The sequence below is a fragment of the Dendropsophus ebraccatus genome, chromosome 2, assembly GCF_027789765.1.
Source record: "Dendropsophus ebraccatus isolate aDenEbr1 chromosome 2, aDenEbr1.pat, whole genome shotgun sequence".
NCBI classification, from domain to species: domain Eukaryota; kingdom Metazoa; phylum Chordata; class Amphibia; order Anura; family Hylidae; genus Dendropsophus; species Dendropsophus ebraccatus.
The window spans coordinates 140,466,525-140,610,703 of NC_091455.1; the positions used below are offsets into that span (position 1 = coordinate 140,466,525).

Consider the following 144,179-nt stretch of genomic DNA (forward strand, 5'->3'; position numbering starts at 1 on the left):
AATTAACCCCTTAAGGACAGAGCCTGAAATGGCCTTAATGACAGAGACAAATTTTATGAATATGACCAGTGTCACTTTATTCATTAATAACTTCGGAATGCTTTTACCTATCCGGCTGATTCTGAGAGTGTTTTCTCGTGACATATTGTACTTTACATTTCTGGTAAATTGGAGTCGATACTCATAACAAATCTTTATGAAAAAAACCCAAATAATGTGAAAAAATGTGAAAAAATGCATTTTTCCAACTTTGAAACTTTTTTGCGTATACAGAAAGTGGTTATACCACATAAATTATATATTAAATAGCATTAGCAACATGTCTACTTTATGTTGGCGGCATTTATTAAACTATCTTTCATTTTTTTTAGACAATAGGAAGCTTAAAACATTAGCAGCAAATTTCCAAATTTTCAGTAAAATTTCAAAATCAGATATTTTTAGGGACCTGTTCAGGTTTAAAGTGTATTTGAGGGGCCTGTATGTTAGAAAGCCCCACAAAGCACCCCATTTCATAAACTGCACCCCCCAAACTCTGCAAAAGCATATCCAGAAAGTGTTTTAACCCTTTAGGGGAGTCACAGAAATAAAAGCTAAGTGTGTAAGGAATTTGAAAATTTTAATTTTCTATGCAGAGATTTTATTGTAATCCAATATTTTTCATAATTATAAACCTATTACCAGAGAAATGCACCCCAATAATTATTGTCCCGTTTCTGCAGTTTATAGAAATACCCCATATGTGACCCTATTGCGCTATTTGACGCAACCACAAGCCTCAGATATAAAGGAGCGCCTAGTGAATTTGAACGCCTCCGTTATATTTGGTCATTTCTGACTGTACCACTTCAGGTTGGCAGAGGCTCTGGGGTGCCAAAACCTAAAAAACACCCCTAAAGGGACACCATTTAGAAAACTACACCCCTCAAGGAATGTAACAAGGGGTGCGGTGAGCATCTGGACCCCACAGGTGCTTCACAGATTTTCCGAACAATATGGCGTGAAAAAAGAAAAATTTATTTTTTACACTAAAATGTTGTTCTAGCCTTCAATTTTTCATTTTCTTAAAGGGATAAGAGGCAAAAAAAGACAAAAAATGTGTAGCGCAGTTTCTCCCGAGTACGGAAATACCCCACATGTGGCGATATATTGCCAAGGGGGCGCAGGACGAGCCTCCAAAGGGAAGGAGCGCCAATTGGCTTTTGGAAGCTGAATTTCACTGAAAAGGATTTCAAGGGCCATGTCGCATTTACAGAGCCCTCGTGCTGCCAAGACACTGGAAACCCCCCACAAGTGACTCCATTCTGGAAACTACACCCCTCAAGGAATCTAACAAGGGGTTCAGTGAGCATATGGACCCCACTGGTGACGGGCACAAATGTGGAACAATGTGACGTGAAAGGGAAAAATTTCATTTTTTCACTTTCATGGCACAAATGTGCCCGTCATCAAGGGGTCCATATCCTCACTGCACCCCTTATTAGATTCCTTGAGGGGTGCAGTTTCCAGAATGGGGTCACTTGTGGGGGGTTTCCAGTGTTTTGGCAGCACGAGGACTCTGTAAATGCGACATGGCGTTCATCATCCATTCTAGCCAAATCCAACCTCCAAAATCCAAATGGCGCTCCTTCCCTTCGGAGGCTTGCCCTGCATCCACATGGCGCTTTATGTCCACATGTGGGGTATTTTCGGACTCGGGGAAAATTGCTCTACACATATTGTGTGTTTTTTTCTCTTTTAACCCCTTGTGAAAATGATAAATTCAAGGCTAAACCAACATTATAGTGTAAAAATGTAATATTTCATTTTCACGCCACATTGTTCCACATTTGTGTCCGTCACCAGTGGGGTCCATATGCTCACTACACCCCTTGTTACATTCCTTGAGGGGTGCAGTTTCCATAATGGGGTCACTTGTGGGGGGTTTCAACTGTCTTGGCAACACAGGGGCCTTTTGAATGCAACATGGCCCCTCGAAATCCATTCCATCCAAATCCAGCCTTCAAAAACGAAATGGCGCTTCTTCCCTTCGGAGGCTTGCCCTGCACCCGCACGGCGCTTTATGTCCACATGTGGGGTATTTACGGACTCGGGGGAAATTGCTCTACACATTTTGTTTTTTTTCCCTCTTTTAACCCCTTGTGAAAATAATAAATTCAAGGCTAAACCAACATTATAGTGTAAAAAATTTAATATTTCATTTTCACGCCACATTGTTCCACATTTGTGTCCGTCACCAGTGGGGTCCATATGCTCACTACACCCCTTGTTACATTCCTTGAGGGGTGCAGTTTCCATAATAGGGTCACTTATGGGGGGTTTCAAATGTCTTGGCAACACAGGGGCCTTTTGAATGCAACATGGCCCCTCGAAATCCATTCCATCCAAATCCAGCCTTCAAAAACCAAATGGCGCTCCTTCCCTTCGGAGGCTTACCCTGCACCCACATGGCGCTTTATGTCCACATGTGGGGTATTTCCGTACTCAGGGGAAATTGCTCTACACATTAAATGTTTTTTTTTTATCTTTTAACCCCTTGTGAAAATGAAAAAATCATGACAAGATTAATGATTTAGAGTAAAGATTTTACAAAAATTGCAGTAAATGTTGGTCTAGCCTTGATTTTTTTCCATTTCGACAAGGGGTTAAAAAAGAAAATGAACACAAAACGTGTAGGGTAATTTCCCCTGAGTACGAAAATACCCCACATGTGGACATAATGTGCCATATGGGCACAGGGCAAGTCACCAAAGGGACAGAGCGCCATTTAGAGGCTGGAATGGAGGATGGAGGCCACGTCGCAATTACAAAGCTCCTGTGCTGCCAGGACAGTAGAAACCCCCGACAAGTGACCCCATTCTGGAAACTACACCCCATAAGAAATATAACAAGGGGTGCAGTGAGCATATGGACCCCACTGGTGACGGGCACTTACGTAGAACATGTGCCGAGAAAATAAAAAATACAATTTTTTTCATTTTCACGTCCCAAATGTGGCCGTCACCAGGGGGCCATATCCCCGCTGCCCCACTTGTTAGATTCCTTATGGGGTGTAGTTTCCAGAATGGGGTCACTTGTGGGGGGTTTCTACTGTCCTGGCCGCACAGAGGCTTTGTAATTGCATCATGGTACCCTCTAATGGGAATGGCGGCCATACCTACTTAGCTGGGGAAAAGGGACAATTCTAATTTATTTGGGGGTATTGGGCCAATTATTAGTTTCTAAGGTTGAAAATGACAGGTGTCCATCAAACTCAACCTGTGTTGATCCAGAGGAAGGCAAAAACCCCTCGTGAGGCAGACGACAGTAGCCTCATCACAGGGAAAAAATTCCTTCCCGACTCCATAATGGCGATCAGAATAATCCCTGGACTAACGTGACCCCTGAAATAGGAATAAGGGACAGAATTTAGATAATGTAGAACCCCAATGACGTGTGGTGCGCCTTGGAGCGATCCAGTATGCAGAGGCCGGGGTGATCAGGACAGGTGGCACACTGGAAAATGGCGTCCTTCCTGATCCCCCTGTTACGCCACACTCTGCACTTCTTCTGGGGTCTCCCTTTCTCCAGTGTGGGGGACGTCACCTGGAAAATGTTGCCCTGGTGCGATACGGGGTCCTTCATATCCAGAAGTGCTGGGTCCGCTCTATGGCTGCTAAATATTAGGGCGCTATTACTACTTCTGATATGTTTGGATCGTGCCGCAAGCTACAGTAGCTCGGGCAGCGAGGGACCGGAAGAGGGGGTGCTGGTATAAAAGTTATCCCCGTACAGGTGGTGACCTTTATCCAGCAGTGGGAATATCAGTTCCCGGACGATCTTCCCACTAACTCCGAGGATGGGGGGGGGGAGGGGGCATCTGGGGGCTACATTCGGGTGTCCCTTCCTACATACACTCTAAGGGTACATGCACACTGCGGAATCGCGACAGATAACCCTTCGTGCATTCCGCAGTTGGCACCCGCCGGCGGACTGATGCAGGCGCACGTCTCCACACGTGTCATAGACTCCATTCTATGCACGGGCGGATTCCGCTCTCCGTCCAACGTGTTCATTCTTTGGATGGACGACGGAATCCGCCCGTGCATAGAATGGTGTCTATGACACGGGTGGAGACACGCGCCCGCATTAGTCCGCCGGTGGGTGCCAGCTGTGGAATGCACAAAGGGTTATCCTTCTCCATTCCGCAGTGTGCACGTACCCTAAATCTGTAAGTGTACCCTGAGGTACTCTCACAGAGTGTGTAGAATTTCACGCCATACCGTCATCTCTTATTGGGACGGTACTGGCGGAAAAGACGTGTCTGGGGGGCAGCGTACGCTACGCTACCCCCCAGACATGTCACTGGATGATGAGGATGAGGATGAATGGAGGAAAGAAGGATCCCCCATTCATCCTCACTGGCTGTTTTGGTGTCGGAGGCAATAATAACGTATCCCTCTGACGCCGAAAACACCCTGGGGGCCATCTTTATACGGGGATAGGTATATGGGGTATGTAGTGGTGTAGTGTCAAACTTTATTCAATGTAGTGTGGTGTAATGTAGTGTTTTTTACGTGTTTTTTTACAGTAAGTATAAAAAAAAAACCTACGCCAACAAAGGAGTTGCTGATAAATGCCGCACTTATGTGCGGCACTTATCAGCAGACCGTGGCAGTAGGATATAGAAAAAAAACACCCTACGCCAAGAAGGAGGAGTTGCTGATTAGCAGCGCACTTTCGTGCGATGCTGATCAACACTCAGCAGCGATAGGGTGCGGAAAATAGAAGAAAAAAAAAATTGAAAAAAAGAAAAAAAATTTTTCTACATTCTGAACATCCCTGTAGCTGCTGATAAGTGTATTACACATATCAGCCGCTAGAGTGCAGCAGAGCGCAAAATACGGAAAAAGCCGACGCTGGAGCCGAAAATAGCCGAGAGAAGCCGAACGTGACGTCACGGAAGAAGCCGAAGACCCGAACGAAGACGAGGACGCCGCGAACCCGGAAGATGCCGATCAGGAGCCCGGGACAGGTGAGTAATGTACAAATACCTGCTCTGGACCCCTCGGCTACCTAGCTGAGGGGTCCAGGGCAGGTATTTACTATTTTGTGGGACTCTGATCGCCGTGCCACCGGCCCGATCGCCGTGAACGGCCGGCGGGCCGTTCACAGCGATCGGGCCGGTGGCACGGCGATTTCCATTACTTTTTACAGTAATGGCGGTCGGTGCCGTCCTCGGACAGCACCGACCGCCATTTTTTTCCGGGTCATCGGGTCGCCGATGACCCGGAAAGGTTCCGATCGCCGCTATTGGCTGATCTTGATCTGAATTGATCAGCCTATAGCGGCGATCGTAAGCACGGGGGGTGTTAACCACCCCCCGTGCCGTGAAGCTACGATGGCCTGCTATGATTTATAGCAGGCCATCTTCCCCGACCGCTGTGTGTGAACACGCAGCGATCGGGGAAACATCGGGCGTAAATTTACGCCCTGATGCGCCAAGTACCAGGGCGCGAGGGCGTAAGTTTACGCCCGATGTCGTTAAGGGGTTAATAGTTCGGGCGATTATGCACGCGGCGATACCAAACATGTTTATTTATTTATTTACTTTTATTTAAAACATGGGAAAAGGGGGGTGATTCAAACTTTTATTAGGGGAGGGGGCTTTTTACTAATAAGAACAGGTTTTTTTTTTTTTTTTTTTTTTACACTTATACTAGAAGCCCCCCTGGGGGACTTCTAGTATATACACACTGATCTCTCATTGAGATCTTTGCTGTATACATATACAGCAAAGATCAATGAGATCGGCACTCATTTGCTTTCGGCTGCTTTGGAATCTCTGTACCTGCTGCCGGCCGGGGACCTCTCCAAGATGGCGCCATGCCCGGCTCAGCACTCAGCAGCCGAACGCAAACGAGTGCCGATCTCATTGATCTTTGCTTTATAAGTATACAGCAAAGATCTCAATGAGAGATCAAAGTGTATATACTAGAAGTCCCCCAGGGGGGCGTCTAGTATATGTGTAAAAAAAAAAAAAAAAAAAAAAGGATTGTTATAAGTAAAAAACCCCCTCCCCTAATAAAAGTTTGAATCACCCCCCTTTTCCCAGGTTTTAAATACAAGTAAATAAATAAATAAACATGTTTGCTATCGCCGCGCGCGATATCGCCCTAACTATTAATTAATCACATTCCTGATCTTGCACGGTAAACGGCGTAAGCGCCAAAAAATCCCAAAGTGCAAAATTGCGCATTTTTGGTCGCATCAAATCCAGAAAAAATTTAATAAAAAGCGATCAAAAAGTCGTATATGCACAATCAAGGTACCGATAGAAAGAACACATCATGGCGCAAAAAATGACACCTGACACAGCCCCATAGACCAAAGGATAAAAGCGTTATAAGCCTGGGAATGGAGCGATTTTAAGGAACGTATATTTGTTAACAATGGTTTGAATTTTTTACAGGTCATCAGATACAATATAAGTTATACATGTTATATATCGTTTTAATTGTAACGACTTGAGGAACATGCATAATAAGTCAGTTTTACCCCAGGGCGAATGGCGTAAAAATACAATCCCCCCAAATAAAAGAAATGCGTTTGTTTTTTTCAATTTCACCACACTTTGAATTTTTTTCTGGTTTCGCAGTGTACTTTATGCAAAAATTCAGCCTGTCATTGCAAAGTACAATTAGTGACGCAAAAAATAAGGGCTCGTGTGGGTTTCTAGGTGGAAAAATGCAAGTGCTATGGCCTTTTAAACACAAGGAGGAAAAAACGCAAGGGACGGTACCCAAGTCACTCTTAAAGGCTCAGTACTTAAGCTGGTCTTCAAAGGATGGTTCCTAAGTCTCTTTTAAAGGGACAGTACTTAAGCTGCTCCTAAAGGGACAGTATATAGGTCACTCAAAGCGTTGGCACCAAAGTCGCTCCTTAAGGGACTGTACTAAAGTTGCTCTTAGAGGGACTGTACCAAAGTTGCTCTTAAAGGGACTGTACCAAAGTGGCTCTTAAAAGGAGGGTATCAAGGGTTAAAGTTTCTCTTAAAGGGAAGTCACTTTTAAAAGGGCGCTTTTTTAAAGCACTATGTATTTCTCTGGAAATGCAAATCTAGTATTTGAAATGATGATGGAGCCCAGTGCTGCCAGAAATAATTCATCATAAAAACATTCCAGGTACGCAGTAAAAATGACATTATTTATCCCATATATATTGTGAACACAAAACTAGTGCTGCCACTCTTAGTAAAGGGGGATGGGGGCAAGGTTGCTGAAATGCCTGGGGCTTAGGGTAAAGTTAATCCGCCCCTGGTGACCAGTGCCCTGATACACAGCAGCCAGCCATGTTAAGGCTGGGTTCACACTGCATTTTTGCAGTTTGTTTAACATATCCCTTTAAATGGTTACTTTTAATGTACACAAAAACGTGATTGATTACGTTTTTGTGTACGCTAAAAAAATAGAAAAACCGCATGCATTTTGATCTGTTTTTTTTTTTTTTTTATAAAATGGAAGTCAGTGGAAAAACAGATCCAAACAGATTGCACACAATTGTATCAATTTTTTCATCCATTTTGCCACCTCCCCCCATAAGATGTATACATTAAACAGACTGCAAAATCATAGTGTGAACAAGGCCTAATCAGTTGCTCTCCTCAATGACAGCCGTTGCATAGCAGAAAGCTTTACCTTTTCTGCAGCAGCAACTGTCAGTGAGAAGGACAGCCAGGGGACTAAGTCAGGAGGAGGATTCATCAATGTGAAAGCAGACATGCAGTGGGAGGACAGAGGACAGAGTACATACGTTGTTACTCACTACTCACATGCAGTGTAGTGAAGTGACATCAAAATTCCAGTCTATCCAGTAACTGAAATTGTCTGGCTCCACCCTCCAGGCTCTTCAGGTCTCTCTCCTCAAGTCCCCCCCAAGTCCAAGATAGCAGTGGTGCGTGACCTGACGTGACATCAGTACAGTTCCCACTGCTGTACAGCCTGTCTGCAGTCTCTTTCTCTTGTTCCTGGACCCCCTAGCTGTTCTGCCTGCTTAGATTGACTGACCTCCCCGGCCTGCATAAACCTTACTTAACATGTAAGCCATCTTTTCTTATAACATAATGTAAAATAAATCAATTAACACATATGGATATTGCGAATACATTGCGTTAAGTTATATTACTTTATAACATAACTTAATAAAAAAATATAAATAATAATATTAATATAATATTAATTTTAATTCGGCATTTGATAAGCGGTGGCTGCTGAACTTGGATAAAGCCCTAAGGCTATGTGGAAAACATGGATATAGTTATTAGCTGTATCCATGTTTTCCAGACAACCTTAGAGCTTTATCTAAGTTCAGCAGCCGCAGCTAATCAAATGCCGAATGTTCGGGTTCGGATGGATTCAAACCCGAACCCGGTTCGCTCTTCTCTAATATATATATATATATATATATATATATATATATATAAAGGAGTGACATGGACCCCGTGTGCTTTGCGTGCATGTGTGCGACGGGGTGGGTGGTTGGTAGGTGGTGTTACAAAATCTTTGCCCCAGGTGCATGAGAGCCTAGCTACATCTCTGGTATATATATTAGCTATGGATATACCAGACACAAAAATTTAATAGCAGCAGTGTATAAACCACATACATAAATGTAGCAGAAGTGATGAGTATACTGCACACAAACACAATTACCAGCTGTGTACCAGCCTCTGTGCCCTACAGTTGCTCATCTCATGCCTCATGGTAAGGAACAGTAATGTGATCACCAGGGGCATAGCTAGGATTCATGTGGCCCCATAGCAAAAAACTGTATGGGGCGCCCCCCTCCCCTACGCACTATAATATATATATATATATATATATATATACTGTGGGCAGAGGCAGAATCCTGCGTGCAGCCACAACAGTGCCTGGCAGAGCAGAAAGGTCAATGGCTGCTTGTTCTGTCAGTCAACTGTATTTAACTATAAGAGCCTATTAGGGTCCCTTATGGTTATATACATAGGTGCTGGAGCAGACTATCTTCTGCTTAACCCCTTATGTACTGCAGTGTGTAAGTGACCCAGTGTTCTCTTACATGCTGCAACACAAAAAAAGGGTTAATTATCAAAAGACAATTAGCTCTCTGCTTCACTGCATTGATAACCTCTGACCTCTGTAGGAGCTCAGACAACAGAGGTCAGAGTTTATCAGTGCAGTGAAGCAGAGAGCTAATTGTCTTTTGTTTATTAACCCTTTTTTGTGTTGCAGCATGTAACAGAACACTAGGTCACTAACACACTGCAATACATAAGGGGTTAAGCAGAAGGGCACAGGAGGCTCTTTTCTTCCCCATGCATCCCTGGGCCCCCCTCCTCCAGAGCCCCATAGCAGCTGCCTACCCTGCCTCTATGGTAGCTACGCCACTGGTGATCACCTAGAAAGGATGAGAAGGTGAGATGATGATGAACTATAAAGCATGGGACCTATATCACCTTATCCCTCACCATGCTTTATACTTCACCTTCCTAAACAAATGCAGTAATCCTCCAGAATGCCCCCTGTAATGGTAGAGACCACCCTCCTTCCAGACCGAACCCTAAGGCAGCATACAGTAGAGGCTCCACGACAGGGAACACAGTGAGACTTCTAGTTTTATTCTGCATCCTCCACTGTTTATTTAGTTTTTCAGAGAAGGCAGCTTGGACCTAGATAAGGCAGTGGAGGTCCTGTAACTGCTGCCAGGCACCTGCTGTCAGTTTAGTCAAGGCAGAAATGACTTAACTAAAATGACAGTGCAAGATTGTGCTGCCCCCTCAGGGACCTCAAGCCCCTATTACACAGGGCAGGTCAGCGCTTGCTTGCTCGTCGTTCCCTTCTTGCTGCTGGCACTATTACAGGTGTCGTCAGTGAGCAGGTAGGAGCCAGGCGAGGTATGGGGAGCTGCAGGGGTGATTGCTAGATCGTCCGGGCAGCCCCTAGAAGATAGCGGCGGTCTACTGCATGGAGCAACGGCAGCATATCTCTGCTATCATGATCGTTCATTTTTCAACACATTAAAAGACAATGGTCAGCCGACATTATGCATGCCGGCTGATCGTCGTCTTCTTTTACACAAGAATATTATATTCTGTAACAGCTGATAGCGCCAAATACAGCCGATAATCAATTTGTATATTAGGGCTTTCAGAATCTGCCGCCCAAGGATATAATGTAGATACTAAAACATTAAATAAGATATGCGAATAGTAAAGAGTGCGTTTTTATCAGTTCAAAAACATTAAAATCATTTTAGGATTAGAGATCAGTGATAAAAACAAAAGCATAGGGAAGATAAGAAATGCGAAAAATATAAAATATTGAAAAAAATTAGAAAAAAACAAAAATGTAGAAAAACAAAAAGTAAAAATGTAGATAAAAAAATATATTATAAAACAATTCATAAATACATCTCATATACGATCATAAATAAATGTCATTCATTCGTCTGGATGATCGCTGATATCATGAGTTTGAAATAGCGATCATTAAGTGGTGTGTAGCAGCAGTATCGCAAGATGTTATAACTTGTGTTGTGCCGTAATTGTATAATTCATAAAGTACGGGTTCATACAATTGATAATGAATTCATAGATGATTCTCAAGCTTGTTTGGATAGTTAATTGTATTAGTGTTGTGCCGTCATCAGATAGTCCATCGAGTACCAGTTCATACAATTAGTGATGAATTCATGGGTGATTATCACCTTGTTTAGGTAGTTAATTGTATTGGCGTTGTGCCTTCATTGAATAGTTCATCAAGTGACCCTTCATACAATAGGTGATAAATTCATAAATGATTATTAGCGCTTTTTGTATATGTTGTAGTTGGCTTAAGTATCTCGCTCTGTAGCGTACAGTAGCTAATACTTGTATTGCTTGCTTATTGTAATTTAGGAGCTTTGCAATATTGGAAATCGCTGGCTGCATTAATATTTGATGTTTGCAAGCCACGATATGTTAGTAGCAGTACAGTCTATAAGTTAGAAGCAGTAAGGTCTGTAATGCAAGCAAATGTATATGGTGTCATAGACACCTCTCACCCGTCCGGTGTAGGAGTCTGGTCCTGAACCGTGGCGGGTTAGATAGGAGATAGGAGACGGCCCTTGCAGCAGTGGTCCTCCTTCTGACTGTGAAGCGCTGGTAGTCCATGAATTCATTACTAATTGTATGAACTGGTACTCGATGAACTGGTATCTGATCACGGCACAACGCTAATACAATTAACTATCCAAACAAGGTTGAGAATCATCTATGAATTCATTATCAATTGTATGAACCCGTACTTTATAAATTATAAAATTAACGCCACAACGCAAGTTATAACATCTTCCGATACCTCTGCTACATGCCAATTAATGATCGCTATTTCAAACTCATAATATCAGCGATCATCCAGACGAATAAATGAGATTTATTTATGAGATTTATTTATGATCATATATTTTTTATCTACATTTTTTACTTTTTGTTTTTCTACATTTTAGTTTTTTTCAAATTTTTTAAAATATTTTATATTTTTCGCATTTCTTATCTTCCCTATGCTTTTTTATCACTGAACTCTAATCCTAAAATGATTTTAATGTTTTTTAACTGTTAAAAATTTACTGTTTACTATTCGCATATCTTATTTAATGTTTTAGTATCTACATTATATCTAATAAACAGGGAAATACTGTACATTATCTCATCACTGTCAGATACCTGAGGACCTCACCATACACTTTTGCTTGTTCTCCTATCCTTTTCCCTCTGGTTTAAGGGCACAAGGTTAACCTCGGTAACTGTAGGCTGCAGTTGATCTCGTACCATCCTCTACTTTCTAGGATCCTCATTCTCCTCATCCTCATGGCTAAAGTGGCCCTGGCCCCACCCAGTCTTGATACACTGATAAGGAGAACATATGGAGTAAGGGTGGTATTACATGGGCCGATGGGGGCCCGATAATACCTGAAAACGAGCAGCGATCTGCTAGATCGTCGCTCGTTCACTGGGCCTATTACGCGGCCCGATAATCGTTTAACAAGGGCTGCAAAGACACCGATGTCCTTGCAGCCCTTGTTTAAACTACATACATTGCCTATCCAGGCTCCAGGGCTGCTGCTGCGGTCCGCTTCTCCACAGGTCCTGCGCGCTCTAGCTTTAGAGTGGCCTGTCAGCTGACAGGCCGCTCAGCCAATCGCGGCCTGTGATTGGCCGGGCGGCCTGTAAGCTGACAGGCCGCTCTGAAGCGAGCGGGACCCGGGGAGAAGATTGCAGGAGCAGCCCTGGAACGTGGATAAGTAATGTATATCGTCAGTCGCCGGCCATGCACCGCTATTACACTTCGGTGCCTGATGATAATAGGTCAGAACCTATATCAATGATCAGCCGATGATCATTGTCATCGGCTGATCGTTGTATTTATTACATGGAGCGATAATTATCGTTCCGTGTAATAGTACCCTAACAGTGTGGCAAAAAAAGTAGTGATACAGGTTTAAGATTAGTGTTATACTCTTCCTCTATATGAAATTTCCCAGTGGCATTAAAGGGATTTTCGACCAAAAACGAATTTATCTCCTATCCACATCCCAATACGGGGGTCCCACTTCCGTATCCCCAGGTAATCTCCAGATCGGCCCTTGTCTCCTTTGTTCTTAATACAGACGTGGGTGTGGCACATGATTGCTGGAAAAAGCGAGTGCTGTATTTGGCTCTTGCCGACAGTTCCATTAATTCTCTAAGGAGTCACCGGAGAGAGCAGAGTACAGCACTTGGCTCATTCCAATGGCTCCATAGAGAATAAACAGCACCGCGCGACACATGCCGTACCCGTGGCTGTATTCAAAACAAGGGAGACGGGGCCAATTTGGAGCTTTTGTAGGCTACACGCTTTACATACCCAATAAAACATTATTGATATAGGAGATGCACAGTTACCAGTTCCAGTGTCTTATTGGGACCAAAAGTCCAATATATACAAAAAGGCAACAGCATCCACAAGGCGGTGCAGTAAAAAAAGGCTTTATTTCATCATGGCATCCATACAGGTAAGCAACATTTTTACCAACAGGTTCAACAGCCTATGAATCTGCAGGATCTGTTTAAACATCTGTGGAAAAATGTGCTGCAGGATGCCATAGGGAACTTGTATACCTCAATGCCCAACTGTATCCCATCTTGTTTCCAGAGGCATCCAACAGAGTACTGCAGCCTCCTTTTAGTTGTACAGTTTTCCTCAGAAAACATATTCTTTCACTCTAATCATCACTGCACTCATATGAATAAGAGGGTGAAATAAGACAAATATGTGTTGTAATAATTGATCATTCATTCATTATGATCACCTGTTCTAGCTTTATATTTGGAGATCACACATCAGGAAATACATGCTTGTTGTGCTTCCTAAATGAATGCCCTGTGTTCTCTGTACCATCACTAGATTATGAGTGGGCAGATGATGGCCTTTTTTTGTTCGTCTGGTCTAAACAGAAACATGAGGATTTTTCCAATGTACTCCCTAAAATATAACAATAGATTCTATTTTGGTAGGATCTGAGGAGTTCTACAGCACTTGTTCAAATTATTATTATTATTCTTTTTTTTTTTTTTTTTTTGGAAGAGTTATACCCTTAGGTTATTATGGGATAAATGGCCATTCACTGAACAAGCATTTCCGATTTTTGAGTGTAAAGGCTTGTAGCTCAGAAGTTTAGGAGGAACAGAGAAACTTGCGAATGAGAAAAACTGTCAGGAAACGATTATGATATACTACTTTGTAAACTGGATCCTTTTTTCCTCACTGGCCAGAATGCAACCACAATTACAGTTTATATGGTTCCTGCCCCCCTCCCTAGTAACCAATGAAAAAGAAAAAGTAATAGGAAATAATAAATATTAGTATTACGTTTATTAGAAGTGGCAGCAATATATTTGTATTAACATAACATAATAATTGTTAGTAATAGTAATTTATTGTAATAGCTGGTTTTATAAGTTACATATTCTAATGATTTAGCTTTGCTGCCGATTTGCCTTGGCAAATAAAAAAATCTATTGGGAGTGAATGTGTAAATAAAATAAATTTCAACAAAGCATTCAGAAAATGGGCTTGATCTTCACAGTCTGTTTAAAATAAAATATTGAATGGGCCATATGACTTGGATAAAATAGAGAAAATGGAATTTCTTTCCCTACTTGTTCCAGAAAGCCTGCTGTTTCCTAAAATCATTTTGCGTTTTCTTACACAACACCAGTAGATGTTGCCAAGACTTCAAACCTGTTACAAGTTTCAAAGATTTGGCGGACGCATCCTCGGCCATCCACATAAAGTAAATGAAAATGTGATTTGTTGTCATTTGATGTCAAAAGCTATATAGACAAGAGGTAAATCTAGTGTGCATGCTAAGGTTGAATTTACATTCATAAGGCAATCCACGATCCTTCTCTTACCAGAAACTGATGTCACAAAAATGCATCAGTTGTGTCTTAAGTTTTCTTTTTTTTTTTGTTCACTATCAAACCGTACGTCAGGATGCTGCAAGATGAGTTCTGCTGTATGGCCTGTCTGGCAATTCAACTCAATCGCCATATGCTTTAAACTATGGTTTTCAAATGAAAGGGATTAGTCCAAAGATCCACTTTCCTCTGGTGCTTCACTACTGCAACAGAGGGAAACATCCGCGGATCACCGGATTAGTGTAAGACTGGCCTAAATCCTTATGTACCCCAAAAAAAAAAGAGACCTCAGAAACTGGACATAGATAGTTATAGATGTATTTACCCTAGCTGGTATGTGCCTTTCTTTGGGCATTATGTACTTGAAACTACTGTCATTTCAGTTGTAAACTTGACTCTTTTATAATTTCTTCTGTACCACCCAGCTGTTTCTAACATTACCAGAACCTTGGCTTGTCTAATAATACCACAATCATACTTTTTTACTTAGTTCTGTCTGTTATCTGACCTTTAGCTTGGTAAATTATGCCCATGTTGGTACAGATTCTGGTTTCAATCTAGTTCCACTTCTAGGAGTAAAATACAGGGATTCAATCACAAAATCCTGAACCAGCCAAGTACCTCCATCCTAACTGCAGTCAAGGAAAAGGCAGGGTTGCTATAGGTAAATTGGCCCAGATTTACTAAAGCTGTCTTAATGTTATGTTCCCATGGCACCTTTTTCTAGCCGTTTTACAGCAGCCATTTTGAATGTTCATCATTTTGACACTGACGTAATTTGCACACTATGGCTGTGTTTTGCCATCAAAATCCAAAAAGGCCAGACGTAAAATGGTCAAAAAAGAAAGTAATGGGAACAAAGCCTAACTGTGTAAACCTTACCGACAGGCAGGCAGGATTATCTTGTTCATCTGCAAACAAGCACCAATCTGGTTTAAGAGCATTTCCTTGTGGCACAGTGTCATTCTATGTAAAAGGGCCCTAAGACCACAAGGTATAAAAATGCACCAGTGACTCCATCTGTTTGGTAAATTTGCTGCACTTGTTGGCTGTTTAGTCTATGTTTGGACTAACTATTAGATGGTTCAAACTCCATAAGAATTGTGATGCATTTGTGACAAACAGAGCTGCATCTTTAGCCATGCACTTTTTATCTAACATAAAGTGTCTAAAACATATAACAAATGTGACACAGTCATGTAAGACAGATTTTTCGTGCAAATTGTGTCACAGAGGGAAGGGCAGATCATCACACTGGGGGGCGGCCTCCACTGCTTTATGCCCAGTCAGTGCTTGGTAATAGACCAGCTCCATACGTGGGAATCGGGCAGCGGTTCAGAAGAAGGACTATAGCACTGGCATTCCTGCGTCAGCGCTGGTCTAGTAATGTAAAAAACAAAAAAGGGATGTACCAATGGTACATTTGCTTTAAGAAAAGAAAGTCTAAAATGATGAGCTACTTATTGTAGTAGACATAAAAAGGAATAGGAGCAGGGGGTTTGGCTACAGTCAACAAATATACAGTATATATGGATTGGATGCAGCCAGCAGTTTCTGCAGAAATTGCAAAAAAAAATTTTTTTGATACAAAGAATAAATAAAAACAATTTACCGAAATTTCCATGTAGTAAGTATTCATGTCTACATTTTCTAGTGCTGTCCCTGCAAGGTTTTCATCAAACTATATTCACACACAGGAATATAAAAGCTAAATACAGCCATAATTTTGAATTCCATTAAATCAATGTGAAATTGGCTGGCAGTGCACACACACAGTATAAAATAATGGCCATAACTGATTACGACCATTAAAATAATAAATATGCTCCTTATTTACCACCTGCTTTTGCAAAATTACTGCTGTTTTGTTTTACCTGTTTTGTTTTCACTCCAAATTATAGCTGTATTTTGTTTTTATTTTACTATGTGGGAACATGGCCTTTTCCCCAACAAGTTAGCTAACTTAACTTTATTGTACATGCTTTTGAACTTACAAAGGTTACATATGTTAATAATTTTAGTTTTTCTTGACATTTCTTCAATAAAAAACAGTCGTTTTTTAAAGGGCTTTTTCTTTTTACTATAGGAACATTAAAACTTCTAGTACTAGAGCCATCTGTACACGTAAGTAATGCAGTAAGGTGGTGTTGCCACCTTATTCTGCTGATTATTGGGACCCCCAAGTAGACCACATTTGATCTTGCATTAGTGGCCTATCATAAAGATAGTAAGGTATCAATGCAAAATATCAGAACCCCTTAACACCAATATTTAATACATTTTGAGGGGCATTTGTCACAACTGATGTATTTATATAACCTCTCTTATGTCCCATGCCAGATTTATTAAGAGCCGCTGTGCCTTGCTGTGTTCCCCTACCAGTCCACCAGGTGCAGGGATTAGAGGTGGGCGCTGTCAATTTGCTTCATTCTGCAAAGAAAATTCACAGCGATTTGTCACCAAATTCGCTAAACATGGTGGCCAAGATGGCAGCCGCACATGTTAGCTTACAGTACTGTCATTTGGCAGAAGAAAGTGATAGAGAGATTATCCATTATCCTTTGCGCCCCGTACAATCACCTGCAAACCCCACTGTGATGTCAGCACCTCCCCCTTCCCCACTATATATAAGGTTTTTAGTTTCTGGAAGCAGGCAGTCGGCTATGTGTATAGTGGAGAGTAGGTTACTGCAGGCAGTTAAGGGGGTTGTCCGGCGCTACAAAAACATGGCCACTTTCTTCCATAGAAAGCCCCACTCTTGTCTCCAGCTTGGGCGGGGTTTTGCTGCTCAGTTCAATTGAAGTGAATGGAGCTTAATTGCAAATCGCACCAATGGCTGTATCCCAGTTTTCCAGGCATTCCTTACGATGTATCCACCCGCTGCACGGAGGGAACAGACAGTGGGAGTCAGCCGCCGAGATTTCTGATTCATACGAACCAGAAATCCGGCTGATTCACTCATCTCTAGTCCCAATCAGATTCCCTGACAAGCGGAGGAGATCTCCTTGCCTTCATCTCCCTCAGGCATGCTCTATGAGAAAATCGCCAATAGTACTGATTAATGCTGTGCTATGCAAATTATTGCAAATGTAACCGTAGAAAAAAATGTAAAAAAAAAAAAGTTTTACAAAAATATGTTAAAAAACCTTTGCAAATACAACCCCCTCCCCAATAAAAGTTTAAATTACCTCCTTTCCCTTTATAAAAATGAAAATATTTAAAATAAATAAATAAACACATATCTTAGTATGCACAATTGTCTGATCTATTAAAATATAACAATATTGTTCCTGTATGATGAACAGTGTAGTTAAAAAGAGGGGGAAAAAAACACCAGGATTGATGATTCTTTTAAAATGACATTCTGAAAAAAATTAACAAAAAGCGATTAACATTTTTTATTTACCGCCACTACAATACCAATAAAAATTTGAAATCATGGCACAAAAATGACACCACAATAAGCTCTGTGGGTGGAAAAATTGCAGCATTATGGCTCTTAGAAGGCAAGAAGAAGACAGCTGCTTCATTGCGACCTGGACATCCGTGCATCAAAGACCTGTGGTCATGAAGGGGTAAAAAAAACAACCTTTAAATTGAAGTGAAATAGAGCGTAAAAATAAAAATTTTAATTGAATTTAATAGAAATTGAATTTAAAAATTTAAGTTAAACTTCAAATTAAGTTGAAATTAAATTAAAAAAAAATTAATTAATGGAAAGTGAAAAGAAAAATTAACACTTTAATTGATGCGAGAGACAAAGCTTGCCACACAAGGCGAGGTGTAAGGGTACTTGAAGGAACATGTGAACTGTTGTTACAACTCAGAGGGATGCAGGAGAGACACACACAGTGTACCCTAAGCTCAGCCCCGCCCAAGACCCAGAAGCAGAACAAATTCAAGAAATTTAGCGCCTTCTCGGCTGCACAGCACGAGCCAATGGACACATCAAGCTCTGCAAAGATACAGTCCTGACAGTACCCCCCCCCCCTTTATGAGGGGCCTCAGGACACTCACAGGACTTGTGTCAGCATTGGGCAGTAACCTGGTCTGAATTGGGCCTGTTTTGCTTTTGTGTGACACACCCGCTTGCTTCTCAGCTTCATGGCAATGCAGGAGTTAAGCTGAGAAGCTGTGGTAATTGATTGTTATCTACCTTCTGTCTTACTATTTGACGATCCCTTTGCCTGCTGATTTTGTACTGTGCTGCCTGTTTGGATTCGACCCGGCTTGTTGACCATTCTTTTATGCTTGTTCGTCCATCTGGTTCTGTGTGCACTTAATCAGCGTAGGGAACGTCTACGTGGTTGTTCACGGCCGATCGAGGCAAGTAGGTGGGGACAGTGGGTGGGTTGAGGGCCCACTGTCTTGTCGTGTCTGTATCGCCTGATCCTGACAACTCGACTTCACTCAGAAAATTGCCATCTGACTCCCATTCATCAGAAGAAGAGTCCATGGCATGGACAACAGGCTTACTGACAGGAAGGGCAGAAGAACATTTTAAATTCATATCAGATATAGGAAAAACAGGTCCAGCAGAACTTGAAATATTGATTTCGCAGGAGGGTACCTGTGTGCCCAAGTAACTTTCCTGGGAGTCACCTAAACACTGATGATCTGGGAGCTTGTTTTCTTGCCGCTTGGGATGCTTTTGGCAGAAATTGATATAATGCCCACTGTCACCACAGTAATAACATAGACCGTTGTGTCTCCGGTGTTCTCGTCTGGTCCTGGCATCCAATCTTCCCAGCTGCATGGGCTCGTTCTCAGGAATAGCAGGGGTAACAATAGGGTTTTTAAAAGAGCAGGAGACAGAGGTTTGAGAAATGTCAGTGCATACTTTCTCCCTATGTCTGTCACGGAGTCTACGGTCGATTTGTACAGCCAAATTAATGGCCTGCTTAAGGGTGGAAGGATCTGGATGCCCTTAATCCTTAATGCCCTCAGACAACCCCTGCTTGAATTGGCATCTAAGCGCAGGATCATTCCACCCAGATGGAATGCACCACTGGCGGAACTCAGCAAAATACTCTTCCACCGGTCTCTTCCCCTGTCTCAAAGTTGTCAACTGTCTTTCAGCTACTGCTGCCCTGTCAGGGTCATCATAAAGAAATCCTAAAGCAGAAAAAAACCTGATCCACAGAAGTTTATTCAGTGGCATCCGAGGGAGAGAAAAGGCCCACTCCTGCGGAGATCTTTGTAAGAGTGACATAACAATGCCCACACTCTGGCTCTTCTATTGCCTTTGAACTCTTCAGGAAGCTGCAATGGAAGTTCTGGGGGAACAGCAGCAGATAGTACAGCATTCTGGCCCAGGAAAGACTCTGCTGCACACGTTGCACAAGGTCCAGCACAAGCTGGTTGAGACTTTGCATTTGCTCGACCAAAGATATAATAGGGTCCATAGCGAGGTGGGGAAAAAAAATTGTAGAGCTGGTTATTCTGTTACGACTCACAGAGGGATGCAGAAGAGACACAGACAGTTTCCCCTAAGCTCAGCCCAGCCCACTGTCCCTGCCTACTTGCTGCTATCTGCCCTAAAATGGCAGTGGGAAAACAAACACAATAAGAAAAAGTACAAAATCAGGATCCAATCGACGTAGTAAAAAACAGGCAATAAGGTCAGGGGCAGGCAGCAAGCACGGATGGTCAGAAATACAAAGCCGAAGGGTCAGAATAAACACAGAATAGGGTCTGGTCCAGAATACAAATGGACCATCCCCCTGATCTCCAAGCACAGGCACCTGACCACAAAGCACATCCAGTGGCAGGAAGACCTGCCAATCAAAGAAAGAACCAAAACACAGATTAACCATGAAGTGGCCAGACAGAACTCAGCTGGTGAAGTTGGGTGTGTCCATGAAACCAAATGAGCAGACAAAAATAAACCAATGTTCAGACTTATGCAAAACAAGACACAGAAAAAGAACAAAAATGTAGCTCTTTGTTACTGGAGTAGTGTCCTTGAGGTTAATTTTTAGTTGTAGTGAAGGAATACAACCTGCATCAGAGTCATCCTTGGAGAATGCATGGCACTCCTCTCTTAACATCTGTTTCACTATTTGTTGTTCTTCTGCTCCCAGATGCTCAAGCGACACTGGGGGGTCCCACTTTTCTCTCTTGGGAGACCTTCCCCTCCCAGGGGGTCAATTGTTAACACTGGGGGTTGGATTTGTGCTCACCTGAGAAATCTGAGCTGGCCTGACACTGGCTGGGTAGACAGTTTTAATAGCTTCAAGGTGGCCCAAAACAGTTTTAGGGTCCAACCTTACCTCATGCCTGGTGGAGTTCATAACAAACACAGTCACTTTTGCAAACCGACTGTAAGGAATGGTCACCACAGTTTCACCTGTAATGATGCCTTTCAGAAACTGTTCAGGGCCTTGCAGCATGAATAGCATCTTTTCTGGCTTCTGTCGTGGTCCTACTCTCACACCACACTTTACTCCCAAGGCTGTGTTAGCAGGAATTATAGTGGAGTGCAGACCCAATTTGACTTCTCTGAGAGCCACTACAGTCTGTTTTTTCTTCATTACATCCACAACCTTTTTGCCTTCTTTAGTGGGTAAGGTAAGGGATGTTGCTACTGAATCCACCAAGGGTGGAAGAGAAGCTGTTTTGTGGATCACCTCCTCAATCACATTGTAACCGATGATTGGCTCTTCTGCCACATGTTTGTCACTTGTCACTAGGAAAGGCACTACTAACTCAATGGTCTTGCTGTTTTTGGCGGTGAGTTGAAAGGTCACTTCAACCCAGCCTATGAAAGGTATTTCTGTCTGGTTCACTGCTCTACCACAAAATTCTCCAGGGCCTATAAGTTCTTCCACTAGGTGGAGTCTTGTTTGAGGTAGATAGTGTCTTCTCCATTCTTCATTGAGAATACTGGCTTGTGCTCCTGTGTCCCACAGAGCTTTAACAAGTAGTCCATTTAATTTACATTGTATGAGGCACTTTTCACCAATTAGGGCTATGAGTCTGTTCTAGCTTTCACTGGTGTTTTCTGGCTCCTGAGAATAGACAGTGGAGCTGTCACACAGAATGTTTGGTGGCTGATGATGCTGCCCTAGCTGTAACTTCTAGAGATGGTCACACACCTGTGGGTAGTACTGGTGCAGCTGTTCTTCCTGATAAATGGTATTAGGGAGTAGAGGTTGTTTGGGTTGGGACTGCTTTTGTGTTGAGGTTACTGGTCACCCCTCACCAGCAACCTCCTGTCTTTTGGCTGCTTAAACCTTGGCACTCTACAGTCTTTTGCATAATGTCCCTCTTGACCGCACTTAAGGCAATGGCAACAAGATTTACCTTGATTTGAAGCTTAGCAGGCTTCACACGCAGGATATCTTCTATTTTGGAAACACCCTCTGGGCCTCACTGGTTTTGGCTTAGTCACTGACTGTACAATATGCTTCATCTCTGCCAGTTCTGCCCGAAGTTCACTCACCACTTCTTCCCAGTTAGGAACTGCTGTTATTTTCTTAAATGGGGCCTTTAGGGTGACTAGAGGTGACTGTGGTGATGGATCTTCCTCCCTGGGACATTCTTTCTGAGAGCTGATGGTCTCAACTTTTGATTGACTCACCTTCAAAGTCTTACTAGCGAAGCCCTTCTTTAATTTCTGTTCTCTCTCTAACTTAAGACTAGCTGCCTCATTCATCTTTTCAATTAACACTTCATCTGGGATGCCAGGGTCTTCTAGGTACTGTTTTAGCTGTAATTTGATGTTTCCACTAAGTAACCCTGTCCCTACTATCCTCAGAAACTTTTTCTGAACTAGTGCTGCATCAAACCTCTCCTCAGCTGCTTCTTTGCTGGATGCAAAAAACAGTCTTTCTTTAAGTACAATAGCTCTAAACAAAAAGTCTTGAGGGGACTCTTTGCTATCTTGGGTTATGTTAATCAGCTTGTGATACAAATCAGAGGTACTTTCTTCCTTGTAATGCCCCTTTAAAATTGTCCTTAGCTGTGGCAAGGTAAGATTGTTCTTCATCTCTAACATATTTCTGAGATGCAATCCTGGACTAATGGCTTTTACTACAGCCTCAAGAATTTCTCCCTCCTGGTATCCCTTGTGTATCCCCAAGTCTATCTGGTGAATCAGGTTAGTATAAGACAGTTTCTCTTTTTGTTTTCTTTCACCAATTTGGCCATTTATTTTGAATTCTTTGTGGATGGTTATCTCTGAACTGGTCATCTTTACTGGTACTTCTGTCTTGGGGGGCATGGAAATTTGTCAGCAATAATCACCTTCTCAAATGTCTTAGCTGATTCCTGTACTGTCTTTTGTAAGGCAAGGAATTGTTCTTTTAACTCCTGCAGCTGAGTCTGTTTGGGAGATACCTGACTTTCTGTCCCCTGTACTGATTCTGGTTCCACAGCCTGCACACTGTCAATAAATTGAGTTAGTCTCTGAAGAAACACCAATAGAGTGTCCTCCTCCTGACTGTCCTCCAATTCATCCAGTAATCAGTTGAAGGCTGCCAAAAGCTGTCAGCGATTATGTGCCTGAGCAAGATGCTCCTCTGGTAGCTTCATAAATCTTGCAACTGTCCCCAGTTCTGCATAGGACAACTGCAGCAGCAACTCACTGACCTTATTGATGTGTCCCTCCACATCCATGGTTGGAGATCTATTTGTTTACTTTTAACACCGTTCTACTGTATTGTTGGATGGTGTACTGTCTCTTTAAGACTGAGTTAACATGCTGGCTTATGCTGACATTTTCTGTGTGCTGCAGATATAACTGGGCTACCCTGTGTCTCAGTGTGGCTGTTGTATCCCAGGTTATGCTGATGTCTCTGGATTGTCTTTAGGGCTATCCAAGCAGAATGCTGTCCCCCTTAGGCTTCAGATTCCTCTCATAATTCCCTGTACGGGCCACCAGAATTGTTATCCACACACCACTCTTATGATATGGCAGTGTGTGGTGTTGTGAGTTCTTTGGGATTCTGAGGGAATTTAATGGGGTGCTGTGTCAGGTCTCCTAAGTGTATCTTCTCTATAGCACACTTGTTAGGCAGACCCCATTGTAGTGAGGTTAAACAAGTTTTATTCTGGTACATTATCCATACAGTAAAACTCCATCAGCCATAAACATCAGAGTGAGACAATGTTGAAATGATTCTTCACATAGGGAGGGTATGTTTCAGGTACCTGTATTTATCAGTCCTATCCTGTAACACCCTCTGCTGCTTCCCACTGGGCTGGAGTCTCTCTCCCTGTGGTAAATCCTGGTCTCTCTCTGTGGTAAAACTTGGTCTGTAATGTTATTTTCTGTCTCTTTATATAAATCTGACTTTCTCTGGGTGTTTTTACCTCACAGTACAACAGGATCTCTTGTTCATTTCTATCTTTTTCACACAACAGAATCCTGCTTCTTTTTACCTCATAGCACACACACTGACTCACAGACTCTGACTGAATCTCCACACAAGATCCTTCTGGGCTCCTCCCCTTTTTTTCCAGCATGCACAGCACACATCTGCCTGTTAACTGCTTCACTGCTGGACAATTACCAATATTATGTGCTGGCACCACTGGCACACTCTAACTGCCAAACAGTGGTAATTATTACCTTTTACAGTAATAGTCAATATTACCCTGGGCCACATACAGGGCCGTTTCTAGGGCCGGGCGGGCCGGGCCACCGCACACTCACATCATTGTTGCCCCCCCGCCAGCATTCACTGTGAGTGCTGTGAGCAGGAGCCCGGTTTCCCTGCAGCCCCCGCCCGCGGAAACTGAAGTGCCGCGCCGCCGCAGCTGATGTAAATACAGAGACTTCTGATGCAGGCTTCCTGCATCGGAAGTTCACTATCTCAGCCTCGTAGCGCCCTCACTCCTCTCCTGCTTGGCTCAGATGTGACGTCATGTCCAGAGCCATGGAGAGAGTGCGGACGCCGCGGGGCTGGACCAGGGGACTTCTGATGACAGGTAGCCTGCACCGGAAGTCTCTGTACTTGGAAATAGCGGCTCCAGGAGGAGAGACTGCGGGGGAGCGTTGTGATAGGTGAGTATCCTATGGGGGTATACAATGTGGGGGCTACAAAGAGGGACAATACTACGTGGGACTATACAATGTTGGAGCTACAAAGGGGGGTTATACTATGTGGAGGACAATGCTGGGGACATTGTAAATATGTAGGTGACAATGCAGGGGACATTATAAATATATGGGGGCAATGCAGGGGACATTATAAATATGTGGGGGACAATGCAGGGGACATTATAAATATGTGGGGGACAATGCAGGGGACATTATAAATATGTGGGGGACAATGCAGGGGACATTATAAATATGTGGGGGACAATGCAGGGGACATTATAAATATGTGGGGGACAATGCAGGGGGACTTTATTACTACATTTGGGGCAATGCAGGGGACATCATAAGTATATGGGGGACAGTGCAGGGGACATTATTATAAGTGTATAGGGGACAGTTCAAGAGGCACATTATTACTATATGGGGGATAATGCAGGGACACATTATTACTATATGGGGGATAATGCATGGGACACATTACTATATGGGGACAATGCAGGAGGCCCATTATTACTATATGGGGGATAATGCAGGGGACATTATAAATATATGGGGGACATTATTATTACTATATGGGGCAATGCAGGGGGACTTTATTACTATATGAGGACATAGCAGGGGACATTATTACTATAAGGAGGTACAGCAGGGGACATTATTACTACATGGAGGTACAGCAGCAGGGGACATTATTACTATATGGAAGTACAGCAGGGGATCCTACATACAGGGGACAATCCACACACCTACTGACTTTTGTGCACCAAACAGGCCATAATGCAATTATTACAGATTGGGACCCTATAGGTAGGAAAAGGGAAGGAAGATGCTGGATAAGTGCAGAGCCTAAGATGTTTGTCTGGCAGGTTCAGATGAATTACAGCTGCAAGAAGTTGTCATGGTGGTCCAGGCCAGATGGAGAGGAAAAGGAAAGTGACGCCTCAGATCAAAGAAGACGTCACCTGTGAGTCACTGAATTATATTTTTGTATTCAGTAGAGCATTATCTGGTAGGGGTGCAACACTGTTCTATGCCGTAATACACACCACTGTTTCCTAGTAACCCGAATTATGATAAAAGCCCCCCTTCTTTCCCCAGAACTGGTCCGGGGGGGGGGGGGGGGGGGGGGGGGCGCTTTTATCGACATTCGCCCTGTTGCCAAAAAGCCTTAGAAACTGCCCTGGCCATATAACAACAACATCTGTTGAAAAAAATCGCTACTCTGGTTTTGTTATTGTAGCTACTATAGTTTAGTTGTTTTAATAAGATTGTTTGTATTCGATTCACAAATTCTTACAAATCTGAACCAAAAATTGCGAACCTCTCAAAAAAAAAAATTTCAGCTGCTTTGTTCATCAACACAAAACAAGGGTTGCAGGTTTGCAGGTTTTTATGCAATGCATTTTCGATAAAACTGACATCTTTACAGGGATACCCATATTTACAATAGCTTTTGTCATATTTTACTATTTTCAAACCAATAAAATAGCTATAAAACATGGAAAATGGTAAATGGTAAACATGGTAAATATGGAAAAAAAAGTTGTCTGTGCATAAATTGAATTTTTTAAAAATACTTTTTGTTTGAAAAATAGAAACATGGGTGTGATTTCACCTTTTATTGGAGGAGGGGCTTTAATATTTTTTAAAAATTACTTTAAAAAAATACTTATCAAGTCCCCCTAGGAAAATACGATAATTATTAAAAAGCTAAGTGAGATTGGCAGTCTACTAGCAGGACCTGCCTGAGGTAGACTCTAGAAGCAGATCTCCATTTGGACAGGATAGAGGTAAGAAAAAAGCCCTTTGGTTGCCTTGGAAATTGATAGTCCCACTGCAGTCATATTGTAGGGGTGCTGATCGGTCAGTGACAGACGCCACTCCTGTCACTTAGACACTTGTTGCATTTAACGGGCTAATGGCGGATATCAACATGATTGCTCATGTCAGTCAACACTTAATTATTGGCGCTGATGGCAGCCAGTACTCACTGTCTATAAAGCAAACTCAACTTGTTTCTCATAGTAAAAGCATGCTGAACATGTACTCCATGAGTCCATAAAGCCTATGTGGCTGTTTCCTACATGAACAGCATTGGGTTAAGATCATCTATGAATGCAATGAATGCAAATTCAGAACTCTTCAACAACGCAAGCCATGTTAAGCTAAAAAGTAGGAGCTGTGAAAAATGTCTCTGTGTAGTAAGAAACTTTACTTGTACGAAAACCTGATGAGCCAGTATTGATTTTGGATTCAAAATCTGGAAGAAACACATTCTATATTTTACTCTTTGATAAGTATAGAATATCTGATTTTAGTAAAATATTTTAGAATGTGCCTGGAGTAGCTGTAAGGTTAGAAAATGTGGTTAGATCTTATATACTATCACATTGGCTAACCTTTCCCTGCCTGCTTGGCTCTAGTATTATACTCTAGTCTAGCACTACGGAATAGAATTGGCCTCACTATGCAGACAGGTCACAAGAGAACTATTGAATGGATGGGGAAGCTGAATTGCCTGAACTCCTGACTTGTGTTAACCCCTTCCCGCATGAGGGCGTAACTGTACGTCCTCATACGGGTGGGTTCGTTCAGACCCTGCTCTGAACTACCACGATCCCGAGTGCTATCTGCAGCCCGTGTCCGCTAATTAGCCTTTTAAATGCAGCTGTAAAAGCTGATAGCTGCATTTAAAATGCTCCTTTGCCACTTCCCTGGTGTGTAGTGTGGGGGGGGGGGGGTCTCCCCCCCGTAAAGTGGTCAAGGAGGAGCGATTCCCACATCTATTACTGGCCGGGGTCTGCGCCGTAAGGCACTCTATTGCTTTCATGGATATATGCAATATATCAATATATCTATACTGCATAGATATATAAATTTTTTGTTTTGCAGCATACTGGCCTGTCATTGCAAAGTACAATTAGTGGCGCAAAAAAAAAGGGCTCATGTGGGTCTGTAGGCGAAAAAAGCGCTATGGCCTTTTAAACATGAGGAGGAAAAAGCAAAGGCACAAAAACAAAAATTAGTCTGGTCCTGAAGAGGTTCACCCCTTGAAGACAGAGCCCTTTGATGCACAAAAGTCTGGGTCAGATTAATGCAATGCTCCTCCCCACCTTCTAAGAGCCATAGCGCTTTTATTTTTCCACCTACAGGGCTGGTTGAGGTGTCATTTTTTGCGCCATAATCTCTAGTTTTTATCAATATTATATTGGTGTAACAGAAAAATGTTGACTGCTTTTTATAATTTTTTTTGTGATATATATATAGTTTAATAAAATCAGCAATCCTGGTGCGTTTTTACCCCCGTTTATGCCGTTCACCGTGTGGCAATAGTAATGTTATATTTTAATAGATCTGACAATTCTGCACGCTATGATATGTAATATGTTTATTTTTTTTATATTTTTATTTTTATAATGGGCAAGGGGGTCTTTTAAACTTTTATTGGGGGGGGGGGGTTATAAGGGTTTTTTTAATACTTTTTAAAATGTTTTTTATTACACTTTTTTTTTTACACTTTCATTTACTGTAAAATATGCAATCATTAGATTACATCTACTGATATATGCTATGTCATAGCATAGCATAGATCAGTATTATCAGCCATCTATGTGTAGAGCCTGCCTTACAGCAGGCTCTACACGTAGATCGCCAATCTGACAGGTTAGAGGTAAGGAGCTTACCCCGCCTGTCGGCACATGCGATCAGGACTATAGCTGCGGGGGTCCCGATTACTCTTACGCTGAGAACCTTCAACGCTGCGATCGCTGTAAATCACAGCGTTTAAGGGGTTAATGAGAGTCAGCTGCGGGATCAAGCTGACTCTCATTTCTTCTGGCTCCAGACACTGATGTGAGCGGGATCGCTCTCACTGCAGCGGTCCCTCTCACATCAGGAAGCCCTGTCAGGAACGTATATATATACATTTCTACTGCACTGGGTATGTGTAGTAGGAACTATGGATGGTCCGAACCTGCCGAGGTTCGGGTTCGTATGAACCCGAACGCTCGGCATCAGATTCCCGCTGTCTGGCCGCTCCGTGCAGCGGGTGGATACAGCGGAGGAATGCCTGGAAAAATGGGATACAGCCTATGGCTATGGCTATATCCCAGTTTTCCAGGCGGTCCTCCCGCTGTATCCACCCTCTCCATGGAGCGGGCAGACAGTGGGAATCATTGCCGAGATCCAAACTTTAAACGAACCGCATTACAACAGCCAAACGATTGCAACTACAATAGTGGAACTATATGTGCTCTATTGCTGTAAGAAATCACCTTGAAATAGCTGCAAAAAACTAGATTTAATGTCCCATTGATTTTAGGTGGGAGAAGTATCAAAAACAAAAGTTTAAAAGCTGTGCTTAAAGAGAATCTGTCAGCTCCCAGGCCTTACCTAAGGTGCTGACAGTGTGTTGTAGTTGGCAGTTCCCCTAGTGAGCTTGGTGCCTTTTGGTAATTTATCCATGCAGTGGATTGTGAACAATTTCCGGTCTCCTACTGTAATGAAGGGTCAAAGAGGAATTTTTGGTGCCACACGCCTCTCCTCTTGCCTCCTGCTCGCTCAGCTGTCAGTCAGTGTCTCTGATTGTGGATTGTGGATTAGTGCATTGACTTTCATTATCCTGGGCCATTGATTCTAGGGGTTGTGCAACAAAATTTCTTTCACTTTTTGCCATGGTGCAATTACTGTTATTGGGGCAATAGTTCATCCACTCATTGAGCTGTATGTCCGTTTTTTTTTTATTTTTTACTATTATTTTAAAATAAATCAGTTGTTATTTTCGGAGGTTTTGTGTAGGTTATAGCTAAAATAAATTAGACTGCAATGAACATTCAACAATGTTAGAGAAGAGTCATTCGGCACTGCTGTTAGACTGTAAGAAAGCCTAGTAGCAGAGGAGACACTGCCACATTACAGTTGTTCAATGCAGATATGTAACATCATCTGCTGCCTTTAAAATGCTGCTTTTAACTATTTTCATGTCTATGGTGGGTCTGTATCTTGCCATTGCGGTGAGCTGTTGCATTTTTTTGTGTTTTTGTGTGTTTAAAATGCTTAGACACATTTATCTCAAATTGATTTGATGTGGCAATACTGTCAAGTGGTAGACATTTCTGTATACATAAAATAATAAGAAAATATAGGCAGATATAACACATCAATTTAGCCAAGACTGAGAAAAGTTTGAGTGCAGTTCAGGTCATTTTGAAGTGTAACTGTCATTTAAATGTCACTTTTTAGGAATCAATAAGTATCACTAGTAAAAGCAATGTTTAAGAAACTCTTTTATAGGTTTTATTAAGCAAAATAGTTTCCTTCTGTACTGAAAAAGCAGTTTTGCAGACAACCCCCTTCACTTTAGAATAAGCAGGATTTCTGTGTTTATTATGGTCTACGGAGGGGAGAGGGGCCGAGGAGGATTAGTGAGCACAGAGAGGAGAAAAAGCAGCCCTGCAGAGCATATCATCCTAAAATCACAAACCACACTGACCTTTCTGACCTGTGAATCCAGCGTTTTAAGTGCCCATACAGTCTCCAAACAGCAGAGCCGTTTCTCTCCTCTTCCTGCTCACTTATTCCCCTTTGCCCCTCCCCCTCCATAAGTTATAACATGCTTAGTAAACCGGTCTTTACTTTGCCCCTTTTCTGCAAAAAAAAATGCAAATGACAGTTACACTTTAAAGAAGAACCGTTTTTTTCATATACAGTGGGCACTGGCCTCTGACTGTTAACAATAAGCACAGTTGTGGAACCTTTTTAGGGGGCTATTCTTAATAATAAGCACAGTTGTAGTTCAATTAACCCCTTGCCTCCGCAGCCTGTTTTGGCCTTAATGCCCAGGACCTATTTTTAAAATATGACCTGTCTCTCTTTATGTAGTTATAACTCTGCGAGGCTTTTAGCTATCACGGTTATTCTGAGAGTGTTTTTTTCATGACATATTCCTTTTTATGTTTGCGGTATACTTTGGTTAATACACACTTTTGTAAAAAAAAAAAAAAACACATTTGCGCAAAAATTTGAAAAATGTACAATCCTTTATATTCAAAACATGTCTACTTTATAGTGACGTCATTTGGTGAACGTCCTTTTACTTGTTAGGATGTTAGAGGGCTTTGAAATTTTGCAGCAATTTTTCAAATTTTTAGGAAAATGTCAAATTCAGATTTTTTTTTAGGTACCTGTTTAGTTCTGAAGTGGATTTGTGGGGCCTGTATGTTAGTTTCCCCCATAAATCTCTCCACTGTAAAAACTTCACCCCTCAAAGTATTCCAAATAGCATTACATAAGTTTATTAACTCTAGGTGTTTCACTGAGGTTTAAGCAAGTTGGAGGGGAAATTTAAAATTTTAATTTTTTTTTTTGTCTGATATTCTATTTTTTTCAATTCTTTTCCTCTAACACAGCAAATACTATCTGAGAAATGGAACTTACTATTTATTCTCTTATTCCAATGTTTCTAAAAATCCCCCATATGTGGCCACAGTGCGTCACCTGACTCAACCACAGGTCGCAGACATGACAGAGACCTGAGGAATTTTGGGTGGCCTTTTTTAATTTCATTTTTTAAGCCATTATACCATGTCACAGAGGCCTTGTGGTGCCAAAATATTTGTGTAAGACGTTTCCATTGGTACCATTCTGGGGCACATGTGACACCCTGATCAATATAAAAATTTTTATGAGGGGCTACGAATAGAAAACACAATTTAGCAAGTGTTGTTCAATATTTTTTTGTACGCCGTATACTATACATTACATATGACATGTTATCTTTATTCGTCAGGTCGGTACGATAACAGTGATATCCATTTTATATAGCTTTTGTTATATTTTATGACATTTATACTAAAAATACTGTTTGTGTCTTGCATATTGTAACAGTACTAATATTTTTAAATGGAGTTATGTGAAGGATTTTTTTTTTTGCGGCATAAGCTGACATTTTTAGTGGTACAACTTTTGGGTACATATGATGTTTTGATAGCGTCACAGGGAGGGATCTGGGGGAGGGGGGGAGCCGCACGGGGAGGGAGAGGGAGCAAGAGTTGGTTCGGGCGGGGGATAGGGGGGAAGCTGGATCGCGGAGGGAGATCGCGGAGGGAAAGGGAGGGAGCCGGATCGGCGTGGGGGGGACAACGGAGAGCACGGGTAGGACGGGCCAGGGGAGAAGACAGATGGGGGCCCTGGGGGCAGTGGCAGCAGGAGGAGGCACTGTGCTGCAGCCTTCTCCTGCCTCCCAATCAGCGGAAGACAGCGAATCTCCCCATAGATGCTGTGGTCGCAACAACCGCGGCACCTATGGGGTTAACTACCCAGGGGGGAGCAGGGCTCCTCTCTGGGCAGTGGCAGCGGAAGGAGGCTGTGTGAGACAGCCTCTTCCCGCTGCCAGATCTCCAGGGACGTCACGATGCAGAATGGCACTGCTTCTCATGACGTCCCTGGGCGTCATTTTGGGGGAAGCGGTTGAACAAGAACCCTTTATTTCTTAAACAATAAAAACGTTGATTATTCTCAGATTGAAAGTGTCACAATGGTGTGTCTGTGAGACTGTTTGCGCCTTCCTTGCACGGCCTCTGTCCACCCTGCTCTACAGTGATGTAGCACCCTAGGCCGCTGGCCCCCTCCTTCAAAATGGTTGACAGCTGAAGGAGGTGGGTGGTGGATAATGGACCGGTGTGAAGGCCGTGCGGATTTGGTGCTGATTGTGTCAATCTTTCTATTTCTGCCTGCATGAGCAAGAGGTCATAATCTGTGGATAGTTTCACCTCTTTTCTTGTCTTAATGACAGTCTAACAGCTACTAGCTCCTAAGCACAAATGGTCCCAAAATTGTGCCCTTGGGCAATTAGTAAAGGGTTTGGGCTTACCTAGTGTATATCTCCCTGCCTGAAGCAGCAGTTTCACCCTACACTAACAAGCAGCAGAATGGTGGTGGGACATGTGACCAAAGTTATTATACACCAGGGTCACATTTCCTGATGTGTTACTGTTCATGTATCCGCTCTTATCCACAAACACGTGGGTTCGGGCACAAATTCAAAATTTGCTGTTCACGTTTGGTCATCATATTGAATCATGAGGAATCATGACAATTCATAATGGATTCAATCCTAATCATAATTATATTTTGTAAAGAGCTGCATCTAGCAGCTGCAACTGATCCATGGTATATAATAACACATATAAAATTAATACTTGTACAGATAACATTGCGTTCAGTGTGAGATTATATGTACCTTGGACACCTATACCTATGTGTATGGACTACACTGAAGTTCAGCAACAAAAAAAATATTAAATTCAGCTCAAACAGGCTAGAACAAAAATTTAATTGAAAAAGTGCAAACTAATATATAGTATAAGTTTATCATTTACCTAGAATTTGTTGTAACATTGTTTCCAGCCTGGAGCTTCTGCATATTATTAACATAACTTATATTTCCTAACTGTGGAAGCAAGCTGGCTAATCTTTGTATCTGTAAATGCCACTGTGACTTCAATAAAGCAGTTGTCAAGCTAGTTCTTATTAAGTCAGACGGTTACATAACAGCAATAATATAAAAATCTGTACAGCTTCTGTAAGAAGAGGCGGCCATGCCACTTAAGATGGGGTATTAGTGAATGTTTTGATTTTACAGATGTAACGTATAATAGCAAACACATGGTTTGTAGTAGTCTCCTCTCCTGAAGACCTGTGATTATCTAGAAATGAGAGAATGCCATATGCTTTGTGTTCAGACAGCATGAAAAGGGTTTGCTGACTTTCCTTGGGTCACAATCCCATCTTCCTATTTGATTTTTTTTTCTGCTGTGCAATAGCCTTGTTGTTTATTATTTCTGGCTACAAGTTCTGTCTAGAAAACAAAAAGCAAAACAAAGATTAGTGATATGAGAGATAGATTAAGAAAAGGGAAAAATGCTATTAGCCAGTCTTTTTTTTTTTTCTTTTGAGACACGTGTTCAGCAGATTTTTCATTGTGGAAACCAAGGATAGGAAACACCAATTCAGTCATGGAAGTAACTTCAAAGAAGTCAGGGGAACATTTGCAAACTCAGACATGAGTTTCAGACCATTGGCGGACTGCATACTATTTGAGTCTGCCAAAGACTAAACAATGTTTTAACTAAAGCAGGAAAAAAAACAAGCCACTCCAATATACTATATCTTACCTTATGTCTTACTAAAGCCCCCATCCTTTAGCAGCAGCAGCAATATTTGATCTGTAATTATACACTTAATCATTAAATAGCAGTTTACTAAACTGAAGTCAGTCATCTTAAAAGCAGGCTCTATGAATTGCACCATTTATTAATGAGTATGTCGCTATTATGATTACGACATCCAGTCTGGCTTTATGTTTTTATATCTTAGTCTAAATAGGATTTTGCAAGGCTGATCACCATTTCAGCTTCTTGTAGTAGCCTTGAATGAATAAACAAGGAGAACATTCTAACAAACATTAGGTGCAAGGGACATAACTGTAACTGTCTCTGATGTGCCATTGTCTGTGTATATAAGGTTGTGACAATGCTGGCAGGTCACTAGAGTGCAGAACCAAGTTTCACCTTTAGCAGTTGCCTTTTATAGATACTAACAAGTAGGTCCGCTTTAACCAGAGGGCACATGGTGCACGTGCATCGGGCCTACTGGTTTAAGAGGCCCACCCTGAGCAAGGCCGGCCTTTGCTCTGTGCGACCATTGCGGTCACACAGGGCTCCAGCCGCCATACCTATGAGCGCTCGTAACGAGTGCTTATTGGTACAGGGAGCAGCAGCAGCACTGACAGATCAGGAGCCATTGGCTCCCTCCCTATCAGTCATCCTTGTGGCTACAGGCAGTGCTTTACCTGCAGTCACAAGAGGCCGCCCTCCCGTAGTGGTATCGGGGCTCGAGTGACATCACTAAGAGCCGGCACAGGGGGCTATATAACTCAGGGAGCGCACAGGGGGGCGATATACTACTGGGGGGGCACTCTTGAGGGCTGTGCACTGGGCCCACCAATGTATTAAAACAGCCCTGCTAACAACAACTCCCAATACTTAGATAACCCCCAGTAGACAGAGTAGATAGAACAGTAAGCACATATAATATGGTGGAAAAAAGGTAAATACTTACTCAATACGAGATCACCGAGGCTAAGTTCCCACAATGTAAAAATAAGGGAAAATAATGACAGTTGCTGCAGATCAGTGGACGTTATTAATGGTCATGATTACTAATAACAACCATTGTTTTCCCTTATTTTTACATTGTGTAAACATAGCAAAAAAGAAATAATCTGAAAGGAGCAGGGCCAAAAAGCACAATAAGCAAAACTCAGCAATAAACCTCAAAAAAATGCCCAATGGTAGACGCTAACTGCAACATATAAACAGATTGGACACAAGATAAAACATATGGACTATACATGACAGAAGAACAATATAAATAACACCTGAAGAGAGGTAAATCAATCCATAAGTGTCTCCCTACATTTTCCGTGCATCATATTGATACATGATGCTGGCAACAAAAGAGTCCACTGCATGGCTTCCCCGTCCATGGGTTCCCTGTTTCACAGAACATGGTTATAAACCCTAAATATAAGAATCCTATTTCCACGTTATTATTTAAGATTGGAGATTGTCAAGTGATTACAACCAGGTTCCGGGGGTGGGGAGTGGGGGTGGGGGGTTGACTTTTAATACAAAGTGTAATAATTTACTAAAGGACAAAATCTAAACAAAATGGATTGTTTTCTATGGTACATTCGTGCATCATAAAACATTGTCTATAGCATGAGAATGTAAAACATAAAATAGCAATCTGCAGTCATGTAAACTATAATGCTTATTCTTCAAGCCAGAGCTAAAATAACATGATGTAGTTTTCATTGTCTTCATGAATCAATGTATTAACATTGCTGTTTGCATTTGTTTTGTTCTGACACTTGGCAGTAACATTTCTAAACCTCTGTGTAATGATATTGTAATAAAGTAACATCCACTATAAGAAAATCTTTCATCAAGTTTTTGTGTAATTAGATACACTCTGCATTATCACCCTAGGGTATCACATAGAGGAAGCTGTAATTTACATAGGTGTAACAAAAGAAACAAGAACACATATGCATTTAATCTTTAACCCTTTCTGGCTGAATGATTTTACCAGGTATAGTAGGAGAGCAAGTGTTTTACTTCAATCTGACATATAAGGTATGTCAAGAGGATGGTTAATGCTCAGGAGCAGTGCTGGTGTCATTAACAGCTCATTCGATTGGCACACATTGCTGGTGTCCTCCTTCAGGGCTCAGATCCTGACAGTTTACCCTTTAGAGGCTGTAGTCAGTGCAACTGCACCATCTAACAGCTAGGGATGCAATCACTGGCCACAGCACTGTCCCGTCTCAGTCAGTCAGCTAGCTATTGGCTGAACGGACTGTCATTCTCATCTCAGGAGTGACAGCCCGCTCAGCCAAGTACTGACTGAGAGGGAATAGAGATTGGTTGAGCGGGCTGTAACTTTTAAGGCAAGACTGACAGCCTGTTCAGCCCATCACTGGCCATGGCGCTGTCCCATTTCAGTCAGTTATAAGCTAAGGGGGCTACTCATGCCACGTGTAATTTTACAACATATCCCCACACACACAAACACACAAAACAATGCATCAACCAGCATCACAAAAGCCTGCTAAACAACATTATAAAGTATCTACAAGCCAAAAAGACAGAAATGGCTGCACATCGCACCCATGGCTGACACGAAAGCTTATTCAGCTACATTTAAAACCAACATCAGAAGTTAGTATATAATTTGGCCAAACCATATTGCCTCATGTACCACGTGCAGGTCTTCTGATACACATGAGTCCCTAACCAAAAAACATCACTGTGCCGGTCAGCAACCACAATCCCCGCAAAACGTGTGCAAGCAGAAAAGGGGGGCCATGGAATGGCCCTGCAACCCCATTGTCACAGGACCAGACCCTAAAAGGCCCCCCCAGACCCCACAGGCGCCACCGGTGGAAAAAGTGGACGCCAAGCAACACAAGTGGTATCTCTGCCCCTCGATTTCCGGCCCTGCATGAAAGTGAAACCACAACAGAGAAAAGCATGGTTTGCAGAGTGGTGCAAGTGGTCATGAGCGAGGTGCTTACTGGGAGTCGGGCTTGCTGGGAGTGTTGGCCTGAAGAGGATAAAGAGCCCTGCTGTCCTGCTGTTCAAGATGGATGATCTGAGGAGGGTGAGAAGCCCTTGTGTCCATCTGTACTTTAGGGGTGGGCTGAGAAGGATGAGGAGCCAAGGCATATATGAATCCTTATGGGGAGGCCTGTGCAATCCACCACCATCCTACTGAGAGGCCATATTGGGCATTGAAGTTCAATTTAGTTACTTGGCTGTAGAATTCCCAGAGAGGACGTTAAGCTGTGAGTGTGCAGCATGTTCAACAGTCCCACAGAGGCTGTCAAGTTGTGTTTGTGCAGCAATGCCAGAGAAGCTGTCAAGCTGTGAACGTGCAGCACTCCCAGAAGGGCCATCAAGCTCTGAGTGTGCAGAATTCTCAGAGAGGTCATCAAGTTGTGTGCGTGCAGTAGTCCTAGAAGGGCCTTTAAGCTGTGAGCGTGCATTAGTCCCATTCAGATTGTCACTGTCTCCCGCACCAGCACCGCCGCCTTCTTCTCCACTCCTGACCAATCATACACGATTTGGACAGAGAAAGGAGAAGGAGTGGGATATCAGGAGACATGTGGAGCATCCGGACCCAGGTGAAGCATGTCCTAAAAGGAGAAAGGCAACCATTTATGATCTCAACAAATCTAAAGGGTGATGTTCTATGAAAGAACTAGTAAACGGCTGTACTGTGTTTGTTGTTAAAAGCTCTCTTAAAAAGGACCTCCTGGACTGTATGCATAACCTGAAACCTGATGAGGAGGTAGAGTATATTCCTGTGTAAGGGCCACAGGGATGGTGGGCTACCGCCATAACCCTGTCCGGGTGTGTTTCCACTTCCATTCTCTACATCCGCACAGGTGCCCAACTTAAAAAATTTGCCCACATGTCTTACGGGCCACAGGTTGACATCATCTCTTGACTCTGCCTTATGAGTCTCATGTGAAGTGCTCTCTTTGAACAGTAAAAGTTTGTGTTATGTTTTTCCTATTGTCATGAAGGGGGGGGGGTAGTTTTGTTGGGGTTTAGTGTGTTGAGACATGCCACTTAAGTGATTGCTACTGTCGTCTTTTATAAAAGGGACTTCTTATTTAAAAGGACACTATACAGATTTACAATGCCAGAAGTCTTATGTTATCTTGTCACCACTACCAAAGTCAATGGACTCTGGGGCTTTAAAGCGTAACTGTCATATTTTTTTTTATTGCAGAAATCAGTAGTATAAGCGATTTTAAGAAACCCTGTAATAGGTTTTATCAGCCAAAAAAGCTTCCTTCTGTACTCAAGAAAAAATCTCCCAGCCTCCCCCCCTGACTTCTTATCTGTGCATTATCAGGCAAAAACATCTTCATTACAGAGAAGCCAGTGAAGACGGGCTCTGCTCTCTCCATTCTATCCTTATGGAGGGGGGAGGGGCCGAGGGAGATGAGGGAGCAGGAAGAGGTGACATGAAGGTCAGCTGTTTGTAGACTGTCTGGGCACCTAAATCACAGGATTCTGGGGTCAGAAAGGTCAGTGCTTATCTATGAACTCACTGAGAGAAGATTGCAGGGTGTTGTGCTCTGCAGGACTGCTCCGTGCTCAGTCACTCCAAACAGCCCCTCCCCTCTCCATAGCCACATAATGGAGACAGAAATCCTGCTTCTTCTGAAGTGAGGGGGAGGCTGGGAGATTGCTTTTTCAGTCCAGAAGGAAACTCTTTTGGTTTATAAAACCTATTACAGAGTTTCTTATAATCGCTTGATCTGTTGATATTTAATGTTTAAAAAAAAAAATGGCCCTGAAATGACAGTTACGCTTTAAGTGTTTCCCATTGGGCAGATGACATCCCACTTTATGACTTCATATTTATACTATATAAATATACTATTTTTGTGAATATTCAGCTATGCTACTATTATCTTGCACATAAGGTAAAAGCGTGTTTGAGAAATAAATTTTTACTTATTGACCCATCTGTGGCCAGCGCCTACGTAGGTACACCACATAAGACTTTTACCCATTATACTTGACGTATGACTAAAGTCACTGTTGATAATACCTTGTCTCCCTGTTAGCTGATTTCTACTGCACCTCACCAACACCAAGGGTGTCCTTATGATCACTGACTAATTGTATGCCAGTGATCAATTAATCAATGTCCCGCGCCCTCCTGGGTGAAGTTAAATCTGTCATTCCCCTGTTATAAAACTGTCTGGAAGTAGAATAAGCATAATTTTCAATGGTTTTAGAACAGGCCACCTGACCTAACCTGATAGGTGACTCATTGGACTAATTTCACATAAGAGCGCTGTGGACAGGGTGTACTGGCACACGAATTCTCAGGACAGAAGCCATTTCACAGCTACACAGCTTACATCAGTTGTCCTAATACCTAATCAACCTTCTATAACCCTGCCTCTAAAGCTTGCCTCTTTAACCTTGGCTCTACCTGTCTCTAGCTGGTTTAAATGTATGTGTTTAGTTCACTGCACAGAAGCTGATTTGCTACAATATACGGTATAGTGAAGGAGAAAGTATGATGTGGTGGGTGGAATGCCTGGCAGCCCATTGTGACTGCAAGGGATTATGGATAACCTTTTGCACCTGCGCTTTTGCTGTAATGTAATGTACTACGTGTGGCTTCCATTTTGGACGAACTTAAGTACAAACTTTGAAAAAATTTTGTTTGCTCCCGAATGAAATTGTTTTGCAAATTAAACAAATCTCGGTTCAGTAACTTCAATTAACTCATCTGTAATATGTACCCAAAAATAGTGTCCTTACATAACTTGTTGATGAAAAAAAATAAAAAATAAAAAAAAATAACGGCTCCCAGAATATGCGCAAATACAATTTTTTTTTTTTACAATGCTTTTATTTACAAAAAAATTTGTTTATGGTGCTTAGGGTACAAACCCACTTGACGTATTTGCTGCCTGAATCAGTCTTAAAAATAAGCAGGCAAAATGCAGGTTGGCTTTATACAATTGTTCTGCGTTAAAATACGCAATTGCGTATTTTTGAAGCGTGAAGCTACATGCGTTTTTCGCACAGGTTGTTAACAACTGATGCTTTGCTAACAACAAGCTTCACGCTTCAAAAATACGCAATTACGTATTTTAATGCAGAACAATCGTATAAAGCCAACCTGCGTTTTGCCTGCTTATTTTTAAGACTGATTCACGCAGCAAATACGTCAAGTGGGTTTGTACCCTTATACTGAACTACAGAATAAAAATAATGTCATATATACAGTATTATACAGAGGACACTATTAAGAAATTATGGGTTTTTGTTTGTAATGTGGTGCTTACACCTTATAGAGAACAGAAATTCTGCTATTGTTTTCTATTTATTTTTTGTTTGTTTCACTAGATAAAAATAGAATAAAAACGCATCAGAGTGTCAACATTTTAGCACTCCAAAGCCTCTTCAAATTAATATGATGCCTACAAAATATCTTAAATTATAGGTAGTACCAAAATTTACTATCTGCTTCTTTGTGTCTGAGACCTGTGTTTAAGTCACATAACGTTCTGGGTTCTTAACACTGGAGAATGAAGGAGAAAAATTTTGAGTTGCTTTTCTCTGTCAACACCTATGTTACAGGAAAAAAGTGGAAAAAAAATATTTTTAAATTCTGATTTAATTTTGTTTTCATTTCTGTGAAACACCTGAAGTTTTAATTAACTTCTTAAATTCAATTTTAAAATTGAATACATAGTTTTGATCAAAGCGCTGAGTATAGGAAATTGGTAAGCAGCCTACCAGGGATTAGTGATGATCCGCACACCACAATACATGTATAAAAAACACTATTGATGGTTATTCTGTTCTGTAATAGCTATACAGTCAATGAATATTGTGACAACTGAATACCGCAATTGGCTATAATGAGAGGTAAAGCACACCACTTACCTCTTTTCCTAGTTGTGTACACAGGTGAACAACACCAGTACTCTTGTATATCATTACATATATAGGTACACTGTGAATATCCATTTTGGGATTTATGCTTGCTATATGAAAATGCACTAACATCTATTAAGCTATTATCACTGACTCTATATATAATGTCAAAGTATCCACTGACTGTATAGCTAGCGCGGAACAGGACAACCATAATTATAACTTTTAAAATATGGTGATTTATAGGAGTAACTAACATACAGAACCCTCAAATAAAATAAAAAATTAAAAAAGAAAATCAGATTTAGGTTTTGACAAAAACAGAATTTAATGGCAAGGAGTTAATGTATGCTCAAAAAATAGACCACATTTCTGCAATAATTTGCATTAGAAACAGATTTTAATTTTATGAAAACATGGACCAAAAATGAAGACTGTGCAGGTCACATGGCTTTGACAACAGAAAATCTAGTCATTTGTCAGTTTCTTCATACAGGTTGACTTATAAAAAATTAGCAAAATGAAGAGATCTAAGAAAAGAAGCCCCTAGAATTGTTATTTCAAGAGAAATACAAGTATTTACTAAAACAGACATGTCAGCGGTAGTGACAGGTTCTCCTTAACTACATGAACCACAACAAAGGTTTTGGTTTCTGCTCGCTTTTCATCACCCTTATCCTTGGTATACTTAAGGTTAAAGGTCAGACCTAGGGGTCATAAATATAGGTGTACTCTTAACATAATTTAGATTTGATGAAGTTCCTAGATCAGTTCATTGGATTGTCAAGTGTTTTTTTTTTTATCCTCTCAATTCTAAGCCACATGGACAGATGGTGTCTCTCCAAAAAGTAGTATTTGTAGGTGTATAATTGTACAGTATTAGCAGGAAATAAGTTTTAAGAAGTTTAAAACAACAATGTTAGGCTATGTTTACACAACGTGAGAGACTGGCCGTTCTGTGACCTGGCCGGGTCACGGAACGGCCGGTCTCTGAAAAGATCATCCCAGCCGATACTGCAGTACCTGCCGGATGATCTTTGCACCGCAGAATTCTGATGCGGGTTCATCCGTGCGCGCCCGCATCAGAGCTATCCACTGAACACTATGGAGCGAGCAGCCAGAGCCGCCCGCTCCATAGTGTGCACTGATAGAGTTTTCTGCAGCCGCTATTCAATGAATAGTGGCCACAGAAAACTGACATGTCAGTTTTCTGTGGCTGGATGGAATCCCGGCCGGAGCGTATACTATGTGTATACGCTCCGGACAGGATTCTATAGGCGACAACGGCACGTATGTTTTCGTATAAAACACCGCCGTTGTTATACGAAAACATACATAGTGTGAACATAGCCTTATACTGTAAATAAACCATCATTTAAAATAATAAAGAGAACAGAAACAAGTGCTGCCTGTGCAGTAAGAGTGTGGATTAAGGCTATGTTTACACTACATAAAAGTACGGTCGTTGTTGCAGATGGCTACGGCCGTATATTTGGCGTGGTGGAACAATGCCTGTTTCTTTATGGGATCCCGGCCGGAGCGTATACACATTGTACACGCTCCGGCTGGGATCCCATACGGGGCCACAAATAACTGACATGTCAGTTTTCTGCGGCCGGAGTTCAGTGAATTCCGGCCGCAGAAAGACCTGTCAGTTCACACAGTGAAGACTCCACGGACTCTTGTTTTGCATATTTAAATTTTTGGGGGCATCAATGGAGACTCTTGATTGAGTACTTCATTGGAGTTTTTTTCACTGTTCTCCTTGAGTTCAGCGATTACTGTGTTTTGTTGGTTGATTTGTCCTTGCCCCAACTAGCCAGAATCCTACTCCACACTGACGAGGGGCAAATACCCCGAAACGGCTGTCTGTGGATGGAAGCCTGCCTTGGCAAGCCCTTGTCATGACCGCTACACTCGTACCTTGAGTTAGACATTGACAAAAAGGGGCCACCCTGGTATGCCCCTATTTATGTTCCAATACTCGCAACCGAGTGGGACTGTGGGGGCTATTTATCAGGGTAGTGTGGTGCTCTCCCCATCATGGAGGCACCCCGTGGCAACAGGCTAGAGATATCTGGCTATCCCGTGTATCTACGGACTCTTGTTTTGCACACTGATGCAGTAGCTGTACTTCACTGGTACCCATCTCTCACCTCGTACAACGACTCCCCCTCCTCGGCTCTCTCCTTACTGCACAGCCAGCACACCCCCATGTGATTGATGGCTGTCAGGGTGTGAAGATGCACAGCACAGTGAGGATAGGTATAGCTGAACTACAGATCCCAGCCAGCCAAGAGAATGTCAGCAACAGGACAAATTGACTACTGACAGCAGTTTTGGGTGTAGACGTATAGAGTATGTGTGTAACTGGCACAGCACAGTGAGGATATGTATAGTATAGCTGAACTACAGATCCCAGCCAGCCAAGAGAATGTCAGCAACAGAACAAATCGACTACTGACAGCTGCACTACAAGTCCAAGCCAGCAGCCAAGAATAGCAAAAAAAAAAAAATGTTTAAAAAATTTTAAGCCATTAGAAGTACTGTTGGGTTCTTTGTGTCGGATTCCTGCCTAACCGTCACTATGCCTGGCCCCAGCATAGTGACTGTCGCACAATTAGGGTCTGTCATCTATTGCAGTTCCTCCAAGTCAGGGACAGTGGGCTGGGTTATGTTATGGTCATGACAAATATGAATAAGAATAAAGTTCAGAACTTTGTAAGGAACTATTCCAAAGGAAAATGTGCTCTGTATTGCCAGTGGACAGATCCATAAAATAACAGTAAACCAGTTCAATACTACTAGCTTTCTTTTTAGGAAAAAAGAAGATTAGTAAAGAGAAAAGTACAGTGATATCCCTTCTATTTGGCATCTTATAATAGAAAAAATCTTCTTTAACTAGATAGAATGTGAGATTTTACAAGACCAAACAAGTTTTATATGCACATATATATGACCCTTCAAATCTCATAATTGAACACCTCAGTTTTCATTGAATTTAGTTGGATGAAGTTGATTTTTAAGATAACTTTCTATTTTTCCATGGTCGTATTATTGTGTATACATTTTAACATTATGGTATGTGGGGCAAGGAATGTGTTCCCTCCTTTTTTTAATCATTGTTATTTATTATTATTCTTTAATTTTTCTGTTGGTCACTGCTCATAGGTCAACTTGCAGGAGAGGGGAAGACAGTGCAAACTGATGTCTCCCTTGTCCTTCCCACAGCTCCTGCTTGCAGTGGGAGTTGGTGGATAGAGAATGCTTGGAGGAGGCAGCTGTATACATATAACCCTGGGCAATACTGTATATAAGAAATGCAGAAAATGAGAATACTGCTAAGAAATTGTTGGTACCGAAGTGCCATACCAATAAGTGAAACAAATAATAAGGAGAGAGAAAGAAATAGTCAAGAGAAGTGCAAAGACTGAGTTTTCTATGTATAAATACACTGCCCCAGACTATAAATAAATAAGTATAGGCATCGTATGAAAGGGAAACTATATAAAATAGGCCTTTTGTGCTGGAGTCCTTTACAACATATGGCTATTGATTAAATTTTGTTATATCCAGTTCAAAAATAGTAACTCATTAATGAAGATAATGAAACAAGTATTTAACAAGAATTTAATCGGGATGTAAATTGCATATCATCTTGCTGTTAAAAGGTTGAACCTACACTTTCTAGACACATCTATTTTACATGCATGTTTCCTCTTAGTTTACCAGTGAGCACATTTACATAGACCATGACAGATATAGCCTTAGGTAGAAAACAAAGTTCTTGTATATAGAAAACTAACCTATGCATGACAGGTTTGTGTGCAAATATATTATCAGGTTATTAGTTTGGACATTATGTTTATTACACTATTGGAGTATTCTATTACTGACACATGCATGCGGGACCTTAACAAAGGCCCATACATCTATAGAGTCTGAGGAATGCTATTGGGGGAATGACACAAAGATTAAATTTACTTAAGGGTAAAGTATAATAAAGACAGACATTTTGTGTATAAGGCTTTCAAAATTTGTATTTACCAATGTGGATCAGATTAAAACAGTCTTCAATTGATGTGGTAGTCTACAAGGCAATAAACATTATCACAGCTGCAATATCTGTCATTATGAATGGTGTAACATATGCAAATTCAATTTGGGAATGGGACATTTTATCTGTTTTTGGTTGTTAGAATTGAAGATTGAGCATGGGAGCAGGGAAGGTTGCTTCAAAATATGCTAATACACTTATCATGCATTTAATAATAGGGAAAATAGAGCCAATGTGCACAGGAAAATGAACTTCTTGGGAAGAATAGGAGAGTACAAAGGAAGAGATTTATTGCACGGGAAGAACTTATGCATTCTATTTGAATGGCAGTTTTGCTTTTTAAACATTTCCACAATCTGATACGCTCCATGGGTCTTCAGAAAAGATGTCTAGAGCTGAATAAATGATCTTCGTTTTCAATGAAGAGGTATAATATGGCACTCTTGAGCATCTACTACATATATATTATACATGACAAATGCTAGATATAGAGGTTAATCTACTCACCACAGAAATGTAGATGCTAAAAAAACATGCTTCCATGGTAAATGTATGGCAGTGTGAGGTAGCCTATGGCTTAAAAGCACTGGATTGCCCAGATAATCAGATATCTCCCACTTTTAATGGAATTCTGTTATATAGTTTCCTTAGATTTAAATAATCACACCAAAAAATAAAAAGCATTTTTGTAAATGTAAAACAAGATTAAATGGGAACCCTGTATTGGCTTTTGTATTTTCCTGTCACTTACTTTGATTCATAAAATACTTTCCAAAGACCCTTATGGCATAGTCTGCTGTAATACAATATACTAAAGGACTGCCCAAGGCACTAACAACACTTTTCCTGTACAAGGGCAATGCCAATCCATTAAAATATGCAATTGCAGTGTTCCAGAATGTAGTGTCCTGGCACAGGTTGTCCACTAAGTCTTATGTCACCCAGGTAAAGATTACTCTGTCAAGTGTCACACAGGGGGATAAAGCTGCAAAAGCACTTTCACCCCTTGGTGTCTCACTCTCTCCTAACTGGAAGACTAACTGTAAGAGCACAGATGAAGGCTAAATGTTGCACTGTATATTATCTGTTCTGACCAATCACAGGTGCAGATGCCTCACACAGTTCCTAGCCAACTACACTTTTTCGTACTCCTCTTTCCTACATAACCCCGCCAATAGGAGGTTAGACCCAGTCACTACTATATAAGCCCTGTTAGTTACTGGTAGATGGTATGTTGGTTTTGGACAAGGGAAAAATAAAAACACAGACACAGATTCTTATGACAGAGACTCTTGCTATGATGCACTGCTAAACCTACATGAAGGGTAACCATCCTCTAGGGACCCTCTTGTCCACACTAGGTACCCTTTTAAAGCTTCAGGACAGTCGAGAGAGTGTACAGGACAAAGCAAGACAAGGTAGTAGCAAAGAAGGTACAGGACAAAGTAAGACAAACTAGTAGTTAGACAAAGCATAGTAAAGCCTAAGTATCTTACTTGTTTCTCACAGCTATCCTGGGAAGCCTTGGGAAGTCTGCTACGCCCAGTTTTAAAGGCCTGGCGCTCGTACTACCCAACCTGGTACTCCCTGAACTGGTTGGGCAGAAGGCTGTCAGATAGACATATCTATATGTGAGTATGAGTATTCTTTTACTCTTCTATTCTCAACACTAATTCCGACAGAGTACATTTATTAATTGGACAAGGCCCCCAAGACGGTCCCTATACCTACTCCCAAGACAAGCCCTACAGTACTTCTATTTTTTCTTCTACTTCTCTAGTCACTACCTCACCCACTATAGCCACAAGGACCTGTCAAGCTCTGAGTATTTTTACCTGTATTGCACTGAAGTTTGCCAGTAAAAGTCATCTTTGAATAAGTGCTGGACTCTGTCCTATTTTTGGCACTGTACCTGCACTCACACCTAGTGCTAACCCTCCAAGCGCTGGTGCCCGTGTGTCCGGAGGTGAGTACCACCACTCCTGGCCACCATGACAAGTGCCCCCAGTACAAACACCAGAGCCCACCTGCTGCATAACACTCTCAGCACCCCAGGCCATGGCATAAACCCATGTGCCACTTCTAGGTTTAAAGTACTGTATGTTAGTCAGCACTAAATGTATGCTTCTGCTGGGTTCTCCTATGATCTACTTTTTTTGGTCATAAGATGGCTTTGTTTTCCCTCTATACAGCCAGCACATTGAGGGACTATGGAGGGGTTAATTGTGTTCTATCGCTTGTAAGTGCATGATAGACTGCCAGCCGATTCCCTTCTCCTCAACCTATAAGAGGTTCTTTCTAGAAGGTTCCCTAAACCCTGACCTTTAAGGTACCAAGGCACCTCAGGCTGTTCTCCATCAATAGGAGATAGGTCCCAGCCCTAGTCTATAAGTGAAAGTGGAGAGGAATATGAGGAGTGCTACAAAGCAGTATTCTGATTGTATTATATTCTACAAGTTCCTGAAACCACAGCTACTGTATGGCCTGCTAAACAACTACTGGGGCAACTACCCATTAAAGAGGCGGCCCAACCTATCTGTGTCGTGGAAGATTGTTCTATTCTCCCATGTTGGCATTAAGTCACAATAGGTTGGACTTAGGAGTGAATAGACATTATAAAAATGTGGACCATTTGGACTTATGTCATGCTAAGATCAGTATGTGATTGAACGCATCAGATGTGACACATGTGGGTTTTTATTGTTTTGTGAAGCTGAATAAAGACAATTTGGATGTGCCTAAGCTGCCGGAATTGCCTTTCTCATTGTTCTAATCAAGTAACTAAAGTCTACAGGTATGAACAGAGATTTATCTTTACAGTGGTTTGGAGAAGTGCAACTAGTTGATGCGCCTAGCTGACTACTACTTAGTCCACTTAGGTAAACTCAACGGATTAGCTCCGCTTAGTTGTGCAATCTTGGGCCAGTACTGGGTGCTGTGCTGGGTTCAAACTGCTTGTGAGCAGTCTGCTGGAGGTATATTAAAGGACAAGTGCCATGAAAAACTTATTCCCAGTAATTGAAGCACATTACAAAGTTATATAACTGTGTAATATGCTTCAATCACCTGTCTGCCTCCCTTCCCTGTCTTTTCCCCCCTCCACCCCCCACCAGGAAGTGTCCTGACTCACACAGACCTGATTACTGTTGTCACCGTCACCAAGCTCTTCTCTCAGCTCCTTCTCCTGTTACACTAGCCTCCCCCTCCCCTACCTTGTCAGGTGACAGGCTTGCTCAGCTCCCATTAGCTGAACATCTGCAAGCCATCACTTGGACTGGGGAGGGGGGGCTGCTGTAACAGGACTTAGAGCAGCCCTCCTGCTGATGACTCATCCTCACAAGAAGGAGCTGTAATCAGAAGGAGGTTAGTAATCAGGTGAGTTAGGACACTTCCTGGTGGGGGGGTGGAGGGGGAAAAGACAGGGAAGGGAGGCAGATAGGTGATTGAAGCATATTACAGAGTTATATAACTTTGTCATGTGCTTCAATTACTGGGAAAAAGTTTTTCATGGCACTTGTCCTTTAAGTTCAATAGACCAAATCTAGTATACTAGTGAGCATGTTTTAGCTATTTCCAAAATTAATACTATTATTTTGTGGGACTAAAATGTGTGGGACTAACTAAAAGTATATTCTTTAAAAAAAAAATGGACCAAACATAATCACTAGTAACTTATGTTCAGTCCATTAAACTCAATAGTCTTGCTTTGAGTAAACCGTGGTATACTTTAGATCAACACTTTTTTTTTAAAGAAGTCCGGTGAAAATTTTTATTAAATATTGTATGGTCCCCCAAAAGTTATACAATACACAGTACACTTATTACGGGAAATGCTTATAAAGTGCTTTTTTCCCTGCACTTACTACTGCATCAAGGCCTGGATAAAATGGTGATGTCACGACCTGACTCCCAGAGCTGTGGCTTCTGAAGAGGATGATGGCAGAGGGGATGCTCAGTGTCCCACCAGTGCCCTGTGTCCCTCAGTGTCCCCCTGCCATCATCCTCTCCAGCAGCCACAGCCTGGACAGCTCTGGGAGTCGGGTCGTGACATCACCATTTTATCCAGGAAGTGAAGCCTTAATGCAGTAGTAAGTGAAGGGAAAAAAGCACTTTATAAGCATTTCCCGTAATAAGTGTATATTGGTGATTTATATAACTTTTGGGGGGCAATACAATACTTTAACCCCTTAACAACACATGATGGCTATACCCGTCATGCAGCCGTTAAGGGTGATCAGAGAGGTCTCCCGGCATGAGCCCTCTTTGCAGCCTGCGGTCCCCGGTTGCTATGTGCAGCCAGTGACCACGGGTATTAGCCATTGCTAATTAACTATTCAAATGCAGCTGTCAAAGCTGACAGCTGCATTTGAATAGCGGTGGTGCCCCCTGTCCCTGGTGTCTAGTGGGGGATCTCCCCCCCGCGATGCGATCACGGAGGGGTGATCCCTTGTACTGAGCCGGCCGGGGATCAGCGTCGGAATGATGCTGATCCTGACTCGGCATTCCATGTATGTGGTCTGCAGCAGACCATTACAATAGAGCACCGATCTGATAGATCAGTGTTCTATTATATACACAGCATTGATCTCAATGGGAGATCAGTGCTGTGTATATAGAAGTCCCCCAGGGGGCTTCTAATTACTGTTAGTGAAAAAAAAAAGTGTTTTTATTTGACTTGAGGAACATAGATAACATGTCAGTTTTACCATAAGGTGAACGGCGTAAATACGAAACCCCTCAAAATAAAAGGAATTGCACCTTTTATTCCAATTTCACTGCACATATAATTTTTTTCTGCTTTTTCAGCATATTTTACAGAAAAATTAAGTCTGTATTTGTAAGGTGTAATTTGTGTCGCAAAAAATAAAATAGTTCATGTGGGTCTGTAGGGGAAAATATGCAAGTGCAGTGGCCTTTTAAACATGAGGAGGAAAAAATGAAAGTGCAAAAATGAAAACTGGCTCCGTCCTTAAAGGGTTAATAAAAATTTTCACTGGACTTCTCCTTTAATGTAGTGTATACCTGCCTATACATGGTGTTAACCCATCCAAGATAAGTGGATAAAGAAAAGATAATTATGTACATAGAGATATGCTAATGGTAGTATTGTTTGGGAGATGTCTTGAAGGGACTATAATTTTTTTGTTGGGCTATGTTTCCACAATGTAAAAATAAGGGCAAGTAATGGGAGCTGTTGCAAAATAACAGCCATTATTAATTATCATGATCATTAATAATGGCTGTTAATTTGCAACAACTGCCATTATTTTCCTTCATTTTTACATTGTAGAAACATAGCCTTACAGTATGAACAAAAGTTTCGCTTTTAAGCCAGATAAAATTGTGTGTCATTGAGCTGTCTTTGTCTAGTTAAACTGATTGGATATGAAGCAATGAAGGAGGATCAAACTGCTTCCTCTGTTTGTAAACAGACCCATATGTTTCCTGAGTATATAGATTTCAATCACCAAATAACAGCCTGATAACTTGGATGAAAAGTGAGCACATGCCACACAAATAAGTGTGTTTATATGATCAGTTTTAGATCATAACTGTTTACGCCACACCTCCAAATTAACAATTTGCATGGTTTATCTATACTTAGTGTAAATATGTAGGATAATCAATGCTATCCCATGTAAACTACTTCAGAACATTCTGCCAAAAATCTTTCTTTTATCAAAACGTGAAAAAGTAAAAAATCTATAAATATATACAGTACATATATATGAATATAATAATTAATATGAATATAAAAAGTGAGGAGCTGTGCTCGGGGACGAAACAACACTTAAGTTAGGACCTGTTATTGTATGCTAAACTTTGAAAACATGTCCACAAAATATGTTATCTAGTACTTCTGAAGTCTTGTTTAGCAGGGGTTATATAAAAAATATCAACAGAAGTGCAGCTGATATGATGATGATGATGATGATGATGATCACTAAAGGGGAAGAGGATTACATTCAGGAGGCAGCACTGTTTACATAGTGGGAACACAAGTACAACTGCCTAGAAATTGGTGGGTGGTAGCAGGAAATCCTTAATTTAGCTGTAAGTCACATCAGTGGCTCCTCCTGAGAACAATATAACATCTCTGCAGGAGGCAAAACCGACAAGGCACATAATTAGCACTATTCAGCATAAGGCCCAGCTCACATGCCGTAAAACTGGCGAAATTCCGCCATCCTCCGTGGCATACTGGCAGTCTATGGGAGGCTCGCGTGCCTCCTCTCTCTGCGCGGAAGAATGGACATGTCAATTCTTCTGAGCAGAGAGGCACAGAGAAAGGAGGTGCGCGAGCCTCCCATAGACTACCAATATGACACGGAGGCTGGCGAGATTCCGCCAGTTTTACTCCGTGTGAACTCAGCCTAAGTGTCTAAGAGGAGCATACGTGTATACATAACATGGCTAACAAATGCCTACTGAAACCTCACAAAGTAGAATCACTCGTTGATTGCTTTATACATGAGCACAATGAACATGGACATGAACATGAACATGAGCAAGGCAATAGCACAATGAACTTAGAGAAGTCCTGTAAAAGTAAAAAGAAAAAAAAGGAGGAGTGCAGGAAAATATTAAACAATGTATACTTACCAGTCCCTGTGCCTCCATAGGGGCCCTCCCGGGTCTTGCTGATGGCCGTCGGTTGTCTGTCACGTACCTTGCTCTTCCAGCTGCAACAGAGTGTCCCGCCCTAGTCACTGATTGGCTGAGCAGGCAATCGTTCAGCCAAGTATGTGATGTTGTAGCTGGAAGAGCTGTAGGCACCTGGTGTCTGCTGGACCCGGAAGCTGTGCTAACGGGCATGAGGATAGGTAAGAAAACTTTGTTTATTATTTGTTTGTTCCCGCACTCCCTTGCACTTTTTAAACTTTCATGGGACTTCTCCTCTAACAAGTATTAAACAGCAGCCCAGTGGTCCTTCTCAGCATTGGATTCACATATTCTTTAGTATGCCAACTGGGTCCCAGATTGTCACCCTATCCCTTCCATTTTTTAGGTGACAGAATTAGACACAATCATCAAATTAAAAAATAAATAAATAAATGTGAATTAGCTACAACCATGCCTCCTTCTTACCACCCTAGACACTTGCTCCAAGGTGCCTTTTGGTAAATCTATGGCCACATTTACAAAGTATATTTAGTGTTTGACATATGCTTGTTTTACAAACTAGGCTTATTTGCTTATTTTTTTTCTCTTGAAAAACATTTTGTGCAAATCAGTTATGTGCTTGCAATTTTTGAGTGTTTTGTAGTAAGTATTTATGCACAAAAAAGTACTATAAACACATTTAGGGCGCTTTCACACATACTGCTGAGTTTTGCAGCAAGATCCGCTACGGGCTAAGGTCCTGGCAGGTCCCTGTGACTACATACAAGACCGCAGTGAATATATAATGCAGCCGCCCCTTTAACCCCTTCATCGGCTCCTGTGCTGTCTGTATATACATTATCTGTCTCCTTGCTGCACGGGGTCCCGGCTTCCTGCACTTCTGCCCAGCTAGTCAGTGGAGTTGGACCTACACTAACAATTGCCTCTCTCGGACAATAAGTCTCCATATCTGGGCATGTAAGAGCATCTGAACTCTGTGTAACACACCTACAGGAGCTGGATAAAGTGCACAGCTTTAGGCTATGTTCACACTACGTATTTGACCGGCCGTTCCGTGACCTTGATCTTTGCTCCGTGGAGCTCTGATGCTTACCTCCAGTAAGGTATTCCATCACCAAATTCAATATAGAAATAATTTAAAAAAATAACTCTTGTATCATGGTCACTGTATATACAGATACAGGTGCTTTATAGATCGGTGTAGGGAACCTTGGCACTCCAGCTGTTGCAAAACTACAACTCCCATCATACAAGGACAGTCAAAGCTAAAACTTTGGCTGTCCAGACATGATGGGAGTTGTAGTTCTGCAACAGCTGGAGAGCCAAGGTTCCCTACCCCTGCAGACAGTAGGTAAGGTTTATATAAATGTGATATATATATTTAGATAGGGCAGTTATTAAGGGGTTAAGTATAGAGTAATGTACAACCAGAAGAGACCCCTAAATAGACATTGGACCCCAACTCTCTTGTGTGTCTTCCCCCCCTCCATCCCAGACAAGTGTCACCCTGTACCCCCCTGTCCTCCCCTCTCCACCCCTAATTGTCCTCCCCTTCCCACACACCTGTATCTTCTTCCTCCTCCTCCATAGTGCAGTGTACATGCAGGACCTGCGGTGACATCATAGTCACATGTCAAGGTCCTGTAACTTTGCTGTACTGTCTCCAGGCTGGTGTTTAGCCCTAAATTGCGCAAAATAGCGGTAAAAACGCAGCGATTTTGCGCAAATTATAGCTAAACAGCAGCTAGGAGACAATACAGTATGGGAAATACCTCTTTTGATGAATCGTCCCCTGCCTCCCCACACTGACAGAGAGCAGGATGCTTCCAGGCTGCCTCATCCACTGTGATCCTCTCTCTGCTCCCTGTGATGGCACTCCCTCTTGTCTCAGCGCCCGGGGCAGCTGCCCCCCTTGCCCCCCCCCCTAGCTACGGCCCTGCAAAAAGTCTAAACAAGGACAGTAAAACCTGGAGACAAGCCCTAACTACTACAAAACATTAAAATCACTTTCAATGTCATATACTACTTGTGTCCAAGTATGGGATACCCCAAAACAAACCCGGCCCTAGACAACATCACATAAAATCGCATATACCATCACATATACAATGGTCAGATAAATACTCCAGTGTATAGATCAAAAAGAAAAATAGACATAGAACTACTAACAGTTCACCATGTGTGGTTCAAATCAGAGGGTCGGGTGGGGACAGGAACACAACATGCGTCCAAACGGCTTCCTCAGGGGTGTGAGTGGTAGTGGTGAGGCACAGTCTTCTGTACTTAATAATCATCTACAGGGACAAATGTTGCATACCGTGTTCATAAATCCAGCAGCATCCTCCATGTGTGAATTAAGCGCCATCTTGTCTCCCACAGCGCCTGCACAAAAGATCAAACCCTAGAGGGCCATACCAATATTATGGACAGAGCTATTATGTACAGGGTTATCTGCAATGGTCTTCAGTAAAATGGTGTCCATCTGTGACTTGCACATGCGCAACACACATAGGCGTGTGAGTTGTGCATGCGCAAGTCACAGACACAGGATTCCAGATGTGGTCTCACTAGAATTCTATACAGTGGGATCACAATCTCCCTCTTCCTACTGGTTATACCTCTAGCTATAGAGCCCAGCATATAATTTGCTTTCCCTACCATCTGGTTGCACTGGTGACTAGAGATGAGCGAGTACTAAAATGCTCGGGTGCTCCATACTCGAGACAAATATTTCCCGATGCTCGGGTGCTCGTTTTGAGTAACAAACCCCATTGAAGTCAATGGGAAACTCGAGCATTTTTGCAGGGGACCAAAACTCTGCACAGGGAAGGTTGCGTGAAAACCTGGAAACTTCAGAAAATGATGGAAACAACACGGAAATGGACAGAAAACAGCAGGGGCAGCATACATGGATTCCTCTGGGGCTGACTAATCGCAACATTACACCAAATTATGGGCAACAGCTGGGTGGTGGCCCTCAATACAATTTTGCTGACCCAGACCAAGATGGGCAAGGCACATGTGCTGGCACATGTTAGGAAAGCACCCAAGTAGGTGCAATGCAGCATGGCAGTGACAACAGAGCGACGAAGTTAGACTGAGGTAGCAGATGAACCACTCATATATTAGGCCTGACACAGCATGGCGGTGAACAAGGCACCCGTTGCACAGGACACTGCACAATGAGGATAGGTATAGCTGAACTACAGATCCCAACCAGCCAAGAGAATGTGAGCAACAGGACAAATTGACTACTGAAAGGTGCACCACAAGTCCAAGCCAGCAGCCAAGTGTAGCGAAAAAAAAATGTTTTCAAAATTCTAAGCCCTTAGAAGGACTGTTGGGTTCTTTGTGTCAGATTCCTACCTAACCACAAACTAATTCCTTGCCTAACACTCTCTCTGACAGCAGCTCTCTTCCTGCGTCTGACGCGAGCACAGCGGGACCTGATTCTATTATGTCCAGGTAATCTGATCTGGCCAGCCAATCACTGCTATCGAGGGATCCCATGTGATGCTATGAGCTCCCAAAGCCTCTCCTGCATGATTAGCTGAGAAAAAGCTGCCAAACGTGCAGGAAGAGGAAGATGCCACTGTCTCGAGTATCGCGAGATGCTCGTCCGAGTAACAAGCGCCATCGAGTACCCTAATACTCGAATGAGTACCAATCTCAGATGAGCATGTTTGCTCATCTCTACTGGTGACTCATTTTAAGGCTGTCAGAAATCACTACCACTAAATCCTTCTCCTCTTAACACAGAAGTGCTGATATGATACTCGGATAGAGGATTCCTCCTCAATTGCATTACTTTACATTTGGAGACATTAAACTGCAGTTTTCACTTATCTAGCAAAGCTAAATCATTATCCATATTACTGACACCTCCAGGAATATCAACCCTATTCCACACTCTTGTGTCATCAGCAAACAGACAAACTTCACCTAGCAAACCTTCTTCTATGTCACTTACAATTTTATAAAGAAAAATAGCACCCAGAGCAGTCTCTGCTCAGAATATACACCATTAACAACAACCCTCGGATTTCTATTCTTCATCCAACCACAAATCCACTGAACTATGCAGGGATTAAGTCCAATTTTATCTAACTTCTCTATCAGCTCTTTATGGGGAACTGTATCAAAGGCTTTGCTGAAGTCCAGATAGGCGATGTCCACAGCACCACCTTCATCCAGCACTTTTGTGACATAATCAAAGAAATCAATGAGATTAGTCTGACATGATTGGCCCGCAGTAAAGCCATACTGGTTTGGATCCATCAAATTGTTGATTTTTAGGTGATCCATTATCTTCTTTTTCCATAATTTTTACTACTACAGATGTCAAGCTAACTGGCCTGTAGTTACTGGGCTCTTCTCTACTACCCTTCTTGTAGATGGGTTTAACATTGGCTGTTCTCCAGTTATCAGGAATATCTCCTGTTAGAAGGGATTGGTTATAAAGACCTGTCTTCAGGGGGCAGCAATCACAGATTTGAGATCTTTAAGAACCCTGGGGTGGACACTGTCTGGACCCATTGCCTTATTCAACTTTAAATGGGCAAGTTTCTCTGCAACTTCCGCCTCTGAAAACATTGGGGATAGACCCATACAACTGGAGCCAATGCCGTGTCCAACCATATTGTGATTTTGAAGGCCTCCTTCTGAAAACACTGAGCAGATGTAGCTATTCAAATAGTCAGCTACAGCCTTATCTTCATTAATAAACATATTCTTCCCATTACTTATTTTAGTAATGCTGCAGCTATTCTTCTTTTGCCTCCTGTCACATATTTATCTGGAGAAGGTTTTATTCCCTGCCTTAAAAGATTTTGCCATTTCTTCCTCTTTTGAGGTTTTAGCAGCATTTATAATCTGGTTTGCTTCTTCTGTATAACTTTATACATTTCCAGTCTCTTTATACCTCCAATAGGCTGCCTTTTTTCCTTTACAATAGTGTTAGCATCTCTAGTAAACCATAATGGTTTCTTCTTCTTTTTCTTCCAGAAATCAAATGTCACTGAAGAATTGGTGTGAGGTTCGCTCATCTCTAGTGACCAAGCATACCATTTTTTATGGCAGCCACTAAGAAAACTTTCACTAGGATAAAGGAATCATTACATGACAACAGGGTTCCTGGGCCAACTTCCAGGACTAGAGAAACTTCTGATTCTGGTTTCTACCATGGGGTCAGATTAAGACTATTGCATGTATGGAAACTGTGAGGCTCTGTCAGCTCATGTGCAGCCCAGTGAGATAATTGCTAGGTGTTGATTGATTCCATGGTGGCTGGGGCCTACAATAGCAGTGCAGTATAATTATGAGACGCCAGATTACAAGTAAAAGTCTCCTAGTGTGCCTACTTTAAAAAAAAAAAAAAAAAAAAAAAGGTTTCATGCAAAAACAAAAAAAAAAAAAAGGTTTTAAAATGTGGCAACCCTTTTTTTTTTTTTTTTTTTTTTTTAGCACATGGTAAATTGTGTACAGCTAAAATGCAAACAAATAAATACAACTTGTCCTGCAAAAACAAGCCCCCGTATGGCTATGTCAACAAAGAATAAAAAAAGAGAATACAACGAGGAAATAATAATAGAGAAAATAGTTTGGAGATAAAGGCCCAAGTCGTCTTGTTCACTAAGGGGTTAAAATGACCAATATAAGTACCTTGCAGCTTTTTCATGGCTGTAATGATTATTTTAATGTGATGTACTGTACTGTACTTAAAGGAGAAGTCCGGCCAAAATTTATTTTTTTATATGTTATTACTTATGGAGAGTTATACAATTTTCTAATGTACATTAATTATGGGAAATGCTCATATACTGCAATTTCCCTTAATTTAGTGTATCAGGAAGTGTTAGAATTCTCTCAGAACCAGCGACGTCACGACGAAGTGTGTAATTCCTATGAAGTGTCCAGCAGGGGGCGCTCTCTATATAGAAGTCAATGAGTACTATTGACTTCTATATATAGTGCACCCCTGCTGGACACTCCATTGGAATTACAATGGATGTGTGTATGTAATGTAATGTACTGTACTTTGCGATTTAATACATTTATGGAATACTTTGGGGAGCCAGTGTCCTTGCTTCCCAAAGTATCCCATAAATGTATTCAATAAATTCATTTGCTGGGCACCGAGCAGGGAGGGAGAGAAGTGCCATCTACCTCCCCCCTCCTTGCTCGGTGCTGGGAACATATACAAAGTACTACTCCCCCATTATCTGCAGATAATGGGGGAGTAGTACCTGTGCTATCTTATCGCCTCCTGCTCTGCCGGCGCTCATAGAGGTGCCGCTCCGCCGCCGCCGCTCACATAAGTGGCGCCCGCTCCGCCGCCGCCGCTCACATAAGTGGCGCCCGCTCCGCCGCCGCTCATAGAGGTGCCACTCACATAAGTGCCGCCCGCTCCGCTGCCGCCGCCGCTCAAATAAGTGCCGCCCGCTCCGCCGCCGCTTATAGAGGTGCCGCTCCGCCGCCGCCGCTCACATAAGTGCCGCCCGCTCCGCCGCCGCAGCTCACAGAAGTCCCGCCTCCTCCTCCGCTCCCCCTCCTCCTCGAAACACTATGGCCCCGCTGACTCCCCGCCTGCCCGTGCCGCTCCTCACACTATCCGGCCAGCCACCGCTCTCTGCTCCTGCAGGCCGGCCGCGTCAGCCCTCACCCACACCGGCCTGGGACACCAGGAAGCACCAGGAGCACCGTGCTCCCGGCCGGTGTGGGTGAGGGCTGACGCGGCCGACCTGCAGGAGCAGAGAGCGGTGGCCGGCAGAACAGTGTGAGGAGCGGCACGGGCAGGCGGCCGGATAGTGTGAGGAGCGGCACTGGCAGGCGGATGAATAGTGTGAGGAGCGGCACGGGCAGGCGGCGGGGAGTCAGCGGGGCCATAGTGTTTCGAGGAGGAGGGGGAGCGGAGGAGGAGAGGGCACTTCTGTGAGCGGCGGCGGTGGAGCGGGCGGCATTTCTATGAGCGGCGGCGGCGCGGGCGGCAATAGATAGCACAGGTACTACTCCCCCCATTATCTGCAGATAATGGGGGAGTAGTACTTTGTATATGTTCCCAGCACCGAGCAAGGAGGTGGGAGGTAGATGGCACCTCTCTCCCTCCCTGTTCGGTGCCCAGCAAATGTATTTATTGAATACATTTATGGGATACTTTGGGGAGCAAGGACACTTGCTCCCTAAAGTATTCCATAAATGTATTCAATCGCAAAGTACAGTACATTACATTACATACACACATCCATTGTAATTCCAATAGAGTGTCCAGCAGGGGCGCACTATATATAGAAGTCAATGGTACTCATTTACTTCTATATATAGAGCCCCCCCTGCTGGAGACTCCATAGGAATTACACCCTTCGTTGTGACGTCACTGGTTCTGAGAGAATTCTAACACTTCCTGATACACTAAATTAAGGGAAATAGCAGTATATGAGCATTTCCCATAATTAATGTACATTAGAAAATTGTATAACTTTCCATAAGTAATAACATATAAAAAATTAATTTTGGCCGGACTTCTCCTTTAAGTGGAGGTGGGGAATGCAAAAAAAAAGTTTTCCTAAATCATGTGAAATACAATAAATTCTCTATAGTTTCAGCCTGTAACTTCCTTTCCAAACCAATTAGTGCAGTACATTATCTGCTTCTGCTCTTAGTATTGAGCTCATTTGTACCAAGATTGGAAGATACCTGGAAACAGTGATTCATTGTTCTTTTTAACTCACTTTGGGTCGCATTGTCTTTCTTGTACAGCATAGTCAAACAAAATCATTTTGGTTTAATTTCAATCATAGGCTTTTCAACAAAAGAAAAAAAGTTAGAAATGTGTTCAGAGATCACAGGTAGGATGAGGTTACAGAGCAAACATTTTTTTTTTTATGTGACTGGTCAAAAGTAATGGAAACACAAACAAAAAAGGTATGCATAGCACTTCTATCTGCGAGGACAAAGCAAAATCTGATAGTGTTACCTTATCTGCTCATGCTCAACATATTCCCACATAAATAAGAGCATGTTGAAATTTCACCACAACTATCAGGTTTCAGATCACTAAATGAGCAGGGAGAAAAGATTTTGACTTTTTTCATTATGTGTTGAGATGGTCCTTCAATAAAAGTATGCAAAAAAGTGGATAGTGCTACAACTTTTCAGTTCTCTATCAATGAGGCTGAATAAGCGTGTAATCCAAGTATTACATTGTAACTGAACAAGAGAAATAGTCATATGCTTTTGACATGTTCTCATTACTTAGTAGGGTAAAAATGTTTTTCTTATAATTTTTTCTGTGTGTAATTTGTTTCAGCTGTTACCAGTGTTCTTGTTTTTAGTGACTGCCAATACACCTATTTATGATGGTCACTAATGGACCTTATTCCGACAAATATGCCTTTTTAAGGTGCTGTTAGTAAGGTGGTGTGGGGCTCCTGCACTGGGCTCCTACCATAGCTACCTGGTATAGAGAAACTCTTACCACTGTACTGTATGTATACTATCCAAATTGTTCTTATACACCATCTGCAGCCTGATCACACTATCACTGGGCGCTAATGGGTTTTCATGGCAGCCTTGGACCTTCTTGATTTTTTTTATTATTTTATCACCTCCCCCCCCCCCCCCTTTTTTTTTTTCAATCCACTCCCCTTAAAAAAAGGGGTGTTGATAAAATTATTTAAAAAAAAAACCCTACCTATGTTGACAAAAATAAATAAATAAATAAATAAATAGAATATAAAAAAATATAAATATAAAGAAATTAATTTGGTCCCTCTTGCTCCCCCTTCACCATCGGCAGAACTAAGAAGCTACTAAAGTTGCATGTGGCTGGTTAAAATTCCTGACTTGTGAATTCATGAGATACTGGTTCTAGAGATAAGCAAGCACTAAAATACTCGAATGCTTGTTATTTGCGTCAAGTATTTTTTTTTAATACTTGAATGCTCAACTGGGTAACAAACCTCATTAAAGTCAATAGGAGGTTGCAACTTTATTTTTAAGGCTTGGCAAAGGCCTTAACCTCAGGCTAGGTTCACACTGCGTTTTCAGCATCCGTTTAACGCATCCGTTTTTTGAAAAAAAAACGCATAAAAAACGGATTGCAAAAAACGGATTCATTTGTGTGCATCCGTTTTTCCATTGACTTCCATTATAAAAAAAAACGGATCCGTTTTTTTTGACGGACCAAAACGGGCAAAAAAACGTTGCTGACCCTATTTTTCTGGACGTTAAAAAAAACGGATCCGTTAAACGGATGCTGAAAACGCAGTGTGAACCTAGCCTCAGGAAGTGATGGAAACACAACAGAAATAGAATGAAAACAGCAAAGGGAGCATGCATGGATGCGTCTAAGACTCCCAGGCCACTGTATTAGCTGCATTAGCTGTATACTAGCTATATATCAGTACCAGTATACTGAAGCACTATCAGTATGTGGTATTAGACTTGGTTCACACTGCATTTTTGCAGTCCGTTTAACATATTTGTTTTATGGGGGAGGGGGGGAGGATGAAAAAACAGATGCAAAAACGGATGCAATTGTGTGCAATCCATTTAGATCTGTTTTTCCATTGACTTCCATTATAAAAAATAAAAATAAATTAGCGTACAGTAGAACATGGTTGACCAAACTTGTGTGTACATTAATTAAGTAACTATTTAAAAATGCATATGTTAAAAGGCCTTATACTGGTTTAATCAGCTGTGACCTGATTGCCATGCTCCCTCTCCCGGCGTTTTTTTAATGAAGATTTTTTGAAATAAAGAAGAGTTTGCATCCTGGGGTGAGTGCCTATTCCTGTATTCTTCACTGATCGTATTGGATTTGGTTCTTTATGAGTAGAGCACCCCCGTGCAAGATGTCTTTCATGTGTCTAGTGTGAGCTACGTTTAGTGGGTTACACAAGAGCATAAGTGCCGAGTCTCCTTCTCTGGGAGAGTAACCTTATACTGGTTTATTTTATGGAATTTTTTTTGGTGTGTGTGGGTCACTCGGTGAGATAACTAGTCCTGGAAACGACCTTTGGGTGCTTGTTAGCTAGTTATCTAGACAAAGGTGACCTGGGTCTATATACACCCAGATCATCTGACGCAGCCGACCAACCAAAATACAGCCAAAATAGCTGCAGCATAGAAGGATGTGCCAGCCCCTTCCCCTCATGTTTATTGGGTAATTTAAGCCGCCAAACATGAGGAGGAGACATCCATGTAAGTTATACAGTGGTGGATTACGAGCATAATTTGTTCCGGGGCCGTGCTTGTAATCCAAATCAACTCTTAAACCAAAGCAAATTTTCCCATAAGAAATCATAGAAAGGCAGATAATTGGTTCCACACCCCAAAATTTATTTATTATTCTGAATAACATGTAAAACAAATGAAACAAACATTCAGAAACAGCAGAATATGTGATATTATAAGTTACTGTACAGTAATGGAGAGGATGGGAAACACAAGGGTGGACAGAGAATGCAGGGAGCATGAAGGAATGAGCAGGGTATAGGGTGAGCACAGTATAGCAGCACTCTGTCTGGGGAGAGAGGGGTTACAGCTATGAAGAGATTACCTCCACAGTCCTGTCCCCTGATGCAAGCCCCAGCCTGAAGTGGATCTACTATGATTTGGAAGGTGAGAGAGATTCCATGGCTCAGAGTACAGTGCTGTAGACCCCGATATGCAGACAAGGTCCCTCCCCAACTCGGCCTCTCACCCAGTACAGGGAGCTCTTAAACTGAAGCAATGCTCTTAAACCAAGTCACAATTTTGAAAAACTGTGAGCTCTTTAACCAAAATGCTCTTAAACCAAGTTACTCTTAAAACAAGGTACCACTGTATATTCACCTACTCACTAGTTTAGCTGAGGTGCCAGGCTGTGGTGCCAGCCCTTACACTGAAACCACATCAGCACAACTGCACATTTTATACATCACTGAACTTCCTTATTTGACTGATCCAATAACAGTTTACGCTGGGTGCCTTCATATATACAGCCTCTGCAAATATTATTTTTGTTTCTCAATACATGAGTGAGTTGTATTAAGTATCATCAGTTATTTATCCAACACAGTGAACGTCATAAAGAAAAATCCCGCTGAAAGAATACCACAATTGCAGTTTTTGGTTGCCTTGTCTCCAAAAATTTAAACAAAGTCTGCATGTACCACAAAAATGGCACTAATAAAAACTACAGCTCATCCTACAAAAAACAAGGCCTGGCATAACTCAGTCAGCCTAAAAATAAAAAGTTATTGTTTGTCAAAATATGGTGAAACATATAAAAACCTGTCTGAACAAAAACTGAATTACTGGTTTTTAATCTCATCTCTCATCTAAAACTGAGCAAAATGCCATCCAGAGGAGAGATTTTAGGCAATTGTTGGAGGTCCAACCACTGTGATCCTGACCGATCATAAAATGGGGTGGGGGTGGGGTGGTGTACTCTAAAAAATAAAACAATGATAAAAATATGGAAAACAATGTAAGGCTATGTTCCAACACATTATTTTTGCTTAGTATTTTAGACGGTATTTTGTAACCAAAACAGGAGTGGATTGAAAACACAGAAAGGCGATGTTCACACACTGTTGAGATTGAATAGATGACCGCCATTTAATGGCAAATACCAGCCTTTGTTTTAAAATTATTACAATTACTTTTCATTAAATGATGACCATCCACTCAATTTTAACAGTTTGTGAACATCACCTTTCTGTGTTTTTAATCCATTCCTGGTTTTGGTTGCAAAATACTGACCAAAGATACGGTGTGGGAACATATCCTAAGGGTGCCTTCACACATACCGACTTCCAGGACCTTCTGCTACGAGCCGAGGGCCTGGAAGGCCCCTATCACTACATACAAGCAGTGGTCTGAAAGACCGCAGCGTGTATGTAATGCAGCCGCCCCCTTAACCCCTTCGGCTCCCGCACCGGTCACGTCCATGTCCATACATTACCTGGCTCTGGCTGCACGGGATCCCGACGTCTTGCTCTGCCACCCAGCCAATCAGTGTGTTGCCCAGCCGCAGCCACTGATTGGCTGGGCAGCAGAGTAGGACCCCGGGACCCCGTGCAGCCAGAGCCAGGTAATGTATGGAGACAGCGGTGCAGGAGCCGAAGGGGTTATGGGGGCGGCTGCATTACATACACGCAGCGGTCTTTCAGACCACTGCTTGTATGTAGTGATAGGGGCCTTCCAGGACCTCGGCTCGTAGCAGAAACTCCCAGCAAGTTTTTTGCTGCAAGTCGATATGTGTGAAGGCACCCTAAACATGATATTTTCATATTTGTATTGACCTACAGAATGAAGTTAACATGTCACTTATATCCCAAGGGGCTATATTCCCACTATGTAAAAATGCCATTCTTCTTTCTGGACAGCAGTTATTTTAGCACCAACAGCCATCTATCAGTAATGATGGCCACAAAATACTTATCATGATCTCTATTTGTGGCAAACATTACTGATGGATGGCTGTCGATTAGTACAAAAATTACAGCCATCCAGAAAGACAGTCATTTTTTTGTAGTAGGAACATAGCCAAAAGAACACCATAAGGCTATGTTCATGCTCTGTACAATAAAGGTAAAATACAGTAACTTTGAGTTAAAATGGCTAAGTTTTCAATATAATAATGCACTCCATCGAAGTCAATGGGAAATTGGCCAGCAGTACACACACCATACAGAATAATGGTAGTCAACAGTTCATCCATAACTCCACCAACTCATTGAAAAACAAACTAAAATGCAGTCTTCAATAGACTATGTTCCCAAAACGTTTTTTTTTTTTCCTTTGTTCAAAATTACGTCCGTCATGTTCAGTGTAAAATAACGGACGTCATTTAGCTGTCTGGCCTCCCCCTTAGGCAATGACGGCTGTTGGTACATTATTCTAGTTTGGTGTTACTAATTGGACTTTGGGTGAGGCTAAATTGAAAAGTCCATTGAATTTAATAGTAAAAACGGAGAAAGAATAGTGAGAAAAGAAAAACTGTGTGTGAACAACTAATAAAAAGTCTGCTGTTTGCAAAAGACGTCCGAATATAATGATCGTGTTCATTATGTTAACGTCCACGGTAAAAACATCTGTTATTCAATACATTGTGTGCATTGGACGTCCGTCTTCCCATTGCCATTGCAGTCAGTTAAATCACGGCAAAAACTAACATTATTTTAAATCGCAAAAACGTCCACCTTTTCTTTATTTTTGACATTGTGTGAACATAGCCATAAAGTGTAACTATCATTTAAAAAAAAATTCTGACAGAAGTTTGTGTCGTGGGGGTCCTGGTGTTGATAGACCTGCCGATCGCTAAAACAAAGACAAGCAGACATGCTAAGCAGTGTGTGCTGTACCCCTTCATCTCTGCTGTAACTGCTAATATGAACAGTCTACAGAAATATAATAGAAGTCTAATGAACTTCTTTAAATTCTTTATATCAGGACTTTCATAGGCTCCCAATACAAAGCAGAGTACTCCTATAACAAACTTATAGCAGAGAATATAGGGGAAAGCACAAGCTGCTGAGCAATTCTGCCCCTTAGACATAGCGATTGGTGGGGGTCTGAAAGAATACCACAATTGCAGTTTTTGGTTGCCTTGTCTCCAAAAATTTAAACAAAGTCTGCATGTACCACAAAAATGGCACTAATAAAAACTACAGCTCATCCTACAAAAAACAAGGCCTGGCATAACTCAGTCAGCCTAAAAATAAAAAGTTATTGTTTGTCAAAATATGGTGAAACATATAAAAACCTGTCTGAACAAAAACTGAATTACTGGTTTTTAATCTCATCTCTCATCTAAAACTGAGCAAAATGCCATCCAGAGGAGAGATTTTAGGCAATTGTTGGAGGTCCAACCACTGTGATCCTGACCGATCATAAAATGGGGTGGGGGTGGGGTGGTGTACTCTAAAAAATAAAACAATGATAAAAATATGGAAAACAATGTAAGGCTATGTTCCAACACATTATTTTTGCTTAGTATTTTAGACGGTATTTTGTAACCAAAACAGGAGTGGATTGAAAACACAGAAAGGCGATGTTCACACACTGTTGAGATTGAATAGATGACCGCCATTTAATGGCAAATACCAGCCTTTGTTTTAAAATTATTACAATTACTTTTCATTAAATGATGACCATCCACTCAATTTTAACAGTTTGTGAACATCACCTTTCTGTGTTTTTAATCCATTCCTGGTTTTGGTTGCAAAATACTGACCAAAGATACGGTGTGGGAACATATCCTAAGGGTGCCTTCACACATACCGACTTCCAGGACCTTCTGCTACGAGCCGAGGGCCTGGAAGGCCCCTATCACTACATACAAGCAGTGGTCTGAAAGACCGCAGCGTGTATGTAATGCAGCCGCCCCCTTAACCCCTTCGGCTCCCGCACCGGTCACGTCCATGTCCATACATTACCTGGCTCTGGCTGCACGGGATCCCGACGTCTTGCTCTGCCACCCAGCCAATCAGTGTGTTGCCCAGCCGCAGCCACTGATTGGCTGGGCAGCAGAGCAGGACCCCGGGACCCCGTGCAGCCAGAGCCAGGTAATGTATGGAGACAGCGGTGCAGGAGCCGAAGGGGTTATGGGGGCGGCTGCATTACATACACGCAGCGGTCTTTCAGACCACTGCTTGTATGTAGTGATAGGGGCCTTCCAGGACCTCGGCTCGTAGCAGAAACTCCCAGCAAGTTTTTTGCTGCAAGTCGATATGTGTGAAGGCACCCTAAACATGATATTTTCATATTTGTATTGACCTACAGAATGAAGTTAACATGTCACTTATATCCCAAGGGGCTATATTCCCACTATGTAAAAATGCCATTCTTCTTTCTGGACAGCAGTTATTTTAGCACCAACAGCCATCTATCAGTAATGATGGCCACAAAATACTTATCATGATCTCTATTTGTGGCAAACATTACTGATGGATGGCTGTCGATTAGTACAAAAATTACAGCCATCCAGAAAGACAGTCATTTTTTTGTAGTAGGAACATAGCCAAAAGAACACCATAAGGCTATGTTCATGCTCTGTACAATAAAGGTAAAATACAGTAACTTTGAGTTAAAATGGCTAAGTTTTCAATATAATAATGCACTCCATTGAAGTCAATGGGAAATTGGCCAGCAGTACACACACCATACAGAATAATGGTAGTCAACAGTTCATCCATAACTCCACCAACTCATTGAAAAACAAACTAAAATGCAGTCTTCAATAGACTATGTTCCCAAAACGTTTTTTTTTTTTTCCTTTGTTCAAAATTACGTCTGTCATGTTCAGTGTAAAATAACGGACGTCATTTAGCTGTCTGGCCTCCCCCTTAGGCAATGACGGCTGTTGGTACATTATTCTAGTTTGGTGTTACTAATTGGACTTTGGGTGAGGCTAAATTGAAAAGTCCATTGAATTTAATAGTAAAAACGGAGAAAGAATAGTGAGAAAAGAAAAACTGTGTGTGAACAACTAATAAAAAGTCTGCTGTTTGCAAAAGACGTCCGAATATAATGATCGTGTTCATTATGTTAACGTCCACGGTAAAAACATCTGTTATTCAATACATTGTGTGCATTGGACGTCCGTCTTCCCATTGCCATTGCAGTCAGTTAAATCACGGCAAAAACTAACATTATTTTAAATCGCAAAAACGTCCACCTTTTCTTTATTTTTGACGTTGTGTGAACATAGCCATAAAGTGTAACTATCATTTAAAAAAAAATTCTGACAGAAGTTTGTGTCGTGGGGGTCCTGGTGTTGATAGACCTGCCGATCGCTAAAACAAAGACAAGCAGACATGCTAAGCAGTGTGTGCTGTACCCCTTCATCTCTGCTGTAACTGCTAATATGAACAGTCTACAGAAATATAATAGAAGTCTAATGAACTTCTTTAAATTCTTTATATCAGGACTTTCATAGGCTCCCAATACAAAGCAGAGTACTCCTATAACAAGCTTATAGCAGAGAATATAGGGGAAAGCACAAGCTGCTGAGCAATTCTGCCCCATTGACATAGTGATTGGTGGGGGTCTCAGTACCCAGACCCTTACTGATACAAACTTTTGACATGTCGCTATGTTAGAAGCCCTTTTTTTTAATGATAGGTGCAAATTAAAGTGTAACTGTCAGTTCAAACAACAATGCAGAAATCAATAGTACCAGCGATTATGAGAAACTGTGTCTCAGACCTCGCCCTAATCAAATCTATTAGAGTTTCTTCTATTCGCTTTTACTGTTGATTTTGCTAAATTGTTTGAAATAACAGATAAACTTTAAGTTCAGTAATATTTAATTTGATGAAATTTAACATATGTCTATTTTAAGCAACAGGAGTCCTAAATAAATGAAAAGAAAATGAGAAAACAATGAAATCATTAATACTGCTCCTACATCACATACTGTAAGTGTGATAGAGATGAGCGCAACTTGATCATGTTGAGTCTGATCATTCAGTATTGATCATGTGCTCATCTCTAGCAGATGCAATAGTCCAGATTTATCAAATGTGCCAGAGACAAAAATCAGACACATATAGCAACCAATCACAGACCAGCTTCAGCTTTCAGCTTTTGGACTTTGATAGATAGATAGATTGATTGATAGATCTATCTATCAAATCTATCAGATTGATAAATGTGGGCCAACGTGCAATGTCTGATGCAGGACATGATATGTGATATGCTTAAAATATTTATGTAATACACCATTCCTCCATAGTTTGCACTAGGCATAACAGGATGTAAAAGTTTAGAATGGAGTATAACTTTAAATGTAACTTGTCTGTAAAATATCTGTCTCTAAAGACGTGCAGTTTGCAAATTCTTGGCAAAACCAATTGTTTAAGTGGCAGCTAAGAGTCCAAGATAATGTAAGAGAGCATCTATAAAGCTCAACTTCAGCTGGATGCATGGTGCCTGAAGTCATTTAGCTGTCATTATTTAAAGGCTTGTTTGACATCTGACTGTTTTAGGTATTTAGTGGGTAATGTGGGACAGTTGAAAGATTTCCTGTTAGCAGTCTTTCCACACTGACTTCTCCAGAAGGTTATATTAATAGAACTGGGGAAAAAAGACATTAATTCCTCCTCTCTTGTTACTTCTGCCCAGGAATTATACTACATTGGCGCAATATTAAAGGCACTGGAATTTGACACTGACTATTGTGTATTTGTATAAATATATGCAGAATGTACAGTAGGGAAAATAAGTATTTGATACACTGACGATTTTTCAAGTCTTCCTACCTACAAAGAGTAAAGAGGTGTGTAATTTTTATTGTAGGGATACTTCAACTGTGTGAGGCGGAATATAAAATCAAAATCATGCTTATCCCACAAAACGAGATTTTGCATGGAGCTCCTGGACTGAGGTAGATTGACAATTTACTGATAATTGCACAAATAGTTGTTCCCCTCTCCCCAAGCTGCTGGGCTATTGTCCTGTAGCCCATACCAGTCTTTTGCAGGTTTACAATTTGGTCCTTGGTGTCCTTAGACAGCTCTTTAGTCTTGGCCGTAGTGAAGAGGTTCAAATGTGACTGACTGAGTGTGTGTGGAAAGGTGTTCTTTATACAGATAACTTATTCAAACAGGGGCAATTAATACAGGTAAAGAGTGCAGAGTAAGTGGAGCTTCTAAAAGGAAAACTTACAGGTCTGTAAGAGACTGATTTTTTGCTTTGTATTTAATGCACTAAAATTCAGTTGAAGTGTACCCATGATAAAAATTACAGACCTCACCATTCTTTGTAGGTGGGAGAACTTGCAAAATCGTCAATGTATCAAATATTTCTCGTGTGCCTCCGCTCTCTGCTCAAAGAATTGACATGTCAATTCTTTTAGCAGAGAGAAAAGGTGCACAAGAAATCCCATTGAATAAATGGGACAGGCAAAATTTCCGCCTCTTTTGCTCTGTGTGCACGGGCCCTAAAGTTTTTTTTTTCTGTCGGATTCATCTGTGTCCCCCTCTCAATTCCTGGTTTGGTGAATCAGCTCTGCATCTTTGTGTCTCCCAATGAGATCACAGATGGCTGCAGGGACAATCCACAAGCCCTGGAGCTGTCTGTATCTGAATGGCAGACACAGAAGCTGGCTGAGTGTACTCAGCTGCCAAAGCTTACCACCACTCACAGAATGGAGAGCTGTGGTCGTTACAGGTACAGAGAACCTGGCACTGCTTCAAAAGCAAGCAATTTTGCTAATGAAGAGCATTTGCAAAATTGCTTACTGCTACTGCTACTTCTTCTGCTGCTATCTAATAATTAAAAAAATGTTAAGGAGATAAGATTACGCCTTTAAAGCACATCTTCTATATGGTTAAAAAAAAATAATTAGTTATGCATTAACACTGTACTAATCTTATTAAATATGAGCTTATTCTGTTCTTGGGAAGGCGTGAAAAATGATCATTTAAAGGAGAAGTGCAGCAAAATTTTTTATGAAGGTATTGTATTGCCCCCTCCCCCCCCCCCCCAAAAAAAAAAAAAAAAAAAAAAATACAAATCACTAATGTATACTTATTTCGGGAAATGCTTACAAAGTGCTTTTTTACCTGTACTTACTACTCTATTAAGGCTTCACTTCCTGGGTAAAATGGTGATGTCACGACCCGACTCCCAGAGCTGTGCGGGCTGTGGTTGCTGAAGAGGATGATGGCAGGGGGATACTGAGGGACAGAGGGCACTGGTGGGACTCTGAGCATCCCTCTGCCATCATCCTCTCCATCCTCCTTTTAAATAATTAAGTCTACACAACCCCCCCCTCTCCGCCCCCTTTTTTTAAAATTTTTTGTACATGTATTAGATATATCAACTGGAGACAACATGCCCTCATTGCAGTTACATGTAAACTTCGCTCACTTTCTAACTCTGGATTTTGTTTACTTAATTTAATGACTGGTTAAAGAACCATTTTATATTGCTAGGTAGGTTATTTAAGCACAGAATATTCTTCCCCTAATAGCAAGGTAAATCTCCATAGTAGAGACTGATAGGGATTTTATAGCTTTCTTATCACAATAAACTCTTTATGCATTACCATCCATTAGCCCGTGACCAGAGGAAAAAGATGTAAGCAGTATCTCAAAGCAGACTTAATGCTATCCTATTTTGGGCACAATATTTCTTTGTGACGTCTTTGCTAAGGCCAAAAGGTTATCTACAGCACCACTAACATTGTACCTTTCTTATTCTACAGTAGGAATGCTGGGAGCCTGTGCAAGTGAATATAACCATAAGGCTTGTTTTGGAGGGACTTCATAGAAGAAGACATGCTTACGGCAATATAAAGAAACAGACTGAGGAAATCCTCTGGAGACTGGTACTTTGTCTTGAGATTAAACAGATGTTTAACAAGTGCTAAAAAATGCAGACAGTAGTATTCTTGGAGTTTTTTGGGGGTTTGCGTGTTTTAATATTTCTAGTTATCTTCAATGACACAGAAAGTATGGCAGAAGTAAAGCACCCAAATCCGGCAGATACATATGTCAACAGGCTGGGGAATCCACACGTAAGACTATCAGTGTAGGAATCAATTGAGTGCTTGAAACAGTACAGATTATTCGTGGCAGGGTCATTATAGTGGGATGTGACCCGTGAGTCAGGTCAACTCTAGCATTCCTTGATGGGAAAGCATAATTCAATTTGCTCTAACAATCACTTTATTGAGTCTTGGTCAGTTACTTAAATCAGACCTTGCTTGTTAAAACAACTGACCTTGGCAATCCTTGATGATGTGTCCAATCAATGTAAACTAGTAAATGGTCCATGTTTTCATTTGGTTTAATAATTTTGGACAGAATTTGAAAAAGAAACATGGCCATCAAATGTTCAAATTTATTGTGTGTTTTCCTAATTATCCACTCCATGACCAGAGCTTTACAATACCAAGGGTTCCCAGGTTGAGAACATTGTCATTTGCTTATATTTTTTCCTGGCGTTTCTCGTAGACACAATGATATGCAGATTCACCTTACTAATTTTATTTGATATGTGCAATAAAGTGAATGTTTAAAGACATTTATTGGAATATTTCTTGAAGCATACATGTTGCTTAAGGGTATAAACCCACACACCGTGTACGCAGCGTATTTACTGCTGCGATACGCAGCAAATACGCAGCAAATACGCAGCAGATTAGATCTAAATAACTGAACACAGCATCAAATCTGCACCATCAAATCTGCTGCATACGGTGTGTAGGTTTGTACCCTAAGGGTATTTTTCGTTACAAAGCTGACATGTGTGCACCTGAGTAGCAGCACTATTGCCGGTATAAAACTTTTATTTAGTATGTAAATCAGATTTCAGCTCTTTAGACTGCATTTCTAATTTCCCTGAGCTAGTACATGGAGCATAGACTTTAAGATACCTGTTATAGGCTATGTTCACACTAAATAAAGAATTTTCTTATTCTTATTTCAATTTATTGTATTTGAGTCTATGGAATCAGGGACATCATTTGCACACAGTCTATTCATTGACGGGTATCTTTTGAGGCGGACGTCAAATACTGTTCATGACAATTATTTTCAGATGTGTTTTGCAAACAACGGATGCTATTTTTTTAGTAGTTCACATACAGTTTTTCTTTTTTCACTACCTTTACTATACAATTTTTTAAAAAATTGGCTTTTCAATTAAAAACACACCAAAGGATGACAGACAAGAAAGAACATGGGAGCAGAGCCCCACCCTGCAAATGCAGAGAAGAGGGGGTTTTGCTCTTGTCAGCCTCCACTTTCTGAAGTGCCCCTATCCCATATCCCTCTCTGCCCTTTCCCTTCCCTTAGGGTGGTATTACACGAAGCGATTATCGTTCGAATAATCGTTCAATCGGTCGTATTTGAACGATTATCTTTAAGTGTAATAGTAGACAACGATTAAACGACGAACGATTGGTCGCTGGTCGTTTAATAGGTTTTGAATCTATTTTTATCGTTTGTCTTTTACACATCGTTCGCACATCGTTCGTTTGAATAAGATGTCGTTAGCCGTTCCCTGTTCATTCGCAAATTGAAAGGGGAGTGTTCTTGAATTTTGTTGCTCCAATATAACCGATAATCTTTCCGTGTAGTAAAACGAACGATTATTAGGCAACCGCTATTGCGATCGTTGGAGATCGTTTATCGTTAATCGTTAATTGAAAAAAATCGCTTCGTGTAATACCACCCTTAGACTTGCATGTATCTGATCTCTCTGTGAACTGATAGTATATCTAGTAAACTGGTAAACACAGAAAGGAACTCTGGGGGCAAAAAAGAAAGTTTTTTCTTTTTTTTGGGTGGGGGGGGGGGTTCGATGGGCTTGATAAGAGGGGAAAGAAGCATGTCATATAGTACAAAGTTTCCCACTAAACTGTAATGTGCAATTATTTTATGGTTATAGAGACAAACACATAATCAGTCTAATTTTTTTACTTTGTCCTATGGGAATGGTGTTGTCAGCTTGCATATGACTCCCTAGAGACTTGTACTTGCTATCAACACAACATCATGTATGTACAAGGCTTCTATTAATTAAGGAGAAGCACATCTGGACACACATATGTCTTAGCGATTTCTTAGGTCATTAGTGCCATCCTTACTTTCTGAAAAAGGACAATGGAATGTGTTACTCTTGTTGGACACCAGTTTACCTACTTAAGGATTGGAGATTGTAGCCTGCATATCCAACAAAGTAATAAAGTATTAATGCTACTGTCATTAAGTATAAAGTTTGTCATTTTAAAGGGGTTGTCACCTTATAGTAAAATTGTTCAGTGTACAGTATTAGTACATGTACTCACTGCACTGACTGACAATAGCAACCTGTCTGCCTTGCATAGCAGATATTAGGTACCCCTCCTCCAGGAGGATTCTGTCCATAAGATGGCTGATAATGGAGGAGCTTGTGACCATTCCCCACCCTCTTTATCCACCACTGAGCCCATATCTGTCTATGAAGGACACAAAGGGAGGGGCATGGTAACATGCTCCTTAATGTTCAGTCATCTTATGAACAGGATCACTGTTCAGCATACCGACCAGCACAACAAACCCTGGAGGAGGGCGCTTTGGGAAGCTCTGATGTGCCCGCATCAGAGCTCTGCGGCCGTAAAGATAATCCGTCCGGTACTTAAGTGCTGGCCGGGATGATCCGGGCAGAGACCGGCCGGGCCACAGAACGGCCGGTCTCTGCCCGGATCATCCCGGCCAGCACTTAAGTACCGGACGGATGATCTTTACGGGTCACGGAACTGCCGGTCTCATATGACGTGGGAACATAGCCATAGGCTGTATCCATGTTTTACCTGGGAGCTCTGGGGAAGCACCCAACTTCTCCAGCCACTGGGAGTCAGATGCCAAACGTTAAAAACAAATGAATGAACATTAAAACAAATCAATTAAAAAAAAAAAAAAAAAAAAAAGGAAGATGAGAAAAAGGAAACAACAACCCCTAAATAACACCATTAAAATCCAATCTTAAAAAAGCAAGTGTGAAGTAGGCCTCATTGGCTATTTAAAGATAATTATGTCTAATGTAAAGTGACTCCTACTCTGCCCTTCAGTGTTTTCTCTAAACTTAGCAAACTTACTACTAGCAAGACATTGCCAGTTCCTTCCTGCCTCTCAGACACTTCAATTGTTCATTGGCTTTAGTCATACCACATCTGCTTTCTACCTTTTTCCTATAGGCATGAGTAAAACAAAAGTACTGGGGCTGATGATTTTTGCAGGCACATTTTTACTACTATAGAGCAAATAAACCTTAACATATATCTAGAAGTCCTGGTTAATTTATTGAATGTGCAATTGGAGACAGGTAGTGTCAAATTCAAATTGCATTTTAAAGGGAGTGACAGCTCTGGCATCCGATCAGGAAACCACTACAGCTGTAAATCATGGCAGGGAGAAGAAGCTGGGGCAGCTCTCAATGTAGAGAGTGCCAGGCTTCCAACATGAAAGGCATGTATCTTGAGCACTTAAAGTGGCTGAAGCGAACAATAAGATTGATCACTACAGTCTCCTTCCACATTGCTAGGGATATGTGGGTATATGACTATAAACATGATGTTTGGTCACTAATCTCAGATGTATCATCCAGTCCAATCATTTTACAATATAACTGAAGTGTTTTAACCCCCTTTTGCCAAATATAAAATATAAAAACAACATCCTCTTAAGGCGTATTACCTGGCACGTTAATGAGGGGGAATCGAGTTAGTTCAGCGCTCGCTTCCCCCTCATTCCCTGCTCGCTGTCGGTGCTTCAGTATTATGGCCCAGGGTAAGTTTGACTGTTACTGGCAGTTGACTGACTGTTGACTGACTGTTGTCTGGCAGTTGAAAAGTGCCAGTGGTGCCAGCACACAACATTGGTATTTGTTCAGCAGTGAAAGAGGTAACAGGCAGATGTGTGCTGTGCATGCTGGGAAAGAGAGGAGAGCATAGAAGGATCTTGTGTGGGGATGCAGCCAGAGTGTTTGCCCTCAGGTAACAAGAGCCAGGATTCTGTTGTGTGCTGGCACCACTGACACTCTCCAACTGCCTTTCTGTTGTGGGAAAAAGACAGAAAGGAACTAGATCCCGTTGTTATAAGGTAAAAACACTGACAGAGAAAGGTCATTATTTAACCCTTCACAGTAACAGTTAAACTTACCCTGGGCCACACTATTACACACATAGATAGCAAGCAGGGATCAGCAACAGAGGCTGCCCAAATGATTCTAAGATTGTTCGTATTGCCCATTGAAGTTGTCGATGGTCTTCAACCGCCACTCCTATTACACGGAGCGAAGAGAAGCAGAGCGTCGCTGTCATGATCAGGAAGTTTTCAACATTGTGCATCAGGTCATGTTTTCAACATTGTGCATGTGAACTGATCTTGGTCCTATTACACCAAATGATTCGGCCTGAATGGCCCGTAATTGGCCATGTACATCCGATAATCTGGCCAACAAACAATAACAAGCAGTTAGGAAAATAAAACAAATGTCCTGCAATTATTCAGAAACATATCTGCTGCCCCAAAGCAATGTAAAAACGTGTTAGCTGCATATAAAATAATTGCTTTATTATCATGAAGCAGCCAGTCATAAGTTATATAATATAGGTTTTAGGTTATATTATGTTAGATTTTGTGTGTTGTCTATATGTTACTGTTGTAGTCTAGCCATTGTTGATGTAATATCATATGTCTATAATTACCCATAGATGTGTATGCAAAAACTGTACTTAGTATAGAAAACATAGGTTTACATTTGTAACATCTTAATTTTACCAATAGGTGTATTTACACAGAAAGTACAATATCGGGTCTTAGGGATTTAAAGGCTTGAGATTTGGAGGTGAAATGGTTTGTTTCTCTGCAGTTTTCCTTATAGTTGATAAAGTTGTTATGATTCTGTTTGTGAAAAACTAACTTTTGGTCAGTTCATACTCAAAATGGTAAATTACTTTTCAGTTGTGTGTGAACATAAAGAATGAATCCAGAAAGGGATAGCTTTTATATATAGGTTATTGGGATCAAATGACACTCAGTCAGTCGGGCTGAAATCTTGAGAAAGGTAGGAGAGGCACTGGGGACCTATTGGGGACTCCACGTGGCAGGATATTTTGGAAAACTTGAGCCTGGTATCGTTGGCAGAACCCCATAAACTGGCCCAGTTTAGAATCACACGCAGAAGTTATTATCCCCCCCCGCCTCTTGAACATGGGGATCAGGGAGATTTCTAAATGTACCCGCTGTGAATCAGGAGAGGCAGACCTAGCTAATGTTTTCTGGAATTGCCCGAAGACAACCCAATATTGGCAAGATGTTTTTTAGATTCTGCAAGGTAAACTAAATTGCTCTCTGCTATTTCACCTGATGCTGGCGGTTCTTGGTGATTTGGGGGGAGTAACAGAACACAAACATAAAACTGTTGTAAATCTGTGCCTATTTTTGGCTAGCTTAGAGATATTAAAAAATTGAGGTTCTTCACTTCCGCCTTCTGTTGAGGAGTGGTCCAACTTAACAGGATTGATAAAACAATATGAGCAAGTGTGGTTTAGGAGACGTGGTACGAAAGGGGAGGTGGCATGGGAGACCTAGTTAACATGAAGATAACTTAATGGATTCGTTTTTTTGTTTGTTTTTTCTTGTCGTGGTCCACCCGGATAGGAGAGGGGGGAAATGGAGGATGGTTGAAGGGAAAGTGTTCAATTTTTATAAATGATACATTGTTACTGAGTGGCTTTTTCCACTTTTGATTACGCCTGGTTGGCTTGGACTGTGAGGTTGTAAATGAATGCGAATTGTTGTCTTATATTCTTATGTATTGTATGTTATGCTACCTGGTGTAGTGTTCAAGTTTGCTATTTGTACTTGTTTTCTTATTATGTATGGGGAAAAAAAAGAAAAACAGATTAATAAAGAAATATTAATAAATAAATAAATAAATCCCATATGTTAACCTTTTCATCACCACCACAAATCATAGATGACCTATAGATAACAACAGGAAAATAAAGCTTTTTGTGTTATTTGAATCCCATCTTATTGTTGGTATTAGTGTTTAAAATAATACTCCTCATCCCATAGCCAAAACCATGCAAATCTAAATTGTTGGTTACTTTAAAGTCATTCACAGTAACAGTTGCACCTGAGACCTTTTGCAATCCTAAGATAAAGATGCGCAACATGCACCTCTCGCCTGGTTGTTAATCAATTCTGACTTGTTTGTTTATTAGAGTCTATGGAGAGAACGAGTTGAGTGTAAGTCAGGTGTGAGACCTACTAAGATCAGTAATTTCTGATCTAAGGTCTGAGGACCTGTAAAAAGTTGACAGGAGCGCTTTAAGGAAGGACAGATGAAAAAAAAAAAATAGTCCAAATTAAAATCTAAGACTAATGGCAGTGTTAGTTATAATCAGTAACTTTGTTCCATCACTTAGAGGCCTAAATATGGACATTCTTAACATGCCTACTATAAGACTACAAAGAAGTGGTACGCTGGAGGATGATACTTGTAATAAGTATAGAAGCCTACTGCAACTTCCTTTCAGATAATAGCTGTTTATCTTTCAGTGTATTTTAATAGCTATGCACTTTACCAGCCTCTGCTAGTTATTCCAGGGAAACATATATAGTGACACATGACATCAACTGAGACATACCAGAGTTTGCATAATCACTTGGAATGTGCAGCACATGGTTTACGATGCATGTGGGACAAATCTATTAAACCACTATCAGCCATGAAATTACTATGGATATTTTTGTAGTTAATTTCTTTACAGAGCATGGGACAACTTTAGTCAAAGAATCATTAAGATTTAGTCGGAGCTAATAGAATATATTTTACAATACTTGAGGTTATAAATAGATGAATGTGTTGACATCAACAATGACTTAGAAAATGACGGCTTCACTGAACCTGCTAAAAAAAGTAGGGAATAGGTACAAATAAGTCAAATTCTCTTAAAACAATGGCTTATTTATCAAACTGTGCAATGCTATGTTCACACAACTATGTTTTTTCAGCTCAGTTTAAAATGAGTCTGTTTGGCCCGCCTGTCAGTGCAATGATGGCTGTTGGTCCATTATTCTAGCCTTAGGGTCCATTATTCTAGCCTTAGGGTCCATTTACACAGAAAGATTATCTGACAGATTTGAAGCCAAAGATTTGAAGCCAAAGCCAGAAACAGACTATAAACAGGTATCATGTCATAAAGGAAAGCATGAGATTTCTCCTTTTTTCACATCAATTCCTGGCTATGGCTTCAAATCTTTGGCAGATAATCTGTCAGATAATCCTTCTGTGTAAATGGACCCTTAGGTGGATTTAGGTGGACCTTTGGGTGTGTCTTTAATTAAAAAAGTACATTGAATTTCTTAGTAAAAACAGTGAAAGGACAGTGAAAAAAGAAAAACTGCATTTGAACAACTAAAGAATAATGACCGCTCTTTGCAATAGACGTCTGAAAATAATTGACATGATCATTATTTTGACATCCGCACAAATAACATCCATTATTTTATACATTGTGTGCATTAGACGTCCGTCATCCCATTGCATTGCATTGCATTGAAGTCAATTGAATCACAGCAATAATAGACATCATTTAAAATAGAAAAAGCGGATGCCTTTTCACTTTTTTATGATGTTGTATGAACATAGTCTAAAACAGGAACTGGTGTAAACTGCCCAAAGCAACCAATCACAGCTTAGCTTTCAGCTCTGGAAAAATGAAAGCTGAGCTGTGATTGGAGGAAATGGGCAGTTACTAGTGATGAGCGAGCAAGCTTGTCCGAGCTTAGTACTTGTGCAAGTATTAGGGTACTCGATGGTGCTCGTTACTCGAACAAGCATCTTGTGATACTCGAGACAATGTCATCTTCCTCTTCCTGCATGTTTGGCAGCTTTTTCACAGCCAATCAGCATACAGGAGAGTCTTTGGGAGCTTGTAGCATCACATGGGAACCCTACATGTCGATAGCAGCGATTGGCTGGCCAGATCAGATGACTTGGCATATAAGAATCAGGTCCCGCGATGCTCGCCTCAGACGCAGGCTGGATAAGCATGGGGAGAGAGCTGCTGTCTGTCAGGGAGAGTGTTAGGCAGGGAATTAGTGTGCCGTTGAGCAGGAATCCAACATGAAGAACCCAACAGTCCTTCTAAGGGCTTAAATTTTTGGGCTTGGACTTGTAGTGCAGCTGTCAGTAGTCAATTTGTCCTGTTGCTGAAGCTTCTCTTAGCTGGCTGGGATCTGTAGTTCAGCCAGTGTCGGACTGGCCCACCAAAGGACCAGAGAATCTTCCGTGGGCCTCCTCGTTTAGAACCTGCACTAACACTGACTGACATGTCTTTTTTCACTGGTTCTTCATTGGTGGGCCCCCAGAATCATATACTCTGTCCCCAGTCCGACACTGAGTTCCGCGATATCTACCGCACTGTGCATGCTGACCCTGCTGTTTCCTATTTCTGTGTTGTTTCCCTCATTTTCTAAGGTTTCCAGGTTTTCACGCAAACTTCCTTGTGCAGAGCTTTACTCGAAACGAGCACCTGAGCATCGGGAAATATTTGTCTCGAGTATCAAGCACCCGAGCATTTTACTACTCACTCATCTCTAGCAGTTATTATCTACAAAGTAGCATTCAATGAGTGGATAGAAAAAATACTTTTAATTGAAAAGCTGGGGTTGTTCATGAATGAAAATAAAATGTGATAAATAATAATATAATCAACAGTACTTACTGCATACACATTAAATGAAGACATACTTATAGACTTATATTGATGTTATACAAACTGGCAGGGCTGGCTTTAAACTAAGTGCAGTTCTAGACAAAGTTGAAAATGGGGCTCCAAATGAGAATGTTATTCTATCAACACAGTCACATACTGTATACTATACTTTACGAGGACCAAAAGTGAGCCACTACCAGACTCTTGGGAGTCTTGGGATTATGGGCAACTTCCCTGGATTCCCCAGTGTTAGCAACTGCCAGTAGTTGCACTTGCTTTGCCTGATAGGTCGAAGTGCCTCAGGTTAGCTTTTACTCCCCCCCACCCCCCCATCTTTTCAACCCTTGGGCATGGGGGCTCTAGGCAATTATCCAGATCCCTCCCAACACTTGTCCTGCACATGGCCTACATGTGCATACACACTTCTAACATGCATATACACAGACTCCACACATACATAGTCTGGCTAATGACTTAGGCTATGTTCACACTTAGTATTTCTGTCAGTCTTTTGGTATTTTTTCAACCAAAAGCAGGAGTAGAGCTGAGAGGGTAAAATTATAATGGAGTAATTTGAACAGTTTTGGTGTTTTCAACCCAATCCTGGTTTTAATTGAAAAAAGACTGACCAAAAGCCTGACGTAAATAGTACGTGCGAACATGGCCATTAAATGTATTATGCCTATAAATCTCATGTCTATAACAATTACTGCTTCCAGTACTTATTTCATTTGTTATACGGACATTTTTTAGATAACAATCATCATCCACATTAACTCCTTGCCTCCGCAGCTTGTTTTGGTCTTAATGCTCAGGGCTAGGGATGGTCCGAACCAAGTTCGGTTCGGGTTCGTACGAACCAGAACCCTCGGTAATAATTCCCGCTGACCAAAAGACTGACGGAAATACTATGTGTGAACATAGCCATATGCTTTGAGTTAAAGGGGTACTCCAGCGGCGGGATCTGAGTTGACTTGAAACGGATCCCGCCTCCTTCACTGACTGGCTGAGCGGACCTAAGACGTCACGTCTCGGGCCCGCGTCAGACACCAGGAAGCGGCCAGGAACTGGGCACCGGAGCGCCGCGATGCGGGACCCACCGCTGGAACCAGGGAAGTTAATGGATGTCTTTTCCCTCAGCCACCTCCTCCCCGGTCCCAGCAAAAAAGTGCCCCCCCCCCTGAAGTAGACCTTTAACCTAAAGAACAATTGAAGCAGTAAGAATATAAGCTGTTACATTCTGATGCTTGTTGTACATGCATGCATGACATGCATTTAAATGCTGAGTCAGATACTGGGACATGTTCAGAGTTGGTAGCAACAGCTATTGGGGCTATTTACTATTCAGTCTAAAATTTTCTACAGAGTATAGCTATGTTAACACATGTTAAGTCTAAATAACAAACGTCATTTAGCTGTTTAGTCATCCGTATTCGGCTGATATCGGCCATTAAAGACGATAATCGTCTTGTGTAATAGAAAGCAACTATCAGCCGACATGAACAATGTCATCTAATCATTGTTGTTGTTTGTCTTTCAACAAACAGCAGGAAAGCGATATGCAGCAATATGCTGCCGTAGCTCCATGGAATAGGTGCTCTATGGGCTGCCCGGATGATCATCCAGGATGCCCCCCCCCCCCCGCACACTTTTCCACGGCCCCCCGGAATCATACCGGCTTGCCGCCGACGCGCGGAATAGCGGCGGCGGCAAGCAGGAAACGAGGAGCAAACGAGCGCTTTTTTGCTCCTCAATATTGCCCTGTGTAATAGAGGCTTTAGTGCCATGACTAGTGTTTGTACATTATTCTAGTTTGGATTTACTAATTGGCCTTTGGGTGTGGCTTAATTGAAAAGTCCATTGAATTTAGTAAGATTGAGAAAGAACGGTAAAAAAAAAAAAACCTGTCTGAACAACGTCTGCTGTTTGCAAAAGACATCCGAAAACAATTGTCATGATCAATATTTTGACGTCTGCGGTGATAACGTCCGTTATTCAATACATTATGTGCATTGGACGGCCGTTTTTCCATTCACTGCATTGCAGTCAGTGAAACCGTGGCAAAAATTTACATTCTTTTCTTTATTTTTGACGTTGTGTCTGGGTGTTTTTACCCAGCCTAATAGAAATAATTTAACAAACTTTTTTATAAATTTGCAAATAGAATATTCTCAGAATATTCGCAAAATATTCCCAAAACATTGCACAATAAAAAAAAAATCACCTGGTACTGACCAAACTCAACACAGGCAGATTTTTTAAAAAGTTGCAACTAAAAAATAGTCACCTGTCGAATACTGGTTCATAAATAGAATTTAGACAAAAATTATCATAAAAACCAATTATTCACATAAAAAATAGACAAAGCCCTTGATAAATGTCCCTTTTGTGTGTAACTGTTATCTATATACTGGTGTCACCTGTCATTGTATTGCTGTCTGTGATTATAAGGAGGACACTGTTGGTAAATGATCTGTACAGAAAAGAAAGTCTCATATTAGTTTAAAGCCTAGTGGCCAAAATGAAAACTGCTAAATTTCAGGATTATCATTCATAGTAAACTAGTTCAAACTAAAATAAAAGGTACAGAACCCCAAAAATATTATTTATAGAGGGAAATTTAAGGGAAAAAATGCAATTTTGTAGCTTTCATGGGGGTTCCAGTGTCTACTTTTTTTTTTTTTTACAGTAAAACTTTTTTTTTGCAAATAATGATTATTAAAATGGCCCTATTTGCACTTTTATAATGGTTTTATTTTTACCCCTACCAGGGCTGTATGGGGTGTCATATGTTTGCGCCATGATGTCCAGGTTTTGTTAGTATCATTTTTGCGTAAATCAGATGTTTTCGGATTTTTTTATGTATAATGTTAGCAAAAAATCAGCAATCCTGGTGTTTTTTTCCCCTTTCCCTGTGGGAACACTATTGTTATATTTTAATAGATTGGAAAATTAGGCACACTATAGTATATAATATGTTGATTTATTTTTACGTGTTTTGATTGTATAATAGGAGAGGGGATTTTAACTTTAATTGGGGGAGGGGCTATGTTATATTTAAAATATTTTTTTGACACTTCCCCCCCACTTTTTAAGTCCCTCTAGGGGACTATTGCATGCAATCACCAGACTGCATACACTGCTCAAAGCTGTGCCATAGCATTGATTAGTGTTATCAGCTGTCTTCACACAGAGCCTGGGCATGGCAGTCTTTATGTGAAGATCGCTGAGCTGACTGTATGGAGGTAAGCAGTATACGTCTGGCATTCACGGAATGTGATCGGAACTCCCAGTCAGTCATTTACCAATTGGTAATTGACAGCAGCTCCTCATGATGCTTAAGGGGTTAATGACAGGCTGCAGCACAATTGCTGAGCTTGCTTCATAGCGCCACAGGAAACAATGGGTCATCTGGTGACAGGTGTCCATGCCATACTTGTACACTATTGTCACCTAGGGATTAAAGTGTCCCTGTAGTTATAAATTTTCAAATCTAAATCAACAGTAGATGTGATATAAAGCAAATTTGCAATTTACATTCATTATTTTTGTTGTTATAATCATGCTGTAAAACAAAGCTGAACTTACCAGAAATCCAGGTCCAGTCTTTAGAAGGCAGATTTTCTGACTTGTACTGTTTAAAAAAAAAGAGACTAAACATAGGAATTCCGGGTAGTACAGAGAGTCACGGCTCAATGTGTCCATCAATCACATGACTGCATTCTCTCTGTGAGCGCTCAGATGGCCTGGGATGCACAGAACTTCCTGTTTTCTGACTGTTTCCTGTTTTTTTTTTTAGAGAAAAAAAGAGTCAGAACACAGGAAGTGCTGTGTTTTCCATAACTACAAAAAAATGAATGTAAATTGCAATCTTGCTTTATATCACATCTACTTTTGGTTTACATTTTGAAAATTATAATGACAGGTACACTTTAAGGCTATGTTCACACTGCGTATATGTCCGGCCGCATATTTTCGCGGCCGGACATATACGCGGTAAACTCCGGCCGGAGATTTACGCTACTTGCGGCCGGCTACGTACGGACCGCGAACTTACGCCCGAAGTCTACTTACGCTTCCCGAGCGCCCTACGTAGCCATCTGACAGCGGTCTTTTACTTGGAAAGCTTCGACTAGCCCCGGACACCCCACAGAACCTTTTGGATCGGCACAAAAAGCTGCAAAAATGAAGAAATCACCACTACGTACGGGACCGCATGTAACGCTACGGGCGTAAGTTACGGCATTTTCGTCCGCAAACAATGGTCTGGTTCATTTTTTACGCCGCTGCGTACGATCCGGGCGTAAGTTCGTACGTAGTGTGAACTGTGCAGCCGTACTTCGTATACTTTCCATTATACGCAAACTACGTAAGTCTCCGGCCGCTTATTCACGGAACGCGCTACGGCCGGAAACTTACGTAGTGTGAACATAGCCTTAGTAAAGATAGAGTACCCTCCAACTTATCTTACAATGTTTTTATATCTTACACAAACTTTCATAAGGAAGGTGGTCACCTTTTGCAACAAGCTGAATATTGGAGGTAGCTTACAAGTTAATCAATTTAACATGATGAGTTATTATTGTTTCAGCTTCTAATTTTAAGCCTCAGTTAAAAAGTTATTTAATGCTACATTATGTATTATTTATTATGTTCTTTTGTAATAGGTGGTAATTATTTTAACAAGTGATGAAAGAAGTTATTGCCCTTAAGCAAGAAGTCATTTGAAGTAAGTAAAACCAGTCAGTGGAGGTGTTTAGTGAGCACTATTCTACACTCTATATTATAATAATTACATTGGGCAACATATTACAAGCAAAACATAGACATGAAGCAAATATATCATTAGCTGACATTTTTTCTGGATCTAATTAGGAGCTACATACTGTGATAGAACTTGCTGTGAAACTGCTGTGTGACTTGACGTATTTTCATAAGTGAGAAACTTTCATATGGCCTTAAAGCACTAAGCTGGCATGCCTCTGGTTAATTTCAAAATGTCTAGCTCTAGAGTTACAATGTGGTGACAGGCCTCATTGTAGGGATTTATAGGTACACTTTGGACCCCATGCCTAACAAATTAGAGCATTTTCGGTCTCTGTGTTCTCCTCTTCTTGCAATAAATCACATGCACAGCTTTACAGTGATGCATTGTAAACCAATGAGACATTTCAGCATTGTCTTTTACTATGATGATCTTTGCCATAACTCATAGAAGGCACTCTATGGCTTTGTAGGCATGTTAAGGCTTTTATTTAGGTGGCATAAGTAATGCTCAATAGTTATGGAAGTATAAAAACCTCCTCAGTTTAAGATGCAAAAAATGAGTTGTGTCATTTAGAAAACTTTTTTTTATACCACCTATCAGCTGGCGGGAAGGGGAGAGGAGCTTAGGGTGTATGTGGGGAGGTTTTGGTTTGGGGTCATGACCGGTCGCCAAACTGTAGGGGGGTGCCATTGGTATGGGTGAGTGGATAGGGGACAATTTAGTTTAAGGTGAACAACCTGTTGAATTAGCTGATGGACCTTAAACAAGATAATGCTTTACCTACCCATACTCCCATCTGCTTCTCCTGCTTCCTGGTCACTAACAGCCTGCTCAGCCAATCAGTTGCAGCGAGACAGTGCAGTTCTTGGCTAAGTAAACTGTCAGTGACTGAGGACCCAAAGAAACAGACACCCTATTACACAAAGCAATTATAGGCTGTTTTTGGCTGCTCATCGGCAATTACGGACGATAATCGCTTTGTGTAATAGAAGGCAATGATCAGAAGACATGAATGATGTCGGCTGATCGTTGTCTGTCATTGTTTTTCAATACAGTGAAACACAAATGACTAAGGGTACCTTTACACAGAGAGATTTATCTAAAAGATTTTTGAGGTCAAAGCCAGGAACAGACTATGAGCAGGGAACAGGTCATAAAGGAAAGACTGAGATTTCTCCTATTTTCAAATCCATTCCTGGCTTTGGCTTCCAAAATCTGTCAGATAAATCTCTCTGTGTAAAGGCAGCCTAACATAGCAACAATGTGCTGCCATTGCTCCGTGTAATAGGAGTGGGGGCAGCAGACCGCTGCTATCTCCTACAAGCTCCCCAGACGATCGAAAGATCGCCTGGGCAGCCCCCACAGCTCCCCCACATTTACCCCTCGTCGGTGTGTGTAAAAGCGCTGGCAGCAAGCGAGGGCTGACCTCATTGGTTGGGGCTCGCTTGCTCCAGTTCGCCCCGTGTAATAGGGGCTTTAGCCTCAACATTCTCTTATAGACCCCTTTTAAGTGCCAGATACTGTACACACTTTTACTCTCACCACCACCCTATGGTTCAAAGCTCTGAGAGAGTAAGGACCCTATTACACCAACAGATATCTGACAGATTTTTACAACCAAAGCCTAGAATGGATTTGAAAAGAGGATAGATCTCAGTCTTTCCTTTATGACCTGTTTTCTCTTTATAGTCCATTCCTGGCTTTGGCTGCAAAAATCTGTCATATAATCTGTCAGATATCTGTTAGTGTAATAGGGCCCTAAATATGACTAAACTTGAAAAGTCAGGTGTTAGAGCAGTGTGGCAGGGGCTATGAAGTGCCACTTTATTCTACACCCCCTGGCTATGTTCACACAACGTCAAATATAGAGAAAAGGCGTCTGATTTTGCAATTAAAAATAATGTTTGCTTTTGCCACGATTTAATTAACTGCAATGGCAATGCAATGGAAAGACAGACATCAAATGCACACAATGTATTAAATAACGGACGTTATTGCCGCGGACGTCATAATAATGTTCATGTTCATTATTTTCGGACGTCTTTTGCAAACAGCTGACTTTTTTTATTAGTTGTTCACACAGTTTTTCTTTTGTCACCGTTCTTTCTCCTTTTTTACTATTAAATTCAATGGACTTTTCTATTAAGCCACATCCAAAGGGTAATTAGTAATCCCAAACTAGAATAATGTACTAACAACCGTCATTGCACTGACAGCTAAATGACTTCCGTTATTTTAGATTCAAAATAATGGATGGCATTTTAAACAGAGCTGAAAAGACGTGTGCCTGTGCCTTGTACTTCAGAGCCCCAGCCCCTCCTCTGTGATAATTTACTACAGTGAAACAGTGTTTTATTATAGTGCTTGAAAAAGCACTATATTGTATTCCGTATTGTTCTTCCCCTTCCGCTTCTTCTTCCAGCCATTTTTCGTCGATTAATACAGCCTGAACCGCTTTGCGCACAGACTCTGTTCAAGCTGAGTTTCGAAGCCCTCGGCTGTGAGAGGTGGGCTATCTATCTACGTTTAAAGACCCCTAATTTTTCATTGAAAATAATGGCCACACTGTAAACGCTAACAGCCAATCACAGCACATATGCAAATAGCTGAAATATAGCAGCCAATAGGAACTCTAAGGTCTTGTCAGGCAATGTATCACAACATCCACACGGTTACATGTCCACTATTGGCCAATAGAAGATGTAATATATGGAAGGTCCTTAACGATTTTGTCTGACTGACATGAGTAAGATTGTCATGGTAACCGAGCAATGATCTTTACCATTATAAGTAGCAGAGTTCACTCAGTAAAGTAGCAGAGCTGAGGGGACGTACCCAAGTCGCTCTTAAAGGGATGGTACCCAAGTCGCTCTTAAAGGGACGGTACCCAAGCCGTTCTTAAAGGGACGGTACCCAAATCGCTCTTAAAGGGACAGTACCAAAATCGCTCTTAAAGTGATGTTACCCAAGTCGCTCTTAAAAGGGACAGTACCCAAGTCACCCTTAAAGGGACGGTACCCAAGCCACTCTTAAAGGGTCATTACATAAGTCCCTCTTAAAGGCACGGTACCCAAGCAACTCTTAAACAGTGTTTTATTATAGTGCTTGAAAAAGCACTATATTGTAATCTGTATTGTTCTTCCCCTTCCGCTTCTTCTTCCAGCCATTTTTTGGCGATTAATACAGCCTGAACCGCTTTGCTCACAGGCTCCGTTCAAGCTGAGTTTCAAAGCCCTCGGCTGTGAGAGGTGGGCTATCTATCTATGTTTAAAGACCCCTAATTTCCCATTGAAAATAATGGCCCATTGCAAATAATGGCCACACTGTAAACGCTAACAGCCAATCACAGCACATATGCAAATAGCTGAAATATAGCAGCCAATAGGAACTCTAAGGTCTTGTCAGGCAATGTATCACAACATCCACACGGTTACATGTCCACTATTGGCCAATAGAATGGAATGTCCTTAACGATTTTGTCTGACTGACATGAGTAAGATTGTCATGGTAACCGAGCAATGATCTTTACCATTATAAGTAGCAGAGTTCACTCAGTAAAGTAGCAGAGCTGAGGGGACTTACCCAAGTCGCTCTTAAAGGGATGGTAACCAAGTCGCTCTTAAAGGGACGGTACCCAAGCCGCTCTTAAAGGGACGGTACCCAAGCCGTTCTTAAAGGGACAGTACCAAAATCAGGTTCAAACCCACACACCGTATACGCAGCAGATACGCAACAAATACGCAGCAGATTTGATGGTTTAGATTTGATGCTGTGTTCAGTTATTTAGATCTAATCTGCTGCATATTTGCTGCGTATTTGCTGCGTATTTGCTGCGTATCGTAGCAGTAAATACGCTGCGTATACGGTGTGTGGGTTTATACCCTTAAAGCGATGTTACCCAAGTCGCTCTTAAAAGGGACAGTACCCAAGTTACCCTTAAAGGGACGGTACCCAAGCCGCTCTTAACGGGAAAGTACCCAAGTCGCTCTTAAAGGGTCATTACATAAGTCCCTCTTAAAGGCACGGTACCCAAGCCACTCTTAAAAAGACGGTACCCAAGCCGCTCTTAAAGGGACGGTACCGAAGCCACTCTTAAAGGGACGGTACCCAAGCCGCTCTTAAAGGGACGGTACCCAAGTCGCTCTTAAAGTGATGATAGCCAAGTCGCTCTTAAAGGAATGGTACCCAAGTCGCTCTTAAAGGGACGGTACCCAAGCCGTTCTTAAAGGGACGGTACCCAAATCGCTCTAAAAGGGACAGTACCAAAGTCGCTCTTAAAGGGATGGTACCCAAGTCGCTCTCAAAGGGTCATTACATAAGTCCCTCTTAAAGGCATGGTACACAAGCCACTGTTAAAGAGATGGTACCCAAGTTGCTCTTAAAGGGACGGTACCCAAGTCGCTCTTAAGGGGACGGTACCCAAGTTGCTCTTAAAGGGGCATTACACAAGTTGCTCTTAAAGGGGCAATACCCAAGTCACTCTTAAAGGGGCGGTACCCATGTCACTCTTAAAGGGACAGTACCCAAGTCGATCTTAAAGGGGCAATACATAAGCCGCTCTTAAAGAGGCATTATATAAGCCGCTCGTAAAGGGATGGTGCCCAAGCTACTCTTAAAGGGACGGTACCCAAGCCACCCTTAAAGGGACGGTACCCAAGTCGCTCTTAAAGGGTCAGTACTTGAGCTGGTCTTCAAAAGAAGGTACCTAAGTAAAGAGACAGTATATAGGTTACTCAAAGCGTTGTCACCAAAGCCGCCCCTTAAGGGACTGTACCAAATTTGTTTTTAAAGGGACTGTACTAAAGTTGCTCTTAAAGGGACTGTACCAAAGTTTCTCTTAAAGGGCTCTACCAAAGTTGCTCTTAAAGGGACTCTACCAAAGTTGCTCTTAAAGGGAGGGTATCAAGGGTTAAAGTTTCTCTTAAAGGGAAGTCACTGTTAAAGGGGTGCTCTTTTCAAGCACTTTGTTTTTCCCTGGAAATGCAAATCTAGTTTTTACTGAATTGCAGCCACAGACAGCTAATTGAAAGGTTGTATGTTCATCCTTTGTGTAAGACGTATGTAAAACTGTTGGCAGTTTGGTAGTTCATTCACAGAAAAAAGACTAACACTAACTTATTTTTTGGGGAAGTTTTCCCAGTTTGTTGAAAATGTTAGTACATTCTAAAACAATTCCACAGTGTCATCATGGGCTAACCGTGAATTCCGCAGGAGCTGCTCAAAGGCTCAGTTGTCATTGCATCTTATTTTTCTTACTGCTTCTGTTGATTTTTTTCAGTGGCTGATAATATGAATAGTGAGTACCTTCTGGAAGAATTGCCTGATTGTGCCTTAAATGTACTGTGCTGAGACAGCTATAATTTTTTTGTTGCTTCACATTCTATATTTCGCCTGATTACACTAAAGAAGGGAAAGAAATTACTATAAAGTTTGTTAAAAACAGCATTACACAAAAGACGTAATTCATTTGTCTAGCCTAACAAATAAAAAAAGTTACAGTTGTTAACCTACCATGTGTGCAAAATTGCTAAAGAATGTCTAGCCATTAAGTTGAAAACTCTCTGGCCATTAAAGGGTTATGGACCAAATGAAACAGTCATGAACATTTTCAAAGAGAAAGACATTTTAAAGGGATTTCTCATCACAGAAAATGCTATAAGTTTCCAATCACCAAAGGATTCAACTGCTGAAACACCTATCAAAGAAGAGGCTACTAAATCAGTACTGTGGATTTTCACTGTTTTGAATTGAACAGCACCAATTCCTACAGTAGTATTGGGGTGTTGTCATGCTCAGGATCGTAGGTGGTCGTATGGTCAGTAATAAATACATGGCCTATCAATCTGTCTAAAACATAAAGGTGTCTTATTTTAGACCCAGAAAGATAGAATTTAATCTCAGTTCATTTTGAGCAATAAAAGCTAAAACTTTAATTGGTTGCTATCCATCACATTTGGGCCGTAGTTTTTGTTTTCTATTTAAAAATTATTGATTTTCAAAAGAGAAAAAATACAAGTGCAGAAGTAAACATGAACACAACTGTTCAACAGAAAAGTAACAGTACAACAGCTGTCCTTCAATTGCTACTACAGTTATACAGTACATCAAGATACAAGGTACGTTGCAGATACAGATACAGATAAGGGGGATAAGCACATAACAGTACTACTTTTAAACACCAGCTTTGCAAAAGAGAAATACTGTAGTCCTAATAAACAATCCAGTACTTCAGTTCAGTACTTCAAGAGAGAGTCCTTGAAAGGTCAGACACTTTCCCCATTTACTCGAGAACATTTTATTAGTCAAACTGCTCGCCTTTCCTGTCATATGATTCATGGTACAATTGTTTTGGACTATTTTCAGTGCCGGGAGTTCAGTACCATTTCTGGGCTATTCTAGTTCTAGTCACCACCAAGATATGGAACACTATAGACCTATCTTAAAGTGGAAATTCACTAAAACCTAGTGATAAAAAGCCAAACCTAGGATCAGAATGTTCCCTAATGTTATGCCACAACTTAGCTACCAAAGGACATGTCCACTATATATGCATTAGGGAATCTATACTGTTTTGGCACCTCCAACAGATAGTGGAAAGCGCCAAGAAAGATTTTAGATACAGTAGATGGTGCCGTGTGAAATACCACCGACACATAATTTTCCTTGGGGTCTCTAGATGGTTCACACATCTAGGGAGCATGTGAAGGATTCTATAAGCCTGTGTAAATTGCTCCTTAGTAAACTCTTGACCAATGTCACTTTCCCATTTTGAAATGAAGCTCAGAGGTGGAGGAGTATGGCTAACCAATGCATTATATGCCATGGATATTCCTTTGTTAACTTTTTGGGGTCGTAGAAAAACATCTCATATATAGACTGAGGTTGGGAATTGCCCATCGATAATCCACCAGCAAAGTGCCTTATTTGTAGGTACTTATAAAATTCACTAGAAGATAGGTGGAACTCCTGTGAGTTTTTCGTGAATGTGTCTAATTGGGCATTAGTATATAATTGGCCCAAGGTAAGTATACCCTGAGATATCCAAAATTTAAGGTCAAGCTTAGGGACACGCTGTTGGATCACCTTCAATAGTAAATTGAGAAACAATAAAACAATAAAAGCATTAAAAGGATGGGAATAGAGCAATTTTAAATACATTTATTTATTTAAAAAGTTTTAATTTTTTAAAAGCCGTCAAATAAAATAAAAGCTAAAGAGGTTACATATTGTTGTAATCGTACAGACTTGAGGAACAAAGATAACATGTCGGTTTTACCATAGGGTGAGCAGGATAAACATGAAACCCCTCAAAATAAAAAGAATTGCACCTTTTTTTTTAAATTTTACTGCATAAAAAAAAAAAAAAAACTATATGCACAGTGAAATTGAAAAAAAGAGAGGAATTTGTTTTCATTTTAGGGTGTTTTGTGTTTACGCCATTTGCCCTATGGTAAAACTAAAATGTTATATATGTTCCTCAAGTCGGTACGATTGCAACGATATGTAATTTAAATTAATTTTATTTTATCTGATAGCTTTTAAAATATTAAAACCTTTAAAAAAAAGCTAAATGTTTGAAATTGCTCTATTCCCAGCCTTATAACGCTTTTATCCTATGGTCTATGGGGCTGTGTGAGGTGTAATTTTTTGCGCCATAATCGGTTCTTTTTATCTATCGTTAACTTGCTTGCTTATATGCGACTTTTTGATCACTTTTTATTGTAATTTTTCTGAATTTGATGTGACAAAAAATGTGCAACTTTGCACTTGGGGGGGGGGGGGGGGGTTGTACTTATGCCGTTTACCGTAATAATAGTTAATTAATAATTAAATAATAATCTCCCGAACTATTAATAATAGTTCGGGTGATTACACACGCAGCAATACGCAGGGAGTTTTTTTTTACTAATAAAAACATTTTTTTCACTTTCAGTATTACTGCAGTGATCTCCCATAGAGATCACTGCAGTATACTTAATACAACAATGATGGATCAGATCATTGCTGCATTACTCTAGTCTGCTGCAGACCACATAGATGGATTGCCAAGCCGACTCAGTAGAAGGGATTCCCCCCCCCCCCTTCCCCGAGATCGCATAGTGTGTGTGTGGGGGGGGAATAAAATAAATCATGTTAAAGAATACCTAAACTTTCAGGCTAGCAATGTGGTCTGTGCATTACATATTGTTCCTATTCTAGAAATTGCATTATTGGGAACCCTTCAGAAGGGATGCAAGCAGCACCTAACACTTATGACACACTGTCAAAGGAACAGGGGCCGGCCTTAGGGTAAATGGCACCCTGTGCAAAACCTTTTTTCCGTGTCCCCCCCTTAAGGTAACATAAAGCTCCTTCAACCTCCCACCCATCCAGATAACATTCAACACCCATCACCCGACCCCCCCCCCCCCCGCCATATCCACAACTACCCCCAGCCATTCACGCAACTACTACTTCCCCCTCCAGCAATAAACACAACTACCCTGCCAGCCATACAAACAACTACCCCTAGATATACACACAACTATCCCCTTAGCCCCCAGCCACACAAACAAGTACCTTCCCAGCCATACAAAAAACTACCTCCACCCATACAAACAAATACCCCCCCAGCCATACAAACAACAACCTCCCCAGAAATGCACACAACTACCCTCTCAGCCCTAGCCATACAAACAACTATCCCATTAGCCTTCAGTCATACAAACAAGTACCCCTCAGCAATACAAAGAAGTACTCCTCACTCATCCACACAACTACAGCCCCCCCAAAATTACAGCCTCCCAGACAACTACATCCCCTCCCCCACACACAATAACAGCCCCCAGACAACTACAGCCCCCCCCACACACACACAACTACAACTCCCTGCCCCCGCCAAGTTCTTACCAGAGCATTTGATTGATAAAATACATTTCTACTTAGCTTTCCTCTCAAAAATGAGCCCATTGAGTATTATCTATCTATCTATCTATCTATCTATCTATCTATCTATCTATCTATCTATCTATCTTTGTGAGTGGTGTAATAAATTGGGATTTATTACAACAGAACAGCAAAGTCATCTCTTTTACATCAGTCAGCCATTAAAAGGTGTTAGTATCATAGATGCAAAACTATAGCTTTTTTCCCCCTCTCATCAAGAGATGAGACATTTTTAACTGGTTGGCACTGTCCTAACCTTTCTCTGTCTGGAGTAAAACAGGTTAAGGGGCAGTAATTGGTTAGTGGAAAGATATTTTTTGATTCAATACCAAGTTTGATTGTTCGGTAACAGTGCAAGGGAATAAGAATGCATAAATGGCCATTTTGCTTTTCTGACCTCAAAAAGAACAGACACAGATTACTGTTAAAAAATAAAAAAATAAAAACAACAAAAAACTATTTGGCCAATGTATCTGTGGTTTCCTCTAAACTACCTATTATGGTCATAAAATATCAAAATACAATTATGAAGTTAATGGCTGCCAGGCCACAAACTAGTACAAATTACATAATCTTCGTTTACTCTGTGAGATTTAATTAGCTTTTTACGATATTGTTACCTTGCATTGAAACAGTTCGTGTTACATTAAATAGTGGCATGGAATGCTTGTGAGCGACAGGGACTGACAGATGAAAGTATTAAAGCAGCAGCCTATATTGTATTCTGCTGGTAAATATGAGGAGATTGGCACTGCACAACTCATGTTGACAACTTCCATTACCGAAAGAAGTTTTTTCTGGATTGCGTAAATCATCATGCCCTGTGTAGCAATTAGCTGGAATGCTATTAGCTTTAAGATGCATGACAAGAACTATTTCTGTATTCTGTTTTTGGTATGATCAGCTTACGCAGAGATAAAATAGGTTTCAGAATTTTTACCATGTGCATAGTAAAGGCTTTAAATTATTATTTTGCTTTTCACAATTTGACTTAATCTGTAGGTATTACTGCAGGCTATAATGAGATGAGCATGATACTTTTATTAGTACCTGCGGTGCACATTAAATTCACATTATGCACTTACATCAATAATCTCCCACAAAGCAGATTTAGCTTACATGTTAAATCAGGCAGGACATACCTTTACATTATTGGGCTCTGAGAGTAAATACATTATAATTTATTTAGTGGACATTTTATTATGTACACACATAAATGGATAATTTAAACTGTTATTTAGATCAGTGTCTCATCCTATTTAAAGAAATATAAATAGCGTAAGGTAGCATAAAAAATACTGATAATGACTGAAGATTTTTATTTAACCCCTTCATGACTGAAGGTCATCAATGTGCGAATGTTCATATCTCAATGATACAGCAATCTCCTATTCGCTTTCGTTATATATTTTAATAGATCAGAAAATGCTGCCTGTTACGATATATGATATGTTTATTTTTTATGTTACATATTTTTATTTTTTATAATGGCAAAGGAGGTAATTTAAACTTTTGTTGGGGGGTTATCTTATTTTTATTTTAATATTTAAATGTAGCTTGTTTTTACACTTTTTTTAACAGCTATATATGCTATCATTGGATTTCATATACTGATCAATGCTATGCCATTGCAAACAGTACTATTGGCAAACAGAAGAGCACCAATCTGACAAGATGGAGGTGAGTGTTTCTCCTCTGCTTGTCAGGGAAAGTGATTGGGACATAACTGGATAGCATAGCATTAGTTGCGGGGTGCAGATTAGTCAGTGACAGGTGCTTATCCTGTTATTGACTTCCTAAAACCGTGCGATCACCGCTGCCTGTCATTACCTACAGTTTCGGGGACACTATTGTGTGTGGCCCGATCATTTTAGTAAATAAGCGCTAATCTGCTCGATCGGCACCTGTTTACTGAGCCTATTACAAGGGCTGCACCTACATTGTTAGCAATGTCCATGCAGCCCTTGCTGTATATAGTAAATAATAAACTGTGTATGTTACCGCTCCATGCTCCCCCGTGTCTTCCTGGGTTCTCCTCGCTCCCTGCAGCCGCCAGTACAACTTCAGAGACGGGTTTTGAAATGACAGGCTGGTCAGCCAATCACTGGCCGTGGCAGTCCTGTCCCAGCCAGTGATTGGCTAATCAGCCTGTCACTTCAGAGACCACTCTGAAGTTGGCTGCAGGGAGCGACGAGCACCCAGGAAGACATCAGAGAGCGTGAAGAGGTAACATACACAGTTTATTATTTTCTTTTCAGATTCATTAGCATCAGCCATGCATTGCCATTACATGTAATGATGCGCGGAAGGTGGCTAATATTTTAGGTCCGGACCAAAAGACATGATCAGTTGTCATTGGCTAATTGTTGTCTTTATTACACAGAGCTATAATTTGCCTGTAATAATGCTGTCAATTGCAGTAACTTGAAATGTCCTCGGACACCAAATGAGAAATGATCCAAATGCAGATCCAAGACCAGACTTTCTACATTAACCCCTTTACGTCAGTAATACATATATATACTTTCCTGCGTGTCAGAGGGGTTTGATGTGTTTGGGACCGCTGCAGTGAGAGCGACCCTGCATCATCAGTGTCCTGGGAGCCGAGGGTAATGACAGGCAGCTGCGATCCTGCAGCTGCCTGCCCTTAATGCTTTAAACGGGGTTTAAGGTACTCAGTGACAGGACAAGCTCCTGAGTGATCGGGACTGCGAGGGTCCCGATCGCTTGTACAGACGGGTAATCCACTTACCTCTGTCCTGTCGGATCGGTGATCTATGGATAGAGTCACCTCTCAGGCAGGCTCTTTACATAGATCAACCATAACACTGATCTATGCTATACTAATGGCATAGCATAGATCAGTATATGCAATCTAATGATTTCATGTTTTACTGTGAAATATAAGTGTTTAAAAAAAAAGTGTAATAAAAAAAGGTTTCTAAAAGTATTAAAGAAAAACCTTATAGACCTTATAGGCGTGAAGAATTGTCCAATCTATTAAAATATAACATTATTGTTCCTGCATGGTGAGCGGTGAAAATGGAAAAAAAAAAAAAAAAAACAGGATTGGTGATTTTTTAAAATGATATATCAGAAAAACAAATTAATAAAAGCAATCAAAATTTTTCTGTTACTTCAATATGATATAAAAAAAAAACTAGAAAAAAACTAGGTGGAAAAAGAAAAGTGCTATGGCTCTTAGAAGACGGGGAGGGACATTGCACTAATTTGGCCCAGACATCTGTGCATCAATGGGCTCGGTCTTGAAGGGTTTAATAATATTAATTCAGACCCTAAATTGCATCTCTAAAGAAAGTCAGACTCAGGCCCCTTATTTAATATAGAAACTAGACCAAACTCCTACAATCATTCAGACCCCAGTCCAAAGCTCTATATTCAGGCCCCAGACCAGACAAAACCCATATACATTGAGACTGGGTTCACACTACGTATATTTCAGTCAGTATTGTGGTTCTCATATTGCAACCAAAACCAGGAGTGAATTGAAAACACAGAAAGGATCTGTTCACACAATGTTGAAATTGAGTGGATGGCCGCCATATAACAGTAAATAAATGCTATTATTTCAATATAACAGCCGTTGTTTTAAAATAACAGCAAATATTTGCCATTAAATGGCGGCCATCCACTCAATTTTTAACATTGTGTGAACAGAGCCTTTCTGTGTTTTCAATCCACTCCTGGTTTTGGTTGCAATATGAGGACCACAATACTGACTGAAATATACGTAGTGTGAACCCAGCCTCACTCTTTACCCTTTTGGGTTTCCTCTTCCATACCTTTACTGGTTGGTGTCAGAACACAGTATGATGGCACCTGGACCTAAAGAAAAGCCCAGGAGTAAGGAAGATGAGTATTATCGGATGTTATCCCTTAGGGTAATACAACTGATAATGGGCAATCAAGAAAATCACAGTGGCAGATTAGTTGATGATGACACTTGGGCCTGGAGGCTGTCCACCACACCCATTTGATTTTACAATGTATTGCCATGGACACGGCACAGATAACCTACATCACCCAAGGCATCTGTATTCTTAAATATTTACCTATTTGTCAATGGTACAAACAGAAACCCTGTAAAATCCTAAGTACTGAGGTTTATAACTTAACAGAGTGCTTTGAAATTCATGAACCTAAAAAGCGACAATTGAAGTCATTATGTAGAGGAGGAATTTTTCAAAAGGTCAAATGATACTGAATAAAAAAACATATCTTTGATCTCAGTTCAGAGCCCAGAGATGTATTTTTGTTGTTATTATGCACTTTTTAGGTGCACTCTTTGGGTGACCTGCATTGCATTTGTTAATTGGTTTATTTAAAGATGTAGCTTAAAACCACATAACATAACACAAGAACAGTGTCAGGTGGTTATTTTTATTATGTTTAACACCAGCCAGGTGGAGATTGTATTCATAATGCTAACAACAAAGGCAGACTTGCCTCTGCATGAATAGAACTTCAGAGAGTTGAGAGGCCAATGAAGCAGCTGTAAATTGTTCAGCCTGAGGCTAGACTATGCCCAACATATATTTCAACAGAGTGATAAAAATATCACTTAGCATTAAACCCTTAAATCTACTGATATAGTTAAACGCTGGTGTGATATAGACTCTGTCACATATAATAAAAGTGCAACCTGAGACTGATTTTTGTAAAGTCTTAATGTACTCTGTTGATGCCTATTCTACAGGTTTATAAGGTACTTTATATGATGACTTTACTTCATTCTGTTGTACAGGCTTTCCTTTAGCATACTAGAGTATCTTCACAATTCGGAGAGTAGTAAGTTTCTTAATGCAGATTTTATTTTTTCAATATAAAATAAACTAAGACACAAATTTGCCAGATGTCTATGTAGTTACAACTGTTACTTTATAATTAGTTGTGAGGTCTTTACTAGTAACTTGGTCAAGTGTTTCCTGAAAGAGGTGTGTCTTGCAATTTAAAACTCATCAAATTATCAAACGCTTTTGTTTTTGCTACAATGAAATGTCTGTTAACATCTGGTTTTATAAAAACACAGACTAATACTGAAAACAATGACCACTGTTTCAGATAGAAACTAGCACTAATGTCTAGTGTTTTTATTGATGCCATTGATTGGGTTAGAGAAAAACATGAGTGTAGACTGTATATGTCTCCTATAGTAGATACCACATTCAGAAAGCTTATTACACATTGATATCTCTTAGAGCCCCTTCTATGTATTGTGCTGATAAAAACTCACAGAGGGACATTTATTATGTGGTGCAGCAACCATAAAATGAAACTTAAATCAACTGCACTAAAAAAGCTAAATGATGGCAACTACAGTAGTGGGACTATTAGTGCTGTTTTGCAGTGAAAATGGTGTACAAAAAGTGTTATTTCGCAGCAAGAAAGTGATTTTTAATGTCACATTACTTTCTATTGGTAAACTGGCTGTTTTGCTTGTTTCTGTGTGTGATTTTACATCAGGAATATGGTCTATTGTTATGGGGGGGACCAGTTTTGTTGGGGTTAGGGTACTATTACACGGGCCGATGGGGCCCCGATAATACCTGTAAACGAGCACCGATCCACTAGATCGGCGCTCGTTTACTGGGCCTATTACACGGCCCGATAATCGTTTAACAAAGGCTGCAAGGACATCGTTACCCATGTCATTGCAGCCCTTGCTTTAACTATATACTTTACTATCCATGCTCCGGGGCTGCTCCTGCGGTCTGCTTCTCCCCGGGTCCCACGCGCTCTAGCTTCAGAGCGGCCTGTCAGCTGACAGTCGCTCAGCCAATCACAGGCAGCGGCGGTCCCGGCCTGTAATTGGCTGAGCGACCTGTCAGCTGACAGGCTGCTCTGAAGCTAGAGCGCGCGGGACCAGGGGAGAAGTGGACCGCAGCAGCAGCCCCGGAGCGTGGACAGGTAATGTAGATGTCGGCCATGTCGTCAGTGCCGGCCATGCACCGCTATTACACGTAGCGATGAGCGGTCGGCGCCCGACAAGGTTATAGGTTCTAACCTATATCAACAATCCGCCGATGACAACGATCCATTAAATGGTGGCCATGCACTTAATTTCAACAGAGTGGGAACATAGCCTTTCTGTGTTTTCAATCCACTCTATATGGGAACATAGCCTAAGAGTTCTTTACTTTTGGCAGAATTCAATCCTACTTTAGATTTTATGTTTATCTGTACTGTGACATTTAGTCCTTTTAGACTGAATTTATGAATATTCACCTATGTTGCTGTTATACTGAATAGGAGTCTTATGTATTGTATTTGAGAGAGAAATTCACACTTGACCCATCTTAAGTGACCCCTCTGGCCAGTGGCCATTTTGAAGGTACACCACAGATAACAGGATGTAAACCATTGCACCCTGATGTTCCAGTAAATTCACAATAGTCTCCTCGTTAGTTGATTTCTACAGCACCTCACCAACACCAATGGCGTCATTGTATGCCTGTGATCCATTGCTGTCCATAGCTCTCTTAGGTGAATCACCTGTCAGGTAGCCTGTTCTAAAACCATGTCTGGCAGCAGAATAAATATAATTGTGTCATGAATGTGCCTGTGCCGAACTCCGTGCGCCCCTTGGCTCGTGCTGCGCGCCTGAGATGGCGCTGATATTCATTGTTTTTGTATGTTTGTGCAGTGTACTGAACCCTGTCTGAACACTGCTCTATTTCCTTCTGTGTTTCTTCAGCCACACCCGCTTTGCATGAGATACTCCTGGCCACTCCGGAGTTAACTCTGATGCTGGTGAGCTAGTCTGATAGACTGTTCTCCCTGCCAGTCAGGTTGCTCTTGCCCCAGGTGTTCTGAGGAGATTAGGGGTCTGGTCCAATCAGCTCCTGCACTGGACCTCTGGTCTCCTATATAGTGTCTGCCAGCCTGCCTCTCACTGCCGGATATTGAGCTTGTCTCAGCCTGCTTCTGCCTCTGTTTAGCTCTGTTTATTCTGACTACTTTGCCTTGTATTCTGACTATCCCTGCTAGCTGCCTGCCCCTGACCATACTGCCTGTTTATTGACCTTGCTTTTTGGATTGTGTTTTTGTACTGCGCTCCCCGATTGTTGTGACCCGGACTGTCGACCATTCTTTATTGTGTTTTGTCTGTCTGTCTTGTCTTTGTGTCCCACCTAGCCAGTGAAGGGACCGCCGCCCAGTTGCTCGCCGCCATCTTAGGGCGGATTGTGGCAAATAGGTAGAGGACAGTGGGCGGGGCTAAGCTTAGGGCTCACTGTCTTGTATTGTCCTGCTGTCCGGCTCCTGACACATTGTCAATTAACGTAATTCTGCTGCCAGAGTCGGTTTTGAAGAGGCCGCCTAAGGTAACTTGAAAAGTGACTTACTGAGTTAACTTTACACAGGAGAGCTGTGGACAGGGTATACTGGCACACAAATTGATAGGACAGGAAACATCTGCAGGGTTTAGAAAAATGCTGGACACCTCAATTTCACAAAGATATTTCCTTCATTAACACAGAATTTACTAAAACCATACAAACAATTAAAAGAATGAAGAGTAGTACAGAACACCAGTATGATGAGGGGATATGTATGCAATTACCAAAATTACAGTTCTGTTTGACATGTGGGTAAAACCAGCAGAAAAATGAAATACTATTATACAGGGAACAGCAAAGAGGAAGGGATGGTTATGGCTAAGATAATAAATAACAATTGTATATATAACATGGCTCAGTGGCCAAATACAACACCTCCATTACTAATAATCCACAGTGCTACCTAGCTGCCGATCAACCAATAAAGCTATGTAGGAACTATGGGGGAGATTTATCAAAGGGTGTAAAATTTAGACTGGTGCAAACTGGCCACAGCAGCCAATCATAGCTCAGCTTCCAGCTCTGGTGAAAGGAAAGAGGAAATGTGATTGGCTGCTGTGGGCAGTTTACACCAGTCTAAATTTTACACCCTTTGATAAATCTCCCCCTATGTCTAGTGTACATGAATACCTGAATCCACCTCATTGTATTAGCCGACTTGCGTTTTGCGTAGCTTTATTAGGGTGATAGGTGAGGGACAAGGGCTGCATTTTACGTGGATTCTAGCCAGTCATAGACTTCATTAGTCACCTGTAAAAAGCTAGGGATCGTGTCACTGTATAGCGTTCGCGGCACTTCTGAACCACCCTCCTAGTAAGCTGAAAGGGGTAGTGTGACGTTTCAAAATTATTCACTAAATAACACACATTACAAAGTTATACAAAGTTAGTGAATGGCCCCCTTCCCCGTGTTCCCCCCCACCCACGCTAGACCCGGAAGTGTGATGAACTATACTCACGTGGTTTGTGGTATAGTCACATGGTACTACTGATACACGCATGCGCAATATATACTTTTACCGACTTAGACACAATATCAAGTTAAAAAAAAAAGTATTGCATGCGCAAGCCACAAAATAGCCACACTCAAAAGAAGACGTAATAGACAGCGCTTGATGGACAGAAATAAAAAGGTGAAATACATGCAAAGAAAACCAAACAGTGCAAAAGAGCAATTGTGCAAAAAATGTTCAAAAAAGTAAACAATAAAATTGTGTAAGCAAAAGGCAATGATAATCATACTAGGCAGAAGTGCACAATTGATAACCGTTTATTGCAATAAAGGAAAAAGGAAAAAAAAAGAAAAAGAAAAAAAAGGGGGAAAGGGGGATGAGACAAAAATGCAAAAAATAAGCGTCTAGATATAGTAATAATGCCAGTATATACGTGGACCTATACATGTGTCAGTATGTATCACATATACGTATCCCATTTACAGATAAAGTGGTCCAAACAATTAAAACTTATATAAATAACTGTAGAAAACTTTAATAAATTATTAGCAATAAAATCATTCAATACAAGGTACAGGACTTAGGGTATAAACCCACACACCGTATAAGCAGCGTATTTACTGCTGCGATACGCAGCAAATACGCAGCAAACACGCAGCAAATACGCATCAAAAACGCAGCAGATTATATCTAAATAACTGAACACAGCATCAAATCTGTACCAACAAATCTGCTGCGTATTTGCTGCGTATTTGTTGCGTATCTGCTGTGTATACGGTGTGTGGGTTTGTACCCTTAAAGTGTAAAAGCAAATAGAATTATTATGTATACATGATGGATAAAGAATATTTATTGAAGATAATAAATATAAGTGATAACAACGGGCTGTACTAAAAAAATATTAAGAGCATATATATAGTTAATATAAAAAAACAAATACATGATGGGATGGAGGCATTACAATTATACATAAATTGTGAATGCAAAAAAAAAAATTGTGCATTCAAACAAGAAATTACACTATAATATTAAGTGAAAACATGCTCATGGAGCAAAAAAGTACAGGAGTGCAGTCAAAAGTATAAATTTGAATAGCAAAACAACAAGGATCAATATCCTCGGACTAGTGATATGCTTGAGTGTTCAGAGCGTTGTCCATCAGAACTTTCATCCTTTATTTAATGTGTACACCTACAGTATATATTAGGCAACTTCAATTTTTCAACTGGGCCATCTTCCGTGTTGGAATAGGGTATCTGGGGCTGACCAGAGGAAAAACCAGGGCCCACCAATGAAAAAACAGTGAAAAAAGACATCTCAGTCAGCATTAGTGCAGGTTCTAAATCTACGGGCTCCAGTCCTCTGGTGGGCCACTCCGACACTGGCCATCTTGAAGTTTCTCCTGGCTGTGAATCCTCTCTCTAGAATCTGCCAAAGAAACATTTTAGGCTCCAACACATACAGTAGGTAGGTCCCCTGTGACCCTATACGGTAGTTACACCCCTCTGTGCCCCCACAATTTTAAGGTGTCCGTCCTGCCCCCAGTTGCATATAGACCCCTGTGCCCTCTCCCAGTTATATAGACCCCCTGTGAGTTCCCTCAGTTAGGCTGGGTTCACACTGTGTTTTTGCAATCCGTTTAATGTATTGTTTTATGGGGGGAAAAACGGATGCAAAAACAGATGCATTTTTTCCATTGACCTCCATTATAAAAAAGAAAAAAAAAATCTGATCGAAATGGATGTGTTGTTTTTTTTTAACAGACACAAAAGTAGTGTTGACTATGTTTTTCTGTCCGCTAAAAGTAACCAATTAAAAACTGATATGTTAAATGAATTGCAAAAACGCGGTGTGAACCTAGCCTTACATAGACCCCCTGTGTGTTCCCCCAGTTGTGTGTATATATATATTTTCCCTGTTTGTTCTCCCTCCCATATAGCAGGCACCTGGCATCCTCTAAAGCAAACAAAAAACAAACACTTAGGGTAAAAACACACACACCGTGTACGCAGCAGATACGCAGCAAATACGCAGCAGATCTGCAGCAGATTTGATGGTGCACATTTGATGCTGTGTTCAGTTATTTAGATCTAATCTGCTGCGTAATTGTTGTGTATTTGCTGCGAATCGCAGCAGTAAATACGCTGCGTATACGGTGTGTGTGTTTATACCCTAATACTCACCTGGGTCCCGGCATCTCCTCTTCTCTGCATTTTTGTGGTTACAAGTAGTGCTTTGCCTGCGGTCACCAGAGGCCACTCTCCCCTTGCGGTCCCGGCACTCCAGTGACGTCACTCGAGCACCAGCACAAGAAGAAGAGAGCGGCCTCTTGTGAACACAGGTAAAGAACTGCATGTGGCCAGAAGTGTAACTGACAGGGAGGGAGCCAATGTCTCCCACTCTGACAGTGCTGCTTCATTACATATGAGCACACGTTACAAGCACTCATAGTTGCAGTGCAGGGGGCAGGCATGGGGGAATGATGCCACCCCTGCAAGGGGCAGCATGGGGGGGTAAGTAGATTAATTATTTACCTATCCAGATTGCGCCTACTGTCATTTAGCACCCTAGGCCATTAATTACCATAATAAAAGTTCACCATTTTCATGCTTCCAGAAATCTTTTATTATAGAAAATTCATCAGTTTTTTTTTACAGCGGTAAAAAACAGGACGTTTCGGCATCAAGCCTTCCTCAACTGTCTAATACATCATGCTACTAAGCTCTCTTATATATACAAACAATATACAGGTGTCACAAATTACGATGTCCAATTACGATGGGGTGGTGCCCCTCTTCCTTCACACATCTGATTTTCATTAAGTTCATCCCATCTTGAAGAACAAGAATCTCAATGTTATATTGTGAAGGCACCAAGCATAATGTGAACTCACACCTACATAGTCCACCTGCAATTTTTCTATAAACAATTATTTACAAAATACATAATAAAAACACGCATATTTACACTATATACAAATATGAATATCTCTAGCACATTCTTATAATGGTAAGATATATTAATAAGGTCACACACTCTGATTGTGAAGTCCATTTACTATAAGAACATGAAAGTCATACCATCACTCCCACTATATCGATCTGGAAAAATCTCTATAAACTGATAGATGACTATAATGGCAAGGGAAAAAAAGAGGAAAAACAGTAAAAATTATATGATGAAAATGATATGATTTAACCCTTTCAGGTGCAGAGTTTGTAAGGAGTGTATCCAAAACGCCTCTCTTTTTTGGAGAAGCCTCTTGATATCTCCCCCTCTCCTCGGTAGAACCACTTGCTCCAACACTTGGAATCTAAGCTGCAAAATCGTGTGTTTTTTTTGCATGAAAATGATTAGGTATTGGTAGGAGCAAGTTGTTACACCGAATTGTGGACTTGTGTTTACTGATCCAAACTCTGATCGGCTGTGTCGTCTCTCCTATATAAATTAATCCACATGGACATTTTATACTGTATATTACATTTTTGGTCCCACAAGTAAAAAAAAAACTTTAATGTTAAAAGGATGGCCAGTCTGAGGATGAAAAATCTGATCACCCTTTAATACATTCTTGCACTGTGCACACTGTAAACATGGAAAGGTGCTCCTTCTAGGTGTACTAAAGGTTTGTTGGCGTGTTCTCCTTGTTTCAACCTTCACTAGATTTGTATATAAACTGAGAGGTTTTTTGTTACAGCACAAAGGTGGTTGTTTAAATTCCTCTACATGAGGGTATGCTCTTCGCAAAATGTTCCAGTGTTTTTTGATCACATTATCTACTTTGAAAATTGTGGGATGAAACTTTCTTACGAAAAGGATCCTACAATCATTATTAGTTTTTTCTTTCCGTATTCTGTCATCTCTCACCTCTCTCAAGATTTTCTCCGGGTAACCCCTCTCTCTAAATCTACATTGCATTTCATCTAATCTCTTTTCCCTCATCTGCGGATCACTCACGATACGGCGTACTCTCTGAAACTGAGATCTTGGAATCGCTCTCTTAGTACTCAATGGGTGTGAGCTCTGGAAATGTAACAGACTATTTCTTTCTGTATTTTTCCTAAAAATATCTGAAATTAAATCACCATTTATTCCCTTGGTTATCCGAGTGTCCAAGTAATCAATAGATTTCGCACACCATAGTAAACTGGAACTCCTGTGTAATAGAATTCAGATAGTCAAAAAATAAATCCAAGGCCTCATGTGGCCCCACCCATACGCAAATGACATCATCAATAAAACGTTTCCGTAACTTTACATGCCTAAACGCCTCATGGTTATAAACATAACTTTCTTCGAATAAGGCCATATAGGCATTTGCGTATGGGGGGGCCACGTTCGCGCCCATCGCCAAACCGCACTTCTGTAAATAAAATTGATCACGAAACATAAAATAGTTTTTATATAAAACAATTTCCAGAAATTCCAAAAAGAAATGTTGTTGTATATCGGTATACTCACTGTTCTGCAATATCCATCTAATTGTTTCCAGACCTTTACTGTGTTCTATAGATGTATACAAACTAACCACATCAATGGTTACTAACAAGTATCATCATTCAGATCAGTGAGCTTACCGATTTCACTCAAGAAATGTGTGGTGTCTAACAAAAAAGAAGGAGTTTTCCTAATTTATGGAGTCAACACCTTTTCCAACAAAATGGAGAGGGCACTCAACACCCAATCAATCAAGGCTACAATGGGTCTCCCCTGGAGGTCAATGAGGGTCTTGTGGACCTTTGGTAGAACGTATATTACTGGAGTAATAGGATTATCATTCTGCAAATATTGTGACATTTTCCCATCAAAAGTACCATTGGCAACATATACCGAGATTATATCTGAAACACGTTTTTGGATACAAGGCAAGGGGTTACCCCTGAGTTTCTCATATGTGGAGGTATCAGCGAGCTGGCGGTCAATTTCTCTCTCATAGGCGCTAGTATCCATAATAACTATTGAGCCGCCTTTATCTGCTGGTTTGACCGTCAGCTCGCCGTCCCCCATTAACTCACGCAGTGCCCCTTTCTGTTGTGCTGTTAGATTGGATCTATAACGTAAACCAGACCAATTACCTGGGTGTGTGATGCACTCAATGTCTTTTTGAACAAGATGTACAAAAGTCTCTACTGCATGGTAAGTACGGGGTGGATTATAGTTACTCCTTATTCTGAGACCAAACTGCTTAAGATTCAACCTCATTTCATCAGATGTATTATTCGACACAGCTTGAATATTGTCATCAGTCTGTAACATATTGAAATGGGTTTTCAATCCGACACATTTTGAATATTGTCATCAGTCTGTAACATATTGAAATGGGTTTTCAATCGTAAATTCCGAAACAGTCTATGAAGGTCTAAGTCCAGTTGGAACGTGTCAAAGCACCCAACCGGGCAGTATGACAGTCCCCTCTGAAGTACGTCCATCTGAGACTCTGTTGTCTGTGGCTGCATTTGCGTTGTCCGGCCGGTAGCACTTGTGGTGGCGCCCTGCTCTCCTCTTCTTCTTGGGCAATGACCTCTGTAATGCCTCGGAAAAGGGTAGCGCTTACCTCGGGGACCTGACCCTTCACTACTGGATCCACTACTGGACCGCTGTAAAAAAACCTGATGAATTTTCTATAATAAAAGATTTCAGGAAACATGAAAATGGTGAGTGCCGAGATTTGAACTTTTATGATGCCATAGGAATCCTTTCCTACTACGAGCACCACCCCCGACACAGACGTGCCGTCCAAAAATAATTTCTTGGATTAATTACCATAAGTCATCCATAAGAAATGCGACCATAAATATTAAAAAACACAATTTTTTATTAACATTTATAAACATTTAAAAACTAAAGAAGTAAAAATTAAAATAAATCAACCCCAAACCTAGCTAAAAATATACTTGGGCTATGCTCACAATAAGTGAAAAAAGTAAAAGGGTGGCCACTTTAAAACGTTTTCATTTTAAATGACTTCAATGAATTGCATTAAAGTCTATAGAATAACGGACGTCTTTTGCACATAGTGTATTAAATGATGGACATCTTTTGAAGCGGACGTCAAATAATGTTTATGACAATTATTTTCAGATGTCTTTTGCAAACAACATTATTTGTGAGTTTTCACACACATGGGGGGAGATTTATAAAACTGCCCATAGCAACCAATCAGATTCCACCTTTCCTTTTTCAAAGAATCTGTGAGGAATAAAAGGTGGAATCTGATTGGTTGCTAGGGGTAACTAAGACAATTCTACTTTGCACCAGTTTCATAAATCTCCCCTCAGGTTCTTCTTTTTTCACCGTCCTTTTACAGTCTTTACTATTAAATTCAATGGGCTTTTTAATTAAAGACAGACTCAAACCAGAATAATGTACTAACAGCCATCATGAACTGTTATCATTTAATCTCTTGGGGGTCACAGTACCCAGGTGATAGAAATGTTTGATGTATGTTTTGTAAAGACAGAATGTGCAGCTGGTAAAATAAAAAAATCTGTGTTATATCTGTCATTTCTATACAGACAAAGCCACTAACATATGTGGTGGTTTTGTAGAATATAGACTGGTGCAAACTGCCCACAGCAACCAATCACAGATCCTCTTTCATTTTACCAAAGCTGAAAGCTGAGCTGTAATTGTTTACTGTGGGCAGTTTGCACCAGCCTAAATTTTATATGCTTTGATAAATCTCCACCAATATGTTCTGTAGTTTTCCTTGCAAAGTGTTACAGAAAGTACTTACTGTACAGGAGTAGTGATGATTGAACAGTAAAATGTTCGGTTCGAGGTTTAACTCAAACTCGAGCCCCATTAAAGTCAAGGGGAGATGTTTGGGTTAATTTTTTTGCCTGTACAGGTGAGAAGAAGCTGGAATTACAATCCAGAAGAGTAAACTGGATATGGAACAATTTAGTGAAGAGAATTCGGCTCTAAGAATGACAAGAAAAAAAATTAGGAGGGTAAAATACTTCATTCCTTTCAATCACTGAGGTAGCTGAGTTGAGAGAGTGACATAGCAGAGTTGAGGTAGTAAGGTAATGATGTAGCAGAGTTCACGGTATATATATCTTTATGACAAATACACACAGTATATTTGAACGGTATTTCACCACCAAAAATTTACTTTTAACTAAGTAACTCCTATGAATGAATGATTGATAGATGTGAATAATAGATTGGAAGACGTCTTTTTTATACTATTATTCAGCATTAAAACTTGACAAAAATTGACTTTTGGGCACTGAGTGTGAATAAGAAAATAATGGAGATCACCCAGCTATACCAAACCTAAGTATTGCTGTCTTTGGAAAGGAAAATGCTATCTAACTAAGTCTACGCTTGTCTCTAAGTCCCTGAGCTTGTCCCTAAGTTCCTGAGCTGGCTAAACACCCCACTAACTAACTAACTAAATAACTAAGCTAAATAGGAGCATGCAAGCAGACAGACAGAGAGCAGTCTGTACAGCACAGTGAGTGAGCAGAAAATGGCGTCCAGATCACATCACAGTGATATATATATATATATATATATATATATATATATATATATCATAAAAATCAAAGTCTGTCTGTCTGTCTGTCTGTCTGTCCTTCTGTCTGTCTGTCTGTCCTTTATAGACTTCCAAACGCCTGAACCGTTTGACCCCAAATTTGGCACACAGATACATTGGGTGCCCGGGAAGGTTATTGCGAAGGTCCCGTCCCCGCCAGATGTACAGGAGGGGAGGGGGAGGGGAAAGAGTGCTCCATAGAGATGAATAGGAAAATCTCCTCACTGCACACACAGGTGATATAATTAGCTGCAGCAGACACGGCAGTTGGAGCCTTAGCAACCAATAGGATTACTGCTTTCATTTTCACAGGAAGCAATGGTTGCTAGGGAAGCTGCCTCACAACATCCACAGTAATAACTGGTAAACCCCCACTCCATCTATACAGTACATGTATATACAGGACCCCCTACTCCATCTATACAGTACATGTATATACAGGAGCCCCTACTCCATCTATACAGTACATGTATATACAGGACCTCCTACTCCATCTATACAGTACATGTATATACAGGGCCCCCTACTCTATCTATACAGTACATGTATCCAGGACCCCTACTCCATCTATACAGGACATGTATATACAGGACCCCCTACTCCATCTATACAGGACATGTATATACAGGGCCCCCTACTCCATCTATACAGTACATGTATATACAGGGCCCCCTACTCCATCTATACAGTACATGTATATACAGGGCCCCCTACTCCATCTATACAGTACATGTATATACAGGGCCCCCTACTCCATCTATACAGTACATGTATATACAGGACCCCCTACTCCATCTATACAGTACATGTATACAGGACCCCCTACTCCATCTATACAGTACATGTATATACAGGACCCCCTACTCCATCTATACAGTACATGTATATACAGGACCCCCTACTCCATCTATACAGTACATGTATATACAGGGCACTACAGGTATACCATACTGTGCTGGATAACACTTCCATACCAGACCTGACCAATACCACCATACTGTGACTGGATAACACCGCCATACCAGACCTGACCAATACCGCCATACTGTGCTGGATAACACTGCCATACCAGACCTGACCAATACCACCATACTGTGACTGGATAACACTGTCATACCAGACCTGACCAATACCGCCATACTGTGCTGGATAACACTGCCATACCAGACCTGACTAATACCGCCATACTGTGCTGGATAACACTGTCATACCAGACCTGACCAATACCACCATACTGTGCTGGATAACACTGTCATACCAGACCTGACCAATACCGCCAAACTGTGACTGGGTAACACCGCCACACCAGACCTGACCAATACCGCCATACTGTGACTGGATAACACCATCATATCAGACCTGACCAATACCGCCATACTGTGACTGGATAACACCGCTATACCAGACCTGACCAATACCACCATACTGTGACTGGGTAACACTGTCATAACACACCTGACCAATACCACCATACTGTGACCGGATAACACTGCCATACCAGACCTGACCAATACCGCCATACTATGACTGGATAACACTGCCATACCAGACCTGACCAATACTGCCATACTGTGACTGGATAACACTGCCATACCAGACCTGACCAATACCGCCATACTGTGACTGGATAACACCACTATACCAGACCTGACCAATACCGACACACTGTGACTGAATAACACTGCCATACGGGTAAATACGACCCTGCAGGTATACAGGACACTACAGGTATACAGGACCCCAAAACTATACACTACAGGTGCACGGGACCTCCACAAACTATATACTACAGGTATACAGGACCCCAAACTTTACACTACAGGTATACAGGACCCCAAAACTATACACTACAGGTATACAGGACCTCCACCAACTATATACTTCAGGTACACAGGACCTCCACCAACTATATACTACAGGTATATAGGACCCCAAACTATACACTACAGGTATACTGGACCCCAAAGCTATATACTACAGGTATACAGGAACTCCACCAACTATATACTTACTACAGGTATATAGGACCCCAAACTATGCACTACAGGTATACTGGACCCCCGAACTATATACTACAGGTATACAAAACCTCCACCAATTATACACTACAGGTATCCAGGACCCTCAAACTATAAACTACAGGTATACAAGACCTCCACCAACTATACATTACAGGTATACAGGACCCCCGAACTATACAGTACAGGTATACAGGACCTTCACCAACTGTACACTGCAGGTATACAAGACCTCCCTCAACTATACACTACAGGTATACAGCCCCCCCAACTACACACTACAGGTATACAGGACCCCCCCCAACTATACACTTTAGGTATACAGCCCCCCAACTATGCACTACAGATATGCGTGACCCCTAAAAACTATACATTGTGGGTATACAGAACCCCTCCAACTATGCACTACAGGTATACACTAATTCCACTGATTAACTCAGATGAAACAATACCTTTAGCTTGGCCTCCTGGGCACCTTAGAACAAATCTAATTAACACACTGACACTTTATACCCGGGCAGCACCGGGTACATTTTCTAGTATATACATATATATATATATATATATATATATATATATATATATGAGATGGTCATGTGACCCCCTACACCTCAGGAATGACATTTCTGACATTTCTATGTGCTCTGCACTGATTGGCTGGCAAAAAGGCGCTCAAACTTGAACTGGAACACTAACTTGAACGAACAGAAAAAAGTTTGGTTCGGCTCGGTTTGAGTTCGAGAAAATCGAGATGTTTGTCTCGAACTTAACTTTTCTCGAACAGTTCGATCAACACTATACAGGAGTAGGGAATTCTTTAAAAGAAAGGACTCCTTTCTTCTCTGCTGTTCAGTGATGTGCAATGCTTTATGCATCACCACTTACTGCACTCTCAGTACATAGTTACATAGTTACATAGTTACATAGTTAATACGGTTGAAAAAAGACACATGTCCATCAAGTTCAACCAAGGAGGGGATGGATACAGGGAAGGGGGAGGGGCGATAGGTTCTATACATATGCATTTATATTATTTTGCTCTAAGAACTTGTCTAGCCCTATTTTGAAGCCCTCTACTGTTTTTGCTGTGACCAGATCCTGGGGTAGACTGTTCCACAGATTCACAGTTCTCATGGTAAAGAAGACTTGTCGCCTCCGGAGATTGAACCTTTTTTTCTCCAGACGGAGGCAATGCCCCCTTGTCCTTTGAGGGGGTTTTACCTGGAACATCTTTTCCCCATATCTCTTGTAGGGGCCATTTATATATTTAAATAAGTTAATCATATCTCCCCTTAAACGTCTCTTCTCCAGACTAAACAAATGTAATTCTTTTAATCTCTCCTCATAACTAAGATGCTCCATTCCCCTTATTAGTTTAGTTGCCCGTCTTTGTACCCTCTCCAACTCTAGAACATACTCCAGATGGGGCCGCACCAAAGCTTTATAAAGCGGTAATATTGCAGTCAGAAGTAAGCTGCTTTGGCTGCAGTCAGAAGTAAGATGCTGTTTTAAATATCACTAGTTTCCACTCCATTTGCTGGGCAAGGCACTGGTCCAACTAATGTGAATGGCCAGACAGAGGTACTGTAAACTGGTGACATGGTACATTAGCAGCAAGGTGTACAGTGTATGCCTCCTTGCTCAGTATGTACAGGAGCAGGAACTCTTGTCTTTTGACAGAAATCCCTGTACCTGTACATAGTTTCTGTGACTCTCTAGCCTAGGGTGACAAGAAAATATATAAAAAAAGGAACAGGGACTCCTGTGAAGGACAGGACACCCTGACTCTGCCCATATCTTCCAAGGTACACTACATCAATAGCATAAGGACCCTTGTGACAGATATAGGGTGTCATTAAGGTGGTATTTTTTTTTTGGTTACTCTCTTCTGGCCATCTAGATATCCACATCCATTAAAGTATGCACCAAAACCTCCCTGCTTTCTTCTTTTAATGTTTCACTATATAGCTACAAGATTTTGTATGATCCTCTCATAATCATGGCCCTGTGATTTATGTGCCTTCAAAAAGAGAAAAGGCACTCCTAAACTGAGATCACAACAAACACTTGACAACCCACATGTGCTGTGGATGTTAGCAAGGCAAACATTTCTTAAATATGCATCTATGAATTTCAAGGAAATGTACAGTGACGTTAATGTAAAAAAATAATGCTGTATTAAAGCAAAAAGTCTGATGTTTATCTGATGACATGTGACACATGCACAATCATGTATAAGGGTAGTTTCACACACAACGTATTTGCAGTGGATTTCTTACTGTGAATTTGCAGCCAATTGACTCCAATGGGCTGACATACTCGTGGCGGTTAATGTCGCTGAGTTTGACATACTCACGGCGGGATGACATTAACCCCCAGGACATTAACCCCCACGGCCTGGAAGCATAATTTACCTGCTCCACGCGCTAGCTTCGGGGGCTCCTGACGTCTCTCTGCGATCAGCCAATCAGTGCGCTGCCCATCGAAGTGAATCTGCAGTGGATTTGGCTGTGAATTCGCAGCGAGAAATACGCTGCGAATAAGTTGTGTGTGAAGCTAGCCTGAAGACAAGTTGCACAAAACATATTAAAAATGTATTTGAATGCAAGAAACCTTAAAAAGAACTCTCAGAATAACATAAAACATGATTCAATTATATTTACATCAAGGACATGTTATACAGGAGCCCATAGTGTCACCAGAAGTTTTCAAGAGATAACTGGGAATACACTTAAAGGCTATGTTCACACTATGTATGTGTGCGGCTGTATTTTTTATGCGGCTGTAAATGTGCGGATGAAACTACGGCCGTGGGAAAAAATAGACATGCGGCTGAAAACATACGGTCATTTACTTGGAAATCTGGTTCAACTAAAAATAACAAATAAAATCTTAAGAAAGTGATGCAAACACCTCTGGATGCATCTGGGAAAGCAGGGAACACAGTTTACATGAATTGCTATTACCGGGGTTTGCGATCCTCTGCACTAATGCCGATGTCTCTCATGGTTAATCTATTAAAATAATAAAACACATTTTCGTTGTAATAAAGTCAATAAAGTAATAAAGTAATAAAGATTTCATTATTTTGCAATTAAATATACTGTTAAAATAAATATATATATATAAATAAATGTATATTTATATATATATTTATTTTTTGACAGTATATTTAATTGCACAATGATGGATTCGTTAGAATTAAATTATTGAACAACGAAACTGATTTTATTTCAACGAAAATGTGTTTTATTAATTAAATATTAATTAGTACAGGAAGCTCCAGTAAGCCGTTAATTCATATTGCCGGCAATAAAGCATTCTGTACTAATCATCACTTTACTTTAATTAAAACATCAAATGTTTCTTCTAATTATGTTATCACAATAGCATTATTAGAAGAAACATTTAGAATTATATGTGCGCTCAGCTGATTGGCTGATCGGCTCAGCGCACATATAATTAGCGGGTCTGCAGCACAGTGACTTCATTGTGCTGCGGACCAGCAAAGAGACAACCTCGGGGTGAGTATAGAGCTCTCCCCACCCCCTCCCCAGCACTGCACCCCTCCCAGCAAGGAAGGGGGGGTCACTTAACCCCTTCCTTGCTGGGATGGGTGCAGTCTGACATCAGTCTGGCCCCCAAGGGGTTAAGGGGGATGCAATACATCCTCCCTTAACCCCTTGGGGGCCAGACTGTAAGCAGCAATCTGTAAAGATGCTGCATACTGTAAGGTGCACAACACCGCTCACAATGATGGGTGTTGTGCTCCTGTTTGTGTGTTTTTTGTGTGTTTCTCCCTTTTTGTTTTTCAGATATCGGTATCCTGGGGATTACGTCGGATTCCGTGGACTACTTCGATGACCAGCGGTTGTTTGTTGTTTTTTTTTTAATAAAATGGTCAATGAGGGGTGTGGGGGTGTTTTTATTTGAATAAAATTTTTTTTTAACTTGTGTCTTGTCTTTATTTCTTTACTTTATAGACTTAGTAGTGTAAGCCGTCTAATAGACGGAATCCATTACTAAGTTGCGGCCTAGTGTTAGCCGGTATAAAATGGATTCAGTCTATTAGACGGCTTCCACTACTAAGTCTATAAAGTAAAGAAATAAAGACAAGACACAAGTAAATTTTTTTTTAAATTCAAATAAAAACACCCCCACACCCCTCATTGACCATTTTATAAAAAAAAAACAACAAACAACCGCTGGTCATCGACGTAGTCCACTGAATCCGACGTAATCCACAGGATACCGATATCTGAAAAACAAAAAGGGAGAAACATACAAAAAACACACAAACAGGAGCACAACACCCATCATTGTGAGCGGTGTTGTGCACCTTACAGTATGCAGCATCTTTACAGATCGCTGCTTACAGTCTGGCCCCCAAGGGGTTAAGGGAGGATGTATTGCATCCCCCTTAACCCTTTGGGGGCCAGACTGCACCCATCCCAGCAAGGAAGGGGTTAAGTGACCCCCCTTCCTTGCTGGGAGGGGTGCAGTGTAGGGGAGGGGGTGGGGAGAGCTGTATACTCACCCCCATGTGTCCTCTTCGCTGGTCCGCAGTATAACAGTATAACAGTGTAACAGTATATTTAATTGCACAATGATGGATTCGTTAGAATTAAATTATTGAACAACGAAAGGGACTTTATTACAAAGAAAATGTGTTTTATTAATTTAATATATTAACTATTAGAGGCATCGGCATTCGGCATCATTGCCGGCTATTTTTGAAGTACTCCGTACGGACCGCCAGTCAATCGACGGCCGCATTTCCAGCCGCAAACAATGGTCTTGTTCATTTGTTATGGGTCCGTTTACGATCGGGCCGTAGATTCATACATAGTGTGCACTGTGCAGCCGTATATCGTATACTTTCCAGAGTACGCATGAACCGGAAAAATCCGGCCGATGATTTACCGCCCGCAATACAGTCGCACAGATACAGAGTGTGAACCTAGCCTTATAAAGGTCTGTTTTTGACACCCAATCATAGATCACAAAGCAGCAGTGTATGCAAACAAGCACTCTGGTTACATAGCCCCCTGTATTCATCCTTGTTGTAACATGTTCAGCCAGCACAGCTATGGCTGTTTGTCAATGCTTTGCTGATATGCACACAGCTCTGTAGATGGCATTTAGCCACGCACGAGCTAAGCCCACTTCTATTTATCATAACAAGCAAAGCTGTAAGATATATTTAATTTGCCGTATGTGAAACCCTTTTATTTCTACTATATTTTGTCCCTATTCCAGTTACCTTCCCACTTGAGATGAGATGGATTTAAATTACAATCTACCCACACAGTCTCCCAAGATACTAATATGTAGGTAGGTGACCTAACCTGTATATTGTATCTCTAAAATACTGTAGCTACAGTATTTGTCATACACAATAACAAGCACAAACAAAGCAAAATAAATGAATTTGTGTGGAGGACAAGGTAATGTTATCTTGGGATATTTGCATTTCATTAGCCCGAATTATCCAGATTCACTACTGGAATATTTAAAAGCTTAACTATTACTGCACACGGGATTAAATTGCAATAGTAAAAAGAATTTCGTATTCGTAATCTGACCTCTACCTCCTTAGAATATTGCAATTTTTTATACTTCATATTAGTAGTTATGTGTTTTATCACCATTATCATAGACCATTAGCTATCATGAAAATTTTTAAAATCCTTTCGAAGTCCCATCAATGTGGATGATACATTTGTAAAGACATTTATTTATTTCTGAGCAATTGTCTTATAGCAGAGTGATAATGGCTTCCAAATGGATGTTTTTTTGTTGTTTTTATTTCTTTTTGAGAGGGGTGTAAGTAGCCTTAAAAAATGCTTGCTTTGGACATTACCTCTTCCTGGCTTTTCCCTATAAGCCTCTGTATTACTAATACTGTACATACTAATACTGTGCCCTGTAGTATATGTGGGGAACTCATGAAGATAGTCTAGTGGCTTTCTGTTTCTGGTGATAGAATGTTGTACAGCTACTAATGGTGACTGATGAAAGCTTCCCCGGGTACAATGCAGGTACCCTTGGTACCCGACAGGTGTGTTGTTCTTCCTCTTCTCCATGCAGCCACATTTACTCAGATCCCAGCACTCAATATGGACAATGCATGCCCTGGCCCCAGGCAGTGGCAATGGGATGAAAATCTTTTAAGGCACAAATTAAGTCTTCAAATGGCACTGACAAAGCCCAGTCAAAGTATATTTAAACAGGAATACTCAGGTGATCTAACTCAGAGGGCACTGTATAGAAGTGGTACATATGGTAGCTTTGCCCTGATGAAGAGTCAAGCAAAATAAGTGGGATGCCCTGATGATGAGGTGTGGTAGATATGCCAGGTACACATTGGCGAAGATTTGAGATGAGCGAGTAGTGAAATATTCAAAAGTTTATAGTCTATAGGAAAAAATGCTTGTGACTTAGAGATCTCCAAGTGGTTGAATTGAGGATTCCAAGTCCACCATGAAACCTCATAAAATAATGCAAACACCTCTGGAATGCAACTGGGACAGCAGGGGAAGCATGCCGGGTGCATCTAACACGCTAAAGTCGCAGCGTTACGCCTGTCTACAATACACTCCAAACACTCTCAGTGTACAGCCATATACCCAATATATATGATTTTTAAATGCCGTTAGATAGGCGTTCTAATGATTATTGTTACACACAGAATGCAAAACAGTAGTACCAAATTATAATTTTTTTTAGCACACTCTCAGTATACAGCTGTATATCCTACATATGATTTTTTAGAAATTCCTTCAGGCAACAGGCGTTCCAATAGTTAATGTTACGCACAGAACGCAAAACAGTAGTACCGAATTATTATTATTATTATTATTATTATTATTATTATTATTATTATTATTATTATTATGTTTTTGGCACACTCCCATTATACAGCTGTATGCCCTATATCTGAGGTTTTCACCAAGTAGATACACTGCAGCCTATTCCTCATAGTGCACTCCAGCTGCCTGCCTATCTAAATACACTGATGTGCTGCTGGCCAGTTAAATATATATATATATATATATATATATATATCTGCTATCTATAATTTTAGCCCTAAAAATGGCTTTTGGGGGTCCCTCCTGCCTAAAATCACCTAACGCTTAATTATCCCTGCCAAACACTGTCTCCCTGTCTAGCTCCAAGTAGCATCTAAAAACGAATCTGAAAACCACTATTCTTGTACCTTGAAGGTCACATGGTTTAGTCAGCCAAGGAATGTAGATCTACTCGATCAAGCAATGAACAGCAATCTTTCACAATAGTGAAGACACAGACCTGTAGTGGTAGAATTCTAATAATTGGCTATAAACTGTTGGAACAAAGGGGCACCCAGAAGAATGTAGAGAACTGAAAAGCAGTGTTTTTGTGTTCTCTACCCTTACCCTTTGAAGCATGTACAGTATCTAGCCCAAAAGTCTGTACACCGTGGTCGGGGGGGGGGGGGGGGGGGGGGGGGGTATACACTTACTGGTTGGTTCCCAAAGGTTTTGCATAGCTTTACTCACAGTTTTACAGTTGATGATCCTCAATGACCATGGTGTAATGTGGGTCCTAAATGTACGTGGTCACTTGACAGACCAGAGAATCCTAGGGTCAACCTGAAAGTTCTTAGTAATGAGCAATTGTTCACTTTATCCTTCCATGTCTCTTTATCTTTCTCTAGTTCCTTGATTCTCTCTCTGTCCCTGTTCCTGATGAGCTAAAGTGTGACTGATCTAGACTTACCAAGCACATTAGCAAAGTCCCTAAACAACTCTGGTATATGCTTAATTTTGAAATTGAGGTTAGCCAAAAAATCTGAAAAATGAACAGGAATGTCCAGAGCTGCCGAGTGGCGCAGGAAGAAGACTCACTCCATGGAAGACTTCCAGACATACAAGCGAGCACTCCTTGACTTCAAATCTGCCCTCACCTCAGCTAAACAGGACTAATTTACTTCCCTCATGTCTTCCTTATCTCACAACCCTAGGCAACTGTTTAACACCTTCAACTCTCTTCTCCGACACTCACTGCGACTCCCACATCTCTTATCTCTGCTAAGAACTTTGCCTCATGCTTCAAGCAGAAAATCAATGACATCAGAGTAAGTTTCTCCTTACAGTCCCCTCAGCCCCCCCCCTCATACATGTCCAGTGCTCCTCTCCACTAACTCACCTCTCCACCATCACTGAAGAACATCTCTCCAAACTACTCTCCACATCACACCCCACCACCTGCGCACTTGACCCAATCCAATCCCACCTTATCCCCAACCTTTCCTCAGCACTTGTCCCAGCACTAACCCATCTCTTCAATCTATCATTAACTTCTGGTGTCTTCCCATCTCCATTCAAACATGCAACAATAACACCTATCCTTAAAAGCCATCCCTTGACCCTACTTCCTTATCTAGCTACCGCCCCATCTCACTTCTCCCCTTTCCCTCAAAACTCCTGGAACAACCATGAACATTCCGGCTTCTGCCCCCACCACTCCACAGAAACTGAGTTAACTAAAGTGGCCAATGACCTACTAACTGCCAAAGTCTCATGCCAATACTCTGTGGTTCTTCTCCTTGACCTATCTTCTGCCTTCGACGTAGTTGACACATACTCTCCTCTTACAAATTCTTTCATCCCTTGATGTCACTTGCTCATCACTCTCCTGTATCTCCTCTTACCTCTCCAACCACACTTTAAGTGTCTCACACTCCCACACCACATCCTCTCCTCGCCCCCTCAATGTTGATGTTCCTCAAGGCTCTGTCCTCGGGTCTTTTCTCTTCTCCATCTATACCTCTGGCCTGGGACACATCATAAAATCAGATACCACCTCTACGCCGATTACACCCAGATCTACCTCACTGGTCTGGATGCTATCTCTTTGCTATCCAGGATTCCAGAGTGTCTATCGGCCATATCTTCCTTCTTCTCCTCCCACTTTCTAAAACTCAACATGGACAAAACTGAACTAATCATCTTTCCGCCATCTCGCTCCACCCCGCCGTCTAATCTGTCAATCACTATCAATGGCTGGACTCTGTCCCCTGTCCCCCAAGTCCGCTGCCTTGGGGTCACCTTTGAAAAGATGAGTATTTAGGGTACGCTTGAAACCGTGAGTGTTGGGTATGAGTCTGAGGTCTTTGGGTAGGGCATTCCAGACAACTGGTGCATTACGAGAGAAGTCTTGAAGGCGGGAGTGAGAGGTTCTCTTAGAGCTTCAACTCTATAGGGAAAGAGGAATGCTCTGGTGGCAACAAACCTGTCCAGGGGATTGATGCAGCCCACCATCCATGCGGCTGTCACATAGGGGTATACACTTCCTCCTCACTGGGTTGTAGGTCATGCAGGTACTGCTGGAGATGTCTTATGAAGCCATACCCCTTGTATTTGTCAGTGACTAGCCTCCACTCAAGACATGCTTCACCCAGGTCTGTGTTCTTAATGTCTTCTGATATCTTACTTCTGCTCATTTGTCTCTCTAAACCATCTTCAAAAAGACAGAGGTGGACTTAAGGAGATTGTTCTGGTGCAGCAGTGGGCGATTACTCTCTTCCTAGCCCAACTGAGGATTTGCCTTTACGGTTTCTTGGTAAAATGGCATCAGTTTGACTGATGCCCACTCAGACATCCTACTCTGGTTGCGTGAAGTGTCACTTAAAAAACTGTCTATGCTTCATTTTGCCTCCCAGTATGATGTTGGTGGATCGTATAGAACTTGCTCTTCACCCCAGCCACATTGTAGCTGGGTGTTGGTGACATGGGCACTGCTTGCCATTACTCTGTCTCCTCCCCAGGCCCCACCAAAGGCATCAGTCTGCATAAGCATGTCTGGTAAACAGCTCTCTCTGGAGCACCTGCAACATTCTGCACACTGCTCACCATACTTTCCTTAAGTCTTCTTCCACTGGTGGCAACAAACCTGACCAGGTGATTGTGGCAACCCACCATCCATGCAGCTGCCTTATAGGGGTATACTTCACCTCCTTGAGGTGTGGCCCCACGGTGTTATGGTGGAGGTACGACCGGTCACTTGGCAGATGGTAAGCTGTGACGCCAACAATATAGTGGTTGGCCGAGATGTAGCCTGACCCTAGGATGTTATATTGTTATGCCAGTGCCCATTGGGCACACAGGTATGATGGCACACCTGCTTTTATTTTAAAGGGCTGGTTACACCTTGTTCCCCTGTGGACAGTGACCTACTGCATTATAGTGGAGTCCCTTGGGCTGTTGTCACGGTGGTCCAGAGTGGAGTAGTGACCCGCCCAGACTATTGGTACTGCCACCCACAGAAAGGAAAAATGTCCCAAGGAGTGTTCGTGTGCTGTGTTGGTGTGGGATGAGGAATTACAGAGTCTCTTTATCATCAATAAAATCTTGTTTACTCTGAAGATACTTGTATGCAGTAGAACATACAGCTTTGCATTGACAGAATACTTTACACTTGATAAGACACTTAATAGTTCGGGATCCAGATCTGTGATGAGAGTAAAGAGGGTGGTACGGTCGTGCTGACTGGGTTGCGTGTTGAGAGGTACAAAGAAGAATCAGAGGAGTAGAGAAGAGAATGTCGTAAGAGTCCCAACCCAAGTAGTACTGTGCTCTGTCGGGATGTTGGAGATAGAAATAGAAAAAGACTTGAGAGAGAATACTTGTGCCCGTGCATCGACTCTTGTTGGAATGAACCACCTATTGCCCTACCAGTGTCGGGGGACCCGTCCTAGTGGGTGACACAAGCCCCAGACCTTGTAACCTGGAATGAGCAGAATGCTAAGGGTTACCTGTCCACACCCACACTGTGAGATAGAGTTCATAGGCTTCTGGCAACTTTACTCTATCCGGATCAGTTCCTAGCTTTCTGCTTTCTTTTGGATACTGTCCTGCACTGTGACTCTCCTTGTCCACGATGTGGATAGAGATGATCACTGACTTGTCCTCTCTAGTGAAGGGTTTAACACTGCATCATGCTGAGTGAAGTTTTTTTTTTAGGTCGTATCTTCTTTTATTTACAATCCATCAAATGAACAAATTTTTCCAGTCAAATAGCATGTATCCTAAATTTCCTCCCACCTTTAACATATAGAACCGTAAAAAGTAAAGAAAGAAAGAAAAGTAAAAAACAAGTAAATTAGTGCATAAATATTAATCAAAACACCCCCCCCTTCTCCTCCCCCCCCATCTAGACCGAGCAAAGGTCTCCACATTATCATAAATAGGGTCATTCCACATCTCATTACCCACTTATCTCATCCAGAACTTCTCTATTCAACTTTGATATCTTTCATATAATTTATAAGCCTCCCTCCAGGCAATAACACTTGGGGGTCCAGGGGACATCCAATTCCTAATTATTTGTAATCTGGCCAAGAATAACATTGTGATTAAGTTTAGCCTGTCCTTCATTTTTTCCACTTGAGTATCATCCCCTAGCAAAACCAGGTTCGGGGTAAAGGAAAGATCAAGTCAGGTTTTTTTTACTATGTCCTCCACCACTCCACTCCAGTAATCCCTTATCTGGGAGCAGTTCCATAATATATGTAACCAATCCCCTGGGGTTCCGCAGGTAGGGGAATCCCTCTTCTTTATCTTAAAAAGGAAGGAGGGAGTGTAATACAATCTTTTTATAATATTGAACTGTATCATTTGATGATTACTATTTTTAGATACATATCTGATATTTTGCAACATTCTTTGCCAGGATTCTTCTGTAAATTTCCTCAAATCTCTTTCCCAGCTAGCCCTACTTTTTATAGGAATATCCTGACAAATCTCCTCCCTCAACTTCCCATATAGTCTAGCTAGTCCCTTCCTCTTATCATTCATCTCCAACAAAGTCAGTACTCCAGGGGGATCCTGCACGAAAAAAAGATCTTTTTTCCCAGAGTATAAATAGGCATATTTTAACCTTCCATATTCCAACCACGCTGAACCCTGCTGAGTGAAGTTACTTGAAGAGAAACTGTAGAGTGCGTCTTGTCTCTACAGAGTCCAACATCAAAGAACCACTACACTTCTTTTACCCACGTGACTTCCTATCTACAGCCCCTGTAAGGTGTGCTGTGCATGGGTGAAGAGTGCATACAGAAGAAGTAAAGAAGGAGATGATAGGGTGGAAGAAGAAAGTACTGTTATTGGTCCACAGATCCATGTGCATACAAACAGTAACCCTTTCAATCCTACAGCTGTGCAGCAACTAAATACTCATACTTATAATGGCAACATCTTATGGTGAAACTTTTATCACTACTACATCATCACTTGCTTACAAAGAGTACAGGGTTTTTACGAAGGGTGTAACCAATAGCAACACCCGTGGTGGGACACTACATCCTTACTTAGTTCTAGGTCATTAATTTATTCATGAAGGTTGTCTATTTTTACTGAGCTTTTTCCAACAAATAGGGTACAGCCACGCTGGAAATCCCTTAGGGAGCCATACCCCTTATATTTTTCAAACTCCTGGACAATGACTAGCCACCGCTCAGGACAAGCTTCACCCAAGTCTGGTTTTCTTAATGTCTTCTGATGTCCCACTTCTGCTCATTTGTTTTTCTAAACCATCTCCGAAAAGACGGAGAGGTGGACTAGAAGTAGATAGTGCTGGTGCTCTCTTCCTAGCCGAACTGAGGATTTGGCTCTAAGTGTTCTTGGTGAGAATGGCATCAGTTTGACTGGTACCTGCTCAGACATCCTACTTTGGCTGCATGGAGCGTCACTTTAATTAATGTCCCTGCTCCACGTTGCCTCCCAGTATGATTTTAGTGGATTGTATAGAACTAGCTCCTATACCATGTAGCTGGGCTTTGGTGATGAGGGCACTACTTGCCATGAATGTCTTCTCCTCAGGCCCCACCAAAGGCATCGGCAGATGGCCGGTATCTGGTAAGGAGTTTGGTCTGCAGCCCAGGCCCGGACTGGTAATCTGGCAAGGCGGGCAAATGCCTGCTGGGCTGGCCAGATTACCAGTCCGTGGGCCGCCCGGGCTGTCTAATGGAAAAAAAAAAATCACTGCTGCGGCCCGCTCCTGACATGCTCTTCCAATCCAATCAACGTGGGGCCACAGCGGCCCCTCATTGATTGGCGGAGCAAGTCAGGAGCGGGCCAGCCGGGCCGAGGTGAGCGGGCTGTGGAGACGGGAGGGGGCTGCGGTGGCGTGTCTCCGCCCCGTTGTTCTTCCCCCAAGTGCCGAGGGCCGCAGAGGTGCCGCGTGCAGGCACGTCTGCAGCCACCTCCACCAGGCCCCCAGCGGTGACGTCACTTCCCTGACGCGCCGCTGAGGACCTGGAGGAGAGAAAGGAGAGGAGCCGCCGCCGTGGACCGAAGATCCAGCCGAGGAAGAAGCTGCTGGGAGCATGGTAAGGTGAGAATGTTTATTTTTTTAACCCCTTCACATGTGGCCACATAGGGAGGGCATGCAGGGGGGCTATTCTATATGGGAGGGGGTGCAGGGGGGGGGCTATTCTATATTGGAGGAGGATGCAGGGGGCTATTCTATATTGGAGGGGGATGCAGGGGGGCTATTCTATATGGGAGGGGGATGCAGGGGGGCTATTCTATATGAGAGGGGGATGCAGGGGGGCTATTCTATATGGGAGGGGGATGCAGGGGGGCTATTCTATTTGGGAGGGGGATGCAGGGGGGGTATTCTATATGGGAGGGGGATGCAGGGGGCTATTCTATATTAGAGGGGATGCAGGGGGGCTATTCTATATGGGAGGGAGATGCAGGGGGCTATTCTATATGGGAGGGGATGCAGGGGGGCTATTCTATATGGGAGGGGGATGCAGGGGGCTATTCTATATGGGAGGGGGATGTAGGGGGCTATTCTATATTGGGGGGATGCAGGGGGGCTATTCTATATGGGAGGGGGATGCAGGGGGGGCTATTCTATATGGGAGGGGGATGCAGGGGGGCTATTCTATTTGGGAGGGGGATGCAGGGGGGCTATTCTATATGGGAGGGGGATGCAGGGGGGCTATTCTATATGGGAGGGGGATGCAGGGGGGCTATTCTATATGGGAGGGATGCAGGGGGGACTATTTTATATGGGAGGGGGATGCAGGGGGCTATTCTATATGGGAGGGGGATGCAGGGGGGCTATTCTATATGGGAGGGGGATGCAGGGGGCTATTCTATATGGGAGGGGGATGCAGGGGGGCTATTCTATATGGGAGGGGGATGCAGGGGGGCTATTCTATATGGGAGGGATGCAGGGGGGGCTATTTTATATGGGAGGGGGATGCAGGGGGCTATTCTATATGGGAGGGGGATGCAGGGGGGCTATTCTATATGGGAGGGGGATGCAGGGGGCTATTCTATATAGGAGGGATGCAGGGGGGGGCTATTCTATATGGGAGGGGGATGCAGGGGGGGCTATTCTATATGGGAGGGGGAAGCAGGGGGGCTATTCTATATGGGAGGGGGATGCATGGGGGCTATTCTATATGGGAGGGTGATGCAGGGGGGCTATTCTATATGGGAGGGGGATGCAGGGGGCTAATCTATATGGGAGGGGGATGCAGGGGGGCTATTCTTTATGGGAGGGATGCAGGGGGGCTATTCTATATGGGAGGGGGATGCAGAGGGCTATTCTATATGGGAGGGAGATGCAGGGGGGCTATTCTATATGGGAGGGGGATGCAGGGGGGTATTCTATATAGCAGGGATGCAGGGGGCTATTCTATATGGGAGGGGGATGCAGGGGGGCTATTCTATATGGGAGGGGGATGCAGGGGGCTATTCTATATAGGAGGGGGATGCAGGGGGGCTATTCTATATGGGAGGGGGATGCAGGGGGGCTATTCTATATGGGAGGGGGATGCAGGGTGGCGATTCTATATGGGAGGGATGCAGGGGGGCTATTCTATATGGGAGGGGGATGCAGGGGGCTATTCTATATGGGAGGGGGATGCAGGGGGGCTACTCTATATGGGAGGGGGATGCAGGGGGCTATTCTATATAGGAGGGATGCAGGGGGGGCTATTCTATATGGGAGGGGGATGCAGGGGGGCTACTTTATATGGGAGGGGGATGCAGGGGGGCTATTCTATATGGGAGGGGGATGCAGTGGGGCTATTCTATATGGGAGGGGGATGCAGGGGGGCTATTCTATATGGGAGGGGGATGCAGGGGGGTTATTTTATATGGGAGGGATGCAGGGGGGCTATTCTATATGGGAGGGGGATGCAGGGGGCTATTCTATATGGGAGGGGGATGCAGGGGGGCTATTCTATATGGGAGGGGGATGCAGGGGGGCTATTTTATATGGGGGGATGCAGGGGGGGGGTGTTCTATATGGGAGGGGAATGCAGGGGGGCTATTCTATATGGGAGGGGGATGCAGGGGGCTATTCTATATGGGAGGGGGATGCAGGGGGGCTATTCTATATGGGAGGGGGATGCAGGGGGGCTATTTTATATGGGGGGATGCAGGGGGGGGCTGTTCTATATGGGAGGGGAATGCAGGGGGGCTATTCTATATGGGAGGGGGATGCAGGGGGCTAATCTATATGGGAGGGGGATGCAGGGGGGCTATTCTTTATGGGAGGGATGCAGGGGGGCTATTCTATATGGGAGGGGGATGCAGAGGGCTATTCTATATGGGAGGGAGATGCAGGGGGGCTATTCTATATGGGAGGGGGATGCAGGGGGGTATTCTATATAGCAGGGATGCAGGGGGCTATTCTATATGGGAGGGGGATGCAGGGGGGCTATTCTATATGGGAGGGGGATGCAGGGGGGCTATTCTATATGGGAGGGGGATGCAGGGGGGCTATTCTATATGGGAGGGGGATGCAGGGTGGCGATTCTATATGGGAGGGATGCAGGGGGGCTATTCTATATGGGAGGGGGATGCAGGGGGGCTATTCTATATGGGAGGGGGATGCAGGGGGGCTACTCTATATGGGAGGGGGATGCAGGGGGCTATTCTATATAGGAGGGATGCAGGGGGGGCTATTCTATATGGGAGGGGGATGCAGGGGGGCTACTTTATATGGGAGGGGGATGCAGGGGGGCTATTCTATATGGGAGGGGGATGCAGTGGGGCTATTCTATATGGGAGGGGGATGCAGGGGGGCTATTCTATATGGGAGGGGGATGCAGGGGGGTTATTTTATATGGGAGGGATGCAGGGGGGCTATTCTATATGGGAGGGGGATGCAGGGGGCTATTCTATATGGGAGGGGGATGCAGGGGGGCTATTCTATATGGGAGGGGGATGCAGGGGGGCTATTTTATATGGGGGGATGCAGGGGGGGGCTGTTCTATATGGGAGGGGAATGCAGGGGGGCTATTCTGTATGGGAGGGGGATGCAGGGGGCTATTCTATATGGGAGGGATGCAGGGGGGCTATTCTATATGGGAGGGGGGTGCAGGGGGGCTATTCTATACGGGGGGATGCAGGGGGGCTATTCTATATGGGGGATGCAGGGGGGCTATTCTATATGGGAGGGGTATGCAGGGGGCTATTCTATATGGGGGGATGCAGGGGGGATATTCTATATGGGAGGGGGATGCAGGGGGGCTATTCTATATGGGGGGGATGCACAGGGCTATTCTATATGGGAGGGGGATGCAGGGGGGCTTTTCTATATGGAGGGGGGATGCAGGGGGGCTATTCTATATGGGAGGGATGCAGGGGGGCTATTCTATATGGGAGGGGGATGCAGGGGGGCTATTCTATATGGGAGGGGGATGCAGGGGGCTATTCTATATTAGAGGGGGATGCAGGGGGGGCTATTCTATATGGGGGGATGTAGGGGGGGCTATTCTATATTGGGGGTGCAGGGGCGCTATTCTATATGGGGGGGATGTAGGGGGGCTATTCTATATTGCGGGTGCAGGGGGGCTATTCTATATGGGAGGGGGATGCAGGGGGGCTATTCTATATAGGAGGGATGCAGGGGGGCTATTCTATATGGGAGGGGGATGAGGGGGCTATTCTATATGGGAGGGGGATGCAGGGGGGCTATTCTATATGGAAGGGGGATGCAGGGGGGCTATTCTATATGGGAGGGGGATGCAGGGGGGCTGTTCTATATGGGAGGGGGATGCAGGGGGCTATTCTATATGGGAGGGGGATGCAGGGGGCTATTCTATATGCGGGGCATGCGGTGGGGCTATGCTATATAGGAGGGATGCAGGGAGGCTATTCTATATGGGAGGGGGATGCAGGGGGCTATTCTATATGGGAGGGGGATGCAGGGGGGCTATTCTATATGGGAGGGGGATGCAGGGGGGCTATTCTATATGGTAGGGGGATGCAGGGGGCTATTCTATATGGGGAAGATGCAGGGGGCTATTCTATATAGGAGGGATGCAGAGGGGCTATTCTATATGGAGGGGGATGCAGGGGGGCTATTCTATATTAGGGGGAAGCAGGGGGGGACTATTTTATATAGGGGGATGTACAGCAGGGGGGCTATTCTATATGGGGGGATGTATACATGAGGATGTTGCTGGAGCATGAAGCCTAAAATGTCTGTCTGGCAGATCCCTTGGAGAGGAGTCATGGCCAGAGAAGCCTTCATGATGGCCGGAGCCAGATGGAGAAGAAAAGGAAAAGTGGACGTCTCGTCATGCAGAGAAGACGCCTACTGTGAGTGACAGGATGTAATTGCACTATAATCACCTATAAGGTCTGCAGAACCTTTATACAGCTGGGATCTACCTCAGTATCAGGGTGTCACACTCCGGCCCTCCAGGTGTTGCAAAACCACAATTCCCGTCATGCTTTAGCTGTCCAGTCATGATGGGATTTGTAGTTCTGTAACAGCTGGAGGGACAGAGTGTAACACCTGTGTTCTATTGTCACTGCTTTGGGAGAATATTGGTCTTTATATAGTGGCTGTTATTTGGTGACAGTATAGTGGTATTATCCAGTCACCGTATGCTGAGGGTAGTGGGCATGGTGTGATGGTATAGTGGTATTATCCAATCACTCTATGGTGAGGGTAGTGTGCATGGTGTGATGGTATTACTCGTATTATTGGTAATATTAGTGTATTATATAGTGGATTGTATTCAGTCACAGTGTAGCGGTATTAGTCATTATGTGGTGGTATTGGCCGTGCTCATGGTGTGGTGATATTATTTGTTACTTATATACCGGTAGTATTGGCAATATTGGTGGGTTTGCTTAGTGACAGTATGGCAGTAACGTGTAAAGTATGGTGATAATATTTGCTTAGTGGTGTTATTAACTATGACAGTGTTATCATGCACAGAAAATTCTTACCTATGTTACCATTATATCCTTCAATTTTTCCTGGGGCCCTACATATTAGATAGATAGATAGATAGATAGATAGATAGATATAAACCAGCAAAATTACCGCAGCACTCCGTAGGTAAATTTTCAAACTGTGAAGTTTATTGCTTCCACAAGTGCATTTAGTAAATGCACTTGTGGAAGCAATAAACTTCACAGTTTGAAAATTTACCTACGGAGTGCTGCGGTAATTTTGCTGGTTTATATACTCTTATACCCGTGGTCCGCAAGGGTATTTACTGCAGGCACCAACCACATAAAGATTTCTGGAGTGCTGCGTCCACCTTATGCTATTTATAGATAGATAGATAGATAGATAGATATCCAGTAGGAAATGGCTATCTAGCAGCTTATTATGTAGCTTTGACCGCCATTATATGGAGTGCAGACATAGTCAGGATAAAAGGGATTTAAAAAATATAGTAACTTTTGTCCAAAATCAGCACCACCCTAGACAGGTGTGAGGATATATCACTGACAGGACCTTTAGTCCAGTGTAAACTTATATAATTGTCCTTTTTATTTCCAACTAAAGCCTCACAACAGCAGCGGCAGCAGCAGCACTAACCTATACGTCCATCAGTCAGAGCTGGAAGGGGCGGGGGCAGAAAATGCTGCTGTGGCTCCACCTCTGTGACACTTCAGCTGGTAATGAAAAGAATGATTATAGAGGTTTACACTGGACTAAAGGTCCGGTCCCTGACCTGTACGCTGGGATCTACAGCTGTGCACCTGGTATAGACCCCACACGTTCATACCTAATCCATTGATGCTTCTGATTTAATCAGTTGAATGAGTGCATAAATATGCCACATCAAATCCACAGCAGATCATGTTATAGCATTATTTTTAGGTGCTGATGGTGGGGTTCACATGTTTAAGGGAGTAGTGGGGGACATGGCTAAATGAAGCAGAATTTGCTACAGATCGTATTTTACACCGCTATCCATGATATATAGGGAAGGATATGGTATGTGGGCTGCTGGGGTTTGATTGCCAGGGCTGATTTCAAGTCCCAGTCCGGCTCTGCTGGAGCCCCTGCACCATGCTGCACACTGCTCTCCATACTTTCCTTGAGTCTACTTTCACTTTCATGCAGGGGCGGAAACACAGGAAAAAAAATGCAGCACCCTAGGGGCGGAAACGCAAAAAGTCGCTTCTCCCATTAAAATCAACTGGACATAAAAAAAACCATGTTTTTGCAGCAAAAAAAAAAAAAAAAAAAAAACGTGTTTTCTGTGATTTTTTTTTAATCTAGTTTTACTTAAAAGGCAATCAAAAAACGCATCATGGCCAATCTCTCTGGACCTCTGTTAAATACTACACAATAAATAAATAAATATTAAGCAAGCAAACAATAAATACATACGAAAATTTTCATTCTAATATTAATATTTTTCATTTACAATAGCAAAACAGAAACTAAAAATGCTGTTTCAATTAAATATACTGTAAATAAAAAAATAAATAATATATAATATATTTATTTATCTATTAACAGTATATTTAATTGAAACAGCACTTTTTCGTTTCAGTTTGGCTATTGTAAAGGGAAAATAGCAAAATGAAAATTTGCTGTTTTAACTAAATATTAACTGTTACAGGGAGCGGTATTACTGCCAGGGATCGCTAATACCCCTACCAGTGATGGTGGTGTAATACTGCTTCCCCGCTTTCTCAGATGCATTCCAGAGGTGTTAGCATCATTTTCTAAAGAGGTCCATATGGACTTGGTGACCTCCAAGTGGTCAAATTTAGGTTTCCAAGAAGCATTTTTTTCCCATTGACTTTAATGGTTCGATTTTCAATTGAATAGTCGAGCATCATGGTCTATTCGAATCAACAACTACTCGCTCATCTCTAATTATTACACTTGTGAAAGAGAATCAGTTGTTGAATAAAGACTTAGGGCCCTATTATACCAACAGATGTCTGACATTATCTGGCAGATTTTTGAAGCCAAAGCCAGGAATGGACTACAAACAGTGAACAGGTCGTAAAGGAAATACTGAGAATTTTCCTCTTTTCAAATCCATTCCTGGCTTTGGCTGAAAAAATCTGTCAGATAATCTGTCAGACATCTGTTGGTGTAATAGGGCCCTTAATAAGGGGATGACAGGAGGAACATGTTTTTTTTTTCAGATCTGAGGGAGAGATAAGACAGAAAGGGGAAAGAGTGGGTACTCTGTGAATACAACAGCCTAGATTCAGCAAACTGCTTGAAACCAACCAATCACAGTTCAGGTTTACATCTCAACTAAAGTGCAACTTATTAAATATGGGCCTTTCAGTTTTCCCTTCCTCCTCTATCAAGAATCTATTACGACGTCTGTGGTTCCTCTTGAAGATTTTTTTTTATATTGCTATCTACACAGGCTGTGGACAGTGAGATATGACAATAATTTGATTGCTACATCTGACATTTCATATATCTGGCAAGTTTAGATGTTTTGCTTATTTATTTACATTTTTTTAGATGTCCTAAATGAAAAGTTACATGCCGATCATTTCAAGAAGCCAGATGTGAGAGAGAAGGTTAATAATGTTATTCAGTTATCATGCGAACTCCATGCACAAGGCCCTATCAATTAAAATAAAGCTTGTGCACAGAATGTGGTGGGCATGGGATGGTTGGGGAGCTACATCTCTCCAAACTGAACTGTAGGTAGGACACAGTAGTGCATTATGGTTGTGATCCTTGGCACTGTCATCACAAAAACATTTGACAACAAGAAAAAGCAAAAACACTTTGTTGCACTTTCCTGTTTCTACCTGAGAGACATGTCAAAAGATTTTATCAGTCAGGGTCTGAGTGTTTAGACTATTAATATAATTATCGGGGAGGGAACCCCTTTTAAAATCAGTGTTCTTTCCCCTACATCGGCCCTAACAATGTGCAAGCCTACTGAGGAATACAGTGCTAAAAACAGTAGTGTAAAGATTTATGGGATGTTTTCCCCAAATTGTGGTTTTCCAGGTTGCACAAGTAAGTAAGTAAAGCATCGATCTAATGGATCAGTGCTGGGTTATAGAGCTACACTGATCTCTATGACAGATCAGTGAAGTTGTATTAGAAGTCCCCCAGGTGGACTTCTAATTAATGTATAAGTAAAAAAAAAAGTGTCTTCATTAATGAAAAAAAAACAAAACAAAACCCTCCCTTAATAAAAGTCTGAATAAATAAATAAACATGTTTGGTATCATCGCGTGCATAATCGTGCGAACTATTAATTTATCACATTCCTGATCTCGCACAGTAAACAGCGTAAGCGCAAAGACCCGCCAAAGTGCAAAAATTGCAAATTTTTGGTCGCATCAAATCCAGAAAAATTGTAATGAAAAGTGATCAAAAAGTCGCATATACGCAATCAAGGTAGAAAGAACACATCATGGTGCAATAAATGTCACCTCAATCATCCCCATAGACAAAAGCATAAAAGCGTTATAAGCATGGGAATAAAGCAATTTTAAGGAACTTTTTTTTTCTTCTGCAAATTGATTTATTTTTTTAGAAGTCATCAAATAATTAGAGATGAGCGAACCTCGAGCATGCTTGAGTCCATCCGAACCCGAACTTTCGGCATTTGATTAGCGGTGGCTGCTGAAGTTGGAGTAAGGCCCTAAGGCTATGTGAAAAACATGGATATAGTCATTGGCTGTATCCATGTTTTCCAGAAAACCTTAGAGCTTAATCCAAGTTCAGCAGCCGCAGCTAATCAAATGCCGAACGCTGGGGTTCGGATGGACTCCAACCCGAACCCGGTTCACTCATCTCTACAAATAATATAAAAGTTATGCATGTTACATATCATTTTAATCATACCAACTTGAGGAATATATATAACATGTCAATTTTTCCATAGGACGAATGGCATAAAAACAAAGCCACCTCAAAGAAAAAGAATTGCAGGGTTTTTTTTTTTCAATTTCACCACACATATAATTTTTTTCTGGTTCTGCATATTTTATGCAAAAATTAAGTCTGCCATTGCAAAGTACAATTAGTGATGGAAAAAATAAGGGCTCGTGTGGGCTTTTAGGTGACAAAATGCAAGTTCTATGGCCTTTTAAACACAAGGAGGAAAAAATGAAAACGCAAAAATGAAAATTGGCTCCGTCCTTTTCAATATAAATATTTTATTTATCACAATGACCATTTAACAAAATTCATAATCATCGAAATTTATACAACACCAAGCCCCCCCCTCCCCCCACCCACCCCACCACCCATTCTAATAGGAGAGAGAAAAAAAAAAAAAAAAAAAAAGGCTCCGTCCTTAAGAGTTTTAAAAGTAATGTCCTAGGTATTACTAGGCCCCCGTGTCTTTTGCTTCTAATGAGCACTTATAGGTATATTGTAACTATAAATGCTTATATGAGCAGAATGAGGTCTCTGCACTGCTGAGTACTCCCCAGGAATGCTTATCGACAGTGATTCCATTCAGTCACAGTGTGACTACTCCTCCTGAGGCATAGAGAGAAATAAGTTAAGGCTGCAGTGCCCCCAAGTCAGAAGATCTCATTTAGGCCTGTGAAGAGATGTTCTGTGAGTTTATATCATGATGGCAGCACCAGGCTATGAGATATGGGGGTCTTGCACAGTAAAGGATGGGGGAGGGGGAGTCTGAAGCCTGAAGTTTGTGCATCTCTCCTCTCTTCCTCCTGCTGTGTCACACTGCAGCAGTGGTGTCAGTGAGAAGAGGGAGGCAGGATGGTGCTCAGCCAATGAGGAGATGTCTGTGCCCTGCCCTCCCCTCCTCTTGATTTCTGCAGGTGCTATAATGGGTTATTGGTGCTGACTAGGGATGGTCCGAACCGAGTTCGGTTCGGGTTCGTACGAACCCGAACCCTCGGTAATGATTCCCGCTGTCTGCCCGCTCCGTGGAACGGGCGGATCCAGCGGGAGGACCGCCTGGAAAGCTGGGATACAGCCATAGCCATAGGCTGTATCCCAGTTTTCCTGGCGTCCCTCCCACTGTATCCGCCCGCTTCACGGAGCGGGTAGACAGCGGGAATCTGATGCCGAGCGTTCAGGTTCATACAAACCCGAACCTCGGCAGGTTTGGACCATCCCTAGTGCTGACCACTTCATCTGCTGTCCTTGGATGGGGTAGTGTGATGGCTTTAGGAGAGGCAGCCTGCATAGAATATTAATATATACATGCATGTATATACTGTGTGTGTGTGTGTGTGTATATATGTAGGTGGATGTGTAAGTGCAAACGTGTATTTGCATATACTGTAGGTGTGTTTGTGTGTGAGAATGTGAGAATATGTGTCTGTATGTATAAAGTGTGTGAGTGTATAGGTGTGTATTTTTGGTTTGTGCATGTCTGTCCACTCTGAGGCTGGGTTCACACTACGTAAGATTTCAAGAAATCTCTTCTCTATATAACAGTCCAGATAGCATTCCTCAATAAGAGATATACTGTGAACCCCAATCAGTCCACTAGTCACCGAATATACTACAGACCCCAATCAGTCCACCGATTATCAATCTAAAGACCCTTGTTGGTCCATGCGGATTCAAAATATCAACTAGCACCTGTGTCGGTCCCTATAACATAACAGTTTAATAGAAACCGTCTCCACAAGAATTAATGCAGCAAGTGCATTGGGCTGGGGGTAGGGATGGTCCGAACCGAGATCGGTTCGGGTTCGTATGAACCCGAACTCTCGGTAATGATTCCCGCTGTCTGTGGGGGGACCGGGGCAAGGAGCAGGGAAGGAGGCAAATGGCAGAGAGGGAGGACAGAGAAAAATGGGATCAGCCCGGCAGCACACAGGGCACGGCTGGCTTAATCACTCTGCACTATGCCACAACACTGGAGTCAGTGGGCACAGAAGGAGGCAAGGGGCAAACAGTGAGGCAATGGCACAGGAGGAGGCAGGAGGCACAAGGGAGGAAAGGGGCAGAGAGGACAGAGGAGAACTGAGCAGCCAATGGCAGTGATCACTGCCATGGGGGGGAGTTAAACTCCCATGTATGTGACAAGGGTTGATGGCCTGCTATAGAAAATAGTAGCCATCTTCAACCGATCCCCACCTGATGTCCTGCAGCGCTAGTTTAAAGGACCTGTGTATCGGTATGTCATGGGTTCTTAAAGGGGACCAATCAGCCCAATTGGGATTGGCTGTATCCCAGTTTTCCAGGTTTTCCTTATGATGTATCCACGGAGGGAGCAGGCAGCGGGAGTCAGCCGCTGAGATTTCTGATTCATACGAACCAGAAATACAGCTGACTCGCTCATCTCTACTTCTGAGCAGCCCGTGTTATTGCAGCGTCACAGGCTACAGGCTGCCTTCTAAAATCTATCTATCTATCTATCTATCTATCTGTATGTCTGTCTATTTACCTGTCTATTTATTTATGCATCTACTTTTATTAAACAACATATAAACTGGCCAGTGGGGAAAAAAATCGAAGATGCAAATGTCTAAGAGTAAAATAATAACTGTGTTAACTTCTGCATTCAATAAACAAAATAAAAAAAGTTTAAAAAGGTTATTTCTTTTTTTTGTGGTTACTCTTATGATAGTACAATTTAACATCTATTCCTCAATACTCTGTTGCTGGGTTGTTTTTCATTCAGTGCCCATATTATGCCATCCAAACAATTGCCTATGTGTTTCTTGTGTTTGTGGGGGTTTTCCAAACACAAAATATTATGGCTATCTTGTGGGATACAATAATGTTTCTTAAAAAAGTCTCAACACAGAAAAAAATCGAAGCAGCTTCCAAAATAAGCACCATTTGTCCACATGAAAACAGAGAATTTCGAGGACAGGAAAAGTTGACTAATAAATAGTTAATCATTAGCAACCTTATCAATTTCCCTCAGCTTTCACTACTCTCTACAAGTGTTTATCCTACTGTATATAGTTTATTTGTTGGTTGCTAAGGAATGCTTCAATCCATTTAATGTCCTTGTGAGTGAGTTATGTCTGTCAAGGAAGAAAAGGAAACTTTTCTGGGAGATAAAGACATTGTAACATTGAAACAATGTGCAATAAATTCAATTTCACTTTTTCCTGGAAAAAAAATAGGTGGAGACTGATTTTTAAAAGGCAACACATGCAGTTTTATGGGCCACTGGTGTCTTCATAATATTTTTATTCATCCCTCTGGTTAACAGCAGCCTATATTACACATGAAAGTTAGATAGTTTAGGAATTCTAGCATGATATGATAAGAGGACACATTCTACAGTATACACCAAATCGATCACAACATTCAAAAACTAAGATTACTTGGACAGTTAAATGCAATGATTAAGCACATTAAAAGGATTATATTTCACTCCCAGGATTCCACATATTTTATCAATCAAGGCTTCGTGAGAACTTCACTGACTTTTTCATGTATTTGTAATGCCGAGAAAAGCTTAAAAGAGACCTGAGAATTAATGGACAGTATATATGTTTAAAAAATAATGATCCTATCGTCTAAGCCATGGATTATTAACATATGACATGTTTTCCCTCAGAACACGAGCAGACTCTAACAGAATAGACTGAAACAAATGAATATTCAGGAATAAGCCATGTTTATATGCAGAAAGGTATTCAAACATATACCGTGGCATACGCATGGTGTGGACATAGGGTTGGATAGACCAAATATAGTCTATACACTGGTATATGTTTTATTTGTGTGATAAAATAGAATAAACATAGGTAAAGCATACAACAATATACAACTACATACCAGCATAAAGCAGACCAAATGTGTCCACAAGTAGATCACTATGGGTATGTTGTGAACTTTATAAGCTTGCCATGCCTTGCTGGTATTCCAATATAATGTATAAAAGCTGCATATGGAAGAGTGCAAAGCACTACACAACTGATGAACCACCATTTTTTCCCCACTTAGTCTCGCTCATTTTAATCTTTTAGGGGGCCTAGATATGCTGAAAAATCTATACATGGTATTGTTATTTGTAATAATAGAACAAAGAATGGAGAGGAAATCACATCTCGATTACAGTGACCGTATAAATCATTTCAAGGCAAGGCAAGAAAATAACAATTAACAAAAAAGATGGACGTAATTATGGCATTGAACTAATTTTTTTTATGTGCCTAAAGAAAGAGGAGCGGCTGCACCTCACACCCATGGTTGACACTAATGCCTCTCGGTTATATTTAAAAAACAACGCCAGAATGTTTGTATATAATTTGATCAAACCATATTGCTTTATGTACCGCGTGCAGGTCCTCTGGCACACAAGTCCCTACCATCACAGTGCTGTTTTAGAGTAGGGACTCGAGTGTCCGAAGACCTGCACACAGTACATGAAGCAATACGAATTGATCAAATTATATACCAACATTCTGGTGTTGGTTTTTAAATATAGCCGAGAGGCATTAGTGTCAACCATGGGTGTGAGGTGCAGCCACTCCTGTTTCTCTAGGTCTACATTTAATATGTTCCCCCTTTTCTGTGTGGCTTGCACTCCTCCCTTGTATAGGCCCTATTTCACGGAACGATTATCGTCCGTATTCGGCCGATATCGGCCGCTACGGACGATAATCGTCCCGTGGAATAGAGTGCAACGATCAGCCGACATCGTTCATGTTGGCTGATCGTTGCAGTCGCTTGTTTTTCAACATGTTGAAAAACAAGCGACTGATATAGCAGCGATCTGCTACCGGCGCTCCGTTGAATAGGAGCATCGGCAGCAGATGCTGCTGTTTCCTATGGGCTGCCCGGACGATCAGCGATCCTCCGAGCAGCCCCCCCGCAGCTCCCCACCGCCCCCTCCCGCACTCACCCGTTCGCTGCAGCCGCGTTGAATAGCGGCGGCAGCGAGCGGGGAGCGAGGAGCAAACGAGCGCTGAGAGCGCTCGTTTGCTCCTCTAAACGACCCGTGTAATAAGCCCTTAAGACCCAAGTGACCTCAATCAGCAGGAAGCACCTGTGCACATATGATAAGTACCTCTTCTTTCTCCCATTCTACCTGCTGGTGCATTGGTGAGTAGTAACACCTTGTTTACACTTGTAGTCTATTGTAGGGGATGAGGGTCGGCACTATGCAACTTCCCTTAGCCTTATATGCCAACGTATATGTGCTCTGGTAAAAAATCTGCTATAGGCGGTGCAAATATCCAGATAAAGCCAAGTAACTTTTGTCCATCCAACATGATATGAAGAAGGAAAGTCTGAATGCACTCACTATTGTGGCAGAAAAGTATCTTTATTTGTATCTTCTGCTTTTTACCACATCATTTCTGCCGATGCTTCCTCAGCCTGCAGGAATCATGTTGTTTACACTTATGTTGATTGGCAGCCGCCTTCTCCACCAGCGGGGCCTGTGGGGGCACATGGAGTTTGTTACTTTGACAAAGGGGTTGCAAGGCTGTTCTGTGGCCCCCATTTCCTGTTGGCGCTTCCTTTTCGGGGTTTTCGTTTGCTGAACGGCACAGTGCTGTTTTTAGAGTAGACCTGCACACGGTTAATGAGGCAATATGGTTTGATCAAATTATATACCAACATTCTGGCGGTGGTTTTTAAATATAGCAGAGAGGCATTAGTTTCAACCATGGGTGTGAGGTGCAGACACTCCTCTTTCTCTAGGTTTGATTTTTTTTTATGATGTCACTAAAGCTATTGGGTATATTTAGTACATGAGTTGAACCTGTTGTGTATTTGTGTTCATTTTGGAATCATACATGATAAACACACACACACACACACACACACACAAATAAAATTGAGATAAAATAAATTCTAAATATGGGATATTATAGTAGTCTCTGTAATGAGTTTTATCAAAGGGGCTGAAAAGGTGTGGACCTGGATCTCTACATTCAGTGGGTTCTGTTCACCATTATATATAATAGTTCCAACATATTAGTTTAGTATTAGTATTAGTATGTGCTGCTTTCTCTGTTTTCTAAGGTGGTAGATACTTTACATTAGAAAGTTACTGTCTTCAAGTGTGCTAATTTTCATATAAAATTATGTCTGCTTGGGTTTTGGCTACAGTGTACCTTCATGTTAAAGAGGTTTCCCAGGCAAATCTAAACGTTAGAAATATACTTACCTGTGCAGTAAAATATTTAAAGCCAACATACTTATCTGCCATACTTATCCCACAGCTTCTGCTCTGAGCAGTAGGAACCGGAAGATCTGACAGAGGGAATTGTGAGGGAGCAAGGCGGTTAAGTATGTTGGTTTTTATTTTACTATACAGGGAGGCATATACGCCAATGCCCCCCACGAAAAGTGTTAATTTGTGGATTTATGCTTAATTATATTAAATTATCAAAGATTTAACCCCTTTCACATGGGAAGATGATCCTTTCCACTCATTGTTTAGTAGTAATATCCCAGCAAATATCCCATCAGATGACAAGCAAGAAAATGCTTTTTTGTCAGATGAACACATCATTTATAGATAACATCCCCCAATCCCCTGTGTAAACCAGTACTTCTGACAGTGCTAGAAAAGGTTTGAACAAAAGATTGCAAGAATGATCAATCATTCAATCCCGTCAATAAACGGCTAGTGAAAATGAAAGTCAACGAGCCCCAATCAACTTCCTATGTTGTTGATCAATTCATCTGCTTGTGTAAAAGGATCTTTAGGTCTTGTTCACTTTGCTACAGTATATTATGATTCATTGCAATCTCTGAGTTGTGCAGAACCTTAATACCTACCCAAAGATGTCTGGGGACTGACACTAAACCTAATTTTTACTCTGATTTTCTATTTTGTGTTAGAATAATTTACAATCAACCTATTTTCTGACTTTCTGACATGTTGCTTTATTCCATGTAGAAAACCATACCCTGGCATGTTGGGTACTGACCTATGGACAGTTGTGGGCTTAAGATCTTAGTTTGTCGGTCTCAAAGCCACATTTTAAGGCCTGAAAGGATATCCGTACTTGTGATAAAGTCACATAAGAATATTTTAGAATGGCTTATTAAAACTACTCCATAGGAATCAAAGAGCTCAGTGTCAGTTGCAGATGTTGTAAAAATGTACATGTATATATTAGGCCTAAGGCATTACAATTATTTAGGGATTTCCAACTAATTGAGTTAGTGGTGGAACTAGTGATCTAACACTGAGAATCAGCAATTTTTTTTTTTTCAGCTCCTGATTTTGCCATGTTCTAAATAAATATACATTCTAGTTTGTGGATGTGAATATTCAATGCTGGAAAAAAGGACATAGAGAAACAAAGATGAACATCAAAGAGCTTTGATTTGATCAGAGGTTCATACATCAACCTCACACAGTGTATGAAACTAGTGCTTCAGCCATTTAACTTTGATCTGCTTCAATCATCTTGACAGCTTTCTCCTTTGACTGATTGCCTGACTCTTGGAAAGTATTTTGTTTTTCTTTAGCATGCTGTGCTTGATTATTAAATACCACAAGCATAAATAATGCCAAGTAAACCATGTGTTAGGCAAACGCTAATAAAAATACAAATTTCAAATATGCCTTGAAAAAGCATCAATATGATAGTCACGTTTCAATCCTGGTTTCTACATTTGCTATGGGGTGTGCCTCACTGCTGAATGGAAAAGAAAAAAAGTAGAAATACAATATTTACTGTTAGCTTTAAAGGACTCTCATACTCTTAGCCAGATGTTAGGACAAGACACATGGTACCTTTTACATATCCATCTGTGTTTCCAGAATACAATAAAAGTGCTTTCCTTATTTTATGCAAAATGTCAGAGGCTTTCCCAAGCTCCTGAAGTGTGAGAGCTATAACACCTCCTCACTTCCCCACCTGGACCCCCACAGTTTGGTTAAGGGGGACCCAATTGCTTTTCTGGAGGTCTCTTACATTCATCTGTGCGGTCCAGCCAGCGTTCTGCTCATAGAGTCAGGCAGACTCTACATGCAGAACATATAGCAATGATCAGTGTATGCAATGTAAAGATTGCATGTAAAAGTCCCAGGGGGACTTAAAATTGCCAGAAGTAAAAAGGTTATTTAAAATACCCCAAAGCCCCTCCCCCAATAAAAAATAAAATCACTCTCCCATTCCCATTATACAAATAAAACATAAAAATATTTAAATAAATAAACATGTATACCATAGCATGCGTAATTGTCCGATCTTTTAAAATATAGCATCCCATACAGAGAACGGCGTAAACAAAAAGAGGGAATAAAATGTCAGGATTGCTGATGTTTTGTTATGAGTAGAAACAAACATACAGTATCCACAGCAGATTTCAAGCTGCGAGTTGGCAGCAAAATCCGCTGCGGATACAATCACTGTCATTTTCAATATGATTCCTTACTCGCAGTGGGATTGTCATCCCGCTGCGAGTATGTAAATGCGGACCCCCTTAACTCCCCCACCACCAGGACCATACTACAGCGGCAGGGCCTGTCATCCTGCTGCAAGTATGGAATCACATTCAAAATGACAGTGATGGTATCTGCAGCGGATTTCACTGCAAACTCGCAGTGAAAAGTGATCAAAACGTCCTATCTTCACAAATATGGTATTAAGAACACGTGTGAATGCAGCCTTACCATAAAGTGCATTATGTAGACACAGGAAACTCCCTCAAAAGTTACAATATTGCATTTCTTTCCAATTTCAACAATTTTCATTTTAAAAATAATATTTTTTGAGTCCTGTAGATAGAAAAATAAGAGCACTATAGCTCTAAGGAGACGAGGAGGAAAAAACAAAAATGCAAAAATGAAAACTGGCATGGTCATTAACCCCTTCGTGCTGCAGCTAGTTTGGGCCTTAATGACCAGGCAAATTTTTCAAAATCTGACCTGTCTCACTTTATGCTCTTATAGCTCAGTGATGCTTTAACGTATGCTAGCGATTCTGAGATTGTTTTTTCGTCACATATGGCACTTTATGTTAGTGGCAAAATTTGGTCACTACTTTGTGTGTTTTTTGTGAAAAACATCAAAATATCATGAAAAATTTAAAAAATTTGCATTTTATGAACTTTGAAATTCTCTGCTTCTAAAAAAAGAACGTCGTAGCACATAAATTAGTTACTAAGTCACATTACCAATATGTCTTCTTTATTCTGGCATAATTTGGTAAACATATTTTACTTTTTTAGGGTGTTATGGGGCTTAGAAATTTATCAGCAAATTATCACATTTTCGTGAAAGTTTCCAAAACTGATTTTTTTAGGGACCAGTTCTTTTTTTAAATGGATTTAGAAGTCTGGTATCCTGAAAACCCCCATAAGTGACCCCATATTGGAAACTACACACCTTAAAGAATTAATCTAGGGGTATAATGAGCATTTTAACCCTACAGGGGCTGGAGGAAAATATTCACAATTAGGCAGTAAAAAAATGGAAATTTAAAATTTTCCAATAATATATACGTTTACATTAAAGTTTCTCATTTTCAAAAGGAACATGAGAGAAAAAGCACCCCAAAATTTGTAACGCAAGTTCTCTTGAGTACAACGGTACCCCATATGTGGGCGTAAACCACTGTATGGGCACACAGCAGGGCTCAGAAGGAAGGGAGCGCCAATTAGCTTTTCCAATGCAGATTTTGCTGAAGAGGTTTCTGAGCGCCAGGTGCGTTTGCAGTGCCCCTGTAGTGTCAGCAGAGAGAAAACCCCCATACGTCACCCCATTTTGGAAAGTGCACCCCTTAAAGAATTCATCTTGGTGTGTGGTGACCATTTTGACCCCACAGGTATTACAGGAAAGTATTCAAAAGAAGACAGTAAAAATGAAAAACTCGAATTCTTCCAATAATATGTTAGTTTAGTTTGAAATTTCTCAATTTCACGAGGAACAAGAGCAAAAAAGTACCCCAAAATTTGTAACGCAGGTTCTCTTGAGTACAACGGTACCCAATATGTGGGCGTAAACCACTGTATGGGCACACAGCCGGGCTCAGAAGGAAGGGAGCGCCAATTAGCTTTTCCAATGCAGATTTTGCTGAAGAAGTTTCTGAGCGCCAGGTCCGTTTGCAGCGCCCCTGTAGTGTCAGCAGAGAAAAAAAAAAAAACATAAGTCACCCCATTTTGGAAAGTGCACCCCTTAAAGAATTCATCTTGGTGTCAGGTAAGCATTTTGACCCCACAGGTATTACTGGAAAGTATTCAAAAAAAGACAGTAAAAATGAAAAACTCAAATTCTTCCAATAATATGTTTGTTTAGTTTGAAATTTCTCAATTTCACGAGGAACAAGAGAAAAAAAGTACCACAAAATTTGTAACGCAGGTTCTCCTGAGTACAATGGTACCCCACATGTGGGCGTAAACCACTGTATGGGCACACAGGAGGGCTCAGAAGGGAAGGAGCGCCAATTAGCTTTTTCAATGCAGATTTTGCTGAAGAAGTTTCTGAGCGCCAGGTCCGTTTGCAGCGCCCCTGTAGTGCCAGCAAAGTAAAATCTCCCAATAAGTCACTCCATTTTGGAAAGTACACCCCTCAAAGAATTCATTTTGGGGTGTGGTGAGCATTTTGACCCCACAGGTATTAGAGGAAAGTATTCAAAATTAGACAGTAAAAATGAAAAACTCGAATTTTTCCAATAATATGTTGGTTTAGTTTAAAATTTCTCAATTTCACGAGGAACAGGAGAGAAATGTCACCCCAATATATGTAACGCAGGTTCTCCTGAGTAGAACGGTACCCCATATGTGGGCATAAACCACTGTATGGGCACACAGCCAGGCTCAGAAGGGAAGGAGCGCCAATTAGCATTTTCAGTGCAGATTTTTCTGAAGAAGTTTCTGAGCGCCAGGTCCGTTTGCAGCGCCCCTGTAGTGTCAGCAGAATAGATTCCCCCCAAAAGTCACCCCATTTTGGAAAGTGCACCCCTCAAAGAATTCATCTTGTGGTGTGGTGACCATTTTGACCCCACAGGTATTAGAGGAAAGTATTCAAAATTGGCCAGTAAAAATGAAA

General features: G+C 41.7%; 1 long non-coding RNA gene across 1 annotated transcript; it reads right to left on the reverse strand.

The window, feature by feature from the left end:
• Positions 1-32,819: 32,819 nt before the first annotated feature.
• LOC138784680 (uncharacterized) lies at positions 32,820-74,503 on the reverse strand. The gene is made up of 3 exons (XR_011361903.1): positions 74,402-74,503; positions 33,674-33,724; positions 32,820-33,357 (listed from the first exon to the last, which is right to left on the reverse strand). It is a non-coding gene; the product is annotated as an uncharacterized lncRNA (long non-coding RNA).
• Positions 74,504-144,179: the final 69,676 nt, after the last annotated feature.